The following is a 119,571-nucleotide window of genomic DNA, read 5'->3' as shown; positions in this document are numbered from 1 at the left end:
CTAGGCCAGCAGGAGAGTGAGGCTAGAGGTAGAGGCAGACTGTTAAGTGGAAACCAGTGAAATGTGGATCCAGGTGCTGAGTGCCTGCATGGGGGTCATGCCACTGTTTGCCCTCACCCCGCCCATCCTGCCCAAGGGTGACCTCTGTAAACAACATCAACAGACTGTCTTGTTCTGGGGCTCAAGCTGGATTTTCAGTATTGCAGCATGAGGACAGAGGGAGGAGAAGCGGGGTGGGTGTTTATGCCCCTGGCCTCCTCCCTGTGACGCTCCACTGGCCCTGCGGCTCACAGGAGTCACTGCCCGTCTCCCTGCATGATGGCTGGCCCCGGGCATCACACTATCCCTTGTGCTTCTCCTGTGTCCTGTCCACACTTCTGTAAACCGTCCGTTTATTATTCTTGACTCAATGACTCATTTTGTGGGGGCCATCTGTTTTCTGCCAGGGCTCTGACTGATACGAGATGTTAGCCTTAGGTTAAAAAAAGGAAAAAAAAAGATAGAAAGAAAAAAAAAGAAAGTGTTTGTGTTGAGGAGGGGGACACATGTACTTGCGCATGCTCTGCGTCTCTAGAAAGCTGCCCAAGGAACCGCTGGCCGTGGTTGCTTCCAGGAAAGAAAACAGTGGCTGGGGGTGGAGAGCAGGAGGAAGGAATATCCAGTTTTACTGTAAACTTTTTTTTGTTCCTTTTGCATTTTGTACTTCATGCAGGTATTACTTATCTAAAAAATAATTTTGTATTTTTTTAGAAAATAATAAAAAGGAAAGACTGCAGAGGGACTTGCTGCCAGAAGGCTTCAGAGACAGCTGTCCCTGCAGCACGTGGATCCCTCCTTCCCCAGGCGTGACTGCCTTTCCTGGCAGGTACTCCAAGCCACCAACGGAACAAAGAAGAAACAAAGGTATAATGAGCAAGCTTCTTCCACTATACACTACAGACAATAGGTGCAATATTTTGAAAAAAAGAAAAAAAAATCTGTCTCATTAGTTAACTCTTTTAGACCATTTGCTGCTATGTACAGGAAGGCGTGGGGTTTGAGGTGATGGCAGCAACCTCACATCGGCAGCTGTGGGCCCTCATGTCGTCCCTCCCCCATAGTGACCAGGCCAGAGTCTGCTTAGGTTTTGCACCTAGGCCCACCTTTTAGTCCCTCCCTGATCTCTTTGCCACTACAGAGCCCAAACTTGCCTATGCCTGGTCAAGTCCCAGCGACACAGCAGAACTGTGGCTGTGAGAGGAGAGCCCTGCCTTCCTCCTCCTGCTCCTCAACCAGGGCCGGCCCATTACTTAGCAATGGCTCTATTTTTGTCGTGCTCATTATACTGCAGCACTGTTCATTTCCATCTCATTATTGTTGGGGGGAGGGGGTCATCCGGAGGCTTCGTTGCCCAGGAGACGGGGGTGGGAGGTGGCCTGGTAGGGGGGAGCTGGGCACTCAGCTGTCTTCCGCAGGCGTGGCTCATCCATCATCTGACAAGACTGTCAGGTCTCTCTCTGCTGGTTGTAGGGTGACCACCAGAGCCCATCACTTGTTCTGGCTCTTTCTCCTGCCAGAAGCAAATCCTCCCCTTTTTAAACAGAGATGGAGAGACATATCTAGATTTAAGGATAGAGAAAACAGAACAGCCATACAAATCCCCTGTGTGAATCTGTCGGGGACAAAAAATGTCTCGGGGTGACTGGCTGCTGTATTAGAGGCACGTGGGGTAGAAGCACTCCTGCCCTCCAGGACACAGGTCCCTGGCTACTTCCCCCAGCCAATGGGCCATGGCCATGGCGGCTGTTGCTAGAAGTCTCCATGCGCAGGACATTTGCATAATGGCCCCCAGGACTTTTGCCCGGGACTTGACTGCAGTGACAAGAAACAGGTTAGATGGCCACAGGGAAAGGGGGAGCAAGGCACTACTGTCGAGAGGAACTGATGCCCTTTGCCTCTGCCCTGAACCCTGAGGGTTCTGCAAGCCTCCCTCCACACACTCGGCACTCCAGTGGCAGGATGGAGGGCCCTAAGCCTCTCCTGTGATGTCTCTCGGCTGGAGCTGCTCCTTCTCACCCTGTGAAATCAGATCTCAGACGTTACCTCTTCAGTGAACACTTCCTGGACCTCTTCCCTGTATCCCTCTGACAAAGTAAGGCGTGCTTTTCTCCGAAGTCCTCCAGCACTTCATTCCCTAATTGTAATGGTAGGTTGCCCACCATCTGACTCTCCCACTGCTCTTGTATCTCCAGACTCTGCTGGGGGCCTGAGGCATAGCACAGAGCTTTGTCGATTACACTGGACCCTGAGGGATAATTAGAGGTGTGTGTACAGCACCTCACGACTGATGGCTTGCTTTGTGCCAGACACTGTGCTGAGAGCTTCATAGGCACTATCCTCCTTAATCCTCACCATAGCCCAAGAGGCAGGGGCCATTCCTCCCCCTCCTACAGAGGAGGAGACTGAAGAGGGGAACTAACTTACTCCAGGTCACATGCATATGCCTCTCTCTAGATTTGCTTTCACTACACACAAGGTAGCAAACCACATGTTGTTCTTCACCTTGCTTTTTCCCCCCTTTGACTTATTTCTTGGAGATTGTTCCATTATCAGTAGTTACAGACCAATGCCCATTCTTCTTAAGACATCCAGAGTATCCCATAAATGGATAGATTCTACCTTATTTACTCACCCCCTGTTGGTGGGCATTTAGGTGGTTTCCTTTCTTTTGCTATTATGTGTGGTGCTATAAAGTGGACACCTGCCCACAAACCTCAGCATAAGTTCTGTTACATTCCATGCAAATCCTTGGTCCTTCTCAAATTTTGGCATAACAAATGAGGTAGGGATTCAGTTAAGATGTCGACCACTGTACTCTACAATGGCCAAATATCTTACCCAGCACACAATAGGTGCTTGTAAATGTTACCAGTGACAGTGGCAATGGTGACAACCAACAGTGTCCACTGTAGCACACAGTCCACAGCACTAAGGAGGGCCACCTGGAAGTCTTTTAACTGTCAGTCCTAAAAGTCACTTACACATCAAAGAACTGATGAATTTGCAAAACTTCCCAAGAGAATATTTTGACCTGGGGAGGGGAGAAAGACATCCCATGACTATGGTGATGTGCTGCACCAAATGGTGATGACCCAGGATGGAAGAGCTTCTGAAGACTTGCTCTGGGTGATGCATGCGAGGCAGTCCCTGGGTCTAATTCAGATGAACTCCTGTTAGTGGATGTGGGCTAACAGCATTGGTCTAAGGCTAGAGCAAATGGAGGCATGTTCTCCTGGGTGGCGAGGTGGTGTCTGAGAAGGCAAGGCCAGCAGGGGTCAGACCAGAGCTCTGAAAGCAGAACTGACCTTGCCTGAGAGCATGAAGGGCCTAAGGTAGGCAGTTGGCAGCTTGTGTCCAGGCCTGGTGGGTGGAAGATAGGGGATCCCACAAGAGGGAAAGGTGAGCTGGAAACCTCTTATCCAGGTGGGTTGAAGGGCAAACCCTACCAGCTGGGACTCCCCAGAAGATGAGGACGAATAGCTCTGGGGTGGGATCGCCACTCCCCAAATAATCAGTGTACACGGTGGAAGAGGGCCAGAGGCTGTTCCAAAACACTGGACTTGCTGGGAACAAGCAGACGCCCTGCTGGGCAGGGGTGGGATGGCCTGCCAGGACTCACTGAACATTAAGAGCTCTGTATGAGGACTTGGGATTAAGACATCATAGTAACAGCTAATACCGACCATAAACCATGCCCAGGCATTAATTCATGCTATTCTCCTAACAGCCCTGCAAATTTACCCCCATTTTATACACAAGAAAATGGAGTCACAGAGAGGTTGACCTTCCAGAATTGAAGTCGTATAACTTGCATTGCTTATCAAAATTTGGTCATCTGTTGAGCCCTAGGGGGGGCTCCTAGGCTGTGGCCTTCAGGAGGATCGCCCCCAGCAGGATGAGCAGGCCAAAGGTCCTGTCTGGGACTTCCCTAAACTCCTCTGGGACCAGGCAGATCTCAGTACCCCTCTGCTCCTCCCCGTCCTCCAGGGTGAGAGAGAAGCTGCTTCTCTGAATAATCCAGCCAACCATGGAATAGTGGGAGTAAGAGCACTGGCCTGGGAGTCAGGAAGCCCAGGGTTGGGGGACCAATGGAATGGAGAGAGAGCCGGGGAGGAAGGAAGGAGAGAAGGGGCAGGTCTCCTAACCCACCTCTGCAAAGTAAACAGCCATGGCCTGACCACCAAGGTCACTAGATCTGCCTGTAACCGGCAGGCTTCCAGCAGGAGTCAGGCAAACACTAGAGGAGGGTGGGAAGGGTTTGTCGGGCCTCTGGCCTCATACCACAAACAAACCTCACTCACTGGATGAACTAGGATGTTCCAACTTGGGAACCAGCATTTGCTTCACGTCAGCTTGTTAGCAACTCCTTTGCCTCTGCCATCCTGGGAAGGGTGGCATGATTTCTGTGGCGGGGCGGAGGCCCATAGCTGTGGGCCATGTCCTCAGAATGTGATACTTTCTCCTCCCCAGCCCTTCTTGCCACCCAGGGTTAGACAGATGTGTCCTGCTCGGGCTTATGTCATTTCTCCAGGCATGTATCTGCTGGCCTGGTCCAGACCAGCAAAACATGCAATCAGAAAAAGAATGAAGCTGCCTGTCTTTGACAGCCCAAGACCTCAATCCTGCCAGCCCCCAGCCCACCCAGCACGCCTATCCCTCCCTCACTGCTCACTGAGGGGGAAAGCTGTCAAAAATCAAGCTGTCCCCCTTTCATCAGCTGAGCCCGTGACAATCATAATGTCCCTGGACCTCTGTCCTTGCTCCATTCTGTGAGGTGCTCTGGAGCTGTGCTTCCAACCCCCACAGGTTGTCATGGTGTCTGCCGCTCAGACACCTCACTGGACAGAACAGCAACCTGTCTCCATGGCAATGAAAAGAATCTGGGGAAGAAAAACACTGGCCTTGGACATGAACTCTCAGGAAGCCTCTTGGGAAATTAGCTCTTCCTGGGAGGTCAGGAGAAATGCCGGTCCTGGAGACAACATTCCTTAGCCATTTCAGCAGCCTCAAAGTCTCTCTCCTGTCTGATGACCCCAGCCCCACTGCTGCCTGCTAAGCTGTGAGCTGATACGGATGAGAACAGTGTCTCCCCTGCCTCAACATCCTCGTGCGCTATCACAACACCTTCCATAAGGAGACCAACAGGTCTCTACTGGCCCACTACAATCCTTGAGAGACCTTTCGGCCCTGTGTGTGTGTCTTTCTCTCCTGCTTTTCATACCACAAATCTCAAGCTCGCTGGACAGGAGGGAGGGCGCTAGGGTTCTTTGAAACTCCTAGTCCTTTTCTCAACAAGCACCACACACCTGGAATCAGGTAGGGCTGGTTTAGGAGAGATGGCCTTGGCTACCTCTGCCTCCCAGGCAGGAAACACTTCACCACCTCCCTCAAGCACCCAGTGACCTCTCCCCTCCCCCCATCAATACTTGCTTTCACTCAGAGATCAGAAACCTGTTCACACTTAAATTTGAGTAATGACAGATGAAAGGATATTCTCTCAGGGAGATCCGAAGTTGAATTGTAAGGAATGAGTTCCTAAGTGGAATTTCAGGAACCAGTTCAAAGGACAAGTGCCACAAGAGTAGAGCTGGACTTGATTCTTCGAAAAGAAAAGAGAGAAGCCCAGTGATGATCTCCCAGTGATGATGCAAAGAAATGTACTTGCTGATTCCCTCGGACAATAAAGACTTTGTTTTGTTTAATCTTCTATTTCTAGAGCCAAAGAGTGTGATTTCTCTTAAAATTCTGCTACCCCAAAGCAAGGTGTGGTCTCACCACAGAAGACTTTGCCTTCCCTGCCCAATGTCATGGCTTCCTCACCAGCACCCGAAGAGGGCGGCCGGGACGCACAGCCACACTTACAGAGCAGCCGGCAGGGGGCGACAGCACCCCATCCTGCCTCCTCCTCCCCTCTTCCGCTTGGGGATCTCGGGTTTCTCCTGGGACTCCTCACGTCCTAAAAATACATCAAAAAGACCCTCATCAGAAACACCTCAGTTTAAGTACCAGCTTTGCCACTTTTCTACTGTATGACCATCTTCACTTGAATTCCTCCAAAAGCCGAACCCAAGACCAGTAAGTCCTTAGCGATGTGATTGTGGAGCGCGGAAGTGAGGGGGTTGGGAGACAGATGCCCCGAAGTCTCTGCTGTGAGCCGTGAGAATTGACTCCACACAGACTCACTGAGGAAGTAGGATGCCCTCTGGTTCCTCCTTCCATGGGACTTCCTAAGGGCTGCGCAGCAGCCCCTGCCCAGGGCAGTCCCCCTGTATGCGCACTTGGGACTCCCTGGTCACCCATCTGGGCAGAAAGCAGATGATATGTGGTGTGTCCGAGGTGAGTCTGAGCTCCCCAGGAACTGTCCGCCTGTACTGTGGCTGACATCTGAGGTGGACTGAGGGGCTGAGGCCACACTCTGGAACGTTACTGAATTTTTCTAGAATCTCTGGTTCTCCACAGATAAAATGGGGCTAGGAACAGCCCTGCCTCACAGAACTGTTACTATTTATTTATTTATTTATTTATTTATTTATTTTTTTGAGCTGTTAATATCTTTCAAAGAGAGAATTCCTGAGAAACACTTAGCACCATGCTTGACCTGGAATAAAGGCTCAGTAAGTGGCAGTTGCTACTCTTCCTGTGACTGGGGGTGGTGGAGTGGTTTCTGTTGCACTAAGGCCCACCTTACGATGTAGCACCACCACTAAGGTGCCCCACCCCACCCCTTCTCTTTGGCAGGACCCAGATTGGCAGGACTGGAAGTCATTTGGAAGATGAATCCTGATGAAGCAGCCTGAGTTCTGGCTCTAGAAAACAGTCAAGAGTTTTTCCTTCCTTCCCTGAAGGAAAGACAAAACTTTCTGCAGTGCGGGAGGCAGAGAGGGCTGCTGCTCCAGGGTAGCCTTGGGGGCAAATCTTGCTTTTTCTAGAAGGAACCGTTTCCTTACATGGCTTGCCTCTGCCATTTCCAGGAACCTGGGATCAAAGAAGGGGTTCTTAGAAGCAGGAAGGGCTAAACACACCAGACTGAGCCTCCAGAAGAGGAATTCCTTTATTCACCATTTATTCTGTCATTCAGCAAACCTTCCTTGAGAATTTTTTATGTGCTGAGCTTCCTGCTAGAGGTTGTGGCTTCAGAGATGCAAGAACATCTCAGGGCTGAAGGAGAAAACAGAATGCCCACACTCTGGGGCAAGTACCATGGGAGTCGCTGCCCTGGAGGCTGTTTCTGACAAAGGCAGTGGAGTGTGCAAAAACCTTGAACAAGAGAAAGAACAGCCTGTGGGGGGGTGGGGCATGGATGGACTGGGCTCCTTCAGCCAACAAGAGTAAAGCTCCTGAGGGCAAGTGGTGGTTTGAAGAACAGAGGGACAAAGGAGGCAGAGGTCAGGATCTGAGGAGTTGTACCTCACACAAAGGAATTTGACCCTCATCCTGAAGCTGAGGGAAAACCATCTCTACCACAGGACCTGTTCTCCACCCCTCTGTCCATCCCCACATCATTGTAAAAGCTACAGCTTCTGCATCAAAGGTGATAGCCCCATCCATGCTTGTAGTAAAGGGAGAATTGAAAGCAACCAATAAACCTTTCTGTCAATAAAGTTGGGACTGCTGCTTAAATGGCCATAGGCCATGGAGCCCTTTCTTCCCCTGCTTTGACTTACTGAAAAATGGCCCACACCATATCCTGAGTCACTGTTATCATTCCCCTGAGAAAGTTCATAGCATCACTGTGGAGTTCCAGGTGCAGTAAATATTGGGCCAGCAGGTGGATAAAAGGAAGGACAAACTGGTAGTAATGATAAATGCGATTAGCACTGAAATTGATAAATATACGTATCCATCTGTATGTGCACAGACTGTCTTTGGGAACAATGATGGCCCTGGAGGAAGGGAAGTGGATTCCAGGGTTCAAGTGTAGAAAAGGAGACTTACCTTTCACTGTTTACCCTTTGAAGTACCTTGATTTTTTACCATGTTCACTTAAAATACTTTAAAAAATAAATGTACAGACGGCCAGTACTCTCCAACCAAAGGCCACCAGGTAAATACTGTAGTCAATAAGACTGGGTTGACTGACTCTTCACAAATGAGGGAGAATGCACCCCATGGGCAAGTGTGGGGCATTTTGGGAACAGAATATTGGAAAGAACTTATCAGCTCGGGCTTGTGTAAAGTGATGTTGAGGATTTAGGGAGGCAAGGCTTTGCTCTGGATTGGCTACTGGAGTACTTCTTCCATGCCATTGGAATCTTAATCATAAGCATGTAGAAGGAGAGAAGAAAAGAGCCAAGTTACAGGGGCTGTTGACAAAGCAACCACTGTCACGGGTTATTCAAGATGAAGAATGGATGTTCAGATTTTTGTAGTTGAAACAGTAATTTGTCTGTGTTCAGACTGATTACAGAGTGATCTTGTTTTTGTCTTTCTCTGGCAAGGGAACAGAGTGGGCTTATCAGATGTCAGTATCTCACAGAATTGTTTGTGTTTAACAAAAGCTGGGAGGCCAGGCCATCAGCACCAAGGGCCCGCTGACCATGTCAGGATGGCTCCAGGCAGCCAGTGGCTGCTCCTCTCTTTCTTGGCACCTTTCAAACTAATGAATTCAATTCGTTGTTTTTACTGTACTGCCTGAGTAGTATAGAAATCGAGTATTTTTTTTTAAAATATGGATTCAACACTAAGTAAGAATCTCTTTAGCAACTTTTTGGTAGATACCAGAAAGCTTTTATATGATGTATTCTGAGCCCTCAGCTGGGGCAGGTCCCTGAGGAGGGGGCCACCTGTGGCTAGCATAGATGGTCAGGCTCTCTGATCTGTCACCACCATAGTGAAGTCACGTGGGCAGAGGTTAGCGTCAGCTCCCCAGATGTAGTCTGCTTGGGCTGCTATAACAAAATACCATAGAGTGGGTAGCTTAACCATAGACATTTATTTCTAACAGTTCTGGAGGCTCAGAATCTGAGATCAGCCTAGTCAGACGGTGGCGAGAGCACTTTTCCTGGTCTGCGGACGGCCATTTTCTTGCTGTGTCCTCATATGGTGGGAAGAGAGAGAGAGATCTCATGTCACTTTTATAAGAGCACTCATTCCATCATGAAACCACACTCTCATGTCTTCATTGAACCCAAATTACAAAGGTCCCCATCTCCAAATGCTATCCTGTTAGGGATTCGGGTTTCAGTATATGAATTTTGGGGTTACATAGACTTTCAATCCACAGCACTCCCTGTTCAAATCCAGAAGCTCCTGCCCTGGAAAAGAGAACTTCTTAGGGAATCATCAGTATGGCAGGTGATGGGCCAAGTGAACCGGGCACAGGACTATCTCATGACAAGCCCAGACTGAGGGTCAGGGGACCTAGTTTCTGGAGCATATCTCCTACCAGCCCACTTCATGGTCAAGCCCCTTCCCCTTCATGGCCTTCAGTTGCCTCATCTATAAAATATCAGGAGAGAGAAAAGGTGGGAGTAAACCAGATCTTCTGGATGATCTTTTCCTTGATTCTGAGGCATAACTGCTCCCAAGGCAGGGGATAAGACAGTTTCAATCTCTTCTGGTAAAGGCAAGAGACCAGGTGCACTGGAGACCAGCCATCAGATCTCATCAGAGAAACACAGCCTCCATGACAAGCAAGTGATCTTAGATCTTATGGACACTCGGAGGGCTACACCTCCCCACACCTGCATCAGTTCTTAACTCCCAGCAAATGAAGCAAGACAGGAGGGGCACAGAGCCTCCCTGAAAGGTTTGGCATGGAGTTAGCTGATAAACTTCAGGAGGACAGGGAAGAGCAGAAAGGAGGTAGAAGAGAATTCTGGAAATGGCTCCTTCTGATGTGGGCTGCTGGGGTCTGTTTCAAAGTTAGGTGGTGGAGGTGATGATTTCTTTGTTTGGCATCCCATACTCCCTCTTTCTGCCTGTTGAAAGAAATTCTCCAGATGTGGGCTAACTGTGTTGTCTGTGTGCTATTTAGTTGGCTAAATCTGACCCAGGACATTCAAGACCCCAGATGCCTGGTGTTCCGGTTGGGCTGGCTCCTGGGGTCTCCATTCATTAAACTCCAAAACCCCACATTTCATTCCCATACCTGTGGTGCTTCAGGTTGCCAAGGACCTATCCTTAACACCAGTATCTTTTGTCAATTGTCTCCAAAAGCTGGGTCAACAGAAATGGGACAAGAGGAGGCCCCAGATTCCTTCCCTTCCAGGACCTCACATACTAAAACCATCCCGATTTTTATGGAGAAGTAAGGGGAGTTTTAAAGTTAATATGTAAATTTAATGACATTGAGTGTTGCATTTTAAATTTTCATTTTTTAACAAGTAGAACATTCAGTTGTTGAGAGGTCACAGCTCTTTTGGTGTATGATTAGTTTATTAAGAGTTTCCTCCTCTGATCTTCCTTTCCTGCCTTCCCGTATCTTCAATCTTCTGGGAACCCTGCGGGACAGCCACAGCAACCATTCAAACCAGTAACTGGAGATTTGAGACCTGGCAGCTTGAAAGCTTCCAGTGAAAACTTCTGAAGGCTGTCCCTTGGGGCAAGTAGATTAATTGTTATTTGGGTAAGAAGAGAGATTGTGTTTCTCCCTGGGTCCTCACAGGAGCAATGGGTTGAGAGTTTTGTCCCTTAAACAAATTTGAGACCTTGGATAGTTACTTCCTAGAGACCTTGGATGGGACACTTTGGGTGCTCTGACTTGAACCCTTTTGCCATTGTCTGATGTGACTTCTGATGTGGCTGGGGGTAGGGAGTGGCATTTCTGGAGGGTCTGACTCACTGCACTTTGGATGGCTTCTTCCTCTTTGACTGAAAGTGGGGAGCAGTTAATAATCCCCAGGGGCGGCGCTCTGGGGCTGGGAGGTGAAAGCGCATGGATAAATGCTCCACCTGCCGTCTTTAGGGGGACACGCATGCCTGGGAGGTGCTCTGTGTGCTCCTTGGAAGATGGGGGGATGTGGCCGGCAGTGTCACCCTCCTTAACCATCCCCCTCCTTTCCTACCCACCGCCTCACTTCTGCTCCCTCAGATCCCCTGTCTGAAAGCTCTTGTCTCAGGCTCTACTTACAAGAGAAACCAAACTAAAACAGACATGCCAGGGAGAATCAGGCTGACAGAGCTCTGGCCATCACTTTGTCGGGGAATTTGGTGGACAGACTTGGATTCAAAGCTCAGCATCGCCTTCCTATACATATCTACACACGCTGCATGTATCTACGCAAATTACCCTCTCTGGAGCAGGCAGCAATTAGGAAACATCAAAGGTCCCCATTAAAATGATCAGCAAGGAGCATCTGGGTGGCTCAGTTGTTAACTGCCTTCGGCTCAGGTCATGATTCTAGAGTCCTGGGACGGAGCCCCGCAGCGGGCTCCCTGCTCAGCAGGCAGCCTGCTTCTCCTCCCTCTTCTACTCCCCCTGCTTGTGTTCCCTCTCTGGCTGGGTCTCTCTCTGTCAAATAAATAAAATCTTTTAAAAAAATTTTTTAAATTAAATTTAAAAATAGATAAATAAATAAAATGGTCAGCAAAAATGGGTGCCTGAGTGGCTCAGTCGGTTAAGTGTCTGCCTTCAGCTCAGGTCATGATCCCAGGGTCCTGGGATTGAGCTATACATAGGGCTCCTTGCTCAGTGGGGAGCCACCTTCTCCCTCTCCCTCTGCCTGCCACTCTCCCTCTTTGTGTTTGTGCTCTCTCTTATAAGTAAGTGAAATCTTTTTTAAAAAAATTAAAATTAAAAAAAAGAAAACATGTTATTAAAAAAAAAAAAAAAAAAAAAAAACGATCAGCAAAGGAAGTCATTTCACCCTCTGGAATTCAGGAGGACCCTCCCTGTATGGAGGACCTCATTTTTTGGCCTTCAAGGGCTAAAGGGACAGAAACTCTAAACTGGAGTCCAGCCAGCCAAGGCACACAACCGCCCAGACCTGCACAGCAACTTCAGCCCCAACCCCGCCAACAGTGTCCTAGCTCCACAGGTGCAGAATCCCAAGGGTACCTGTGGCTTGTCATCTCCTGATCCCTCTTTTCCTCCATTTCCATTATATTCCCAATCTTTCATTGATTCTGGTATTCAGAATGTATCCCCCGCTGCTCAATTGCCAAGGGAACCATTTGCTTTTGATGGAAAAACAGTTCATCTTCTTGGTACAATCTGGTGCGAGATCTTCAAGGTGAAGTCAGCTGTGGCAAGCATAGCCCTGGGCATTCACCCATGTTTGTCATCACCTCACCCCCCACAGATCCCAACCTACACAGAACCTCTAGTCTGCTACACTGCTTCAGACCACCCTAGGATGACCCCTTCCTCTCCAGCGCAGCTCCAGGACCCCCAGGCTGCCCTCACACCTGGGAGTTCAACCCCACAGTGAGGCCTGGGCAGTCACAGCCAGACACATGGGACAAGGGACCCATCGTCGGAGTGGTCTGGAAAATAAATAAGAGAAAGCTGGGCTAGGGACCGCAGCTTGTGCTGCTTCTCGTTCCCATGGGGCCACAGCATCCAGACAAGGTTGGGTACCCTCAGGACTCATCGTAACACAGAATCCTCAGGCTGGATTGCCAGCACCTGGATTACTAGACTGGGTTACCTTACCTGCGGCCATCACCGGATACCCTAGAATTTCAAATTGCCCTGATACTGTTTTCCAGATCTTTCTTTAGGAATCAGAGATGAAGGGCTTAACTTAAAATGTATCAACAGAGACTATGTGCTCCCAGGTGGAGAGTCAGGCATTCCAAGTCCCCAGCCCAAGGCCAATGATCCTGAGGCTCTCCCACCCACAGCTGGGGGAGCTAGAAGCTAAGTGGTCCCACCAACTGCTTTTCCCCACTAACCCGGCTCCATTTCCTGCTCTCCCTCCTCCCCAGTCCTTCAAGCACACAAATACCACAAGTCCGCAGGAAACCCCCTGATGTGCCAAACTTGGTGGTGGTGGTTCTTTCTTTTTTCACTTCTTAGCCCAGGTGAAAGCATTTGAGTACCACCCAAGGGCTGCTGGGAACCAAGTAAATACTGAGGTTATTTATCCCAAGGAAGTACTTGTGTTGCAGTATCCATGATCCGCAGCCCCTGGCTGGAAACTTGGCCTGAGGACTAGAGGGTGGTGGGGGTGGGGAGGACTCCACAAACAGTCTGACCCTGGTTCTCACCAAGCCTGGTCCCGAGCCTTTGTCCACTTGTGAGGCTGAATGGTAAGAATAGCCTGGGGGGCAGAGCATATGGGCCTGTCCTTGTCTCTGCCCCTGCACCCCTCCCATTCCGGGTGCGCCCTGGGCCCAGGATGGGCTTTTCTGGACATTTCTCAACAGAGGAAGGGGCAAGGGCCATAAAACTAGTGCAAACCGCCCCTCCACACCCCAGCCCATTCACCTGCTCTCAGTCCCAAACCCTCCTCCTCTGGGGTCAGTCCCACTCCATCAGGGACACATGCACACTCCCACAAACACACAGCATGTACAGTTGCACACCAGTCCCCCTCTGTGTGACGCTCCATTGCAAGCAAAGTCCTCTTCTCTGTGGGCCTCGGCTCCCTTCCTCCAGCGCTGGGTCCAGAACCAGGGCCTTCCTTTCCAGTGCCATACTGTCGTCTGTCTCCCAGGGATCTCATCCTGAGAGGAAGTGAGCTCAGAAGCCCCTGCCCCGCTTTCAGGTTGCTCTCTCCCCTTGGGGGTCCACTCTGGGTGTCCTCCTTGCAGGCCTAAAGGGTACTGTCCCTGCTTGCCCGGCCACTTCCCTCACTGTCTGCCCTTGCGGAGTGTAGGAGGAGGTCATGGGGCCAGAGATATGATAACAAGGCTCTGCCCACTGCCTTGGCTATATTCTAGAGCTGTGGGACCCTCCAGCGATTCCCCTTTCTGGGCCTATCCTTTTTACCCATAGAATCCTGTCCTGTTCTGCCTGTCTGCATCTCCCCACCCCACCCGGATGCCCATGTCCCCCACCTTTTCCAACTATTCCTCAATACTGAAGCCTTCAGTCTTGGTTTACTCTTGGTTTACTGTTATATTCTGATTCCTCACCTCAGACCCCTCTGTCAGGCCTCTTCAGGTGGCCTCCTAGCCCTGCACCCGTGGCCTCCACGAGTCCTAACTTTAGGGAAACCTCACTGTCTGCATTTCTGCCACAGAGTTTCTAAAGCCCGTAGACTCTCAGACTAAGTGATAAAGATGTGAGTGATAAAGATAAGAGTGATAAAGATGTCTTTTTATTTTACTTTATTTTATTTTATTTATTTGAGAGAAAACAGGATCACAAATGGGGGAGGGGAGGGCAGGGCAGAGGGAGAGGGAGTAGCAGACTCCCCAGGACCCCAGAATCCCAGGACCCCAGGATCATGACCTGAGCCAAAGGCAGGCACTTAACTGACTGAGCCACCCAGGTGCCCTAAACTGGTAATCTAGTAAGAAAAATCATTCTCCGAGTTCTGTGAGCCACTCCAGCAAACTCACCAAACCCGAGGCAGAGGTGATTGGAATCTCCAAGCTACCATCAGACCACAGCAGACAACAAGGACTTGCACTTAGCAAATGGAGGGGGGCTAGTCTTGCAGAACTGAGCCCTTAACCTGTGGGGTCTCACCCTATCTCCAGGCAGAATGCGTCCGAATTCAGCTGAATTGTAACACTCAGCTGTTAGAGAACTACTTGATGTGGGAAAAGAGCCCACCATGCCTTAGAATTGGGTATAGAATTGTACACTTACCCTTCTCTTTGTCTTTTTTTTTTTCTGTACCTATGTACCTATTAACGCACTGTATAATTTTTTAATATGTTTGTTGTTTATTGTACATCTCCCCCATGAGAGTGTAAACTCTGCAGGGAAATGATCTTTGTTTTGTTCACAGTGGCCCTCTGAGTTCTTAAAACAATACCTGGCATAGAGTGGTACTCATTCAATTTATTGAAAGAATGAATACATTCTGCCTTATTTATTAATTTATCTTTAAAGATTTTATTTATTTGAGAGAGAGAGTATGTGCAAATGAGCAGGGGGCAGAGCAGAGGGAGAGGGACAGGCAGACTGTGCTGAGCCCAGAGCTGGACGTGGGACTCGATCTCACAACCCTGAGACCATGACCTGAGCCAAATTCAGGAGTTGGACACTCAGCCAACTAAGCCACCCAGGCGCCCCATTTCTGCCTTATTTACTGATGACTGTTTTAAACCCCTGTACTCGTACCACAAGGAAGGAAGCTAAGAGAGGTTGGGTCTGTTTTTATGTTTGTGCTCCCCAGGGTGCCTGGCCCAACATTTGCAGTAGGGAACAATACATGTTTTTGTGACTGAGTTAGTCTCAAGACAAAGACCCATGCCCAGGATGTTCAGAGAGGGCGCACTGGTGAGCGGCTTTAGTGAGGTGAAAGCCAGAGGTCAGTTGGAAGCCTTGTCTCAGATCCTCCCTTGGGACCAATTCAGGGGAGACTTTTGGATGGCACAAGAGGAAGAGAGGCATTCTTAGGGCCACTGTTCCTCCGAGTCTGCTGAGCCTTGGACGTGCACACACAGAAGGATGGAGCCCTCAAACATGCCTCAGGACAGCAGAAGGTGCCTTTACCAAGAGGAGACACCCCTAAGGAGAACTTCACACTGACTTCTCTCTTTGGTATCAATTAGCAGTTTTCAACCTGAAATGGTATGCAAGATTTGGTGAAGCTTTTTTCTTCAAGGACTCAAAGGCCTATGTGGCCCAGAAAACATGAAAGACCACTAGCCCACAGAACCCCAGAGGGGATCCTGGAATCCTCTCACCCTCTCCCACCTTGCTTAGCCTCCACCAGCCCACTCAGAGAAAGGAGCAGAGCCTTCTGTGAACACTCACTGGCTGGGTCTGAGGACAGGCTCAGGGCAGCAAAAGGCAGGAGACAGGAGAGGCCTGTCCTCAGCCTCATTCCCCTTACCAGGAGTTTCCAGGCTTGAAGAGAAATTGGGAGTTTGTTTTAGGAAAGAAATATTTTAAGTACAAGTGACAGAGAGAAGGACTGGAACTTTCGAGGGCCCAAGTTGCTGCTCCTGTCCCTTATGTTTCCTCCAGTGTGCCAGACCCATAAACTCCTTCGGCTCCACAGCCCCATATCAAGAACCCACAGGTTGGTTGGATCACAGCAGCTGTATCAACAGCAGAATCAACAGATGAGAACACTGGAGGGTCCTGCCTTAAGCTTCAGTCTTTATCTCTTGACCTTCATGATTTCCCAGCCCACCTGTCCCCAGTCTCCTAAACCCAGACCCACAGCTCAGGGACCCCTCAGCTCCATCAGAGCTGAGGGGAGAAACCGGCCACCACAAAGCTTTCACCGGTGATGTAGCTGGCGTCTGGAGAGCACAGGAATGACACAATCCCAGCACAGTCCTCAGGCTGCCCTAACCTGTGTAGAAGGACAGAACACCTGTCAGGGATCTCAGACTCTGCTGCTCTGGTGGGAGTGGGCTCCAAGGAGGGACAGGGTGGACTCAGCAGGGCTTCTTGCTTGCACCCTGCAGGGCTCTGTGGAACCCACACTCCAGCTAAAGGAATGGCCAGCACACAGGGAGAGGTCGACTAGTGAAACAGACAAGCCACCCCTCCCTAGCTGTACCCTGGTAACCAAGGCTCCACACCCCACTTGCCTCTGCAGCTTGTGCTCTTTCTTGAAATTGTTCCAGAAGAACTCATCCTTGTGTAACTGGGCAAAGAGAAGACATGAATGAGTCAGTGGTGTTAAAACAAGGGCCCCAGATGATCCTGCAACAGATCACCTATGGCAGATTTGGGGTGACAGACTGAGTCATGGCTGAATTCAAAGGACAATGAGGACCTCATCTGTTAGAGACATGGATCTGAGGCTTATCCCTTAGTCACTGGGGAGGTTTCCACTGAGCCAGGCTGGGAAATGGGGGTCACATCTCAGTCCTCACCACTTGGCTGAATCTGGTCTCAATTACTCCTGGAACCAGGCAGTTCACCCGGATGCCCTTGGGGGCCAGCTCCAATGACAGCGTCCTGGTGAGGCCCAGCACGGCCGTCTTACTGATATTGTAGACACCCAGTTTCTGGGAAGGGAATCAAGACAGTCTTTAGGATATACAGAAGCAGGGGCGCCTGGGTGGCTCAGTCAGTTAAGCATTCGACTCTTGATTTCTGCTCAGGTCAAGGCCTCAGGGTTGTGAAATGGAGCCTGCATCAGCCATGGCTGGGTGCTCAGCCAGGAGTCTGCTTGGGAACCTTTCCCTCTCCTTCTGCCCCTCCCCCTCCCAAATAAATAAATCTTAAAAAGAAAAAAAAAAATGGATATGAGGAAGCAGAGGAAAGTACCAGTTGAGTTTCTCACGTACAGATGCTCCCACCCCTGGCCCAAGTGCAGAGCTCAGACACACTCTCCCCATCCTGTTCTGAGAACAGAAGCTGTGCCCAGCAGCCACATGGGCATCAGCTCAACCTAGGGCAGCACGAGTGAGGTGGGGGTCTCTCCCAGGCATTGTCCCTGTGGTGTCCTGGGGACCCCTTCCCCTAACACTACCAGGAGCACACAAGCAAGCACTCACCGCATGTGGTACATAGGCTGCAATGGAGGAGACGAGGACGACCGCCCCCATCCTGAGAGGAGACAGGAAACCAGTAACTTAACATGGACTGAGGTGCTACTATTATTTTAAAAAGATAGAAGAATGAGAACAATACCATTTTAACTACTATAGTCATGGAATAATGCAGTCCTCACAGCGGTGGTACAGTTTGCATTATTGTCTCCCTTTCAAGCCCACAGAGTTTCAAGGGCCACAGAGGCCCACAGAGTTTCACAGCAGAACCGTGTAAGTGGCAGAGCCAGAACTCCACCCTAGTTCTCTGACCCAACACCCATGCTCTGAACCATGACACTCTCTGCCTCATCTTGAGGGAAGCAATGAGCAGAAAGCCAGCTGCTTGGGGAAGGGGGCAGAGTGGGCTTGGTGACAATGGGCTGCCTCTGAGAAGCAGATGAAGCAGGAGGAGACAAGAAATGAGAGGCAGTAATGTTTTCCTCTACCCCACACAGCCTGGGGCCGGTTCCTAAAGGGTATGTCTGCATCAAGGAGCCTGACTGAGGAGGAGCTACGGCCTGAGGGAGGTGGAGGCTTGAGTCCCTGTCATGATACCCCTGAAGCTATGTATGGAGTGCAGTCAAATAGGCAGTATCTGGAAAAACAGGTAAGCTCCCTGGAGGCTGAGAAGCAGAGAGGGAGAATGGATCTGGGATGGTGGGACCCTGTCACAGATTGTAAATTGGTGAAAAGGCACTGTCCCTCAGTGCGAGAGCCCGAGTAGAGGGTGAGAAGGATCTGTCCACGAGGACAGATCTAAAGCTCAGCCCTTTCCCAAACATGCTGATGTCGAGGCCAATGAGAGCACACTGGAGCCCCAGGACCAGCACCCTTATCCTGCAGCCAAGAACTAGAAGCTGTAGCTGTACAAAGGGTGAAGCAGGACAGAGGAAGGGAGATGGGGAGACCCCAGGAACACCTCCCAGCTGGGCCCCTGTGTTCTCCAGACTCCATTCGCACACGGGCTCCCCACCAGATCCCACCCCACCCCCACCCTGCAACCTACCCCCTGTTCTCCATGTGGGGCACCAGCTGGCTTAGGAGCAGGGCTGGTGACTTCACATTCACGTTCAGGATCTGAAATCAGAGTGGAGGCAGGAGGGAAGACAAAGAGACGCCGTGAGCCCTCAGTCCAGGGCCTGTTGTCATAAGACACCCGGAGCCCTATCATTTGTGCAGCAAACCCACAAGTGTGCTGCTCTAAGATTCATTTCTCTTCTGATCAGAACAAGAGGGGTAGCCCACTGGCTAACGGTTTAACAGGCAGTCAGGCTAAGTGACAAGCTTGTGAGCAAACTGTTCCCAACTGGGGTGAAAGAGGGAACTGTTCAGGCCTTTTCAAGAAAATGGACAACATGCTGGTCTGCAGATAGAACCGCTAAGCAGAGGCCCCTGGAAAAAAGACTGAAAGTAGAACAGATGGAGGGGAAAGGAGGTTCTGGGAGCAAAGAAGATTTCTGGAAGTGTTGTCTTTGTCTGTCTGTGTTTTGACTTGTTGGTGTCCTTGTCTTGTCCCAGTAGAATTTAAGGTGTTTTCATGGTGCCACAGCATAAAACAAGCCGAATAGGTATTATGTGTGAAGAAATGGAGAACAGGAAAAATAAGTGTAGAAAGATAAGAAAAAGCAAGGGGAAGGTTGGTGCCCACACTTCACAGCATGTGGCAAGGACTGAGCATTATATTATTATCTGTTCACAAAAATGCCAGCTGCGAGGGCCGGCATGCCTGCCTGTTTCCTGCAGACGTGGCTCTGAGCTTTCCTATGGCCATCACAAAGTGGGAGACACAACAGAGAATTGCCATCCTGGGTGTGAGCTTCCCACGCCAGTCCCGCCTGCGACTAAAACCTGGATCCAGCCCCAGACATGAGGGTTCCTGATCCGCTGTCTGGGAACTCAGTCTGATGGGACTGGGGACAGAGGAAAAGTAAGAGAGGAACTGGCAGGGAAAGAGGCAGAGACTGAGCTGGAGGCTAGGACAGAGCACCAGCTGGGACTAAAGTGACATCAGGATCCCTCCTGTGAGGCACCACCTTGAGTGAGGTCAGTGTGTCCTCTGTCTCTAGGGAATGGGACTGCATATCTGGTCATCGCCTTGATGAGGGATGAGGCTTTGATGGAGAGCTGCTGAGGCCCACATGATGACAGATTGCCAGTGCTGGGGATGACCCCCAGGGCCAGAAGAAGTGGTTCAGATGTCCAAAGTGGGGCCCAATATGAGGTCCCCAATAAGAAGGCATTGAGGGTTAGATTGAGGGACTTCCTGGTCATTCTCTGCTCAAAATAGAGCCCCACCATCCCACTGATGTCTGCTCTAAGCTGGGGGATGGGCTCCAACAAGGCCCCTCCTAGACTCAGCAGCCAAGCATGAACCAAGGAAAAGGTGAGTCCCTCCCTTGCTTAAAAGGACTGCTCTATTAGAAAAGCAGACAGAGGACACCTGGGTGGCTCAGTTGGTTAAGCAACTGCCTTCAGCTCAGGTCATGATCCTGAAGTCCAGGGATCCAGTCCCTCATCAGGCTCCCAGCTCCATGAGGAGTCTGCTTCTCCTTCTGATCTTCACCCCTCTCGTGGTCTCTCTCTCTCTCTCTCAAGTAAACAAATAAAATCTTTTTTAAAGAAAGAAAAGAAAAGAAAAAGAAAAGCAGATAGAGTAGCTCCGGGTGCCACGAATTCCTGAGTAGAGATCGTGGCCTGCGGAGCTTGGATGCTGGAGAGTCCTCGGGCAGAAGAAGGTTGGAGAAGTAGTGGAAGAGGAGAGGGGATATTTCCCAACCAGCTGGAGAAAAAGGGGTTCTGGAGAGGTGCTCGAACTGGCCCAGTGATAAAGTGACTGAGAAGGAACTAACTCCCAGGACACCTCCAAAAACTGCATTCAAAGAAAGCAGAGCATCAGGGAAATTTCAAACGTGTGAGGTGGTGGCAGATGTGATCAGGGACAACTATGACCCCATGGTGCAGACAGCTAGTGGCTCAGTAAGACCTGGGAGAATAGGGTGTCAGTGGGGAAAGGAAGGCGGGGCTGTGTCCCAGTGTGCTTAGCTTCGGGGGGAAGATTTCAAATGGATTCCAAGATAAAGAGAGTCATGATCCCATGAACTAAGACACTAAAAGGCGAAATGACTCTGGAGGGCTAGGACACTATCAACAATGAAATCCCAGCTACCTAATCACAAATGACCCTTCAGAGTCATTAAAGAAGCTGAGAAGCTTGAGGAGGCTGCTAGCAGTGGCTGCAGGGAGCTCAGATCTCAGGTCATCTCTGAGGAAGGAGGAAACGGCATCTGGCGAAGGCAGATACACAAGAGGGCCTGGCCTGAGAACACTGTCTATGCAGCGCAGAGACCTGGGGAAGGCAGAGGAAATGCTCTGGCCAGAGCTTGGGGTGGAGATGGAGGTTAATGACAGCAGGAAGAAGATGGTGTCCCTGCAGTCCATCTGGTCTGGTCAGAGGGACTCAGGAACCCAACACAGGTGACATAGAATAGAAAACATAGAATGGCATAAGACCATAACATAACATAAATCATAGATCTATAAAATAAATAAATAAATAATAATATAATATAAACAATAAATAAATAGATATAAAATATAAAAAATAAATACATAAAATAAACAAAAACATAACATAAATCATAGAACAACAAGGCCCAAGGTAGACCTCAAGACATTTTACAAGGTCTCTTCTGGACCCCGTGGACCAGGTGGCAGGATCATTAGGCCAAATGCAGTGGGCTGGAATGTCATGGACAGCTGATGGCTGGGTCCAGGCCTGACAGGTATTTCAGGTTCCTCTGAGGGACAGTGAGGAACCCTCCTCCTGGAAGGGGGAAGAATCTCAGTGGCAGGTACGAGTCCCCAAAGAGGAGCAAAATCACCAAAGGATGTGAAATGTATCTACTGTCAACAAAGAGCAGAGCCCTTCCTATTCTTGACTTTCATCAAGATATTCCCAGAGCTGTATCCACAGAGCCTAGAACAGTGCCTGGCACATAGCAAACCCTCACTGAATATTTGCTAAATGAATAAATGCAAAAGGGATAGGAAGAGAAAAGAAAGCAGAAAGAATGTAGGAACCACTTTGAAGGCACACAGATTGGAAAGTAACATCACGACACATTCCAGGGGAGGAGTGATCAGTGCCGGTTTTTACAGTTGCTTGACAGGGAAGTAGGTCGAGTCTCAATGGGAAAGCAAGTTAGACTCCTCAGCCAACTCCCCTCAGAGCCTCTCACCTTGTCCCACACCTCCTCACTGGCCTTCAGGGTGCCTCCCACCAGGATGTTGATGGCTGCATTGCACACCAGAAAGTCAAGGCCCCCATGGTGCTCCAGGACCTGGGGGGAAGGGTGAAACACAGGGCCGTAAGTATAAAGATGGCACGAGGAGGCGTCACCCTCCCAGCGTTGTTGCCAAGTGCACAGGGCATTGAGGCAAAGTTTGCTAATCAGATCCTGTCTCCACCAGGACTAGGTCACACAACTAGTGTGAGAACCAAACTCTGATGAAGGCAGGAGTGTGGGATAGGCCCAAGGACAGGCTCTGCGTCCCCGAGGGTCTCAGGAGCGGAGGGTCTCGCTCCTCCAGGAATCTGTCCATGGACTTGGGAATAGGGAATCTCTCTAGATTCCTCCTCAGCCGTGGTTCTCCAGGGTGTTGGATGGAGGCGAGGGTTCTCTCATGAATAAGCCATTTTCCAGAAAGCCAGTGTGCGCAGTGCCCTCCACCCAGGTAGACCCTGGGCAGTCCTGGTTTCCAGACGTGTTCTAGAGCCTCCCAGCCCCAGCCCAGTCCCAGCCCCAGCCCCACCCAGATCTGAACAGCATGGGAAAGGCCTTGCACATTCTCTGCGGCCCCTCACCTTGGCCACCAGCCGTTCCCGGTCCTCGGCCTTCCCCACATGGCACACAGTGCCTATCACACTCAGCCCCTCCCCCTGCAGCGTGGCCACTGCCCGGTCCACGTTCTGCTGCTTCCGGCTGCTGACGACCACGTGGGCCCCATCCTGGGCCAGGCGCCTTGCAATGGCAAAGCCGATCCTGCAGCAGAGATGGAGGGAACAAGACAACCTCAGCCCCGTCCCTCGACCCATCCCTGGAAATCAACAAGGCTGTGTGTTGACCTAGAAGCCCGAGGTCTCTGTGGATGTGAGAGTCCTGGGGAGGGGTCAAGACCCATAGGGCAATCACAGCACTTACCCTTCAGTGGACCCTGTGACCACAGCTACCCGATTGGCCAGGAGACCCTTTGGGTTTATCCCAGTGCTGCTCATCCGCACAGAGAATCCAGCACGGGAGTGAAACAGGCCCCTGTGTACCCCAGTCACTGCTTGGAGCATGCTGGCCAGTGCGTTTTTCTGCTTCCTGCTGAACCGGGTCCTGGAGGAAAGAATCAACTTCACCTATCATGGATGCCAGAGTAATGACAGTAATCTACCCTCTGCTCCTGCAGACAGACGAGGCCAGCAGCAGAGACCAGAGAGAGTAGAACTGGTCAGGGTGAATTTCAAACATGTGAGCCTCGGTCAGGAAGACTGTCTGTGAAAACTCTCTATTTATAAAACAGGCAAGTTGGAATGTGAGACCCAACATTCAATAGACAAGACAAGTTTCCCATTTGTTCCCTGAGCAAGCACTGAGTGCTTACAACAGGTCAGAGAGCAGACCTAGGTTCTGAATGCCTACTTGCTGCCTCCACCAGGCTGTGCTGAAGGGAAGCTCACTGAGTGGAGGCTGGGAGGACACTGAGGCAGGGAGCAGACCCAGGCCCGCCCACCGGACACACTCTGGAAGGAAAGGGGCAGGCCGGTGTAGGTGTGCACAGGAGTGGAGGCAGGTGAGGACCTGGCATGGGAGACTCAGATATGCAGACACTTTCCGATGAACTGGAAACACATCGGAGATGCTTGTAGAGGGGGACCTCTTTCACCCAGACCCCACATTTCCCAGCTCCACACCCTGTGAGTCTGGAATCTCCTACCTCCCCCAGTGAGAGATTCCCCTTTGCTTGCCCAGGAGCCCTGCAGGGTCCTCAATCTAGGAGTCTGATCTGTTTCCTGTGGAGGCAGGTGGGAAGGAATGGAGGCAGCAAGGGGTTATTGAAGGCACTCAGGGACATGGGATGTACTTTTCATGCAGGGTAGTGCCAGGAAGCTGAAGAGATGCAGGTCTGGCAGCTCTGGACTAAGGGCCAATGGACATGCATTTTCAGGAGGCTCTGGTAGGGGCTGACTGTCCACAGACCCCCATCAGTTCTAGACTTGCTTTTGCCACTCCAACATCGAGGGACTCCTCGTTACTAAGCAACCCTTGTCGTACCTACTGCATCTCCTTTGTTCCTTAGCAACCAACCCTTATGTAACCCAGTTCCCTCCAGTTAGGGGTTGGTATCTATAATGATCAGTGAATGGGTGCTGCTCAGGAATTATGGAGAACATAATTCCTGATATTTCAGATGAAATATCAAACTATATCTGTGTCATAAGGAAGGTAACCAAATGCTCTGCTTTAAGAGAGACAGCCTTGGTTTCAAACTTATGTCTCTCCTGACACCATATTTCTAAATTTACCCTTTGCAGGTCCTAGACCTCTCGCCCTTTTGTCCTAGCTGCTGTCACTCTACTCGCTCTCTCACACATGCTGTCTCTTCTTTATGCAAGGTCATATTTATAACCTTTCAATTTGAGGGGATGAGGGGTTTCAGTTTCTGATTGTTCTACCTTTCCTAAACAGGACACCACATTCTAAACACTGTTATGATCCCCCGGGGACTTCTCTCCCCGAAGATGGAAGCTCAGATTAACCCTGTCAAGTGTCAGGGGAATTGGGTCTCCTTGGCTGGGAGGACAGCCTGAAAAACAGGGAATCGCTTTTTGTCAGGATAGGCTGCCCCCTGCTGGAAGAACAGAGTTATGGCACCTCTAAGGAGCTTGTCCCTTCTCAGCAAGTCTGTGGCTGTCCCCTCTGTGGTCTACAACGGTTTTTACCAATCCCTGCTCCTTGCTAACCTTGTAGTGACGTGGTTTGCAGGATAGCTGTCCTGCTTGTAGGGAAAAGCAGCTCTGACCTATTTCAGGTAGAGTTCAGAGGGACAAATCAGGCCTCACTTATCTCCCTTGGTTCTCCTTTCTCGTTCCAGGTCCCACTTTCCCAGGGCCTGAGACTGGGCAGCTTCCAAGGGCCCAGGCTTTCACTCACTCAGCCAGCATCCCCACTTTGGCTTTTCTCTGGAGTAGTCAGCCAGACCAGCTAGGCCACAGTCTACCACAGGTCCCGGGAGCTTAGAGTGGCCTCTGAACTTGGCGCTGTCCACTTGGATTCCCCTTACCATGCTGAGCAGTTCAGATGACCAGAATGGAGGTGAGGGAGCCAAGTGGACATAACCTCACACTAGTCCCATCTTGGAGGTGTATGGCCTTCACCAAAGAGAAAATACAAGGGAAAACAAAGATTAGGGGAGAGACATGCAATATGAGAACCATTGAAAATCAGGAAAGAAAGAGACTAGGGAGATGTCCACAGAAGAAACAGGATTTGGGCCAGTCTGTTCCCCCCTCTGGCTCCATCTACACCTAGATAAGATAAAGCAATGAGTTGGGGGTCCCTAAGTGCTCCAATAGCTCCCAAGAGCTTTGTTATGAGAATCTAAGGAGAAATTAAGGCAGCTGCTCGCAGACCCAGGAAGAAAGAAGCATCAACACAAAAAATTGTAAAAAGTGAAGGTGGGCAGCCCAGTGTCAGGGACCCCCACCTGGACAGTCAGCCTGACTGGGGGCCATATTGTCCCTGCCCCAGCCTTACCTGGTTGTGCTCTTGTGGTTCCTGAGCGCAGGTCAGGAGCCTTTCCGCTGTAAAGTCTGCAGCTGAGTGTGAGGATGTGGGGAGGTAGCAGGCTGGGTTTCAGGTACTGTAATTCTTTCCAAAAGACTCAAGGATTCATGGAATATATAGTCCTGCAATGATGAAAGGTGGTGGTGAGGCAAGGTCTCCCCCACAGCCAGGAGTAGCCTGGGGGGAAGAAGAGGACTCACTGCCAGAGTAATCATTTGCAGATTACCATAGGTACCTACCAGGGTACCCATGGTCTGTCCTGTCAGTCCAGCTGTCCCCAGACACTCATACAACACAAACAAACCCGTGGGTCTAAGCAGGCTCCAGACCCCACCCTGTGGGGTCTACAGTCTTCGTTGGCTGGGGAGGCAGAGCTGGGTACAAAGCCACCAAGTTATTTCAAAAGACTGTAGGCCTCTGTCTCAAAGCCAGTGAAACAGGCCCTCCCTCTGGACCAGGGGATCAGGCCCCTGGCACTATATAGGACTAATGGCAGTAGAGTTCCTTGTGTCCCCCACGACCACCACCCAGTCTCTCTCCTGGGTCCAAATATTTGAATGAGCACTTACTTTCTGCCAGGACTGTGTTAAGTACTATGAACACCAAAATAATGAAGGTTGAGTCCCCACCCATTAGCTTACAGTCTAATGGAAAAATCAAATAAATGTAGTGCAGAGTGTTGCATTTTTTTAAAAGATTTTATTTATTTCTTTGACAGAGAGAAGAAGAGAGACAGAGAGAGAGGCAACACAAGCAGGAGGAATGGGAGAAGGAGAAATGGGCTCTCTGCCTAGCAGGGAGCCATATGTGGGGCTCCATCCCAGGACCCTGCAATGGTGACCTGAGGCAGACAGTTAATGACTGAGCCACCCAGGTACCCCCAGAATGCTACATTTTAAAATAGAAGTTGGTTTGAGGCTCAGGGAGGCTTCCAAGAAGAGGGTGGAAAAAGCCACTTAGAGAGGCCTATGGATATTTCAGAGGGGGTACCCAGGCAGTTGGAGGAAGCGTCCTGGCACTCAGGAGGGCAAGTCAGAGGTCAGAAGAATGATTTGCCAACATTGGTATGGGTGGAAGCAGCCTCATAAATGGATGAGATATCCCAAGAAAGTGAGAAGGAACAAAGTCAAAACTGGAAGAGTGGCAGCCAGATTCTAAGATGGTCCCCGTGATCCTTATAGGCAGGCATTCACCGCCGTGTGTAATTCCTCCTCCACACCCCACACCCCCAGCATAGAGGGCTTGGCAGAAGTAATGGTTTGTCACTTTTGAAATAAGGATACATAAAACACAGTGTTCTGTCCTGGACCGTCGTCTCTGTCTCTCCCTTTCTCCCTGGGGTCACTCCCACCTGCCATGCTGTGAGTGCCCCTGTGGCAAGACACACGTGGCAAGGAAATGCAGCCCGCCAACAACCACGTGAGCAGGCTCAGAAGCAAACCGGTTGGCTCCAGTCTGGTCTGGAGAAGACTGCCGACTTCAGCCTCAGGAGAAGTCCTGAGCCACAACCACTAGCTACGTTGTTCTCATTCCTGACTCCCTGAAACAATGAGATAATACATTTCCAAGCTGCTAAGTGTTAGGGTGATTTGTTACGCAGCAATAGATAACTAGTACAGGAATATGGAAAGAGTTAGCTCTTTAAAGAGACAGAGCAGAAAATGCTTTTGAAATATAAGATTTTTTTTTTAATAAGGTAGCCACAGTTAAAACAAGATTGCATTGATTCATGAACAAATGAATCAAAGGAGCGGAATAGAAGGTTCAGAAATGAACACAAACACAGGTGAGAATTTTACATGTGATAAAGGTGGCATTTTGCATCAGTGAGGAAAAAGATTTTTCAGTAAATGATGTTGAGACAACTGGCTAATGCTCTGGGAAAAAAGAAACTAAATTAGATCTATGCCTTTCATACCACACTCCAAAATAAATTTCAGATGGATTAAAAATTTAAATGTAGAGCGCCTAGGTGACTCAGTTGGCTAAGCATCTGCCTTTGGCTCAGGTTAGGATCCCAGGGTCCTGCCATCGAGTTCATGTCGGGCTCCCCGCTCAGCGGAGAGCCTGCTTCTCCCTCTCCCTCTGCTCCTCCCCCTGCTTGAGCTCTCTTGTGCTCTCTCTCTCTCAGATATTTCTCTCTCAAAATTTCTTGTTTTGAAATAATAAAGTATTTTTCAGGAGCACCTGGGTGGCTTAGTCAATTAACTATCCAATTCTTGCTTTCAGCTCAGGTCATGATCTAAGGTGGTGAGAGCTAGCCTCGAGTCAGGCTCTGCGCTCAGTATGGAATCTGCTTGAGATTCTCTCCCTCTGCCCCTGCCCTTGAATTCTCACTCTCTTTCTCCAAAGTAAATAAATACAATCTTTTTTAAATAAATAAAATATTTTTCAAAAACCTCTCTAAATTTTGTGGTTTTATCTGAAATGGTTATTTTAAGATAGAGTACTATTTTATTCTAACTCACAAAATCATTTATTTACATTATACTTTTCCTTCTATTCAAGGATTCGTCATTGTCTTAAGAAAAACAGATTAGGGGCACCTGGGTGGCTCAGTGGGTTAAAGCCTCTGCCTTTGGCTCAGGTCATGATCCCGGGATCCTGGGATCGAGCCCTGCATCGGGCTCTCTGCTCAGCAGAGCTCCTGCTTCCCCCCAGGCTCTCTGCCTACTTGTGATCTCTGTCTGTCAAATAAATAAATTAAAAATATTTTTAAAAAAATACAGATTAAAAGACTTGCTTCCTCAACCCACAGCTGCACCATCTATGTCTAAAAATACTGGAAAAGATGAAAGTGGACTCTCCGAGAGCCCTCGGACTAGTTGGAGGGAAGGACGTACTCCAAAGAAACTGTGCACAAGTAAGAAACCAAAATATGATGAAATCCCGATTTCCCTCCACTATGCAGATATTAGTAGTTTCTCTTATTATGTGTGATGCAACAGAACATTTTTAATAGTGTTATAACTCTGTAAGATGCAGCATCATTTGGAGACCAGTCACTCAGAGTTGAGAGAAAAAGGAACTGCCTATTTTACATATAGATATGATGCACTGCTTGAAAGCCAACATTTTCCTAGAGCTATTCAGAATAGAAATGAACAAGTCACTGAAGTATCTTGCAGGGCAAGTTATCACACTGTATTAGCTGGTGAAGGGCACACAATGGCTGAGAGGGAATCTAGCCTTGTGCACTGACAGCACCAAGTTTCTGCTGGAGGAGGTCCGTGAAAGCAATCCTGGGCACCCTCACTTTACAACAGTGCAGGCACTCACTTGCCAAATCAAAAATGTAGTTGCAGGCACCTGGGTGGCTCAGTCGGTTAAGTGTCTGCCTTCGGCTCAGGTCATGATCCCAGGGTCCTGGGATGGAATCCTGCATGGGGTTCCCTGCTCAGCCGGAAGCCTGCTCCTCCCTCTGCCTCTGCCCCCTTCTCAAGTGCGCATGCTCTCTCTCTCTCATAAATAAATAAAATTGGGCACCAGGGTGACTCAGTTGGTTGAGCCTTCTACATTTTCTACTAAAAGTTTTATAGTTTTATATTTGACCTGAGCCTTTGGCTCATGATCCCGGAGTCCCAGGATGGAGTCCACATCAGGCTTCCAGCTCCACAGGGAGTCTGCTTCTCCCTCTGACCTTCTCCCCTCTCATGCTCGCTCGCTCTCTTGCTCACTCTTTCTCACTCAAATAAATAAATAATTTTTTTTTTTTTTTTAAATTAAGAGGGGCACCTGGGTGGCTCAGTGGGTTGAGTCTCTACCTTTGGCTCAGGTCCTAATCTCAGAGTCCTGGGATCGAGCCCTGTGTCGGGCTCTCTGCTCAGTGGGGAGCCTGCTTCTGCCTTTCTCTCTGCCTGCCTCTCTGCCTAGTTGTGATGTCTGTCTGTCCAATAAATAAAATATTATTTAAAAAATCAAGAAAGAAGGGAAAGAAGGAAGGAAGGGAGGAAGGAAGAAAAGATTTAGTTTCAAACCTGAAGACTGAATGAATCTCTTGTCTGAAGAATGGTACTTTGCCTCACAAATAGATGGACCAACATACGCAATGGGGGAGTGGAGGGAGCTTGCTGTTGTATTTATCTCATGTCAGCACAGACTAGTCATTCTTTTTCTTTTTTAAAAAAAGATTTTATTTATTTATTTGACAGACAGAGATCCCAAGTAGGCAGAGAGGCAGGCAGAGAGAGGGGGGAAGCAAGCTCCCCGCTGAGCAGAGAGCCTGATGTGAGGCTCAATCCCAGGACCCTGGGATTTAACCCACTGAGCCACCCGGGTGCCCCTTGTTTTTTATTTTTTTTTTTAAATAGATTTTATTTGGGCGCCTGGGTGGCTCAGTGGGTTAAGCTGCTGCCTTCAGCTCAGGTCGTGATCCCAGGGTCCTGGGATCGAGTCCCACATCGGGCTCTCTGCTCAGCGGGGAGCCTGCTTCCTCCTCTCTCTCTGCCTGCCTCTCTGCCTACTTGTGATCTCTCTGTGTCAAATAAATAAATAAAATCTTTAAAAAAAAATAAAAATAAAATAGATTTTATTTATTTACTTAAGAGAGAGAGAACATGAGCACGGGGAGAGGCAAAGGGACAAGCAGATTGCCCACCTAGTGTGGAGCCTGATGTGGGGGTCCATCTCAGGACCCTCAGATTATGACCTGAGCCAAAGCCAGAGGCTTAACCCACTGAGCCTCCCAGGTGCCCCCTGCAAGGAGACTTCATTTCTTCCTCCCTCCCTCCCTCCCTTCCTCCCTTTCTTCCTTCTCTCTCTCTCTTTTTAAAAAAATATTTATTTATTTGAGAGACAGAGGGAGAGAGAGAACACAAGCAAGGGCGAGGGGCAGAGGGAGAGGGAGAAGCAGACTCCCCGACGAGTAGGGAGCCAGAGGCAATCTGTGAGCCAAGGATCGTAACCTGAGGCAAAGGCAGCCGCTTAACAGACTGAGCCACCTAGGGACACCCCCTCCACCCCAAGATTTGTTTTTAAAAAGATAATCCTAGCTGCAGGGTAGAAGGAGAAGAGTTCATGAGAATTTCGGAGGGCAGCGAAGGAGGCCAGTTAGGAGGCTCCTGCATGATAGTATGGATGAGAGAGGAGAGTCGAGGGGGAGAGGAGGGCTGGACACACGTTTTGGAGGTGAAATCAACAGGGTCTGCTGGTGGATTGAATGCAGGAGGTACAGGGAAGAAAAAACTCAAGGGCACCTCTCAAGATTTTGGTTGAAAGGCCTTTCTGAGATGGGGACATGTGAAAGGACAGGTTTTAGGATAGACGGGAATCAAGAGTTCTACTTCGGCTATGTTCAATGGGGCAAATCACTTAACAGTCTGTTCTGGAGTTTTGTTATCTAGAGTGTGAGAAGAATACTAATGCTCCCTGAGGCAGAAGGGTATTGTGGTTAGGAGGACAGATGCCTGAGTTGAAATACTGACCCTGCCATTTATTAGCTGTGCAACCTCATGTAAGTTACTTTATTTCTCTGTGTCTCAGTTTTATCATCTGTAAAATTGGGATAATCATAGTGCTTACCTCAAATGGTAGTTGCATGAAGATTAAAAGAATTAATGTTTACAAAGTGGTTAGAATAGTTTCTGACACATAGTAAAAGCAATACCAGTATTATGGAAATATAAAAACAAATAAGAAAGAATTGAACCTTGTATTACAGTGGCAGGAAGGAAGGAAGGAAAGCAGACAGATGGACCTGTTCCTCTGAAGTATGCTATATAGATTTGACAAGTCTGACATACTGTCTTAGAGAAATGAAAAAGAAGGGAAAACTTCCCCAAATCATTTTATGAAGCTAGTATGACCTTGATACTAAAACCAGAAAAAGACAGTATTAAGAAAAAAAAAAAAAAAACCAAGGGAAAAGAAAGCTACAATCCACATCTCTGAATATAGACACAGAAGTCCTTAGCCAAATGTTACTAAACAGAATTCAGCAATATATCAAAATCATTATATACCATGACCAACCAAGGGTGCAAGGCTCAGTCAATGTTCAGAAACCAGTCCATGTAATTGACCGTATTAACAGTCTAAGGGAGATTCTTCCACATCTTCTAAAAGTTTTATGTTTTACCTTTCATTCTGTGCTCCATTGTGAGTTAACTTTTGTGTGTATACAAAGTTTAGGGGGAGACTGACTTCATGTATGTGGAGCTGGGACTCTGAGGGGGTGGGGAGCACCGAGGGGAACAGCGTCCCGGGACGTTCTGTATGTTACATTATGCAATGAATACCTCACTGATTCCTGGAGGATGATTTATGGCTCAGCAACAGTTGTTGAATCAATATTGAGAATTAACAGGGAGAAAATATCCTCAGGAAAGAGGTGAATGGGGATAAAGTCTCCTGGAGGTTGTTGGTGTGTAGGAAGGCATGTCATCCATCATTCCATTAATTTCCAGGAACCTGACATGTATTCATCTGGGGAGAGCTTGAGTGTAAGTAGGGACTGGCAGACCTTCTGTTAGGGTAGAGTCTCCTAGAGGAGGTTGGAGCCTCTTGCCTGTGGGGGATGGGACAGGGAGGGCTGGGTATGTGGGATCCTGCTCTTTGAGTCATTTCTCTTGGACAGAAACTGGGTGATAGTTAGCTGCGGGGAATCTGTCAAAGCACCTGGCTGTCTGCCCTGCTGCCTCCCAGGGCAGTTGAAAGGTCACTGCTCTGGCCCTCAGGTTGCACAGTGGGCTTCTCAGATCTGTGAGGGTGAGCGCAGGAAGGCAGGGAGTGGCTTCAGGAAGTTTCAGGCAGGTATAGGCTGGGAAATAGATTAAAACCTGAGAGAAAATGGAACCCCCTCCACCTCCCAATGGATGGCGGTGAGTCTGGGCTGATCTTTTGTAGGGTGAGAGATTGTGTCTCCCTGTCATTCCTTACAGGCCGGCTGGTGAGACTGGGACTGGGCCTTCTACTCCCCTCCAGCACAGGGTGGCCAGAAGTACTGAGGTAGGCCATATAATGAAGAGGAAAGAAGAGGGAAAAGGGAGTTACCCTCTGATCAGGGCCTGAGATGCTCCCTGAGATCATGACTGAGCCAAAATCATGGTTTTATTTCCTTTGGATATTTATCCAGAAGTGGGACTGCTGGATCATGTGGGAGTTCTATTTTTAGTTTCTTGAGGAACTTCCATACTGTTTTTGCATTTGTGGCTGCATCCATTTATATTCCTGCTTGGACATCACTCTAAATGAAAAATAACCATATTTTCTAAAATAAGAAAAATTAGTAAGAAGAGTGGCATTGTTGTCCATTAAAAAAAAATCTCTTTGGGGCTCCCGGGTGGCTCAGTCGATAAGCAACTGCCTTTGGCTCAGGTCATGATCCCAGGGTCCTGGAATCATGACCCACAGCAGGCTCCCTCTCAGCGGGAAGCCTGGCTTCTCCTTCTGCCCCTCCCCCTGTTTGTGTTTCCTCTCTCGCTGTGTCTCCCTCTGTCAAATAAATATGTAAAATCTTAAAAAAAAAAAATCTCTTTTATGTCTGGCTTAATAGAAGATGGCTGGAATCTCCTACTTGTTTCTACATTCAGTGTGTTACAATATACTGTTTTGATGGAACTATAGAAAGCATTTCTGGCCTTGCACAGATACGCGGTTGGAAGAGGGAGGAATATTAGCTTTTCCAGATAATCATTACTATTTTTCTTTGGTACCACACCCAAACTTGACAAAGGGTAGTTTCTTAAAGGTTTATTGCAAATGGAATCTGAGACCACATCAATCAATTTTTGGTACTCTGTTATATTAAAATCCCTTTGGTATCTTGCACTTTGAGTGGATCTAAATAAATAAATAAATAAATCTTTTTTAAAAATCACATTTATTAATATCAACACTGATCTCACTGGAAAAAAAATCTTAGAGAGTCAGGCAGTTGTCAAACAGGATGATAGATACAAATTTTCTACAGTCCTAACTTTTTAAAAAGATTTTATTTATTTATTCAACAGAGAGATCACAAGTAGGCAGAGAGGCAGGCAGAGAGAGAGGGGAAAGTAGGCTCCCTGCTGAGCAGAGAGCCTGATGTGGGGCTCAATCCCACTACCCTGAGACCATGACTTGAGCTGAAGGCAGAGGCTTAACCCACTGAGCCACCCAGGTGCCCCTACAATCCTAACTTTTGCCGGAAAGTTCAAATTTTATCAATGGCAGCAAATGTTGGCAAGTGATAGTTGCCTTGCTCGTTTTCGAGAAAATATCTGCCAAATCCCATGAACCTGAGTAATCACGGCTTGGCTGTCAGTCATTCCTTCCAGTAAAAACAGAGTTACATGAAAAAGGCAGATAGTTCCACTGACATCTCAGAGGATTGCACAAGGGCCTGTTCTGGAGATAACCATCATTCTTCAGGACACAACAGAAATATTTTCTGTGCACTCTGTCGTTTCTTCACCAAGAATGTTAAAAAGGTGTGTTCTCAAGGATCAAGATTTCAGATGATAATTTTAGGTGAAGCAGGCTTTCCTTGAACTGCAAGTGTGTGGCAGTAAGAACACAGGGCCTGCTTGGCACCCTTATTGTGGAGAGGGCCAGGACCCATGTCAGCGGGGGGAATGCCAGAGCCATTCTTTCAGAGCAACCATGAGATTCCAGAAAGTTAGTCAGCACTGAACAGTTCACCCCCACTTGTGTTCGTTGTCAAGTATTCAATAAAAGAATGACTAGTATGAAGATACCTGGTGGCTCAGTCGGTTAAACCCTCTGCCTTTGGCTTGGGTCATGATCTCAGGGTCCTGAGATCGAGTCCTACATCAGGCTCTCTTCTCAGCAGGGAGCCTGCTTCTCCCTCCCCCTCTGCCTGCTGCTCTGCCTACTTGTGATCTCTCTTTCTCTGTCAAATAAATAAATACAAAATTTTAAAAAGAAAGAAAGAAAGAAAGAAAAAACAAGAGATAAAAAGAAATCTCCTTTGCTTAAAGCCCTCTAATGTCTTCCCATTGCACTTAGAATCAAAACTTAAATTATTTCCCCAATCTGCAATGCCCTTCAGGATCTGGCTCCCAAGAACCTCTCAGACCACCTTATATGCTCTCTCCTTGGCCTACAGGCTCTGACCCACAGGCTTCTTACTGCCCCAAACCTGCCAGCTCAGGCCTGACCTCATAGCTTTCAAATTAGCTATTCCCTGAAAACTCTTCCCACCTACATTTCATGGCCCCTAAATGTCACTTCCTTATAGAGACTTTCCCTGAGCACTGAATACAAAGTAGACCCTCCAGAAGCACTTCTCCTACCCATTTTCTTCTCTTTCTTTCTTTTTCTATTGCGGTTATAACATAACATACAGTGTTATGTTAATTTCAGGTGTACAGTGCAATGACTTGACAATTCCATGTATCACCCAGTGCTCCACATGGTAAGTGAGTATAACCTTAATCCCGTTAACATATTTCACCTCCCACCCACCTCTCCTTTGGCAACCACCAGTTTGTTCTCTGTATTTAAGAGTCTGTTTTTATTTTGTCTCTTTTTTCCCCTTTGGCTGTTCATTTGTTTTGTTTCTTAAATTCCACATAAGTGAGATCATATGGTATTTGTCTTTCTTGCTGACTTACTTCATTTAGCATTATACTCTTTGTCTCCATCCATGTTGTTGCAAATGCCAAAATTTCATACTTTTTGATGGCTGAGTAATTTTCTAATATGTGTGTGTGTGTGTGTGTGTGTCACCTCCTCTTTATCCATTCATCTTTCAAGGATACTTAGGTTGCTTCCATATCTCAGCTTTTGTAAATAATGCAGCTATAAACATAAGGGTGCATGTATCTTTTCAAATTAGTGTTTTCATTTTCTCTGGGTAAATATCCAGTAGTGGAATCACTGGGCCATAAGGTAGGTCTATTTTTTTTTTTTTTTTTTTTTGGATGCTTGGGTGGCTCAGTTGTTTAAGCAACTGCCTTCTGCTCAGGTCATGATCCCAGAGCCCTGGGATCAAGTCCTGCATTGGGCTCCCAGCTCCACGGGGAGTCTGCTTCTCCCTCTGACTTTCTCCCCTCTCGTACTCTCACTCTGTCTCTGTCTCTCTCAAATAAATAATTTTTTTTAAAGTAGGTCTATTTTTAATTTTTCCAGGAAATTCCACACTGTTTTTCACTGTAGTAACACCAATTTTCATTTCCACCAACAGTACATAGGGTTCCTATTTCCTCCCATCCTTGCCAATCTTTTGTTTCCTTCATAGCACTTACCACTGCTTAATTGCATGCAAGCTCTGCAAGCTAATAATAATAAGTAATGTATATGCCACTCTTATTATGTGCCAGGCACTGTTCTAAGCACTTTCCACATGAAAGCTAGTGTAATCTTCATCACAATCTTAAAAAGTTGCACTATGAACATTTCCACATTTCGGAGGATGAAACTCAGGAAAAGAGAGACAGAGTAACTTGTCACACAGACACTGTGAGCCAGAATCACACAGTGAAGCGGGCTACAAGCCGAGTTGGTCTGGCTATGAAGTGTGTGCTTTTAATCCTCCTGCTATGGGGCCCTTATTTGTATTTTTCTCTGCCTGGTCTACAGCACCTATAACAATGCCTGGTAGACACCGACACTGATAAAACTCTGTACACTGAACGAATGAATGCTGCATAACTAAGGTCTGCCTTTGAGCTCGATTAGTCTGACTACAAACCCACACTCTCCAGAATATAGGAACAGGAGGATTACAAGTTTCAAACTAGAACATTGAAATCTAATGGCTACCCTAAAGACCCTTACAGTGTTCTGGTAAATGCATATGTAAATAACTAGGATGCAATAACTTAGGACAAGAAAAACTCATGGTAAGTGTCATGAGTGAGGAGCATACAAATTGCCATAGGGTTTTGCTGAGCGGTTGCTAACTTTTAACTGAAAGGTCAAGGAACTGTTAGGAAGAAAACCACAGGCCCCAAATGAGGTCACTAGGGCTGAGTCCCCAAACCAGGGATTAATACCCGACCTAACTACAGCTTCCACCTCCCCTAGAAATGAGGTCTTAACAGGTCAGTCAGGAATTTTCTGATCAGCATCAATGAATCTGCCACAGAGGTCCTCTCTATCTGTCCCGAGACTGAGGTAACCTGTTTGATAAGACCCAATCCTTTCTCCCAAAAGAAAGCTACGTGGCCTGAAACAATCCTCTCCTTTTGCTAATAACACTCTTGCCCTACCCTCATTCCTATAAAAACCTGCCATTTTGTACTCATCCTCAGAAACCCCCTCTACTTGCTGGATGTGATGCCGCCTGACTAATAAAACTAAGTAGGTCTTCAAATTTACTCACCTGAATTTTGTATTTTAACAAATTGGTGGCAGCATTGGGATCTGAAGAAAGCTTGTGACAGCCTTTAAGAACAATGAGAAATACAGGCTTGGCTCTCCAGGAGCCCTATTTAGTTCCTTATCTTTCTCATCCTGAGGACAGATGGTAAATACCCTGGGTTTCAGCAACTCTGCTTGTGTTTGGGCTACTGATCTCATTGGCTTTCTAGCCCCTGGTGAACGAGGCAGTGTAGACTGACAGGATGCTCTAACAAAGCACCAGTTCCTAGCCCTGGGTTCAGTCCATAATTCCACATGGGACCCCTGTCCTAGTTCCAGGCCAGAGTCCAACCTGTGGTCTCCATAATAGAGTCCATCCTCTGGTGGTGCCCACAGTCTTCTCTTGGCCAGTCCACAGTGACAGGTTTGGGTTACTGCCAGTGAGTTGAGATGTGTTTGCACACATTTTCTGTCTTATTTTGTGTAAATAAAGTCTACAGCTAGTGGAGATCTCAGAGGCCAAAAGCCACTAAAACTGGTGGGCACGGTTGAGCATCTAAGAGCTCTTAGAGCACTTGTCATCTAACTCAAACTCCTGTGTTAGGATAAGCTGGTCACAGAGCAGGTTAGATTGACAAAAAGTCACCTGCTGGTCTCAACAGTTTCCACACTGTGAGGCAGAACACTGGCAGAACACTCCACCCATACCAAGGCCCTCCCAGGCAAGTTCCTCTCTGGCCCACCTACTTGTTTTATGTCTAAGAACAATCATCCCAGGAGTTGCGGGTGTCAAGCAAGATGGAAAATATTACTAGAAACAATGTGGAATTATCATGGGCATGACGGGGAATGTTTCAATGACATAAGATCACTTAAGATGTGCACTTGAAAGCACGGGTTCCAAATTAAATACAGTGGCATGCCTGCTTAAATTGGCAAGCAGAGGCAAACTCCAAAAGGTTCAAAATTCCAAAATTGTATCATTGAAAGATTCATTGCAAAAGGCTAAAGAAAAATTAAAGGTATAAGAGGTACATAAGGCGCAAGACTGTAAGACTGACAGACCCACTTCTGTCCTCTTCCCTCCTTTGAGTACTCATTCTACTCATCGTGTCTGAAGTATTTATCCACTCTGAAAAGACTACACAACCATAAACAAAAAGCTGCCAAGGTAATGGCCTTACATACATCTCTATACCTACCTTCAAGGGAGGGCCCCCAAACTTACAGAGTGATCCAAACTGAGGGATTTCCTGGTAATCTGCTACATTATTCCTTTAAACTGCCAAGGGGAAGTGCTGGTAGACACCAGAGCCTGTAGAAAGGACCACTTGTAAACTAGCAGAGGCCAGCAGTAGGTAAAAATTCATACCAGAATCAGTTCTTCAGAATCTCCGTCCGTAGTGCCCAGTCCAGAGTGGAGAATAAAAAGATATTTGGATGTCTTAGTGCCTTTGGATCTTTGCAAATCCAGGCTCATTATTTATTGATCCTTCCCTCCCAACAAAAATTATTGCCTTCTTGTTTGTGTAACTGGGTTTGGCTTTCTGGCTGCTTGGGAAATGTAGGTTGTTGGTTCTTTCTTTGGCTCATATCCTTTGCACTGTCCTTCGGGATCCAAGCAGGGTCATTCGGTATTGTCAGAAATTTTTTAAAATTAAAATTATGTATACAGAGGAAAAGAAGCAAATTGAAGATAAAATAGTTGGATAGGAGCATTTGAATTAAACCCAAATATTTGAGGAATTGAGAGCAACTATGCTAATCTTACAAATCTTTTGCAAAACAAACATCAGTTCTAGAGGCAATTCAAAGTTCAAAATTTACCTATTTCCAAATCCTAAAACTTCCCTCGTTTATTGCAAAGGACCTAGAAATCATTGGCCTTTGGAAACCGAAGTCATTCTCGAAAGAACATAAATTCTTTCTCTGTTCGTCAAAGTTATACATTTTAGGGGTGCCTAGGTGGCTCAGTCGTTAAGCGTCTGCCTTCAGCTCAGGTCATGATCCCAGGATCCTGGGATCGAGCCCCTCATCGGGCTCTCTGCTCAGTAGGGAGCCTGCTTCTCCCTTTCCCACTCCCCCTGCTTGTGTTCCCTCTCTTGCTGTGTCTCTCTCTGCCAAGTAAAAATTAAAAAAAAAAAAAAAAGATCTGCCAACAAAAATTAAATAGCTTAGGGTAATGACTGATTTTGTCAAATATTTAACAAAGTTTTTGTAAGTGGTCTAAACAATTCTTTTAAAAAAATCGAATTAAATAGATGTAAGCAACATAAAACTTTGTAAATGAATTTTGCTGCAATATTTATGTCTACAAATCTTTTTAGTAGCCTAAAACCCTTACTAACCTAAAGTTAGGTGGTGAGTTAACTTAACTTCATTGACTACCCAGACCATTTCCCAATAAGATAAAATAATCAATCATTAATTACTGAACATAGGTTTATCTACTTTGGGGTTCTTATTACAGAGAAACTGAAAGATATTTGGATGTCTTAGTGGTATATTAGAAAATTTTAAAAGACATGTGCTTCTAAAAATTATAAAATGTATTTATACATTTGCAGCTTTAAAGAATGTGGTATAACAGACACTTCACAACTGCTTACTTCTTAGTTTTCACTAGAAATTAAGGTTTCTGGGGGCGCGTGGGTGGCTCAGTCGCTTAAGCGTCTGCCTTCGGCTCAGGTGATGATATTGGAGTCCTGGGATCAGACCCACATCAGGCTCCCTGCTCAGAACTGAGTCTTCTTGTCCCTCTCCTTCCCTCTCTACTCCCCCTTCCCCTCTTCCCCCCGCACCACTCATGTGTTCACTTGCTCTTTCTCTCAAATAAATACATAAAATCTTTTAAAAAAAGAAAATTAAGGGGCGCCTGGGTGGCTCAGTGGGTTAAAGCCTCTGCCTTCAGCTCGGGTCATGATCCCAGAGTCCTGGGATCGAGCCCCGCATCGGGCTCTCTGCTCAGCGGGGAGCCTGCTTCCTCCTCTCTCTCTGACTGCCTCTCAGCCTACTTGTAATCTCTGCCTGTCAAATAAATAAATAAAATCTTTAAAAAAAATAAAAATAAAAATAAAAAAAGAAAATTAAGTTTTCTAAGGGTTAAGAATTCTAATTATTATATGTAATTGAAGCTACTAAAAGTAAAGTAATCATCTCTATTTCCCAGGAAAGTAAGATGTCTTTTCATTAATACAAGGTATGACAAACGTAGATGCACTTTTGTTGAGGGAAGAGGGTCATTTTCTCCTAAAGGAGGGAAAGCAGGGTTATGTTAAAGAGAAAACCCAGGCCCCTGAAAAGGCATCAGTCCAGTTAAGGCCTCAATTCAGTAAAACCAAGACTTAAAAGCCAAACCTCACTGCAACCTTAACCCTCCAGGAAGGTAACCTTTAACCACTCAACATGGAATTTCCTGGTCAATACTTGGAAATGTACTAATGGACCCCCTGCCACTCCCCTTAGGAAGGGGACATTGCCTAAGCAATGCATTTCCTGCCAATAAACTCTTTCCTTGGGGTGCCTGGGTGGCTCAGTGGGTTAAAGCTTCTGCCTTCAGCTCGGGTCATGGTCCCAGGGTCCTGGGATCGAGCCCCAAGTCCAGTCCGGCCCTCTGCTCGGTGGGGAGCCTGCTTCCTCCTCTCTCTCTCTGCCTGCTTATGATCTCTGTCTGTCAAGTAAATAAATAAAATATTAAAACAAAACAAAACAACTCTTTCCTTTCTTTTTTTCATGCCTTCTCTCTGCCTTTGAAAACCCTTCTTTTGTTTAGTTCAGTGGAGCTCTCCTCCACTAGCTGGATGAGATACTGCCTGATTCATGAACCCTTCAATAAGCCAATTAGATCTTCAAATGATTCAGTTGAATTTTGTTTCTGGAGAAAGTGGCATTTGTCCTGCGTTTTGAAGAATCTGAACAGGCAGAGATAAGAAAGAGAGGGTAATTGAGATGATTCATTGTTCCATAATATCTATTCCCTCAGTAATCATGCCCCAACATTTTAGCTGTGCAACTGGACCCCCAGAATTAAGGTTACATTTCCCAGCCTCCCTTTTAGCAGGCATGGCCATGTGACTGAGTTCTGGGTAAAAAGATACAGTGGGTGTGAGGTATTGAACTTCCAAGAAGTATTCTGGCAATGCAGGGAACATGCCTTGCCTTTCTCTCTCTCCCTCCTGCTGACTGCAGTGTGAACTTAATGATAAGCTCACAGCTATCCTTGACCTAAGAAGAAGCTACAAAATGACAATGTTGCACTCTAATGATGAAGCGGTCTGGGTCCATGAAGATCATAAAGACCATGGGTGGGGGGTACCTGGTGGATCACTGGGTTAAGCATCAGACTCTTGGCCCAGGTATTGATCTCAGGGTCATGAGATGGAGTCCCACAACAGGCTCTGCACTCACCGTGGAACCTGCTCACAATTCTCTCTCTTCCTCTCCCTCTGCCCACCCACTCCCTCACAGGCACCCCTGCAAGCATGCACCCTCTCTGCCTCTCAAAAATAAAATAAAATAGGGGTCCCTGGGTGGCTCAGTTGGTTAAGGGTCTGACTCTCAATTTCAGCTCAGTTCATGCTTTCAGGGTTATGGGATCTGTTAGTGTAAGGACCTATTTAGAAACTGTCCCTGTTCCCCTTCCCCCAGGGGATTTACTTGGAGACAAGTCCCGGAAACCAGCTTCCGGTAACAAAAGATACAAAGGTGGGTCAGGGGAGGTGGAGACAACTGATGGGGGGGGGGTGCATACTGTCTCCCTCGTTACCAAGGAGTATGTAATAGGCTGGTTCAAATGTCTACTAGGGTAAATTGTAACTCAATTGGTCACCTAGCATCACTCTGGAGTTTTCTGTGTGTGTTAACAATCTCATTGGCCACCTGTGCATGGCCAGGCCCAACTGCATGGCCTTTGCCCTTAAAAGCTAGTCTGTGAACCAGAGAAGGGTCGCCCTCTCTTGTAAGAGGTGCGGTCCGAGTGTTCGGTTAGGTTCTTGATGCTTGGCGCAAAATAAAGCTTTACTTGACCTTCGCTTTTTATCAGTCTCACTCCTTTAATCACAGACCCATTATTGGGGCGTAACAGTTAGGTGCCCCAATAATGGATCTGTGATTAAAGGAGCGAGACTGATACAAAGCAAAGGTCAAGCAAAGCTTTATTTCGTGCCAGGCATCAAGAATCAGACTGACCAGCCAGGGCGGTGCCTCTTAACGGAGAGGGACCCTTCTCTGTTTTCACAGACTAGCTTTTAAGGGCAAAGGCCATGTGGTTGGGCCTGGCCAAAAGGCCTCCCAAAGGGCGGGGCCCATACTCCTTGGGTAGCTAGGGAGACAGTATGCAACCCCCACTGATCCGATGTCTCCACCTGGCCTGACCCATCCTTGTATCTGGGCTTTGTTACCTGGGGCTGGTTTCCAGGACCTGTTTTTAATTAAGTAAGTCCCCTGGGGAAAGGGGAGCAGGGACAGTTTAAGGGTTAAAGAACAAGGTTATTGTTTAACCTTAATGGAAGCCTCTGGCTAAATAGGTCCTTACGGGATCGAGCCCCCCGAGCCCCCGCAATGGGCTCTGTGCTTAGCAAGGTGTCTGCTGAAAATCCTCTCTCTCCTTCTCCCTCTTCCTCCCCTATTCTCTCTAAATAAATAAATAAAATCTTAAGGAAAAAAAAACTTATCTTCCCTTAAAAAAAAATAAAATAATATAAAAATAAAGACCATATGAGACACACTGTGATCTTCTTTCAACCACTGTTACATTCATGTCTTAGGTTGGGTTGCCTGCAACAGATCCCAAGATCAGGCTTCACTTGCAAGTGAAGTACTAAATGCTCCCAGGAGGAACAGGTAAGAGTTTGAGAATCAAGACAGGGATGGAGAAGAGGACAGGGCGTGCTTCCAGCAAAGTGCCAGCCTCAGGCTGATTCTGGAAGGGAGGTCTTGAGCACAAATTACACCTCAGAGTTTATCCTATTCTGAAACAAGTGATTGGGTTTTTGTCCTAATTCAGCTCAAGCCCACCCTAGGTCCTCTGTGCAGAAGCTGTGGGAAATGATAAACCAGTCCAAGGGTTTCTGGAACCATTTCAATAGGCCCCTTACACTGCATTTTTGATGACTCATAGCTGAACCTAATTCTCACAAGTACCAAAGCCATTCTTGGAGAGGGAAAAGTGTATAGAAAGGTATAGGAACCTTGATGTACACAGAACCAAGGGTGTATAGCAAGGTATAGGAAAGGAAGAAATAGAAAACCACAAAGTGGGGAAAACAAATTGTAGTCATTTGGACTGTAGGGGAAGCTTCAAGTGCCTGGCCAGATTATACAAAAAGAAACCAAGAGGACCTTTGAACAAGATGATTCAAAAGATGAATCTGGTGATGACCTATGGGATAAGGTGGAATGAGACTCCTAAGGGGCAATGCCCATTGTTAGGTCATATTTGTAGTCTAGGCGAAAGGTAATCATGGCGCAACCCCAGGTGAAAGTTCTGGGAAGGGAAAGGAGCAAAATGATTGCAAGACCTCATATAGACTGTCTTTCAAATTGTTGTGATGTGAGAAGCTGGAGACAGAGGACCCAAGTGTGAGGCTGGGCCTGGGGTCCGGTCTATCAAACACCACTCTAAGAGAAGGATGGTGTCAGCAACAGAACTGGGGAAGAGGAAATGGAAGGAATTTTAAAGGAAATATGAATTCTACCTATTGGATATAGTGGTTCTGAGAGGAAGGGAAGGCTTGTCATTGGGGTGCCCAGCAGACAGAAATTCAAGGCTGAAGAATCCTGCATGGGGCTGTGGATTGGGGCCACAGACGATACATAAGTGAACATCAAAGTTTCCATTTTTTATAATGTTCATATGTTGTGAGTTTTTTTTTTTTCTTTTCTCAACTATTTAAAAATGTAGGGATGCCTGAGTGGCTCAGTTGGTTAAGCAACTGCCTTCAGCTCAGGTCATGATCCTGGGGTCCTGGGATCAAGTCCCACATGGGGTTCCCTGCTCAGCGTGGAGCCTGCTTCTCCCTCTGCCTCTGCCCCTCCTCCCCACTCATGCTCTTTCTCTCTAACAAGTAAGTAAATAAAATATTGAGAAATATATATGTGTGTGTGTGTGTGTATATATATATATGGGGGGTCGGGGGAGTGCATCTGGCTGGCTCAGATAGTAGAGCATGCAACACTTGATCTCCAGATCTTGGGCTTAAGCCCCATGCTGGACATAGAGCTTACTTTAAAAAAAAAAATTCCTTTTCTAAAAGATTTATTTATTTGACAGATCACAAGTAGGCAGAGAGGCAGGCAGAGAGAGAAGGGGAAGCAGACTCCCTGCTGAGCAGAGAGCCCAATGTGGGGCTTGATCCCAGGACCCTGAGATCATGACCTGAGCTGAAGGCAGAGGCTCAACCCACTGAGCCACCCAGGCGCACCCCCCTCAAAATTTTCTTTTAATAAAATAAAATAGAATAAAAATGTAAAAAAAAATTCTCACATGACACAGAAAAATAGGTGGCAGCCAGACTTGGCCTAGGAGCTGTAGATTGCCTTGCTCTGGCCTCCCAATTTTGGCTTTAGCAGCAGCTAAAGGACACCTCCTTGGAGACACTGACAGGCCCATGAAGTGCTTGCCCCCAGGGGCCCATACAGCAGTCACAGTGCCTCCTCATTCTGTGGGCTGTTCTCAGGCCCATGAAGTGCTTGCCTCCAGGGGCCCATACAGCAGTCGCAGTGTTTCCTCATTCTGTGGTGTGAGAACAGCCAGGAGGCTGCGCCTCTGAGCCCAAAGGGTCCTTCTCTCTGTTCCTTTAGCTCAGGGGTAATAGAACTTCCAGCAGTTACCACCTCTAGGCACCACAGTGCTTCTGTTTGTTCGTCCAACCCATCAACATCTGATTACCAACTCTCTGTACTCACCCCCTATTAGGAGTGCTTTCCATGGAATTGTTTTCGTGGCTGGGCCCAGAAGGACAAAGAAACCCTTCTGTTTAAGGGGTGGGAAGAGCGAAAGGAAGCCAAAAAGGAGTCAGAGAGGCAAGAGGCAAAGTAGGTGTGTTTTAAAACTGAAAGGAAAAGAAATTGGGGAATGTGGGCCCAGTGAGCCACTGAGAGAAGAGGAAGCTTGAGAAGAGGCAGATGACTACAAGACTAGAGAAGTACCAGACCTTCCAGAAGCGGCTGTCAGGGATGGCAGGGGTAGAAGCAAGCTGGAGGCAGACACAGCCCCGTCGTAGGAGAGTGTGAATGGCAGGCAGGTTGAGGGAAGGGGCTAATGTGGTGTCTGGACCCTTTGCTCATGCAGGAGATAAAAATGGAGAGAGTAATGCCCAAGTCAGGACTGTTGGTCATCTCTGCCTTGACAAACACATGGGACCCATGAAGTGGCCACTTCCCCTCGTCCAATAACCCACCCCATGCTGTCCCCTCCCTCCCGCCTCTGACAGCAATACATCTTGGCAGCTGGCCAGCTGGCCAAAGGTCCCTTGCTTCTCCACATAGCCTCCTCATGGACTCTGCCCTTGAAACTGACACATGGAGTTAACACTTGGCCATTCTACTCAAAGGAAACTCTGGTTGACCTGATTGATTAATGAGCCTGCTTTGCAGAAGTTGACTGACCACCAATAAGAGCAGCTAAGACTGGAACCAGGAAGAATTCTTGCAGTTGCACAGAAAGGACCACGGGTGACAGTAAACACCATAATGACGCCCCGAGACCTCCTCTGTTTGCCATGCTGGTGTCACCATCTTGTATACAAATGACAAAAGTCCAACCATGTCACTGGCTGGCACCTTCACAGAATTAGTGACGTCTTTTACCTTTCACCTGACCTTTTCCCAGCCTCCTACATCCCATTTCCCTACATTTCCCATTCGCCTACATCCATCCTCAAGAGCTCCATTCCCCCCAGCCCAGCCCACCCTTGCCCTGGAAAAAAATCCCTTAAATACTCAATCCCCCTTCTCCTTAGGAAGGTGGATTTGAGAAATTTTCTCCTGTCTCTTTGCTCGGTGTCCTGCAGTAAAACTCTTTCTCTCTGGCACAAAACTGGTGTCAGTGTTTGGGTTACTGGGCATCGGCAACAGCCCCTTTTCTGGTAACACCCTTGTGGGTCAGCAAGGGCAAGCAGGTCACCACTGGCCACCTCTCAGGTCCTTGCAGATGGCTCACCACAGCATGACAGCCAGGGACACCCTGCAAAGGCTGTCATGGCAGGTGTACAGGGTTGGGGTGTTTGCAAAGTCTTCATGACTTACTAAATCAGCAAATGTGTATTCAGCCCCTCTTATGTGCCAGGGACTGCTCTAGGTGCTGCGGATACAGCAGTGAGTTTAAAAAAAAAAAAAAAATATATTCCTATTCCTCGGGGCACCTGGCTGGCTCAGTCAGGAGAGTGTGCAACTCCTGATCTTTTTTTTTTTTTTTTTTAAGATTTTATTTATTTATTTGACAGAGAGAGAGACAGCGAGAGAGGGAACAGAACACAAGCAGGGGGAGTGGGAGAGGAAGAAGCAGGCTTTCTGTTGAGCAAGGAGCCTCTAGCGGGGCTCTGTCCCAGGACCCCAGGATCATGACCTGAGCTGATGGCAGACGCTTAACGACTGAGCCACACAGGTGCCCCACAACTCTTTATCTTGGGGTTTTAAGTTTGAACTCCAGGTTGGGTATAGAGAAGACTAAAAAATAAAATATTTAAATAAGTGAAATTAAAAAGACTATTCCTGCAGCATCTGGGTGCTTCAGTGATTGAGCGTCTGCCTTCGGCTGGGGTCATGATCCCAAAGTCCCAGGATTGAGCCTGGGACTAGGAGCTAGGAGCTAGGAGCTAGGGTGTTTGCTGTAGCTCAGGAAACAGCAAGGAGACCAGTGAAGCTGGAGTGGATAACCCCATGGGAAGAATTGGAATGAAGTCAGGGAGGGTTTGGCTTCCTGGCCTCGATAAGGACTTCAGCGGTTGCTCTGAGTGGAGAGTTTGAGCAGCGCAGTGATGCAGCTAATACATGCTGTAAAAGGCTACCTGTGACTACAGTGGGGAGAAGACTCTGTACAGGGTCAAGATGATCCCTCCATTCTCAGAACAATGTTGCTATAGATAGGAATACAAAATTAGCAATGAAAAGGGGGCGCCTGGGTGGCTTAGGTGGTTAAGCCCCATGTTGGGCTCCTTGCTGGGGCATGGAGCCTACTTAAGATTCTCTCTCTCCCTGCCCCCCAGCCCTGCTCATGCTCTGTCTCTCAAAAAAAAAAAAAAAAAAAGTCAAAAACCAAAAATACAGGCGGGTGTTCAACTGGCTGCGTACCAACAATATTAGAAGAAAAGTTGTGGGGTCAGTGTTGGCTACACCCTAAACATGAATTAGTAGTGTCATGCCATGTGGCAAGCCAGGCGATCCTGGAATATGTGACACCTGACCTACAAAGAGTAGGACGCCAACAGTGATATGTTCGGTGCATACCGGGCCCTGTACCATACAGCTGTCTTGCCTTTGAATATATCTCCCCCCTCCCACCCACCCTGCAGCCCAGGCTGCATACGGGCCTGGTCTCTCCAGATGTGCTTCCTCCCAGTGTTCTCCCTTCTCTTCGGGCTGTGCTTTTTTTTTTGTTTTTGTTTTGTTTTGTTTTTTGGGGGTTTTTTTTAAAGAATTTTATTTATTTATTTGACAGAGAGAGATCACAAGTAGGCAGAGAGGCAGGCAGAAAGAGAGGAAGGGAAGCAGGCCCCTGCTAAGCAGAGAGCCCGATGTGGGACTCGATCCCAGGACCCTGAGATCATGACCTGAGCGGAAGGCAGTGGCTTAACCCACTGAGCCACCCAGGCGCCCCGGGCTGTGCTTTTAATGCTGTCATTCACTCAGCAACGACCGTGTGTAAAAACTTAATGAAGAGTGCCACGGGAGAGTCCCTGGTAAGTACTTGAAGCTTGAATCTTTTGTTAATTGCAGCAAGTGATCTGTGTCTGCTGTTGGCACGAATGTTTCTTGCAAGCCCCTCTGGGTTATCCTTTCGAGGAGGGCTTTTCTCCACTTCTCACAGCTGCGCTCTTGGGACATGTGCCCTGCCAGACAAAGGTCTTCTCTGCAGCCCCAACTCGCTGGATTCAGTTTGGATCAGGCCTCACAGCCTAGTCTCTGTGTGCACACAAGTGAAGCTAAGTCGGGCCACCAGGGAGAGCAGAATTGTGCAGGGATTCAAGGGGTCTTTAGGTTCTCCCCTCTTGTTGCCTGAAAGGTTGGGTCCTACATGGTGAGAGCAAGGCCAAAGTTTAAGGGATCCAAGGCCAGTCTTTGTCCCCTTTCCTTGTAGGTAATGGAGGAGAGAGTCCCTGTAGAGCCCTGGGTCCAGAAGGAACGAAACCTCAAAGGCTCTAAGGACCCACAGGGGCCTGGGACTTGATGGCAGACATGCAGCCCACGTTAGCTGCACAGCCTCTAACTAGCAGGAGCTGGAGGCAGGGAAGAAGAGGAGGCCAAGACCAAGGACAGCGGGACCGCACACGTTGCACCCACCCTACCAAGCTCTTCTCAGGCCGAGAGGCCTCATGCTCTTCACACTCGTGAGGCAAGGCTATGCCCAACAGAACAGATAAGAAATCTCAATCCCAGAGAGGTCACGCCACTTTCCCAAAGACGACAAAACTACAGAGAGCCGGCTCAGATACCCACACTGCTGAGAAGAGCCCCCCGGAGCCTCTTCAGGGGCCCAGGCCACCTGTGTGGAGACTGTGCCCAAGCTCAGACCTAACATCCAGGTCATGTCCATCACGAAGAGTTACTGGATGGTTGAAAGTCAAGTGACTTCACACCTCTACCCCCACCCCCATCACCACCACCCCACACCCCTGGCCCCAGAGGCCCCAGGCCTTCTGCCCTTCCCACCCTAAGCTGGCCAGACCCCAAACCCAAATGATAGTGGGTTCTACGAGCATGTGCAGGCATGTATTCCAGAGGGAGGAGGGTCCAGCCCAGCTGGAGCTACCACAGCTGCCAGACGCTCGTCCCAACCTCTGGTGCGTTGGGCTTCTTTGTCCCCCTCCCACCAATACTCCCTCTTCTTTCTGCAGCAGATTCCCACACTATTGGAGCCTAGCATAAGGAACAATCTCCAGCTTGTCACAGTTTTGCTGCACCCCCGCTCCCCATCTCCCCTCTCCTTGGCTGCCTCCCCCTCACCAGGGTGCCGCCTTGGCTGGGGTAGCTCGAGTTTAGAGTTTTAGGATGAATCCTGAAAACCCAGTTAGCCCAGTTGGGACACGGGAAAGAGGCCAGCAACCCCAGAGGTCATGTGACCTTTGGCTTCTTATTGTTCCTAGGCTTGGCCTAGCACCAAATTGGGGTCTCCGGGGGTGCCTGGGTGGCTCAGTGGGTTAAGCCTCTGCCTTCGGCTCGGGTCATGGTCTCAGGGTCCTGGGATAAAGCCCCACGTTGGGCTCTCTGCTCAGCAGGGAGCCTGCTTCCCTTCCTCTCTCTCCCTGCCTGCCTCTCTGCCTATTTGTGATCTCTGTCTGTCAAATAAATAAATAAAATCTTTAAAAACAAAACAAAACAAACTGGGGTCTCTGTCCTCTAAGGCTAAGGGGTGGGAGATGGGGTGGGTGGGGGGTAGCACAACCACCCATAATACAATGTAAGAAATTGCAGAGCTGCCCTAGGCATAGAGTGCCATGTTCTGCTTGGAGGGTGATCCATGTCACAGAGCAGGGATGAGCTGGCTCCTCAGTCCTCACTGAAGGGTGAAATCCACTTCAACTTCTCCAAGTCTCACATGGTGATCAGCCGGCCCCCATGGCCTCCTATTCCAGACTTGCTGGGAAGCTCTGAATCAAACAACAGATCGGACAGTTAAATGTGCTTTTTTAGATGGAGATGCATGAGGGAGGTGTGGGCACGGGGCTGACCTCTTGGTGCGAAAGCCCTCGTTCTTCCACCAGACACTTGTGCAGGGGCACGTGCTGGTCCCTGTGGTTGCCAAGAGCAGCCTTGCCCAGGAGAACCTGGAGTGTAAACAGCAGGAACTGGGTCCGTGGCTGCCGGGTCTGGGAGGAAGACTCGCAGGAGGGGCAAGGGAGGAAAGGCCGGGGGCCCCTGAAGTCTCCGGGGGCAGGTGGGGGTCGGGACAGATGGAGGAACCCGTTTACCTGTAAATGAATTTCACAGGTATGAGAAGCTCCCCACACTTATTCTTGGCACACAGCATTTTGAACAGTTGTTCCCAGTTCTCTTCAAAGATGTCACTTTTAAGATATTTCTTCAATTTTTCTATTTCCATCGGAGTCCACTAGATGTGAACGCCCCTTTAACATTGGGTCTGTTTCCCATTTAATAAAGAAGTTCTGTGAGAAGAAGCAGTTGCAGCTTCAAGAGCTGAAACTCTACTCTGGAAAATAAAATGAGTGAACTACTGAGTCCAGAGTGAACACCAGAAACCGGGAAGCCTGAAGCCAAATGTCCTATATGCACATAAGTGTGAAAATTGTGGTTCAAACTGGTTGCCTCCTTCCTCTTCATCCGGCTGCCAAACACAATTTGCTTTATATTTTTTAGATTTTTTAATTAATTATTTTTATTAACATATAATGTATTATTTGCCCCAGGGGTACAGATCTGTGAATCATTGGGCTTACACAATTCACAGCACTCACCATAGCACACACCCTCCCCAATGTCCATGACTCAACCACCCTATCCCTCCCCGCCAACCCCCAGCAACCCTCAGTTTGGTTTGTGATATTAAGAGTCTCTAATGGTTTGTCTCCCTCCCGATCCCAACTTTCATTTTTTCCTTCCCTACACCCCAAACCCCCCACCCTGCCTCTCAAATTCCTCATATCAGGGAGATCATAATTGTCTTTCTCTGATTGACTTATTTCACTCAGCATATACACTCTAGTTCCATCCATGTAGTTGCAAATGGCAAGATTTCATTTCTTTAGATGGCTGCATAGTATTCCATTGTATATATATACCACATCTTCTTTATCTAATTATCTGCTGATGGACAGCTAGCCTCTTTCCATAGTTTGGCTATTGTGGACATTGTTGCTATAAACATTTGGGTGCACATGCTCCTTCGGATCCCTACATTTCTATCTTTAGGGTAAATACCCAGTAGTAATTTCCTTTATCTTAATATACAAATAGAAAGCATTTTTATGAGATAAAATGGAATACTAACGTGGGATTTAGGAATGCTCACGATTTTTCTTTCATGTCTGCTGTGTTGGGTGATCCGGCCTTGACTCGCAGCCTCTCCAAGCCCCCAGCTTCTCTGGCTACCATGGGGTTAGCCTGCACTGCTCTGAGAATCCCAGGGGCCCTAACCCCACCTCCCAGATGTGCATGCGCAGCAGCTGTCACTTAGAGCAAGCTGTGGGGAAGTAAGATCAGAGCAGCGCCCTGGCAGAAAGTAACCTGACTGGTTTCCTCTACCTCTTGTGCATCTTGCCGCAGCCATCACCCATGGCTCAGAGGTCCGGGTTCCAAGACGACTGACCTGGGACCAGCCTTCCTTCCCCTGATCCTCTGCTCCTTGTGCCAGTCATTTAAAGCACATAAACACGTGTGCCTCAGTGTGAGGCAGGATACCTCAGTGTGTAGCCAGATCCAGGGCAGCCCAGCTGACAGCTCAGGTGGCTAGAGTACAGCTCAGCAGCCCTCCCTGACCCCATCCCACCATAGGGAAAATTTGGGCTCGTTCTCTCAGCTCCATTGGATGACACAGAAGGTCCAACCCTTTAGCAACACCCCGGAGACCATCTCTGTGTCCTACACTAAGCTGCTCCCTCACACCACCCACAGAAAGCAAATGGGCTTAGGAGGGTTGAGGGGTATGGATCTCCCTTTCAGAATCTCACCAAAAATATTGTCCTCTCCACAGGGGAAGGGTGGGGAATGGATGTCCATGCCCCCACTTGGCCATTTTCTTTGGGTGCCTCAGTGCGTGGACCCTGGGTTAAAAATTCCTGCTCCATACTGAACTCAGTCCCACAGAAGGTGTGGAGAAAGAAGCAGAACCTAATTCTCAAACACCTTTCTTTCCCTTTTCAGCAAGCCAAACCTAGGAGCAGCGAAAGGCGGGAGTGATCAGGCAGGGGACAGCCATCCAGAAGATTCTGGAATCACGACCTGAGCAGCAGAGGGGAGCTGTGTGTGCAGCCAGCAGTGGCCAGACAGAGGAAATGCAGGGTCTGGCTGCTGTCCATTCTTACTTACCCTGGCTCCCACCTTCAGGATCTCTGGCCCCATGCTGACCCCTGGTGGCTGCCCATGGGATGAGGCGGGCCCTCGTCCCAAGTTCCACCCTGCCTGGTCCCTGCATAGCAGGGAAAAGGAATCTCCCACACCACAGGTCCTGACTAGGGTCCCCAGGAAGTACCGGCATGTTTCCTAGGGGTCCCTCAAGAGGGTTTACTCCACTGCAGTCCCCAGGTAAGTCCAGCAACCAAACAAATGTATATAAAGAAAGCACCATCACCTGTCAATTTGGCAAAAGGAGTGTGTGTGTGTGTTATAACTAGAGGTCAACACAGCTCAGGGTGCAAAAGACCAGCACTCTCGTGCACAACGGGTGAGTGTACAAATTTGCACAACCCTTCTGCAAGTGATTTGAGCAAAAGAAATCCAAAATCTTACAAAGTGTTTCTACCCTCTGTCTCAATAGTTCTACTGTTAGGATCCCAACTTCAAAAAATCAATACTCAAATAACATGATACCCAGAACTGGAATTAAATGGGAAAGGAAAAGACAAGATGAGCCAAGCATGATCATCTCTGAGGCTTGGTGATGGGTACATTGGACTTCTTTATTCTATTTTTTGGTAGTTTTTGTTGTTGTTGTTCTTTCTGTTTTGTTTTGGTCTACTATGGTGTATGTTTGAAATTTGCAATGATAAAACACTTTCCAAAAAAAGCATCAGAGATGCAAAGATTTGTATAAAAGATGTTAATTTTTAGTAGCAAAAAACTGTGCAAACAGCATAAAAGTGCTGTGCCGGAATGGCTCAACAGATCATAATGTGCCCAAACAGTGGAATATTATGCAGCCATTAAAAATTTCAGGCTGGGGGCTCCTGAGTGGATCAGTTTGTTAAGCAACTGCCTTCACTCAGGTCCTGGAGTCGGTATCAAGTCCCGCATCGGGCTCCCAGCCCCACGCAGAGACTGCTTCTCCTTCTGACCTTCTCCCCTCTTGTGCTCTCTCTCATTGTCTCTCTCTCAAACAAAATCTTGAAAGAAAAAAAAAGTCTGGGCTGTTTCAGTGTCATGGAAAAATGCCTACAGTCTTATGCAAAGCAAGTTAGTAGGATATAAAATTGCATATGCTGTATTTAACTAATTATGTGAAATAAACAGTGCATAGAAGGAAAACTATATGAAAATATTCTAACATGCTACTTGTACAGTGAGACTAGGGGTGATTTCTATTCTTGATATTGTCCTTTATTTTCTTAGTTCAACAATAAGCATGTTTTATAACTAGGCCCCCAAACTGCCTTTGTTGAAGTATACCAACCAGGGAGTCTGAGCTATATTCAACTCTAAGGACTCCCATATATTAGCTGTGCAACGTTGAGCAAATTAACATCTGGGTCCCAGATTCCTCACCTATAAAACTGGCATAATGCCAGCTTATTATTCAAGCCTCCATTTACCGGGTATTTACCATGTGTTGGGTACTATGCCCAGAGGGTCTTCCCCTCTATATAATCCTGAACACTATTCATGCATAATTATTTCAATCCTCACAGTAAGCTCTGGAGTCTTCCCCTCTTAGAACTGTGCATACTGCAGCTCAGGAAAGTTAGAGAATGTGCTCAGACTTACCCAGTTCAGAAGTAGTACAGTCGGGATGGAGAGAGGTCTGTCCATCTGTGAAAGCCCAGATCTCGGCCTCCAGCCTTGGCTGCTAATGGTTACGGGTTTGTGGGAGGACTGGATGCAGTGATGTGGGCCACATGCCTCACACAGCGCCTGGCTCCAAGAGCAGAGCAGCTCCACTCCTGCCGGTTCCCTTTTCTAGGACCCCAGCCTAATGACAAATTGTGACAAAAACCAGTGCAGTCTCCAAAAGTATCTTTGCCTTAAAAGAAGGGATTATAGGACCTGTAGGGACAGAAACAGATTGGGGCTGGAGGGCGGCCTCACCCAGGGAGGTGGCTGGAACCGTGTGCCCAAGTTCCAGGGTACTCTTGTCAGTGACTTGTTCAGCCCTACTTGTTGGTGTGCAGCCTAGAATTCAGTACAGAGTCGCTCTACCAACAAGGCATCACTCCCTGTCTTCCATTACCTCTCCCACCCTGACTTCCCAAAGAACAGGGCACGGGTCTCACCAGACCTAAAGGTTGCTTTTCCTTTCTTGTCCCTCTTTCTTGGAGAAAAAGAAGGTCTGAATAGCTAAGGATAAGCAATGAGATGGAGATTGGCCTGCTCCAGAATCCCTTCTGGATTCATCATAAATGCCTCTTTCCCTAGGGAGTCAGCCCAAGTTTGTTTCCATCCCTTCTCCCTACTTCTACCCCTTCGAACCGGAACTGGAACTCCCGAGTCTGAGGGAGGTTCTCAAGTATGTGGAATTCTGGGAGGAATTACAGAGCCCAGAGGTCTCAAGTCTAGTGTTCTGGGGGTGCCTGGGTGGCTCAGGTGGTTGGGCATCTGCCTTTGGCTCAGGTCATGATTCCAGGGTCCTGGGATGGAACCCCTGCTCAGTGAAAAGTCTGCTTCTCCCTCTGGCCTTGTTCTGCTCTCTTGTTCATTCTCTCTCAAAGAAATAAAATCTTAAAAAAAAAAAAAAATTCTGGTGTCCTAGCTTTGCCACCTCTGCTGTGTGACTCTAGTGACTTTCCCTTCTGGGCCTCAGTTCTTTTTGTAAAATGGAGTGGATCAGACTGCACAAAAATGAAAGCAATTAAGTACATCTATTTACCCCATTGTATGTAACTGGACAGGGTCTTCCCTCCTAAATGCTTAGGAGTGGGATAGATGCATCATCTCAGCAAGTAAGCTGAGGGGCAGGGAAGACAGTATGTGCCTACTTCTGTCTGTAAACAACAAAGCCCAGGGTGTGCTGCCCCTCTCATGAGTAGTTGGAAGGTGGTAGGCTAAAGGGGGCTTTGCCACAATAAGGGTCTGCCCCAACATGTCTATGTGTCTTAGCCTCTAGGTTTGCAAAAGGCTCCAAAGTCCCAGAGTCTTCATGGCACTACCAAGCATGACCCCCTATTCTCCATTCAGAAACAATAAACCCCTCGTGCCACCCCTTCCCCTTCAGAGGGACAAGCCAGGGAGAAATAGTTGGTGGGGGTTCTAGATAAGCATTAGTGGGGCCAGGCTTCCTGCAGGGCCCCATTTCGAGGTTCCTCAGAAAGCGCAAGTAAGGGAGGCTTCTGATCTCCCTGCAGTGGTTACTTAGGGAGGACAGTGGACTTGGTGGACAGGTGCCCAAAGGCTTCCCTGGCTTCAGTCCAAGCAGCTGGCAGGTTCATCCTTCTCCCTGGAGCCCCACGAACACCACTTCCGGCCGTCCTGCCTCTGTTTGGGCTCTTCCTGCCTGGATTTCTATGCCCATGCCAGCCCTTCCCTATGCAGTGCTTTCTCCCTCCCTTACAACCCTTATTCACTCCCACTCTATCTACTTCTTTCCCCCTCCCCTCCTCCCCTGCTTCTCTCCTCCTTGCCAACCCTCAGAAGCCCCAGAATGGGTCTCCCCCCTCCCTCCTTATCCAGCGGCATCTCCCCCTCCTTAGCTCTCACCCCTGCACCTCTTTCTTTGTATTCCTCTCGCCCTTTCCTGGCCTCGCCTGCATCTCTCCTCCCCCGCCTGGCTTCGGCCTCCCCCAGCCTCCCCATCTTCAGCTCAGTCTCCTCCCTCTCGCTCCGTTCCCCTCCCCTCTCCCCCCCCCCACCCTCGGTCTCACCCCACTCCCTACCGGCATACCAGGATTTCTTTCCACCCTGGGGGTCTCTGTGCTTCTCATTCTCCCCTTTACCTGCCTCCTCCCTCACCTCAGATTTAGCCGGCACCCATCTTTTCCAGCCTGGGCACCACCCCCCCAACTGCTAACATCGCCACTGTATCTTCTTCCTCTCCTCCTCTCCCCACCCTCTCCTCTTCTCTCTTCTCCCTGCCCCTTTAAATCTTCCTGGCCCAGCCTCCCCCGTGATGCTGGGATGGAGCAAACATTGATTTGTGCTGGGATGGAATCGGAATTTTGATTTTTTTTTTCCTCTCCCAACCATAAGAAGGAAAAAAATAATAAAACACCCCCTTTTCATAGCCCCCTCTCCCTTCCCATCCAGTTCCCAGCTCCTCATCCTTATCTCCATCCAAGGCAGATTTTTTTTCCCCTCCACTATTCTCATTCCCCCCCACCCCTGCCACTACCTCGCCCCCCACCCCCACCGCCTGCTCCTCCAGCTGGGGAGAGAGGGGACTCGCGGCTCTCCCACCTTTGCTCCCTGGGTAGGAGCAGTCTCTCCGGAAGGGGAGGGGGCTTTGGCTTGTCGGGACGAGGTGGGAGTGGAGGTACCCGGCCATGGATGCTGTGCCTGGGAGGCAGCCTGAGCCCCAGCCCACATGGTGAGTAACCTGCCCCCTCCCTTCCGCCTGTCTGCCCATCCCCACCCTCGCCTTTTTCCTGCAGAGCCTCCTCCATCCCTATCCTTTCCCCCACCAAACCCACTGCCCACCTTGCTCCGATCCCCCCCTTACATTTTCAACCCCCACCCCCTTGCCCGGGAAGCCAAAGAACCGGGCAGACAGGTTCTGACAGCAGCCAGAGGAACGGGTGGCCTACGACTCTGCCCAGCCCCCTCTCAGGACCACCCCCACCCCGTGCTCTCCCACCCCGCGCCAGCAACTGCCATCCACACTCGACGCTTTGGGGTTCTATGCTGGAGAAGCGGGACTACCGCTTGGGGTTGGGGACCCAAGTCCTGGGAGGGGCCCTCTACAAAGACGGAGGGGTGGGGGAGCCCCCATGCCTACAAAGCTTAGGAGCTGCTGGAAGACGCTGCCGAAGGGTGGGGGGTTGGGGGGCGGTGCTGGTGCCCCAGAGCCACTGGGCCAGGGAGCGGCGGGCAAAGAGGAGGGGCATCGCTCGCCACTTCCCCCCTCTTTCTCCGCAGCCACTCAGGATGAGGGTCCGGCCCTGCCAGCCCGCGCTGGGGCCCCCCCGCCCGGCCCCGGTCTAACTGCCCCCGCCCCCAGGCCTCGCCCGGCTTGCAGGCCCCCAGCCGGCTCTCCAGCCCCAGGATGCGCTGAGCCGCCGGGGGGCTGAGGCCGCGCCAACTACATGCATGTCCCCCGGGGGCAAGTTCGACTTTGACGACGGGGGCTGCTACGTGGGGGGCTGGGAGGCGGGGCGGGCACATGGCTACGGCGTGTGCACGGGGCCCGGCGCCCAGGGCGAGTACAGCGGCTGCTGGGCGCACGGCTTCGAGTCACTGGGCGTCTTCACGGGGCCCGGCGGACACAGCTACCAGGGCCACTGGCAGCAGGGCAAGCGCGAAGGGCTGGGCGTGGAGCGCAAGAGCCGCTGGACGTACCGCGGCGAGTGGCTGGGCGGGCTGAAGGGGCGCAGCGGCGTGTGGGAGAGCGTGTCGGGCCTGCGCTACGCCGGGCTCTGGAAGGACGGCTTCCAGGACGGCTACGGCACCGAGACCTACTCCGACGGAGGTGCGGGGCCCGGCCCACTACTGTCTGTCTGCCTGCTCGTCCGCGTGCGCCTCCCCGTCCGCCTGTCCCGCGTCCGCCTTCCCCGCCATCTGCCCCCTGCCCCGCTGTTCGTACGCCTTCCCCCACCCATATGCGCCCCCTGCGCCCATCTTGCCGCCCTCTTCTCCCATCGCACACGCCTTCCTCCGCGGTCTAGCCCCTGCCCGCTTCTCCCTCTCCCCGGTCTGCAGTCGGCCTGCCCTCATCCCCTCCCTGTCTGCCTGTGCCCTTACAACCTCCGTCTACCTGACGCTCACCACCACCCCCCCATCTACTTGTCCGTTCCACTCCTCTCTGTCTGCCCCACACCACCCCTCTCCCCCCACCCGCCTGTCCCTAACACCTTTGCTCTGCTGTCCCCTCACATTTCCTCAGTCAGCTTGCCCCTCATCGCCCTGATTGTCACATGACTATCTTAAACACCCCGTCAGCCTGTCCCTCACACCCTCTGGACTATCTGTCCTTTACACACCCCAGCCTGCCTGTCCCTCCCCCTTTCCCTTGTCTACCTGCACGCCCCAAACCCACAGATCTCCGGCTATCTGTCGGCCTTCACTCCGCCCTTCCACACCTTCTGACCCAACCTGGCCCGTCTCCCGGCTCCTAGTGCTCTTCCTCAACCTCCACGCTAAGTGCCCCACCTCTCCCTCCCGACACGTAGGCCTCCAGGAGTGCTTGGGGCCGAGGGTGCAGGAAGCAGCGGGTCCTGACCCTTTCTCCCCGTCCTACCCCGCCCGCAGGCACCTACCAGGGCCAGTGGCAGGCCGGGAAGCGCCACGGCTACGGGGTGCGCCAGAGTGTGCCCTACCATCAGGCGGCGCTGCTGCGCTCTCCCCGCCGCACCTCCCTGGACTCTGGCCACAGCGACCCCCCGACACCGCCCCCGCCCCTGCCCCTGCCGGGCGACGAGGGAGGCAGCCCGGCCTCGGGCTCCCGGGGAGGCTTCGTGCTGGCCGGGCCGGGGGACGCTGACGGCGCGTCCTCCCGAAAGCGCACCCCCGCGGCCGGCGGGTTCTTCCGCCGCTCGCTGCTGCTCAGCGGGCTCCGGGCGGGCGGGCGCCGCAGCTCCTTGGGCAGCAAGCGGGGCTCCCTGCGCAGCGAGGTGAGCAGCGAGGTGGGCAGCACAGGACCCCCGGGCTCCGAGGCCAGCGGGCCCCCGGCCCCAGTCCCGCCCGCCCTCATCGAGGGCTCTGCCACCGAAGTGTATGCGGGCGAATGGCGCGCCGACCGGCGCAGCGGCTTCGGCGTGAGCCAGCGCTCCAATGGGCTGCGCTATGAGGGCGAGTGGCTGGGCAACCGGCGGCACGGCTACGGACGCACCACCCGCCCGGACGGCTCCCGCGAGGAGGGCAAGTACAAGCGCAACCGGCTGGTGCACGGGGGGCGTGTGCGCAGCCTCCTGCCTCTGGCCCTTCGCCGGGGCAAAGTCAAGGAGAAGGTGGACAGGGCTGTCGAAGGCGCCCGTCGAGCCGTGAGTGCTGCCCGCCAGCGCCAGGAGATCGCCGCTGCCAGGTGGGCATCCGCTGCAGAGGCCAAAGCTTGGCTAAGTGGAGAAGGTACCCTGGGGACAGCTGGGGGGGTGGGGGGCGTAGGTAGTGCCTACAGGAGGACCACGACCAAAGGCCTGGGGCCTGGTAGGGGAGAGCAGACCCGAGGCCGAGCAGTTGTAGCCCTGGGTATTTGGAGTGTTTATATCTGAGGCTACAGGTGGATGTGGGTGTAACTGTGGGTGGCTGGGTATTTGAGGGAAGCCGTGTTAGACTATAAGTGTGTCTTAGTGTCTTTTGTGGGGATGTGTGTCATTGTTGTGTGTGGGAGTAGCAAGGAGCAATGGCTTGTACAGGCTCAGAAACCTGTCCCCAGTATTCCTCTTGCAGCTGGGAGCAGCAACCCTGGGCAGAGAGAGAGACAGGGAATGTGCGTTCCTAGCCACCTCCCTGCCCATGGACTGATGTTATCTCAACCTCCGGCCTTGGGTAGATTTAATTTGTACAGCTGACCTATCCACCTGAGAGGAGAGCCTCTCAGCTTTGCCTCCTCTGCCTCCCTTTACCCAACTGACTGATAAAGTTTTGAGGGGAGGAGGCTCACCAGTAAATGAAATTTTCTCTCCGTAAATCAGATTACATGTCCATGCATTATCTTATTATCTAAAGCAGCACTGTGCAGTAGGAATATAATAGAAGCCGAATATGTAATTTTTAATCTAGTAGCCATGTGAAAAAATAAAAAGATAAATGATTTTAATTATTACATTTTTTTAAACTAAGCTCTAGGCCCAACATGGGGCTGGAACTCAAGCAACCCTGGGATCAAGAGCCCCACATTTCGCTGAGTGAGCCAGCCAGGTGCCCCATAAATAGTAATATCTTTATTTAAACAAGTATATATCCAAAACTTGTATATCCAAAATTTGATCTTTTTAACCTATAATCAACATAAAATTACTAATGAGAGACTTTACATTCCCCTCTTTTTTCTAAGTCTTTGAAATCTAGTATACTTCATATTTATAGCGCATCATTTCAGATCAGACTAGCCACATTTTAAGTGCTGGATTAGATAGCTCAAATCTAAAAGCCAAAAACCCATCTGTAATGAGGTTCTCAGACCTATGATTTATACAATTCATACGTGTGAATTTTTGTATGTTGCATTTTCTTTAAAAAGGAGGGTTCAGTAGAAGCATTTTGTTTAAATTTGGAACTGTTTCACAGGATCAGAGGCCAAGATACATCCAAATATGCTTCAGGGAGTTTGTATAAGGGCTGACCAAGGTGTCCGTGTAGGAATGTATCATACCAAAAGTAGATGCCTGAGCCAGAGGTGTCTATCTGTAGCTACATCTTGGTGTCTAGGTGGTTAGAGTCTGGGCCTTAAGCCAGGGAAGAGGGAGGGCAGGGCACCAGGGAGCACTTTAGTCTAGATGAGGAACAGGCAGGGGCAGGAAAAACTGATCTCAGTAGCTGAAAGATCAGTCAGTGGGAGGAGGCAGGTTGGTCTCCCCAGCAACAGGCCTGGCAACCCTGATTGGTTGCCAGCTGCCATGGAAACAGCAGAGCCTCAGCAGCAGGTGCCCCTGCCAGGTAGCCTGAACCTGGCCTGATGACTGGGTCTTCTGACTAGGACTTGCTCATCTACACCCTCCAAACCCCAAAACACAGCTGCTTGTCAGTGTTGCAGTTTTTGGCTGCCGACAGAACTCCATGTAACCCAAGACTTTGATCGTCTTCCTCCGCCCTAAACCCTGAGACCAGTTTAGTTTCAGGGCAAGGCTAGTCATATACAGTCTGGCGGCACAAAGGGAGAAGAACAGGGTTATCTGAGGTCCCTGCAAACAGGCTCTAAAAGCCCTTCACCGAGCAGGTTTGAGGTGGCTGACCATATCTCCCAAGGTACATAAAGAGGGGGTAGGCTTAAGACTACAGTGAACACCACCACCCTTCTCCCTCCCCCGGTACCCAGACTGCCTTCCTAAGGCAGATAAAACAAGCCTGGGGCCAGGAGTGGGGTCTTGATCCATTTAAGCCCGAGTGTAACTGACTACCTTTACCTCTGCCTCTTTGTGCGTCACCTTCAGTCAGTATGACAGAACTCATTGAATAACCATGGGATGTCTACGATTAACAGCAGAGGGTGAAACAGAAGGGAAACTGAGGAAACATCTGACATTAGAGGGAGAACTGGGAAACCACTGTGGGGAAAGGACCGAGAATGCTTCAAGTCTGCCTGTACCCAGGGAGCAGGGCACAATGGGAGGGACATGTGGAAGGGAAGGAAGCTAAGATTTTCCTTGGAAGAAATAATCACAACGGTGAGAAACTCACAGTACCTTGGATAGGGAGTAGAAAGAGCAGAAAGGCGGGACTCGGGCTTACCCCAAATCCAGAGCTCAGAAAGGATGCGATGGTCCAGGGAGGCAGGGGCAGTGACCGGGGTGACAACACTGTGACAACAGAAGAGGCTAAAGGAAAACAGCCTGTTAATCTGTCATGTCAGGTGCAGGGAAGGGGGCAGGGTTACATTAGGAGGGTTAGCAGTGATGATGGGGAAGGAGGCAAAGCTCCAGGCACAGGGAGCCAGTGGCCCAGAACAAGGGGGGCAGGGAGGGGGAAGCTGCTGGGAAGACCCAAGCAAGGTGCAACTATAGAGAGGTGTGCTAAGAGCGTGAGGTCTCATCTGTCTCTGGGAAGGAGTGGAGGGCAGCCGGTGGCTGCGGCTGGAGGAAGGAAAGTGTTACTACAGGACATGATAGTGGCAGGTGTGAGAGGAGCAGGGAAGTGTGATGAGAGCAGGCACAGCCCAGATCTATGGGTAGAAAGCAGAGGCCTGCTCCCCTGCCAGGCCAGGAAGGGGAGCAGCAGGCAGTGTGTGAGCAAGACTGAGTACTCCAGAGGTGAGCTCCCATCCAGAGGACATGATGTGGTGGGAGCATGGACCAGGGGGCTGGAGCATCTGAGCAGGTCTGCTAAGTTCCTGTCCCTGGACCCTGGCAGGGCGGCAGATGCCCTTCTAAAGGCAGTGGCAGCCAGCAGTGTCGCCGAGAAGGCTGTGGAGGCAGCTCGAATGGCCAAACTGATAGCCCAGGACCTGCAACCTATGTTAGAGGCCCCAGGTGAGGTGTGGGTGGCCTGGGGAGCTGGAGGGGCTCAGGGGCAGGGAAAGGGGAGGAAGTCCCTGCAGAGGACTGGGGATGGAAAAATCCAAGGTATGAGGATCCAAGGGAATGAGGGTGGGGGGCCAGACCCAGTTGTTTGGGGCAGTGGCACTGGGAATTTATAAAATAGGGTAATGAAGACTCAGGATCTGGGGCCTGGGGTCTGGCTATGAGAGGCTGTAAGCCTGGGAGATGCCCAGGCAGCTGACTAAAGCTCTAGCTTTTGCTGCCCAAGGCCATTACGCCCCTCTGATTCTTAGCTATCCCTGCCGCAGGCCGCAGACCCAGGCAGGACTCAGAAGGCTCCGACACAGAACCCTTGGATGAGGACAGCCCTGGGGTATACGAAAATGGACTGACACCCTCAGAGGGCTCCCCTGAACTGCCCAGCAGTCCTGCCTCCTCCCGCCAACCCTGGCGACCCCCTGTACGCCGGAGCCCACTGCCTCCTGGAGGGGACCGGGGTCCCTTCTCCAGCCCCAAAGCTTGGCCTGAGGAGTGGGGGGGGCCCGGTGAACAGTCAGAGGAACTAGCTGGCTATGAGGCCGAGGACGAGGCTGGGATGCAGGGGCCCGGGCCCAGAGACGGTTCCCCACTTCTTGGAGGCTGCAGCGACAGCTCCGGAAGTCTTCGAGAGGAGGAAGGGGAAGATGAAGAGCCCTTGCCCCAGCTGAGAGCCCCAGGGGGCTCGGAGCCTGAGCCCATGGCCATGCCGGTCCTGAGGGACCCAGCCTCGAGGGGTCCCGAGGCCGGGTGCCTGACGGAAGAGCTTGAGGAGCCTGCTGCAACCGAGAGGCCCGCCCAGCCGGTGAGCTGCCCTTCGTTCCCACCTTGTGGCCCCTTTTCTCCTCAAAGCCTTGCCTCTTATCATTTCCAGACCTCTCTGATCCCTTCAGGGGCTCTAATTTGGACTCAGCTTCCTTTCTTCCTGCACACTCTTGGACCATATCCCACCAAAAAAAAAAAAAAAAAAAAAAAGGGAACTTGTGAGCTGCAAGCAACCTTGGAGACCTTCATCTCCAGCTCCCTCATTTGACAGATGAGGGAACTGAGGCCCAGAGCACTTAAAGTAATTTGCCCAAGGTTACCAATAAGGAACAGGAGAGCCAAAACATCTTTCACTGTTCTCCTTCCATATAATTTCCAGCTCTTGGTTTCCTACTCCACCCCCACCCCCACCTCCACACTTTGTCTCTTTGGTGCCCAGAAATAAAAAAGGAAAAGCTTGTTCCCTCCCTACCCTGACTCTCCCTCCCTCTGCTGGGAAGAAGGGAAATGGGAAAGGAGGCAGAAAACTGGGAGGGGTGGAGTTTTCCCAGAACCCTGTACTCTGATTGGACTCCAGGCCTTCTCCTGTTTCCTAGCAACCACATCCTCACCCCTTCATCCCTCTCTGCTTTACTGCAGTACCGACTGCTGCTGCCAACGTCTGCTACTAAGGCCAGGCACCTTCTGCCTGGGCCACGTGACATGCTAGTGGGAGGGGAGTGGAGGGAGGGGGAGAAAGGGCTGTTCCTGACTTGAGGGAGCCAGAGAGAAGGAGGGGCCCTGCCTGGGAGGAGAGAGGTGTTTTTACAATCCGAAAAAGGTTGGAGATGCCCCTGCTCTGACCTTTGAGGAGAGGTGCCTGGGACCCTTCAGCTTTGCCATCTCTGCCAGGGCAGGAAGGTGGGACCTGTCGCTGGATATGGTCCTCAGGGACTGAGACTGTCTTTCCCCCCCGTCTCTCTAGGGAGCTGCCAACCCCCTGGTGGTGGGAGCCGTGGCCCTCCTGGACCTCAGCCTGGCGTTCCTGTTCTCCCAGCTCCTCACCTGAGGCTCCTGCCCAGCCTAGTTCTGGCTTCGGTTGCTGCCTCTTCACTTCTTTGACCTGCCTTTTTCTCTTTTCCTCCTGGTTGTTTTTATCTCCTATCTTTCTTTCTCTTCTTCCTTCCCTTTCTTTTCTCTCCCCCTTTGGTTTGTCTTTGGCTTTTTCTTTCCAGCTTTCCTTTCCGATTCTCTCATTTATTCTGAATCTGTCTCTGTCTTCCTCACTCCCTCCCCCATCCCACCCCACCTCTCTCTCTAGATTGTTTACATATGAAGGGCTTTTCTTGCTCAGAGTCGCTCTCTTCTCTGAGACACACAAATCTAAGTCAGACCATTGCCCCGTGTCTTCCCCGCCTTTTCTTTAGACCTGAACTTCAATGAGGGTGGGGGTTTGGTGTCCCCAGGAGTCTCCTGGAAGCTGAGTGGAAAGGAAGAAGAAAATGGAGAAGGGATGACTGTATACTGGGCAAGGCACTGGCTGAGCTGCTGTGGCTCCCTGACCCAAGGGGCCTGGTGTCCCTGCGAGGCCTAGTGAAGGAGCTGGAGAAGGTATAGCCTCCATCTCTGACCTTGGAGGAGCCTATCTCACCTCCAAGCGCTGAGCTAGGTTCTTGCCTAACTTTATCCTTCCCTGAAGGAGATAAGGGAGACAAAAAGTAGAATGACTCCCTAAGATCTCCCTCTTCTTTTCCTCAACCGCCAGCCCCTCATCCAACCCCCACCCCCACCCCCCGCCCCGGGTGGCATGCCTTGTCAAGAGCAATGTGTAAAGGAAAGAAATCGTCCAATGCAGTCACGTCTACCCACTGACCTCTCCCATCCCCTCTCTCCCCCTAAAAGTTTATTTGGTTGGTCTGGACTCACTTGTGGCCTTTGATCAGATTTCTAAGGGGCCTGAAGAAGATATTTCTGCCGCAGAGGGTTAGAGGCACTTGAGCTAGGACCCCACTCCCCAACTCTGGCAGTTGTGGAGAGGGGGTGAGAGGGGCGTTTTGGGGGAACACAACCAGCCTAGATAACAGGAACTCAGAGAGCGGCAGAAGCTGTAACAAGTTTAGTAGTCTCTAAGTGGGTTACATCCCTTCCCCGTCACATCCGAATCTTGTGAAATGGGAAAACAACAGAAAGAGGGATCAAAGGAAGCCAATCTCTCACACACTTTCCAGGCAGGGCAGAGGTGGGAGTCAAAGCAGGGTGAGAGGTGGGTGGAGAGCCCTGTTTGAGGTTGTGGCTGATCCCTGTTAATAGCTTTCCCCTGGGGGCAGGAAGCCCTAGGAAGAGGGGGACCCCTCTGTAGGGTCCCCAGGGGATCTTTCCTCCCTCTCCTGCATGAGGCAGACAAGAGCTGCCTGCCAATCCCCTCCCTCAAGGAATGGCCTTGCCTGGGAATGCCCATCACACATACCCTCTTCTTTTTTTCTAGTCAAACTCTGTTTACTCCTTGGCCTGCCTTCCTCCCTCCCCTCTAAACCTTTACTTCTGATTTCTATTTCATGGAATTTGGGATTGAAGTTAAACTACAACAGTGCCGCCAACACCAAGTCTTGCAGGAAAAAAAAAATACAAAGAAATTTAACAAAAAAAAAATATATTAATAAAAAAGTTCAAAAAAGGGGGGGGAATTGTCATCTCCTTTGGGGTGCGATGGCTTCAAACCCAAGGTCTCCTGAGGCCCTTCGGGTGGTGAGAATGTACAAAGAGGCCTCTGGGAGAATCCCAAGTCTGCTATGCAGTCTTGCCGCCCGAAGAGCTCCTTGCCCTCAACTCCAAAGACTGAGGCCTGAGGTCAGAGGATTCTAGACGACTCAGCCGGGCAGCCCAGGAGGGGGGCGGGGTCCCGTGACGGGGGCGGGAAGAGGGAAGGACCAGGCGAAGGACCAACCCCCGTCGGGCCCCGTACCAGGAAGCGCTGGGGGTAGAGGAGCTGAGTTGAGACCAGCCAGGTGAGGCTGTTGGTGGGGCTGGCGTCCTGGTGTGAAGCGGAGGCCGCCTGAGGTGTGACCTTGGGGGGGAATCCCGCGGAAGAGGTAGCGCAGGGCGCCGGAAAGAAAGCAATGGACAAGCTAGGGATGGGAAACCAGGTGGAGCCGGAGGACGGTAGGGTGTTGGGGAATAGGCGGGGTTCTGGCGCATGCTCCGTCTGAACGAGCGCTAGGTGGGGCGGGGACGCATGCGTAGTGGGGCTCTCCTCCCGCGGTGAGGAGGGGGCGGACTTCGGTAAACCCACGTGGGGAAAAGGTAGCTGCGGGTCCCGGTCCTTCAGGATCTTGGTACAGGGCGAGTCTGGGCTGGAAGGCCAGGCACTCCCAGCCCGAGAGGTTCAAAATCCTCTTCATTAACGGGCTCTGCCCCTTCAGGATGGTGTTGCCTTCGTTGAAGCTTCAAGATCTAATCGAGGAAATTCGTGGGGCCAAGACCCAAGCCCAGGAGCGGGAGGTGATCCAGAAGGAGTGCGCCCACATCCGCGCCTCCTTCCGCGATGGGGACCCTCTGCACAGGCACCGCCAGCTGGCCAAACTGCTCTACGTCCACATGTTGGGCTACCCCGCCCACTTTGGACAGGTACCGGGCCGGGACGCCTCCATTCTGAGTTTGATGAGGAAGGCTGAGGGGCAGGGTTTTAGACACCCTCACCTACCTGTGCCCTGATTTTTTTTTATTCTACAAAGTTTCTGGGCCCTTCCTTCTCCCAGCATGCACCGCTAAACTCCTTCCATTATAACCCCTGTAGGTCATAAGCCGGACTGAACCTTTCGTTCTCTGGCCAGCCCCATTCAAGCCACCTCCTTTTCTTTCCCATCCTCCTCGACTCCTGGTTCCTTGAAACTACCCACTAACTTTGAATTTCTTAAGCTTTTTCCTTGGTTGAAGGAGGATGATGGGAAATGGTGCTACAATAAATTAATCTGGGGGTAAAGAAGATAGAAAAGGGATGTTAGTGCCTCGAATTTCACCCCTGCCCCTTCCTGGTCTGCCCCCTTCCCTGTAGATGGAGTGCCTGAAACTGATCGCCTCCCCCAGATTCACAGACAAGAGGGTGGGCTACCTGGGGGCCATGCTTCTGCTGGATGAGAGGCAGGATGCCCACCTGCTCATTACCAACAGCATCAAGAAGTGAGAGGGTTCTGGGAAGCACTTGGAATCAGGGAGCTGGGAGAGTGGGGAACTGGGAAATCCCAGGGGGCTGCCTGATGCTGGTACTGGGAAGGATGGATTTCTCCGACCTTGACTGACCACCCTCCCGACTCTGCAGTGACCTGAGCCAGGGGATTCAGGCAGTACAAGGCCTGGCCCTGTGCACTCTGAGCACTGTGGGCTCTGCTGAGATGTGCCGGGACCTGGCCACTGAGGTGGAGAAACTGCTCCTGCAGCCAGGCCCCTATGTGCGCAAGAAGGTGAGATGGCAGGACTCTAGGCACAGGAAACTGTTCTATTTGCCTCATGTTAAAGGTGGGAGGTCCATCCTGGCACCCCTGCCCCTTTCTGAGCCCCTTGATCTCTGCAGGCTGTTCTGACCGCCGTGCACATTATCCGGAAGGTCCCCGAGCTCTCCAACATCTTCCTCCCACCCTGTGCCCAACTGCTTCATGAACGTCACCACGGTAAGGCCATGGGGTTCCCCATCCCCTGCCTTACTTCTGGGTGTTGACAGAAGTGAAAAAATGGGACGGGAACACCAGCCCTCAGGGGCAGGGTAGCATGTGCACATGAACACACACACGCAGTAGACTCTCCTGTGCCCCTGGCCCACCATTCACTACCCCCCTCAACACCAGGCGTCCTGCTGGGCACCATCACGCTGATCACGGAGCTCTGTGAACGAAGCCCTGCAGCCCTCAAGCACTTTCGAAAGGTGGGCTGGTGGAAGGGGCGCCCCTGGGCCAGGAAAAGAGGGGCCATGGGGTTGGAATGGGGCTGAAGGTTGAGAGGATTAGGCAGAATACCCAGTAAGGCTGTGCCCTCCCTCCAGGTGGTGCCCCAGCTGGTGCAGATCCTCTGGACTCTGGTGACGACGGGATATTCCACAGAGCACAGTATATCTGGAGTCAGCGACCCCTTTCTGCAGGTGGGCTGACCCTGTCCTGCTTTGTCCCTGGAGCACAGGGCTTAGCAGTAAGCCTGTGGCTAGTGGCCATCTCCCGAACACTCTGGATTGCACAGGATTGCACAGGTCATCCCAAGACCAGTCTGGGAAGTGGGGGATGCCTAAAGATCAGAAATCCAGTTTGGTAACAACAACAACAACAAAATGCCCATCTCCAAATCCCCTGGCTTCGTGTGCCTCTGATCTCCCAGGACCCAAGGGACCTGGGCAGGGGGAGGGGAAGGAGGAGGGGCATGGAAGATCTAGGAAACCAGCCAGGCCCTTCACAATACTTTGTTCAGTGCTGGATTCTTCTCTTCAGCCTGACTCTTTACCCTTTGAACCCCTCCATCTTTCAATCTTTAACCCATCTCAGGTCCAGATACTTCGTCTGCTTCGGATCCTGGGCCGGAACCATGAAGAAAGCAGTGAGACCATGAATGACTTGCTGGCCCAGGTGGGGGTCTGGAGAGTGAGCATTGCTTAGGGGTGTGGCTCTGAGATCGTACTGGCCCCGGGCATCCTTCACGTGATCGTCCACCCCCATGGTAGCCATATAATCATGTTGCCATTTCCCTGCAGACTATGATTTCTGTGAGGATGGGGACACAGTCTGTCTCAGAGTAGTAGCCCCCGGCACATCGTGGGAGTTCGGGGAACTTTGTTAGATGATGAAGGGATGACATGGTGGGTACCTTCCAGAGACCTGAGGAGAAGACAGAGCCCCTTCTAGTTGCATTTTCTCTCTCATCTACTCAGGTGGCCACTAACACAGATACCAGCCGAAATGCAGGCAACGCAGTCCTATTTGAGACAGTGCTGACCATCATGGACATCCGCTCTGTAGCCGGCCTCCGGGTATCACCCCATATGCCTCTCCCACTGCGGCCCCACCCACCAACCCCAGCCAGGCAGACAGGTCCTAGTCACTGGTTTCTCCTCCCCACCCACGATCCTGTGCCCTACCGCCCGCGCTCCTTCACGAGCACGTTGTTCCTTCCCTGACTGGCCTCAACCTTTGCCTCCCATAGGTCCTGGCTGTCAACATTCTTGGCCGCTTTCTGCTCAACAGTGACAAGAACATTAGGTAATCATCCCGGATGTCTGGCTGGCCTGTGCCACTGAGCCCCTGGCCCTCGGCCCTCCTCCTTCCATTGCCTCCTGATTTATGTGCCTCTTATTCCAAGACTCAGGGCAGGATGGGGCAGGGAGGGGGCTGAGGAGCATGGTGTGATGGGTCGTCTCCCACTCTGGCAGGTATGTGGCACTGACATCGTTGCTGCGTGTGGTGCAGTCTGACCACAGTGCTGTGCAGCGGCACCGGCCCACTGTGGTGGAGTGTCTGCGGGAGCCTGATGCCTCCCTTAGCCGGTGAGTAGGACAGAGCAACAAGAGGGCAGGGCAGAAGGCCCAGCCCCTGGTAGCCAAGACCTGGACCAAGAGCCACTGAAGTAGAGGGATTAAGGAGATGGGTGCCTGGGGAAGGGAGGGCCTGAGGCATAGCTTAGGATGACTTGGCTACCCTGTATCAACAACCTCTTTCTCCTGTCAGGCGGGCCCTGGAACTGAGTCTGGCTTTGGTGAATAGCTCCAATGTGCGAGCCATGACGCAAGAGCTGCAGAGCTTTCTGGAATCCTGCCCCCCTGATCTGCGGGCCGACTGTGCCTCAGGCATCCTGCTGGCAGCAGAGAGGTGAGGTGACAGGTGCCCAGGAGGCAGAGATGATAGAATCTGGAGAGGGTCAATACGAGGGCTGAAGAGGCCTATGTCCCCTAGGTTTGCCCCAACCAAGCGGTGGCATATAGATACCATCCTGCGTGTGCTGACAATGGTGAGGCAGGGACTGATCTAAGAGAGCCGGGAGGGAGTGGGCAGGGTTCACTTCCCTGAACCCTGGGCCTCATTCACCCCCTCCAGGCAGGCACCCATGTACGGGATGATGCAGTGGCCAACCTGACCCAGCTGATTGGGGGTGCCCAGGAGCTACATGCCTACTCCGTGCGCCGCCTCTACAGTGCCCTGGCAGAAGACATATCCCAAGTACTGTTCCCACCACCAGACCCAGGGCTGCCTGAGCCTCCCAGCCCTTCCTGAGCCACCAGCTCCCTACAGCTGATGCCCAGCTGCTTTTCCCTGGAGGTCATAGCCACCTACTCAGCAGAGACATCCAAGGACAGAGCCCTGTTTTTAGTTAGAACACCTGAACTTCTGTCCTGGCTCTGCAGCCACAGATGACTGATTTAAGTCTCCTTAACGCTCTGTGTACTCAACTCTCTACCCTGCCTACCTCTCAGAGCTGTGTTGAGGATCAAATGAGATGGAGCTCGTTCTGTGTGTATCAGGTTTCCACTGCCTTGAATGCTGGGTGGATTAACAGAAGCCAGCCTCTATCTACCTCGCATGTCCATATTACTCAAGTAGTGTGGGCAGAAACAACATATCCCTTCCTCAGAGCAAGGACCCTCTTGCTTGGCTCTTGCTGAGCTCCTTTTGGTGAGGCCATGTAGTTCTCACGCTTGGCCACCAGAGGGCAGAAGACCTCCAAGAGCCAGGACAGAGCTGGGTTGCTCCGGAGAGTGGACAAACTCTTACATAACTGTTTCCATGCGAGACATTTCCCTTCCCCACCTCTCCAAACCCCACAATCTCTGCACTGCATAAGGGCATGTCACCGTGGTGGGAGTGGGGAGGGGACCCAGAACCTGGCTTAGCATCGTTCTTCTCCCACGCAGCAACCACTGGTGCAAGTGGCAGCCTGGTGCATTGGAGAATATGGGGACCTCCTGCTGGAGGGGAGCTGTGAGGAAACCGAGCCCCTTCAGGTGAGGCCAATATCAGGGGTACACTGAGGAGGGCCTCGGCAGGAGAGAGAAGGTGCCCCACAGTTACGGCCTGTGTCCCTGCAAAGGTGGAGGAAGAGGAGGTGTTGGCGCTGTTGGAGAAGGTGCTGCAGTCCCATATGTCCCTGCCAGCCACCAGAGGCTATGCGCTGACAGCCCTCATGAAGCTCAGCACCCGGCTTCGTGGGGACAACAAGTAAGAAAGGGTCCTGGCCCCTCTTCTTGGTGCCTCCAGTAATAGATGTCCCTTTACCATGCCCAGCAGTTTCAGAGTTTCTCTCCAGGCACACACCCCAGGTCCCCCAGTCCATAGGTTCTTCCTTGTGAGCCAGGTATTTCCGGGGTCCCCCTGCTCTGTGAGGCCTTTCCCTTCCATGTCACATCCTGGAGTTGGGGGGCAGGGCCGCCCACCCACACACACCCTGTGGCCCAGCCGCATCCGCCAGGTGGTGTCTGTCTACGGGAGCTGCCTGGATGTGGAGCTGCAGCAGCGGGCTGTCGAGTACAACGCACTCTTCCAGAAGTATGACCACATGAGGTGCGACTGTCACTGTGCCGCAGCGTAGGACCCAACCCCTGCCCTCTCCCCACACCACTTCTCCAGGTACCCCTTTCTGGGTACAAGGGTTTTGTTGTCCCCTGTGTCTTCCTCCTCCATAGTCAGAGCCTCCCACCCATAGTTCCTTGAAGCCAAGGTGGCTCCCAGCCCTCCGTGCTCATCCGAAAACCAGCGGGGCAGTATGCCAGCTTAGGACATCAGAGAGGCGCTCTGACCCACCACATGCCCGGGGCTCAGCACGATCTTACCTGTCCTCCCATGTGCTGATTATGAAAGGCCCAGGGTCTAGCCAGAGGGACACACCTATATTCCATCCTCTCAGGGCTGCCATCCTGGAAAAGATGCCTCTTGTGGAGCGAGGTGGTACCCAGGATGAGGAAGCAAAGGAAAGCAAAGAAGCCCAGCATTCGGAAGCAGCCCTTGTCCCCACAGAGCCGCAGGTGGGGGCCGGAAGCCCCTGGGGGAAGAGGACTTGGTCAGGCTTCCACACCTAGCCCTGTTCCTTCTGCCCTTTCCCACAGGCTTCCAAGCTCTTGGATCTATTAGATCTCCTGGATGGCACTTCTGGGGCTGCCCAGCGCCCACCTCCTCTGGAACCCTCCTCAGAAGGCACTTCAGTACACCTCCTTGACCTGCCCTGTGTGTCTCCAGCCCCGGGTAAGCCTCAGTAAAGGGCAGACAGGAGACGTCTTAAGAAAAGTAGGAGTATGGGGCTCCTGGGTGGCTCAGTTGGTTAAGCCTCTGCCTTTGGCTCAGGTCGTGATCTCAGGGTCCTGGGATCAAGCCCCTCATCGGGCTCTCTGCTCAGTGGGGAGCCTGCTTCCTCCTCCTTCTCTGCCTGACTCTCTGCCTACTTGTGATCTCTGTCAAATAAATAAATAAAATCTTAAAAAAAAAAAAAAAAAGAAAGAAAGAAAGAAAGAAAAGGAGGGTTGGAAATGGGCTGCTTCTCCTTTTTTGCCAGGGACTGAAGTCCACATGTCCTCCTCCGTGCTGTGAACCTCTCTTCTCTTCCTCATCTTGATAGATAAAAGGCTTCATTAGCTCATGCCAGTCCCTCCTGGATACCTCTAGCCCATGAGGCCCAGCTGCCTCCCAGTCCGTCTCCTATACTTCCCACTCCCAGCTCCATGGCCCTCTTAGCTCCCTCCTACCTGAAGCCCTTGGTAAACTTGTGCTCTTTTCACATGGAATGATTTTTTTTTTTTTTTTTTTTTTACTTTGAGAGAGAGACCTAGAGAGTACCAGTGGGCTGAGGGGCAGAGGGAGAAGCAGACTCCCTGCTGAGGTCTCAATGCAGGGCTCTATCCCGGGACCCTGGGATCATGACCTGAGCCAAAGGCAGATGCTTAACCCACTGAGACAGCCAGGTGCCCCTCCATGGAATGTTCTTGCCCAGCACGTCAGATAACTGGCTCATTCTCATTCTTCAGGCCTCAGCTAAAATGTCAGATGCCTTCCCCTGACACTCTTTTTATTTATTTATTTATTTGAGATGGAGAGAGCATGAACAGGAGAAGGGGCAGAGGGAGAGGGAGAAGCAGACTCCCTGCTGAGCAGGGAGCCCGGTATAGGGTTTGATTCCAGGACCCTGAGATCACAACCCGAGCCATAGGGTTAATTTAACTGACTGAGCCACCCAGGCGCCCTTATTTAAGTTATTCCTCCCAGTTACTCTGACATTATTTATTTTCTTCATAGCACCAAGTAATCTGTGATTATCTTGGTTGTTTTCTTGTTTATTGTTTTTCCCTGCCCACTAGACTATAAGCTCAGAATAGGGACTTCATATTCTTGTCCACTTTGTACCTGGCTTCTCCAGCACTGCCTTGAACCCAGTGGGCACTCACTTAATTTCTATTGAATGAATGAATGAATGAGCTTGTTATCTTCCCCATATACTGAGCTGCTGCTTTTTCCACACTCCAGCTTCCATCCCAAATCTCAAAGTGTTTGAGCGTGAAGGACTGCAGCTGAATCTGTCTTTTGTTCGACCCCCTGGAACCCCTGCTTTGCTCTTAATCATGGTCACTGCTATCAACACCTCAGAGGCTGATGTCACCCACTTCGTCTGTCAGGCTGCTGTGCCCAAGGTTTGTAGAAGACCAGGATTTGAGGTGGCCTGGGCACTCCAGGAAAAAAGGCTAAGTAGGGGAGGTGGGTGGGAGGAAGAATGAGACGGGAAGGGAATGCAGAGACAAGCACTTGGGGAATTATGGGAAGAGGGTTTGAAACTGTTGGGTGTGGAGGGTTGCCTGAGCCCAGCTATCTGCCTTACTATGCTCTGCCCAACCTCCTGTGTTCAGAGTTTCCAGCTGCAGCTCCAGGCCCCCAGTGGAGACACAGTTCCAGCTCAGGGTGGCCTTCCCGTGACCCAGCTCCTCAGAATCCTCAACCCTAAGAAGGTGAGCTCAGGAGCACCCACCCCACCCCCTGTTGATAAGGCCCTGGGACTGAAATCACAGATGCTAACCCTGGTCTCCACTCTCATATTCCTAGGCCCCCTTGAGGCTGAAGCTGCGCCTCACCTACAACCACTTTGGCCAGTCTGTGCAGGAGATCTTTGAGGTGAACAACTTGCCCGTGGAGACATGGCAGTAACACCCTCCATGCAGTCTGAAATCCTCCTGTGTCCCCAACACCCCAGGGTCTCAGCCACTTGCGCCTGTATCTGACATCGACCAGCAGGTGGCGCTCTGGTCCTGCATTTGTCTCTGCAAAAACGGGGCAGGGTAGAGGGTGCTGTCCCCTCACCTCCTACAAATAATGAAAGTCCAATAAAGCCTGAGGGGGAAAGCCGTATTTGGGTACAGTTGAGATAGAACACATTTACAGATCATAGCAAGGGAAGAGTCTTCTTATCCAGGAAGTTCCCTTGAGCCTTAGAAACCTGTTTCAACAAAGAAGGGCTCTTTCTACCCTCAAATTTGGGGAGCAAATTTGCCCCTAAACTTCCACAGACGGCACTCTACAATCTGGTCCAGAGTAGGGCACAGCAGCAAAATGAAACAGAACTTCCAGATTTTTTTTTTTTTTTAGGATTTTATTTTTATTTGACAGAGACACCGTGAGAGAGGGAACACAAGTAGGGAGAGTGGGAGAGGGAGAAGCAGGCTTCCCAATGAGTAGGGAGCCCGATGCGGGACTCGATTCCAAGACCCCAGGATCATGACCTGAGCTGAAGGCAGATACTTAACAACTGAGCCACGCAGGTGCCCCAGAACTTCCAGATTTCTAACAGGGATTCCCACCTACTTTCCCAACCTGCTGCTCTTCCCCACACCTCAAGGCAGGGAAATCCCTGCTGCCTCCCCTCATCTCTAACTCAGCTGTAAGGCAGTTTAGGAGCCGCTGGCAGAATCAATGGCATCGACCAAGGGAGGGGGGGTGGCAAGGGATTTTCCTGTGCTTAACTACTGATCACGGCTAAGTGGAAATCCTATAAACACGAGCGGAAATCAATGGAGGCTGCTTAGCGGCCAGGGGAGAGGGGCGGCCCACAGATTGCATCTGACGGATGAGGGAGAAGAGGCAGCCAGGGAGGGCTCATGGAAGGCTAGCTGAATGTAAGGTAAAGAACAGGCGGAGTTAGAGAGAGAGGAGTCAGCTGTGGGAAGGAGGCCTGGGGAAGAGGCACAGGCTACCCAGGAAAGAACCCTGTTAGACCCAGAGTTCTCTTCCTTGTTGAAGAAGTGACAGCCTAGCCCAAGCTGCTGTCAGGAGATTTAGTCCCCTGTGGCTTCTCTCTGGCGCTGTATACTTCCAGCAGGTGCTGATAGTCCTGAGGCCGGAAGCGCTGGAGGTACACCATCACCTTAGGAGGTGCTGTCTCCTGTGCAGGCACACCTGCAGGCAAAAGGAGAACTGAGAGGAGAGAACCAGACAGCTGTAAATGCTTTGATTCCGTTCCCTGCCCTTCTAGCCAGACCTCAAAGTTGTTTCCAAGGCAGCACTGGGATTCTGAAGGCCACCCAGGAAGTTTCTGTAACCCACCAGCACACACCCTGATTGGCCTGTGCCAGTGGGGCCTACAGGGGCCACTTCGGGTAGGAGTGAAGCTGGGAAGCCAAGCATGAGCCTCTCCTCTAGCAAGGAGAAATGGTGAAGAGGTGCTCAGATGCCATGAAGACAGAGGGTGCCTCTGTATCTACTCTTTTCAGTTACTACTCCTGGTCCCCAGTCAAGATGAAAGCTCATGCAGGCAGGCTGAAGCTCATTAGGTTGATCATGAAGCACAAGGAGAGATGCACACAGAGAAACAGGGATGTGGAAAGGAGAGAAGCAGCAACAACCATGGGGTGAGATTCGCATAATATTCTAGCCTCTATGTGGTATGGAGCCACCATAAGTCAGTGTCTTATTGTTAGAGCCTGGCAGCATGCTGGGCTTATAGCAGGAAACTCAACTTAGTGTATGCTTGCTGAGAAAGCGAGAGCAGCATTCCACTGCTTGAAGGCCTCATGGAATGCACAATCCCATACTTCTATGGATGAACTGTCTACAGAAAAAGAAATCTGCCACAGCTTCTCCTGTTGTCTGTCACATAAGTACAACGTTGTTGCCTTTTTACTCAAAGCCAATGGGACAAATTAAATGAGGATCTAGGTAGCTATAAAAAGAAGAAAACAGGATTTGGGGGAAGAAAGGATGGATGGAAGGATTCAAGCAGAGGACGGATGCAAACTTGGAGCAGCCAGCGGTGTGAGAACTAAATGAGGCAAGGATTGGGGGAGATTAGAGACAAGGAAGGATCCAATCCAGGTTAGACAGCTTCTGTAAAAGCAAACGGTCCTCCAAAAAATTGCCAAGACGATCCCTGTTACAGAAATAACCCCAAGACCCTCTCCTCTGGCTGATTTTCAGTGGATACATCCAAAAGAGTGGTAGGGAAGGCAAGGAAAGGACAGAAGGGCACATCTCCCTCACCAAGCATGCTGCTGAGGCTGTGGATCTTCTCTAGGGCAGCTGGGACCTCAGCCTTCTCGTGTACCAGGGCCTCTACCTCACCCACAGCGTAGCCAAAGTCGGCTGTATCCAGGTCCACCGTGAGCGAAGGCTCCTCTTCTTCAGCTCGGGATAGCACCAGCTTCCAGGCACTACGCTTGGTCACAAAACTAGCTACTTCCTGCAGCCCCAGTGGGCCCAGCACAGCAGCCACACTTCCAGACTCCAGGACGTCAGCTCCCAGCACCTCACAGAGCTGAGCCACAATTGCGGGCTCAACTGTGAGTTCCATAAACTCAGTGTGAGGTCCTGAGACAACAGCTCCTCCAGGATATTTGAGCTCCCACCCACTACCCTCTCTCTGTCGCAGCCAATAGTCAGCCCGCATGAGGCTTAGCTCAGGGGTGTCATAGTAGCTGTCCCGGAAGGTGACCTGGTGCTCCAGGGTGCCCCCCAACTCCTGCAGCCGCTCCTCTGTGTCAGGGCCTGGAACGAACTTTCGCTCCACCTCAATCAATGGTTGGGCCATGCTACCTGCAATCAGTAAATCAATAAACATTTGCTGACCTCCCCGAGGTGCTCAACCTTGCAGGGTGACAATTCAGCAAACCACCCTCTACCTGGGAAGAATTTATGAGGCACACACTGTCACCGAGCTTTGTGTTGGGGCCATAGCTCTCTCTCCCTGCCTGAGATGGCCCTGGACTGTCTCTGATGTCTTAAGGTTCTGCAACAGTGGCAGATCTCCAGGTAATCCCTTACACCTTCGGTGATGTCCTCAATCCAAGGGGCTCCCTAGAAAACTGTAGTGGGTGTCCTCCTTTCAATACTCGCCCTCTATACCTTGCTACCCCGGGTGGCCAATGGCTCACTTCCCGCAATGACCCCACCCTTCGCCGCAGCACCGGCCAGGCCAGCGGAGCCTCAGGTCTCACCTCAAAGCCCGAGCGGCTCCCACTCGCTGGACCTGGAGATGGGCGAGGGGAGCCCACGCCAAGCCCGCGAGGAATGCCGGGAGCAGTCCCTGGTCTCGGACCTGGGGCTGGATCTCTGTGCACCTAGCCGGTCCCAGCACGAGCGGCCATATTAGGCCCGATGTGGCGATGCCGAGGACAGGCCGGGCGAGAGACCTGCTACGTGATAGGGGGTCCACGACCTCCGCGCAGGACCGGGAACGCAGAAGTACCGCCGCGCTCTGCTCCTCCTGCCCGACCCCTCCCGGCTCCCGGGGGTCTCCCGGTCTCAGGCCTCAGGCTGAGCACGACAGCCCGGGGTCCGGATGCATGATGGGAGTTGTAGTTCCAAAGGGAGATTTCGCTTCCTCGCCCCACCCGTTGCTATGGTGATAGGAAAGCTTCGGCTACAGCCCGCGGGACTCAACCTGAAGTTGAGCAGGCTGTTGATGGAAGAAGGGATGGTGCAGGCTGTTGATGGAAGAAGCTGAGCCTCAGTCCCGTCTCCAGGCCCCTCACTTCCTAGACAAATAGGCCTGAAATCCAAGCCACTAATCCAAACGCTATCCCAGAGAGATTTTATTGACTGTAATGGTGGCCCACAAAATACAAGCCAGTGACAATGGGCTGAAAGGGGGGATAACTAAGACCAGTTTACCCGGGAGTTTTAGAGGGGAAAATACGTTCTGCATTGAGTGTTTAGGGCAAGGTTGAAAACCTTCTGTCAGAGAAGGAACGAAATTTTGGATAGGAACTAAAGACATAACGGGATTTCAACAGAGACCCAGATGGAGACAGGAAAAGCATGAGCAAAGACCAAGAAGCTGGAGAGCAACTGGCCAGTGTTTAAGAAGGAGATGAGGCTAGAAATACAGTTGAAGGCCAGGTTGGAAATGGCCTTGAGTGCCAGCCTGAGGAATTTGTCACTGAGTTGCCAGGGGCCCCTGAGCAGGCTTTGTCTGGAGTGGGAGAAACTCTTACATTCGCCTAAAATACAGGAAGATGTGGGGGTGGCCCTTTGAGTGCTTTGGGAGACAAAATAGAGAAAAGGTCCTTCTTACTCTCTCTGAGGACTATGATTACCTGGAGACCGTGTGTCTGACCCTCTGGGTGAGGTGCCTTGCTGAGGAACAGTGCCTCTTTTCAACTCCTATGATGAGTGAGAAGTGCCAGGTTCTCAACATCTGTCATCTTCCCAGGATGTTTCTGGAAACAAATGACCTGTGGGATGTACTGTGGGGCAAACACATCTTGAACTTGAGATGTCTTGGATGCATCCCTCCTCCACCCCATAACAGGCACCAGTAGTCAGGGAGGGGAGGGCCCCAGCCCCTAGTTCCAATCACTGGCATACTTTTTATCCACCCTTCAAGGATTTTCAGTTTTCTTTCCTAGGGGAAAAAGCCTCTTTCTCTGAATTATAAGGTCCTCTTCCCTGAGTTATAAGGTGCTATTCAGTGGGGCAGAGGCAGCAGATTAACTGAAAGGAAAGACCAGACTCAGGAACCAGATAGACCTGGGGTTGACCTTCAGCTTTGATTTCCAGGTGTTTGGTTTTCAGACTACTACTCCAAACGCTACTCCACCTCACTAAACCTCTCAGAGCTCCCTTCTTGGTAAAAAGTGGACTGCCACAGTTATGGGTGGGGATTCAGTGATAAATGGTCACATCATAGAGACTCAAAATCTTCCTCTTCCTGTCAGCTCCAAGGTTTTTTTTTTTTTTTTCGTTTCTCTCCTTTCTTACTTTCCTTCCTTTTCTTTTCCTTTATTATTATTATTATTATTATTTTACTTTTTTAAAGATTTTTAAAATTTATTTGACAGAGACCACAAGTGGGCAGAGAGGCAGACAGAGAGAGAGAAGGAAGTAGGTTCCCTGCTGAGCCGAGAGCCCGATGCTGATGCGGAACTCAATCCCAGGACCCTGAGATCATGACCTGAGCCAAAAGCAGAGGCCTAACCCACTGAGCCACCCAGGCGCCCCTATTATTTTACTTTTAAGAGAAATAGGCTATAGCAGCTATTGTGAGCCCTGGAGTCAGACCATCGAGGTTTGAATCCTGGCACTGTTTGTTACTTATTGGCCATGTGGCTTTGGGCCACTTAATTAACTTCTCTGTGGTCTGATTTTCTCAACTGTAAAATGGGACTAGCTGTGAGGATTAAGTAAATTAATGAACACGAAAGTGCTTGGAACTGTTCTGTGTACTCAATAAATCTGTACAGCTATTATTAGACTATAAGAGAGCTTAATAACCTGAGGATGAGGCCCAGGAGCCAGAAGCTCCCTTTCCCGACCCAACTCTGGGTGGAGGAAACAGAAGCTCTTGGAGACTTCCGAGTAACTGTTGTGGAAAAGAAGGTTCTAGTACCCAACTGGAAAGGAGGGGGACTGATAAGGCAGAAGAAGGGAATGGAAAAGAAAGGTGGGCCTGAGGCGCTCTGGAAAGCTGGTAGAAGCCAATGCTTATTCTACGGGCCGCTTTTAAACAAACAACAAAACACATGCATAGTTTCTGTAGGCAGGAGGGAGAGAAAGAGAACACGAGAAGGAGTTTAAAGACGCCTGCACCTTTGCAGGCACTAGCTTGGACCCGGCGCCCCAGTGAGCAAGGTGGCCCCGCCCGCGGGCAGGCCTGCCCCCGGTCCTCGGTCCCGCGCGCGCACTCACCGTGGGCTAGCAGGCTGGTGGGAGCAGGAACGGACTACAACTCCCGGCACGCACCGCGGCGGGCGGGACGCTGCACCTGCTCAGTGGGGCCGCCCCGGGCTCCTGGGTATTGATTATTCCATTGTGTAGGACGCCTCGGCTCCAGCCAGTGAATGAGGCGGAGGAGTGAGGGCGAGGAGGAGGAGGAGGAGGAGGAGGAGGAGGGCGAGGAGGAGGAGGAGGAGGGCGAGGAGGAGGAGGCAGGGAGAGAGCGAGTGCCCAGGGTGAATCAATGGAAACCCCCTCACGAAGCCGGGAAAACACTTCAGCCGCAGCCAAATAGCATTGATTATTTTCCTTCACTTCCCTCACCGCCGTGAATTTATTTATTTATTTTTTCCATCTCCGTCCCTGACGCCCCGGAGTGAGCGCTGGAGGGAGGGAGGAGGAGGGGAAAAAAAAAAGGAATCAACACATCGGAGAAGTCCCTTCCAAGAGCCGCCCCCTCCCCTCCCCGCCTCGCGCTGCTCGGCGGCCGCGGTTCGACTCCCGTCCCTGCTTCCAGCTGAGGTGTAAGTGCATCGATTTCCGATGCTGCTGGGTTGGTTTTTTTTTCTCCTCTCCCTCTCTCTCTTCTTCCTTTCCTTGCTCTTTGGAAGCTGGAGACGGAGGGGAGAGGAGGCGCTCGGAGACTGCCGCTGGAGGGCACGGAGAGGGACGGGGAAGGGGCTGGGGGAGGGGATACGGACGGACAGACAGACCGAGAGCCTGGGGAGAAGGAGGGGGCAGGGGTGGGGGGGAGGGGGTGTGCGAGGGAGGATAGGGTGGGGGAGAAAGATGCAGGGGTGGAGGGAGAGACGGCGAAAGGAAAAGGCATCGAAGCTGGACCAGGAGCCAGCTGGACAGACGGAGGGTAACGAGAACCTAGACGGACCGCGCCGAGCTGTGCGGGGAGCGGGGGTCCCGGAGGGAAGGGGAGGCAGGGTGAGTTGCGGGCTCGGAGCTGTCAGCCCGGAGGGGGCCTGGGTCTCGGCTGCCCCCCGCCGGCTGCGGGATCGGAAACCTCGGCAGGGGGGCGGACTGGCGGATGGGCTAGCATGCTGGGGGCGAGGGTGGGTGGAAAGGGACGTGGATACTCTTAATCTTCGATCTTCGTTTTGCCTGAAGTTGAGCTTTTTTTTTTTTTTTTTGGGAAAGGTGCGAGTAGGTGAGGGGAGGCCACTGCTCCACTCAAGGTGAAGTGTGTCTCTCCTGGCCCTCCAACTCTCCACCTGCTCTGCTCTTGTGTGTCCCCCTCTCAGAGTAGCCCTGTCATTTTTGAGCACTCGACCACGCGTGGTCTCGATGTGCTTGTAGCCCCGCTGATCTGTGTCCACGAGTCCCCTGCCTCTTGATTTTGCCATTCTTCCCCCTCGTTCATTCTCTGCACCCATCCATCTCTGGGTCTGTGTGTCACTGTCTCCGCATGTGACTCTTCCTATCCGGGTGATCCTCTTCCTGTGTGTCCCTGTCACTATGTGTCACGCCTTGGCTGCCTGACTGGTGGTGTGTCTGTCTGTCTAGGACTCCATGCCCTCTCCTTCAGAGTCCTTGTGATATCCCTGGCCTTTTGAGGCTACTTTTTTCATGCTTATTAGTCATGATTGTGGCAGTCACTGGTCAGGGGCCTGGAAAGAGTCTGAAGGATGGGGCAGATGTGTCTCCTCAAAGGACTCAGGTACCCTTTCAGCACAGCCAGGACAGCATCCTCTTCCACCTTCACCCGCAAAGCTTTGGAACTTCTAGCATTGTTGACTGTCTCCTTTGCCATGTGCCTGTCTCCCCGACCAGGACCTCTGGTCTCTTGTGTGTCATTTGCCTCTCCAGAATCTTCCCACCACAAACCTCTTCCTTGCTGACTTGATTTCCTCCCTTCCCTCATTTTGCCATTGTATATTTTTTCATATTCCCAGTTTGCTTCACCCCCCCCCCGCCTTTTTTTGCAATCCTGTCTCCCATGACTTCCCTTGCTTCTTCTTTACCTTTGTTCCCATAACCTGCCTTCTGCCTACCTTTTCTCCTTGGTCACCTTAATTTCCTTTTATCCCTTATCCTCTCACCCAGAATTTTAACCTCCGCACCAGAAGGTAACAAGAGAGCAAGGGGCTGGGAGAGGTGGGGAGTATGGTGTGTGAAGGCACATAAACAGGCCAAGAAATCAATTTAATGGGCTTCCAGGGGCATATAACCCCTTCATCAGTCAGGGCCATTATGTCCATTAACTGTCAACTTTGATTTTGTAAGGGGACATTCTCTAGGACTTTGAGCTCCACCCTGCTTGGTTGCCTCTCATCCTTTAGTTCCTCTTAGGTATCAGTGGCTTTTTTTTTACTTTCTAGCTCATGTTCCTGGGCCCTTGTTATTATCATATTTGGATTCAGCATGATCTTTTACAGGCCTGTTTTCATTCATATGACAGAAGAGGCCAGGTTCATTCAGCCTAAAGAATGGGATATGTGGATAAAGAGTCAGGAGAGTTTGCCTTGTTTTAAGCGCAGCATTGTTTTCCAGCCCTCAGGCTTGAAAGGGGGTAGATAGGGGCAGAAAATGGACGATTTCAGAGGTGAATAGTGTTCCAGAAAGGAAGGAGAGGCTGGGTATAATAAATGTATGGGGTAGAGAAATGCATGACATGTGGAATGTGCAAAAGGAAAGGAAGAAAATCCATGCGGAATGGGGGCAGGGAAGGAACTGAGGGGTGATTAATGAAAAATTGGGAGAATGAAATAAAACATGAGTTTAGAGTGATACAGAAGATGGACAGAAATGATAGAGTATTCCTAAAGAGGAGGTCAACAGAAAAGGCAAAATGCAGTGAATACAATGGTAAAGTGGGGGAAGGGAGGAATTGAAGAATAAGATGAGGTGGAAAAAGAATATGGTACAAAGAAGGTAAATGGAAGGCAAATGGAGGAGTGCTGAAGCAGATCAGAGCCACACAGAGCTTGGGAGGGGGAAGAAAGGAGAGCATGAGGTATCAAAGGAAACAAATGCCTCTGGTGTGAGAGGGACACAGCGTGACCGGTGCAAAGAGAGCGCCGCAGGAGGGGTGATTCGGAAAAAGGCATAGCAGAAATGCCACCGGGTGAAGCCCCGCAAGAGAGAGATGCCAAAGGAGAGGCAGAGAGCGTGCAGAGATACTGGTGAAGAGAGAGGGAAAGAGACCTCACAAGCATCCGTTCCACTGGCCACATCCTTCACTACCCCACCAGAGGCCTTTGCTTTTCATTCCCAAGCCAGGGGGACACGAGCAAAGAGATGAAAAAGTAGAATTCCCATTTACTTTAGCTGACAGGAACTTGAATCTTTCTAGTCCCCTGAGAACCAAAGGCCTCAAGCTCTGATGTCATAAATTGCTGGTGTTGCCCTGGCAACCTGACAGGGTGCCTCCCTCCGTGATGTCAGAGCAGCTGGTGTTACCTTGAGACCCACAGAGGAACAACTTGCTGCTTTGCTGGGAGCTGGGCACTACGGAGGCCAGGGCCTGAGTCTGATCTCTAGGATCCCTGGGTCCGTAGCTTGACCTTGCCTCCCCAGAGCTGTTCTGAGCTCAGAGTGAGATCTCCTATGTGAGTCCCTGACATTCACGGGAACCTGCCGGAGCAAGAGGAAGAGACCTTGGGAGTCGGGGCTTTGAGGACCGGGTGGTAGGACTGAAAGGCAGGCAAAGAAGGAAGAAAACTGGAAATGGCAGTTTGGGAACGTGAAAGGAGAAGGGCTTTGTGAGCAGGGAGGAGAGTTGAAAATGTAAGATGACCCTAGCTCTGGGTTTAGGAGTGGAGACTGAAGCTGGAAATGCAGAAGAGAGGAGATCAGGGCTGTGTGAGTGCAACCTGAGGCAGGGATAGAGAAAAGGGCTGGGTTCTGAAATGCCATAGGGCACAGTGGACTTTGTTTGGGGTGGGGTGGGGCGACTGAGTTGAGAGAGGAAGCTGTTGGGTGAGAGAGCCAGGGTTAGTCATGATGGCCCTAGGTGCAGGTGCCTTGTCCTACTTTCCGATTGTTTCCCAGCACATAGCCCAGCATCTGCCACATAGATGATGCTTAGTTAAACGTCTGTTGACTGAATGTTGAATTAATCAGAAGAAGCCAGGGAAAGGAGTTGCCTACCTTCCTCTCAGGCCTAAGTCTCCATAAACGGGCAAGTTGGGAAAGCAGAAACTGAAGGAAAGGGCTGGAGGGGAGTTCACTGAACAGCAGTGAGATCTGAAGTGGAGAGAGGAGAGACTATCTAGGTTAGAGGCACACTTGGTGTCAGCCAAGGCAGCCACACTTGGAGGGCTGACTCTTGGGGCTGATCTGGGGAGTCTTTGGAGAGATAATGGGAAGAAAACATGAATGAACAGTCTCAGAAGCCCAAGAGGAAGATGAGGAAGAGGATAGAGAAAGGAGGTGGTTTCCAGAAAAGGTTGGGAGTTGTTTCTGAGGACAAGAGTTGGCAGATGTGAATTGGAAGTAGCATCGCCACTCTACCCCATTCCCAATCATAGAACCACAACTGAATCAGTCATAACCCTGCCCCGCCCCCCAAGTCACCAAGAGTTCATGAATCAATACCAGGCCCATCCTATACACCCTCTCCCAATCCAGGCAAACACAAGGAAGTCAGCACTGGCCAAGTGGGCCAGCAGGCAGTAGGCACAGACCTGGGTGTCAAGAACCCTGTGGGGATGGCCTTGATCCCTGACTGCCAATTGTTCAGAGTCCAGAGGCTCTAGAAAGGGATGGGGTGTGGCAAGAAATGTGGAGCTCATCACAACTCTGAGGGAAATCTGCAGAGAGGTGTCCCAGTACACAGAAGTCTTCAAGAAAGATGCACAAGTCAAGGATTATAATCTTCCTATTTCTATGGTGGAGTCATAAAGACCCTGAATGGGTTGAGGACTCGAGGAGAGAAGACCCAAGAAGGGAGCAAGCAAGCAAGTGGGGAGCCCTGGGAGGGAAGGGGAAGTCTGGCTATAATAAGAAAGGCCAGGGCAACTGGAGAAGGGGCTGGAGGCGGGTACCCTGAAAGGAGGGCAGTGGCAGCTGGATGCACTGTCAGCCACCACCATGGACTTGGGCAGCTCATATTTTGCAGCAGGCGACAGGCTGTCGACACGGCGGTCCTTTACCTCACCGTTAGAAACTCATTTCATTGATTTTTCCATCTTTCTTCTCTGCCTTCTCAGTCATCCCACCACTCACTTTCCCAGAGCCCCTTGCCTCTCTGGGGAAAGCCCAGGGGCCTGCCTGCCCACCCCTCCTCCACCCCAGGCTCTTGAGACAGGGGTGAAAGATTTGAGGGCCGTCCCTCAGCATCCTGAGGTAATCCCATTGGCTCTCAGTAGCCCCCTCCTGTAGGAAAGTAGTCCTGAGACTAGGGCCTCTGGTTGGTTGTTCTAGATGCCAAGTTCAAGGGGTGACCAGGCTAAGATCCGCCTGTTTCCCTGTCACCAAGCTATACCACTAGACTGCGTATACCTGGAGGGAGACATTTTTTTTTCTTTTTAAAAGATTTTTATTTATTTATTTGACAGAGACAGGGAGAGAAGGAACACAAGCTGGGGAAGTGGGAGAGGGAGAAGCAGGCTTCCCGCTGAGCAGGGAGCCCTATGCAATGCTGGGCTCGATCCCAGGACCCTGAGCTGAAAGCAGACAATTAACAATGGAGAGACCTTTTTTTTTTTTTTTTCCTAATTCCTGCTGAGATAGCTGGGTATCCCTCAAAATTTTTCTTTCCAAGTCAAGTGAGAGAACAGGTGCTGCCTCTCTGTGTTTGGGCAGGAATAGGGGATTACATGAAAGCGAAGCTTCCAGTCTTGGAGTCACCGCAGGGCCATCCACCCACACGGCGGCCTGTGCAATTAGGAGGACATAGTATCTAGAGCTCTTTTCTGAGAGAAGGTAAATGCATGCAGGCTCGCGTTCAGTGTAGCGTGCTGACTGACATGCAGTCAGTGGGGCAGGATGGGTGTGGGCCAGAAATTTTTACTTCAGTGTGGACATTTCCCTAGTGCCTCCTCTAGTCACAGCCAGCTACCCTCAGCCTCTCCCTTTGGGGCTCGATCCGAGGAAAGGTTAAGAGTCAATTGTTAGTCATTTGGCTTCTCAGTGAAGGAAGGCAGAGGGTGGGACCGGAGTGTTAGACTGGGTTTCCCTGAGGAACTGATGGGGATACACGCCATTTCCATCCTCATATCTTTCCATCCTTGTTTTCTCCATGATCACCCCCCCCCCCCACCTCAGTCTCAAGCCCAAGCCAAGGCCATTTATCCTCCTTTTTCTCTGGTCTCCGAGGTGGTTTTTCGGGTCTGGGATGTCTGAGTCTAGATTCTGCTGCTGCTTCTGACTCATGGGCCTCTTGCCCCCATGGCAGCTGTCTTCTTTCCTGTCCAGCCCTTTCCAAGTTCTGGACCTCTGGCATGCTTGGGCCAGAATGCCTTCTTCCATCTCCAGCTTCTTCTGGCTGCCGGATTTCCAAAATCCAGAGATAAATCCTGATGCTTCAGGGAAGAGTGAGGTTAGGAAGAGAGAAGGCCAGGGGAAGCCAAGAAGGGGGTGCAGGATGGATGGGGCAGGGAGCTGGAGAAGCGGGGACCGTTAGAGTAAGGCTGAGAGAGGGAGTCCGAGGCAAAAACCATGTGACTTCGAGCTGGAGTGAAGGCCACAATTTAAATGAAAAAGGAGGGAGGGCGGTAGGCTGTGCGGCCAGGGAAAGAAATGGAGGAGCAAAACCGGGAGTCTGACCCCCTGCCGGGAAACGATGGCAGCGTTGGAAGGGGAGGGAGGGAGAGTGGTTGGGGAGAGGCTTCAAGCCGAAAAGGCAGCCTCGGCTCGGCCTCCGTGGCAGCCCTGAGTTCAAGCCGTGCTGGCTTTGACCCTTGTGGGAGAAACTGAAGTGGCAAATTAACGACGATAATGAAGTCACTGCTCCTTGTTTGTCTTTGCTGGTTTCCCCTTGAGATTTGTCCTTTGGCCGGACGGGGCAATGTGGGGGAGGGGAGGGCCAGCTGCAGGGAAGGGCGGGGGAGGGGCGCAGAGGAGAGGACAGGCAAGCAGAGATGCGTAGGCCGAACGAGGAGGAGGGAACCCAGGCACAGCGGAGGCCGAGGGAAGGGGACGCACCAGGAGCAGGGGAGAGGCGAGGGGAGCGGAAAGCTGGGACGGAAGAGAACAATGGGGAACAGGGCAGAGAAGCCTGGAAGGAGGAGCACAAGACCAGGCGGGAGAAGGAGAGGTGGCACCGGGAAATGGCGAGCCGGAGGGAAAGAACGTGGCCGGGCTGCGGGAGCTGCAGCTGGCGGGGGCAGTGGGCGGGGCCTCATCTCCATCTCTAATGGCTGTGAAATGAGGTTAGCTCCATTAGAGGCGGCGAGAGTGTAACGGGATCACACTCATTAGGGCTGGGCCATCCCAGTAATTACCACCACCCCAAACACGCCCGCGCCAGCCGGGCCGCCGAGCACAAACAGGCACGAGGCAACACACCCGCACCGGACACCCCGCCACCCAGCGGGCAGCCCTCGGCCCCCGCCGGCAGTACCGGGGCGTCGGGGAGACCCACCCGGAGGCTCGAGAACCAGCACCTTCACTAACCTCGAAACGGTGCTGGGACCGACAGCACTACACCCAGGCCCTCGGCCACACACAGAGTCAGAAAACAGTAAACACACGCGCACACCCCAACTCAGGAAATAAGGCACGTGGATGAATAATTACCGTTTCCATTTATTGATCACAAAGTGCTGGCCTGGATAATGATCATCTCAATGGACACAACTCCATGAGGAGCCAGTCCCCATTATGTATAGGAAGAAATCGTTTTTAAGCAACTCACCCGAAGTCATTTACATAATACAGACGAACTAAAATTGGATTCCAGTTTGACCCTAAAGGCCGCGTTCTAAATCATAACCATAACCATACTGTCTGTCTTGAAGTCCATCTGCTATCATGGATGCACATGTGGAGACTTCCAGCTTTAAGAGACATTATCCCAAACGAATACACATATCCTCAACTCCGCCTTTTGACATCTAGCTCTCCCCCCACCCCAAACACAAACATACAAAAGGAATGGCTAGGGCCCCTCATTGACTACAGTGTGAATAGCGCCCCCTGGAGTTGCACAGAGCCTTGGTCCTCTTTTGGCCCATCTTCTACTAAGAAATTTAGAGTGGCCATCACCTTCCAAGCTGAAAGAGGACCTGATATGTATCCTCGGGCTTATATGCTCAAGGGAGGACGCACATAAGGGCAGAGTAACACACGCAAAACTCAAAAGACCTCGTTCAAAATACATGGCAGCCAGAGTTCAGAAGCTTATGAATTGTGCTGGGGTCAGGCTACCTGAATCCAGTCTGGGCTCTACTTCTTTTTTTTTTTTTTTTTTTTTTTAATTTTATTCATCCATTCGACAGAGAGAGATCACAAGTAGGCAGGGAGGCAGGCACAGAGAGAGAGAGAGAGGAGGAAGCAGGGTCTCCGCTGAGCAGAGAGCCTGATGTGGGACTCGATCCCAGGACCCTGAGATCATGACCTGAGCCGAAGGCAGAGGCTTAACCCACTGAGCCACCCAGGCGCCCCTGGGCTCTACTTCTTCCCAAGTGTGAGACCTTAGAAATTCCTTAACCCATCTAAGTCTGTTTCCATGTTTGTAAAATGGGAATGAATAGCTGTAGTTTTCATCAGACTGCAGGTCAGAATCAGGTGATGCAGGGCTTGGCCAGGGCTCAGCATGGTGCTGGCATACAGGAAACATTTAATGACATTATTATTAGTAGTTGTTGTTGTGACACTAGTTAAATGGAGTCGTTACCATCACAAGGGTTCACAGAGGCTCAAAGAATTAGAAGGGTTTGTTTATATACACAGTCACTTAGAATGGTATTCTTCCAAATGATTCTAAAGAATTGTGTGTAATTTCTTTCTGAGTGCAGGGAGATCAGCAGTCTTCTACAGAGGTCCCCCCTGCCAGGATCAGATTGGATCCTGAATCTGAATTCAAGGCCTTCCTGCCCTTCATATAGAAGAAGTGTTCAGAGCTGGCTTTATGGGGTTGTCTGGCCTGAGTCTCCCCTATGATATCACACAGCTCCACCCTGCTGTCCTAACAACTGAGGTGTCATTAAGGGAGATGCATGGGTGAAAGGGTCCACTCCTCTCCAGGACATCCACCCCTCCAGCAGCCCATTCAACATGCCATGCAAATGTGGATGGATGTTCAACTAGCTGTGGTTTTAGTCCACAGTTTCCTTTAGACCCCTGCCTTCTGCTCCTAGCCTACCCACCGGCAACCCCTCAGTCTTCTTCCTCTCTGCCTCACTTTCCCCCTCACACCTCATCCAGTTAGTTCCCTTAAGCATCTTGTAAGATGTAAGACACAGCCCCCTTGCTCCATCCTTCCCAGTGAGGACAGGCCACCTGCCCAATCTGATGGCAAAGCTGGGAGGTCTTAGTGAGATTCAGTAGCACATGTGCGGATCAAGATCCGGCCCCTTCCCCGAGCTTCCCTACCTCTCCCTCTTCTCTGCATTAGCTCTCTCTTTACCCCCTATGACACTCCTTCACCTGTCTGAGTATCTCATTCCCTGCCATTCTCATTTTCCATCCTGTGGACAAAACTATTGCACAAAGTAAACACTGCCAGATATTTGGGGTAGAGGGAGATGGAGAGATCTAGGAGAGATAGGATTAAAATAGAGGAATAGGTACTCCTGAGACTAATATTTCACTATATGTTACTTGCTAGATTTTAAATAAAAACTTGAAATGTGAAAAATATATAAAATGGAGGAATAGGAGTACCTCCTTTTGTTTTCTTTTTAAATAAGGTAAGATTTAGAGACAGAGAAAATGATCATTTTAATTGCAGGGAGAGTGGGGCGCCTGGGTGGCTCAGAGAGTTAGGCCTCTGCCTTCGGCTCGGGTCATGGTCTCAGGGTCTTGGGATTGAGCCCTGCATCGGGCTCTCTGCTCGGCAGGGAGCCTGTTTCTCCCTCTCTCTCTGCCTGCTTGTGATCTCTCTCTCTCTCTCTGTGTCAAATGAATAAATAAAATCTTTAAAAATTTTTTTTAAAAGTTTAAATGCAGGGAGAGGCCATATAGTTTTGATCCAAGTATTAGCTGCTTCTGCACCCTGGCCAAGTGTGGGCCCAGGCAAGGCTTTCATTCTCTGCTCTGGGATGATGGGGTGTCTTGAGGCCTGGCAATCTAGAGAACAAAGTGAGAAGTGAACTCTGCTGCTGGGCACACTTAGATTTAAATCCTGTCCACTGAAGGCACTGCTCTCAGTTTTTGAAATGGGCAGAAATTAGAGGATGAGTCCTGGTCAAGAGGGACAAGGCAGGGGCACCTGGTTGGCTCAGTTGGTTGGGCACCTGCTTTTGGCTCAGGTTGTGATCCTGGGGTCCTGAGATGGAGCCCCACATGGGGCTCTCTGTTCAGCAGGGAGCCTGCTTCTCCCTCCCTCTCTGCCTGCCACTCCCCCTGCTTGTGCTCTCTCCCCCTCTCTCTCTGTCAATAAATAAAAACTTTAAAAAAAAAACAAAACAAGAAGGGGCAAGGTGGAAGGAAAGTTGTCTCCTACCTGCAAACACCTTGCTCTACTCTGTGGGCGGAGCTAGCGAAGAGAGAAGGAAAAGAACTAACCTGACCATCCAGTGTCCACTGGACATGCACACAGTGGCCAGAAAGGAAGGAATCCTTCTTCACATTTTCCCAGATAAGGAAATAGACAAGTAACTTACCAAGGTGGCACAGCTGATGAGTGAGGGAATCAGCACTGAACCTGGGTCTGCATGAATCCAAAGCCCATGTTCTTCCCCTATCCTAAAAATAAAGCTCATTAAGTCAGAGTTTATTTGCTGTTTATACCAAAGAGTCCTCCTGAGACAGGGCACTCACTCCATCTTTTTCTCTTCAAGACCCTCTTCTCCATGTCTGAGGCCTCTTGAAAGCAACAGGTTGAGACAAAATGAGGTGAGAGCCCAGGGCAAAGTGAGTGTGGAAGAGAGCAGTGCTGTAAGCAAGAATTTCAGAGAGGAAAAGAGAAAATTGTCTGGAGGGCTCTGATGGGGAAATCATTGTATGTAAATTTTAAGCAGAAGTGCTGGTGCTCTCAGGCAGACTTTTCAGGGAAAGCCTTTGCCTTGTCCTTGGGCTTGGAGAAAAGAAGGGAGTGGGGTTTTGCTTTCTGGTTTAAGGACGGGAGGCCAGGAAGAGAAAGGCGATCTGTTCCTCTGCCTGTCTTCTCTTTGGTGCTGTTCCTTTCGTAACCACTAGGGGGCAGTAGTGTTCCTTCCCTTCTCCTAGTCGGCTGGGGCCGGGAGGGGGCGCTACCCACGGATAGTCTTAGTCTCGCTGGGCTCTGAGGCAGCGCCCCTGGCCGGCTTTGCCTTGGCTTCCGCGGGCCAGCGTGACCCCACGCCCTAATTCCTCCTTGGTGAGGGGCAGATTGTCTCCTTCCTCGGGCCTCCTCCTTTCTTTGGTCCTTTCTTTACCCTTGCTCCTTTAGCTCCTGTAGTTCTCGGGTCTTAAGTCTCACTATGTTCTGCCTGCCTCGCGTGGTCTCACAGCCCACCTCAGACGGTCATAACGTCCCATTCAAGCCTTTTGGCCCATCTGTCTCTCTCCCCATAGTTTTCTGGGTCCCACTGTCTGTGTTGGAGCCTCCAGGCTCCCTCCTGTTCTAGGTACTGTGTGTCTGCCCGGAGAACAGGGAGCGCACATCAAGACGGAGGAATTTTTGTGCAGCTATTTACTGGGTGTCTTTCTGAGGAACAGGTCTGTGCAGTTCAGTGAGGACGGCTGTGGAGCAGCCGCTCCCCAGCTCAGCTTTGACAGTATCTCAGCCTTCTCTTCTCAGCCTGAGCAGCAGCCAGGAACAAGGCTCTGGAAAGAGGAAGAGGGCAACAGAAACAAACAAACAAAAAAGAAAATCTCTAATATTTCTCCATCACTCCGTCTTCCCTTTTCTCCGCTCCTCGCCCCAGGAGGGAAGGAAGCATTAGGGAGAGAAATGGAATGAAGGGGCAGCAGGGGAGCTCTGGAGACTGAGGGCCATTTTGGAGCTGGAAGATTCCTCTCAGGGGACGGCTACACCCTCAGAACTCTCCACCCTCCCTTGGCTCCAGGCCTGCCTCCTCCCATCCCCCTCGGTGGCAGCAGCCTTGTAATTTAAAGCTCTCTCTGTCGCCTCTAATGTGATCCTCTCGTTTTATTGACTCTCTCTGCCGTCTGTGGCGCCCCTTCACATCAATCTCCGCTCTAATCACACCGCCGCCACTGCCTGCTGTCTCCCCTAACCCCTCTCCTCCTGGGCCCCAGCCCTTGCTGCCACCTTTCCTTTGACTGTCCCTCCACTTCCACCCTCTGCCTGGCCTGCCCTCTTCGCCCCCTCCCTCCCCCAGAGGCAGGAATGCCAGGGCCCTTGAGGGGCACCTTCTCCCCTTCCCCACCTCTTGGATGTGCACCAAGGGAGAGGAGACGCCCTTAAGGACAGCCCGGACCTACAGGAGGAATGGCAGCAGTCTGAGGGTGGACAGGACGCTTGGCCCGGGGCTGGGGGGTAGGTGGAGGGTGGCTTGGTTCATCATCTGGTTTTGCACCATCTCCAGCGAGAGCTGCAGACTGAGTTCCAGGTAGGAAGCGCAAGGAGAGGGACACAGGCCCAGAGAGGGAAGGAAGAAAAGAGTGAGGAGGAGGGAAATGGAAGGAGGGGGGAAAAGGTGAAAAACTAATTGCTGCAGTTAAAGGTTTATAATAAATAGAGGGTGAGGGGGGAGAAATGCAGAGAAGTGGGGGGAGGAGTGGGGGGGCGCACTGAGGCAGAGATAAATTTGCAATTGAAATTCTTTCCTGTAGAGGAGGAGGGGGGAGGTGGGGAAGAGATTTGCAATTTTAAACAGCTGCCGACCTCCCCTCAGCTGTCTGGGTCTCACCCACAAGCTAGCCCAAAGCTAAAACTCCTTTGGTTTCTAGCTAGCAATCAGCTGGGTCTTTTTCCAGGCCTGGGAAATAAAAGCTTTGGAGAAAGGATCTGGGGCTTAGGTCTTCCTAGTACCTCCTCTGAAGTTGGAGCTGGAGTTGGGAGGCAGGAGGAAGCCGCTGAACGGTGGGATGTAGGCGCGGTGGCCCCGCGGGCCGGAGCACCACCCAGGTCAGCCCTCCATGGCAGGGTCCCGGAGAAGCCCCTCGGGCCCAACCTCAGTCCTTCTCACCAGGTGGGGCGGTGGAAGGGTGGCAAGCCCCCATTGTGGGGGGTGACAGTGGATTGTCAGACCCTCGTGAGCCAGCGCATCTACCCCCAAGGATTCTGCGGGGGGACACCTTTCTCAGACAGGGTCGGGCTTCTGCTTTCTGGGTATCTAGGATAACCCCTCCATCTAATTCCTTTACTTCCCTCTTGGTTTTCCAACGACCTCCCACCTCCCCCCCCCACCCCTCCACCCCTCGCCCAGGTGCTGATTTGCATTTTCATTAGCATGCTGCTCCAGCCCCACGCGGAGCTCCTTAATGGCTCCGACTTCACGCCTGGCTAGCCCCCCAGGAGGAGGGGGTGAGTGGGAAAGGGGGCCTGCAGGCTAGGTGGGGCCAGACTGAAGACCAAGTCCTAATGGAAGAGTCTGAAGGTGAGGGTTAGAGGTGGCCCAGGGAAGGAGAGGCCACATCTCTTCCCGGCACTGGGCTGAGCTCGGAAGGTTAAGTTATTAGAGATTGGCTGATAGTAAAAACTGGAAAGGATGCAAGCCACTTAGGACATGGGGAGAAGTATGGGATGGTGATGTCTGGGGAATTGGTGAGTTGGGTGGGGGCAGGGAGGTGTGGTCTTCAAGGTAAAAAGGTTGGGAGCAGCCTGGGAGGCTAGGTGCTTCTAGTCAGCAGGACGGAGCCCGGGAATTCTGATTGCTAGGCGGTTGGAGGCGGTTTTGGTCTGTATTGGGTCTGAGAACCAACCAGGTAGTTGGAGGGGCCCAGATCTCTGGGCCCCACCGGTCCTTTTCTTGTTTCACCTTGGACCTGCGTGACAGTCAGCAGCTTGCTCAACCTCTCTGTAAAGTAAGGTGGTTGGTTGTTACATTAAATGAGATTATTGATGAAAGCATTTAGCACAGTACCAGGACTGTGGCAGATGGACCTGGATAGCTTCTAATAATAATATTACTGTTACTTTTTTTTTTTTTTTTTTAATCTCTTTGGGGAGGAGGAGGTTAATCACATTGCAGCTGTTATCTTCCAACTGGCCAGGGAAGCCTCTGCCTATTCCGCGTGCAGTGACCAGCGATGGATGATCTGGAGGGCACCTGCAGGCCAGTGAAAGTTCACTGTGGCCTCCCTTGCCAGAGGACCTTGACTTAGGGCAACTACCCCTTCATTGAGTGGAAAATCTGAGGGTCTTTCCTAGAGTTCATTCATTCAACACATAATGTATTGACTACACGTGGCAGGCATGTTTCATGGTGCTAATGATAGAGTAATAAATAACACAAGAGTTCTTGCTCTCCTGGCATTGACCTTCTAGAATTCTAGGCAGAAATAAGTAAACCAGGAAATAGGAGGTAGTGGTAAAGCTCTGAAGAAAATAACCCCCAGGGCCTGGTAGCCTCTGTAGGGAGGGAAGGCCTGTTGGAAGGGGTGACAGGTAAGCAGAGACCTGAATGAGCAGGAGCCACTAAACAGGGTCTAGGCTGTTTACCTTAGGCAAGGCCCTAAGGTGGGAATGAACTTGACATGTTTGAGGAACGGAGAGTAGGCCAGTGGACCGCTGCTAGCCAGCCAGGCGGAGTGGAGGATTTGAAGATGTGTCAGAAGTGGGTAGGCATTAGATGAGATAGATGCTTTTGTAAATCAGGGACAGAGTTTGGATCTTATTCACAGTGCAGTGAGAAATCATGGACAGGTTCTAGGCAGAAATAGAGTTTACGTTTTAAAAGCTGCTTCTTTGTAGTACAACTTTTTTTTTTTTTTTGAAAGATTTTATTTATTTATGTGAGAGAGAGGGAACACAAGTAGGGGAACTGGGAGAGAGAAGCAGGCTTCCTGCCAAGCAGGGAACCTGATGTGGGGTTCGATCCCAGGACCCTGGGATCATGACCTGATCTGAAGGCAGCCGCTTAATGACTGAGCCACCCAGGTGCCCCTACAATTTACATTTTTTTTTTTTAAGATTTTTATTTATTTGTTTGACGGAGAGAGAGCACAAGTAGGCAGATAGGCAGGCAGAGAGAGAGGAAGGGAAACAGGCTCCCCGCCAAGCTGAGAGCCAGATGCGGGGCTTGATCCCAGGACCCTGGGATCATGACCTAAGCCGAAGGCAGAGGCCTTAACCCACTGAGCCACCCAGGTGCCCCTACAATTTACATTTTAAAAGATGCTTCTTTATGATAACTGAAATATGCTTTAAAACAATGTGGGAAAAGGGGAAATGGGTGAGGATATGGATGGAACAAGACCAACCATGTGTTGGTGGCTTTTGAAGCTGAGTGATGAGAACAAAAGGGTTCCTGTACTTTTATATAGGTCTGGCAGTTTTCTTTTAAGATTTTATTTATTTAGGGGCACCTGGGTGACTCAGTGGGTTAAAGCCTCTGCCTTTGGTTCAGATCATGATGCCAGGGTCCTGGGATCAAGCCCCGCATCGGGCTCTCTGCTCAGCGGGGAGCTTGCTTCCTTTCCTCTCTCTCTGCCTGCCTCGCTGCCTACTTGTGATCTCTGTCTGTCAAATAAATAAATAAAATCTTTTAAAAAATTTTTTATTTATTTGACTCAGAAAGAGAGATCACAAACAGGCAGAGAGGCCGGCGTGGGGGGGGGGAGCAGGCTCCCTGCCGAGCAGAGAGCCCAATGCGGGGCTCGATTCCAGGACCCTGAGATCGTGACCTGAGCCACCCAGGCACCCCTTCTTTTATTTTTTTAAAGATTTTATTTATTTATTTGAGAGCACACGCGTGAGAGAGAGAAAGCGTGAAGGGGGGGGGAAGTTCAGAGGGAGAGGCAGACTCCCTGCTGAGCCAGGAGCCTGATGATGCTGGGACTTGATCCCTGGATTCCATGATCATGACCTGAGCCAAAGGCAGATGCTTAACCCAATGAGCCACCCAGGCACCTTGGCATTTTTCATAATTGAAAATTAAATGAAAGATCTTTCCTGCTGCTGGATGGAAGGAGACTGGGCTGTAGGGGCAGTAGTGGAAGTGGAGGCCTCTATGTGAAGTCTGTTGCCCTGGTTCAGGAAGGGCAGTGGCTTGGGCCACGATGGTGCTAGTGGAGAGGACGCTGGTGGAGGGACAGGACAGGTGTCTGAGAGGTTGCTCTCCAGTTGCATATGAGTGGGAGCAAGAGGAACCTTATAGGTTTTTACTGATTTTTTAAAAAGAATTTATTTATTTGATAGCACAAATAGGGGGAGGCAGGCAGAGAGAGAGGGAGAAGCAGGCTCCCCGAGGCAGGAAGCCCGATGTGGGACTCGATCCCAGAACCCTGGGATCATGACCTGAGCTGAAGGCGGAGGCTTAAGCCACTGTGCCATCCAGTTGCCCTTGGTTTTTATTGATTTTTTAAAGATTTTATTCATTTGATAGAGACAGAGAGACAGATTGAGAGAACGAGTGGGAGGAAGGGCAGAGGAAGAAGTGGACTCCCCCCTGGGATCACGACCCGAGCCGAAGGTAGACGCTCAACCGACCAAGCCACCCAGGTGCCTGCCCACTTTTTAGCTTTTTTGCCTAAGCAACCAGCTCAATGGAGGTACCAATTTTTGAGAGAGGAAAGATGGGAAGACCAAATTCAGGGGAGAAATACAGAGTTCTGATTTTGAACACGCTATGTTTGAAGACTTAGCACTAAGGCGAAGCTTCACGTTGGCGGACGGTACCTGAGTCTGTGCTCGGGAAAGAAGCGAGTGGGGCTGGAGTATCTGGAGGGTCGACTGCCTGGCTGAGTGTCTCCTGCCATCTCACGGCCCCACTCTCTCTCCACGTTTCCCCTGCAGGGTACTGGCTGTCACGCTGAGATGAACCCCCAGCACCCCTCCGTCAGCAATGGCTACCCTTAACGCACCGTCTACCGCCGGTGCCACCCCCACCCCTGGGCACCATGCCCCGTCCCCGCCTCCGGACACCTCCTTCCCCAGCACCCCCGCTGACCCTGTCACCAAAGATCCCCCTGCTGCCCCCTCCAGCTCTGAGAGCATGAGGCCCTCAGAGCCGGGGGGACAGGCCCTGGAGCCGGGCTGTGGCCTCGTCCCACCAAAGGAGACTGGGGAGCCCCGAGAAGAGCCTGGCTGTGGTGGCTTCTCACCAAAGGACCTAGGAGTTCGAGAGGACAAGGAGCAGGAGGAGGAAGGAGGTGGGCTCCCACCCGTGGACCTAAGCAACCATTTGTTCTTCATAGCTGGTGGTGAGGCCTACCTCGCAGCCAAGCTGTCCCTGACAGGTGGCAGTGAACTGTTACCAAAGGGCTTCCCTTGGGGCGAGGTGGGAATCAAAGAAGAGCCCGGCCTGCCCCTCCTTGCCCACTCGACCCCTGCACTCCTCACTGCCCTTCATATCCAACATGGCTTTGACCCAATCCAAGGCTTTAGCTCTTCTGACCAAATTCTGTCCCGTGATACCTCAGCGCCATCTCCGGCCACCTGTGAGGGAAGGGATGGAGCCTTCTGGAGCTACCAGCTGGCTCCAAACCCACCCGGAGATCCCAAAGATGGCCCTATGGAGAGCAGGGGAGGAGACCACAGGGCACTCTTCTGGCTCTGCCTCCTGTGCCGCCTGGGTTTCAGTAGGCCCCAGGCTTTTATGGGTCACACACAGTCTCATGGGGTGAAGCTCACCCCTGCTCAACACCTGGGCCTGCCCAGTAACGCAGCTGTGCTCCAGGTGGGAGAGGAGGGCTGCACGGCCCTCCTAAGCTTTCTGGAACCAAAACCACCTACTCAGCCCCCTCTAGAAGGCCTCCCCAACAACAGCAGCACAGCGAGTACAGAGGCGAACGGACCCCCACCCGAGGACGGCCCCACTGAGGCCAAAGCCCAGGCACCTGTCCTGCCTGCCGACGAAGTCATGGCCCTCAGCCCGCCCTCCCCGCCCGCAACCCCCGCCACCTGGGACCCCAGCCCAGCCGAAGCCAAAGAATCACAGATGGCAGCAGGTGAGGCAGGGCCAGATTGGCTCTCCGAGGGGCAAGAAGAGGACGGAGGGCTCTGCCCCCCACTCAACCAAAGCTCACCCGCCTCCAAGGAGGGGGGCACTCTCCCTGCCCTCGTCGGCTCCCCTGAAGACTCCAGCGACCCACCGCAGCCCTACCGCCTGGCTGACGACTATACCCCGGCCCCCGCAGCCTTCCAGGGCCTCAGCCTGTCCAGCCACATGTCTCTGTTACACTCTCGCAACTCCTGCAAGACGCTCAAGTGTCCCAAGTGCAACTGGCACTACAAGTACCAGCAGACCCTGGATGTGCACATGCGGGAGAAGCACCCTGAAAGCAACAGCCACTGCAGCTACTGCAGCGCGGGCGGCGCGCACCCCCGCCTGGCCCGGGGCGAGAGCTACAACTGCGGCTACAAGCCCTACCGCTGCGATGTGTGCAACTACTCCACCACCACCAAGGGCAACCTCAGTATCCACATGCAGTCAGATAAGCACCTGGCCAACCTTCAGGGCTTCCAGGCGGGCCCCGGGGGCCAGGGCAGCCCCCCAGAGGCGGCGCTCCCCGCTGTTGCCGGGGACAAGGAGCCCAAGACCAAATCTTCCTGGCAGTGCAAGGTGTGCAGCTATGAGACCAACATCTCCCGCAACCTGCGCATCCACATGACCTCTGAGAAACACATGCAGAATGTGCTGCTGCTGCACCAGGGGCTGCCGCTGGGCCTGCCGCCTGGGCTGGTGGGGCCAGGCCCCCCGCCACCGCCAGGAGCCGCCCCCACCCCCACCCCTGAACTCTTCCAGTACTTCGGGCCACAGGCCCTGGGGCAGCCTCAGGCTCCCTTGCCCGGCTCTGGGCTGAGGCCAGACAAGCCCCTGGAAGCCCAGCTGCTTCTCAATGGATTCCACCACCTTGGAGCGTCTGCTCGCAAGTTCCCCACACCTGGTAAGTAGCCTGGGTTCTGCACCCGGTTCCCCTCCTCCCTTCCCCGGGCCCAAACTCTAGTCCCTATGTGCTCCTAAGGGCCAGCACCCCCCCAATCCCCCTCCCCCGATAACCCCAGCTCCCTCTGCACTGCCCTCATTTGCCCACCCACCCATTTCCTTCCTTGGGCCACTCATTTGTCTCTGTCCCCCAGCCCCTGGCAGCCTCTCCCCGGATACCCCCCTGCCTCCAAGTCAGCTCCTGGGCCCCTTGTCCGATGGCCTGCCCACCTCACCGCCCCCAGACGACAGCCCGGCCCTGAAGGTGTTCCGCTGCCTGGTGTGCCAGGCCTTCAGCACGGACAGCCTGGAGCTGCTGCTCTACCACTGCAGCGTGGGCCGGAGCCTCCCGGAGGCTGAGTGGAAGGAGGTGGCCGGGGACACCCACCGCTGCAAACTCTGCTGCTATGGCACCCAGCTGAAGGCCAACTTCCAACTCCACCTCAAGACTGACAAACACGCGCAGAAGTACCAGCTGGCCGCCCACCTAAGGGAGGGTGGTGGGGCCGTGGGCTCCCCTGCCCCAGTGCCCCTGGGAGATGGGGCTCCCTATGGCTCCGTGCCCCCGCTGCACCTGCGCTGCAACATCTGTGACTTCGAGTCCAACAGCAAGGAGAAGATGCAGCTGCACGCCCGGGCTGCAGCCCATGAGGAAAACAGCCAGATCTATAAGGTGAGGGAGGCAGGAAGGGTCTGGCCTTGGAGGGGCCTGGCACAGAGCCCCTGGGACAGAGGAGAGGAGAGGGGCACGGGGATGGACCAGGGAGACACCCACGAGTAGGAGAGTGAGGGGAAAACCTGGAGCGGGCAAGATTGGATAAAATGGCAAGTATGTACCAGGCTCATCGACTTTTTGGAGATGATTATGGAGAGGAGACAAAGGATGATGGACACAGACAAAGTGAACCCAGTACTTTATTCAACTTTTCTGGTGTTTGGGACTAGAGAGGTGGGGTCTCTGTCTGCTTAGGCCATCTTGTCAGCAGTTCAAGGGGATGGAAGCAGACTCCATCCCCCTACCAGGAGGGAGTCCAGGATTGGGAGGAGGAAGAGGAGGAGATGGGGGAGGAAGAGCAGTCCTATCCAGGTGGCCAGAGGAGGGCAGAGGGAGTGGGCAGGGTGGGGGTGCTTCTGCTCAGGCTCCCTTGAGGGAGGCAGAGGGGCCCCTGAGATCGAGAGGGGCCTGTCCCTTGGGGCCTGAGCACCCTCTTTCCACGCTTCCAGTTTCTGCTGGAGATGGAAGGGGCAGCAGCCGGGCCCGAGCTGGGGCTGTTCCGCTGCCTGCTGTGCGCATGGGAGACACCGTCCCGCCTGGCTGTGCTACAGCACCTGCGTGCACCGGCCCACCGCGACGCCCAGGCCCAGCGGCGCCTGCAGCTGCTGCAGGGCGGCCCCACGGCCGAGGATGGGCTCTCAGCGCTGCAGAGCATCCTGAGCTTCAGCCATGGGCAGCTGCGGACTCCCGGTGAGGAAGCGGGTGCTGGGGCTTGGGAAAAGGCAACACCCGTGAGGAGAAATGGGTCTGTGGACAGTCGAGAGCATGAGAAAGGAGCCCCCATGAAGGCGTGATGAAACCGGGTGTGGGGAACAGTGGGGCGGCCCGGGGGAGACTCTTGGGAGGGAGGAGACAGAGGAGGGCAGCGGCTTTGCTGGGTGGTGAGCAGAGAACGGGAGGGGAGGGGAAGGGAGGAGAGGAGGAGTCGCCTGGCAATTGCGAATGGTAAGCAGGGTTCCAGCAACACTAGCTAGGTGTTGGGGGTAGCAGGCGCTGGTCAGGAAGGAGAGAGGAGGTAGAAGAACAGAATGGAATCCGCTTCATGCTGGGCAAGAGATGGGAGCTGTGGTCCTGGCCCTAAGGCAGCAGGGAGCAGAAGCCCTTGTCAGGCTCCCCAACCTCTTCCTGTCTCCTAGGAGGTCTTCAGCCCGAAGGCTAGGCTTAGGGTCCCCCTTAGGCAGCTGAGGTTGTACCAACAGAGATCAGGAACAGCCAGCCAGGCACCACTGATCCAGAGGGTGCAGGAGAAGAGCCTGTCAGAGGTTGGGCACGGGCATCCGGGCTTGCAGGGGCCAGCGGCGGGCGAGGGTGAGGGTGCGGGCAGCAGGAACCAGGAACAGGCCGCATTGACTGGTGCTAATTGAATTGCCAATATGCTGGCTGGAGTTAAGTGCCGGAGGGGCCCAGATCAATAGCTAATGATCCTGGCGCAGGGCTGAACGGAGTTAAGGAACTTTAACACTTTAATTAGGCTGCCACCGAAAATAAATTCCTACACATCTGTCAATTCTTACTTGAGTGGTAATCTCCTCTCCCAGATAGACCTGCTGCCTCCTGCTCACCGCACCTGCTTCCATTTCAGGCCTCACCTTCCTTCTTCGGTGCCCCTCCCTTTATGGTTCTGGGCTCCCTGCTTCCAGGACCAGTCAAGACAGGGAGCCAAGTTGGGCCCCATCTCTGCTGCCTATGGCCAGACTTGCTTCCTCATCCTGAAATGACGAGGGCTGGGCTCATAGAGAGGATCTCTTATGCCCTCTTAGCTCTAATCCCATCATTTCTCCTTCATCCTGTATTTCTTTTTGGCAGCTTTTTGTCCTCTCCGGCCTGGTGGCTCATCCATCCATCTTCTCCTCCTGGCTGCTTGTCCTGCTTCCTCTGCCCTGTGTCTTCCCTTTCCTGATGCTTCACTCTTTTATTAAGCCGACTCTCCCCTCCTCCTACACAGGGAAGCCTCCTGTCACGCCCTTAGCTGAGCCGCCCACCCCTGAAAAAGATGCTCAGAACAAAACAGAACAATTGGGTGAGTTGCTCAACTGGTCCCTTTTCCCTCTATCCCTGCCCCATTTCCCGCCCCGCTCCCTGCCCTGTTCCTCATACATTCTGAGATGCAGAGGGGATATGGCAGTAATCTAGATGCACAGCAAGGCCTCCTGGGCACAGGGAGCCAAACTGATGCAAGAAAGGACTCACCAGAGGGAAAGGAAGAGGGGGAGCCCCAAAAGGCTCAAAACTGGCCATCCCGCTAATCTGGGGTCAGCCCTGCTGGGCCTTCTCTCCCTGTATTGAGTACAGCAGCTTTGTATTTTCCTGCCTTCCCCCCTTTCCCCAGAGCCTACCCTCTACTCTGGAAGCTCTCTGCTACAAATCAGGTCATCTTAAGGGTCAGGGTCGGCAGGGTGGGGGTGGGGATGGGCATCTGGAAAGGAAGAGGGAGGGCTGTCAGAGTCTCTTTAATCTCCTCTCTTTTTCAAAGCTTCTGAAGAGGCAGATAGCAAGACTGGCCCTCCAGGAGACAATGCCAACCAGACCACGGTCAGAACTGGGGTAACCGGGAAAAGCTGGGGTCAGGGGTCTGGTGTTACTGTGATCTGTTCATATTCTAAAGCCTAAAATTCTCCTTGGTAGAGCTTTACACACAGATTTCAGACTTAAAGGTAGATGGAATTTTGTCAGGCTTGTGACTTATCTGAGAACGCCACACTGAGAAACGCCACCTAGGGCCAGTCAGGTGTTCAGCACCACAGAGGGGCTGGAGGACAGAGGGAGAAGACAAGGGCGGGCAGGACTTGAGAGAGATGGGGAGACAGAAGCTGTGTGGAGGTAGGAAAGGCTGAAAGCAGGAGGACAGAGGGGGTAAGACACAAGTGAAGAAATGAAAAGAGAAAGCCCAAACCATAAGACTAGCTGCTGCCCAGCTCTCTCTTCCTGTCATGACCAGAAAGACACAATGGTCATCTCCTGCAGAAGGCCCTGAGCCTGCAGGGAAGCATCTGGGCACCCCCTTCCTGAGGGTTGAGGCCCCAGCCCAGATGACTGACCTAGATAGCAAACTCCACAGCTCTCTAAGTCTGGCCTCAGGGCTCGGCCTGGGGTAGGCAGGACCTGGGTGGTTTAGCTCTGTGGCTGCGAAGTGGTATTGTGAGGGGACTCCCAGCCTGGGTCCCACGGCACCGTGCTGCCCCTCAGCTCGCACCATTACTGCATTCTCACAGATGACAATGCTGGCTGGGCCTGCCTCCTCGCTCCTGTTCCCTCCTGCTCCCTCCTGCAGACCCAATGCAGATGTCTGCTGCTAGGGCCGAGGGCTTTAACATGAGCATCTGGATGCCCTTCCTTTCTGGCCATTCCCTCCCCCAGTATGTGGGCTTGGACCAGTGGCACCAGCCGGCAGGAGAGGTTGTGAACCGAGCTGGGCAGATCTGCGGCAGGCTGGAGGTTAGGCAGTCAGGTGACTAAGGCTGTGGCAGGGCCTTCCCTTGGCCCCACCCCTCAGGAGGTGTGGGCGGGAATGCGCCAGCAGAGCCAGGCCAGAATTTTCCTGGGCCGCTGGGGGAGCTGTGGTGTTTGTTTACATTAAGAAGGGAAAAAGGAAAAGAGAGTGGGAGCCGCTAAGCCGCTGGAAGAATGAGCCAGCTTCTGAGCAGACAGGTAGGCAGGACCCCTCTACAGAAGACACTCAGGTTAGGGACCTTGGAGGCGCAGAGTGGGCGGGGATGAAGGAGCAGCCTCTGGTTCCAGATGTGCAGAGGGCCGGGGAGCCATTCCCCAGAGATGACGCTGACAGGGTGGGGGTGGGTAAGAAAACTCAATTCGGGGGAGCAGGTACAGGGCCATACTGTTAGCTGGAGAAGTGAGCAAGGCAGAAGAGATGGGAAAGACAGAGGCCAGAATGGAGGGAGAGACCCGGACAAAGAAGGAAGGCAAGAGCAAGTCTAGCCCAGGCCTTTGTCCCAATCTAAGGGAAATGAGGGAGGAGCCAGCTTCTTGCCTCTGGCTGGATCCCCGTGATGCCTTGAAGCCTTCGTTTGGGGCTCACTCCTCCTAAATTGGACGTGAGGGATCTTGCTGTGTTCAGGCACACGGGGTGGGGTGATAGTGGCCCCCCAATTCCCTGATGCCTCCTCCCTTGGCACCCCCTCCCCCCGCTGTGTGTCCCCAGGTGTTCTGCTGTCCGTACTGCAGCTTCCTGAGTCCAGAGCCCGACCAGGTGAGGGCTCACACACTCTCCCAGCATGCAGTGCAGCCCAAGTACAGGTGCCCGCTATGCCAGGAGCAGCTGGTGGGCCGGCCTGCCCTGCACTTCCACCTTAGCCACCTTCACAATGTGGTGCCCGAGTGCGTGGAGAAGCTGCTGCTTGTGGTGAGTACTGGCTGGGCGAGGACCTGACCTGAGGGGAAGAAAAGGCAGGGGTGTCCAGGCAAGTGTGTATTTGTGTGTGTGTGGTGGGGAGGGTAGTGGTGAGGAAGCAGCATTTCACAGGTTTGGGGTGGTTTTACAGTTGGGGAGCACTTAGCAGAGTTTGTCTGGCTGTCTCTGCCGGTGAGGGAGCTCAGCATTTCCTTCATTTCCATGAAATCCTGACAAGAGCTGTTCAACAGCACGCCCTTGCTGCGGCATTGGAGAGGCAGCAGCCTAGGCCCTCTCCTCTGGGACAGGGCAGAAGGTAGGGGGAGCGAGTCCAGGAGGAGCCCTGAGCTGGGGCTGGGCACAGGTGTGGGCGCAGGTGCAGAGCAGGGTGGCAGGAGTAGCGGGGTGGGGGAGGCGTGGGTCAGTCACTGGGCTTTCTTCCGTTACAGGCCACAACTGTAGAGATGACCTTTATGACCAAAGTGCTGCCTGGGCCTGCTCTCTGCCCGCTGGGGGATGCCCCAGAGCCCCATGCTCTTGGGCCAGAGGCTGCACCCAACAGAGAACAGGATGCAGGTAAGAATGGGGACAGCAAGCCTGTCAAGGTGGCAGGAAAGGGGACCTGGGCTCCACAGACCAGGAGGGTCTGAAGTCAACCGAGGCAAGGATCGGTTGCCCTAGACATTGAGTAGCCCGTGGGGTCTGACCTTAGACCAAGTTCCTTACTTATGGCCCCTTCTCTCTCCCTCAGAAGACCCTCACCTGACCCCTGAAGCCAGTCCTGATCTTCTTCCTGAGCCTCCCCCGCCCTCAGCTGAGGGCCCAGACAAGCCCCGAGGAAGCCCTGATCGATCCCCTTCTCCAGCCCCATCTCCAGCCCCTCGGCCAGAGGCCCCAGTGGAAGAAATGGCCCCTCCACCCACCATGGCTGAGGAGGAAGAGGGGAGTGTCGGGGAGCCACGCCCCACAGAGCCCCCTCCAGCTGACTCTCGCCACCCTCTGACCTATCGGAAGACCACCAACTTTGCCCTGGACAAGTTTCTTGACCCTGCCCGGCCCTATAAGTGCACTGTGTGTAAGGAATCCTTCACACAGAAGAATATCCTCCTGGTCCATTACAACTCTGTCTCCCACCTGCACAAGATGAAGAAGGCTGCCATTGACCCATCCGGCCCTGCCCGAGGAGAGGCGGGCGCCGCGCCTCCCACTGCTGCTGCCACAGACAAGCCCTTCAAGTGCACGGTCTGCCGGGTCTCCTACAACCAGAGCTCCACCCTGGAGATCCATATGCGCTCCGTTCTACACCAGACTCGCTCTCGGGGGACCAAGGCTGATGCCAAGGTGGAGGGGCCAGAGCGAGGTCAGGAAGAGCCCAAAGAGGGCGAGACCGAGGGGGACATGGGCACTGAAAAGAAGGGCCCTGACCCTGGTAGCTTCATATCTGGGTTGCCTTTCCTGTCACCTCCCCCACCTGCCTTGGACCTGCACCGATTCCCAGCCCCACTCTTTACTCCGCCAGTCTTGCCCCCATTCCCTCTGGTGCCCGAATCACTGCTGAAGCTCCAGCAGCAACAGCTGCTCCTGCCCTTCTACCTCCATGACCTCAAGGTGGGGCCCAAGCTGGCACTGGCGGGGCCTGCACCCCTGCTATCCCTGCCAGCTGCCACTCCTCCTCCCCCGCCCCCGCCCCCCAAGGCTGAGCTGGCTGAACGGGAGTGGGAGCGGCCCCCCCGTGGCAGAAGAGGGGAGTGAGGCAAGGCCCACCTCACCCCCCAACTCCACGCCCAGCGAAGCAGCCCGCACTGCAGCCAAAGCCCTTCTAGAAAACTTCGGCTTTGAGCTGGTGATCCAGTACAACGAAGGCAAGCAGGCTGTGCCCCCTCCCCCAACCCCACCCCCACCAGAGGCCCTGGGGGGTGGGGACAAACTGGCCTGTGGGGCCTGTGGGAAACTCTTCTCCAATATGCTCATCCTCAAGACACACGAGGAGCACGTCCACCGCCGATTCCTGCCCTTTGAGGCCCTGAGCCGTTATGCTGCTCAGTTTCGAAAGAGCTATGACAGCCTGTATCCACCACCTGCAGAGCCCCCCAAACCTCCTGATGGGTCACTGGATTCACCAGCTCCCCCACTGGGCCCTCCCTTCCTGGTCCCGGAGCCTGAGGCTGGGGGGACCCATCCCTCTGAGGAGCGGAGCCGGGCAGGACGTTGGCCCCCAGAGGAGGAAGAGAGCTCCAGAGGGAATCTGCCTCCCCTAGTGCCTGCAGGCCGTAGGTTTTCCAGAACCAAGTTCACAGAGTTCCAGACTCAGGCTCTGCAGTCTTTTTTTGAGACCAGTGCCTACCCCAAGGACGGAGAGGTGGAGCGGCTTGCAAGTCTCCTGGGCCTGGCTAGCCGTGTGGTGGTAGTGTGGTTCCAGAATGCCCGCCAGAAAGCACGCAAAAATGCCATCGAGGGTGGGCCTGTGACAACCGGAGGTGGCAACGGGGGAGCCTCTGGCTGCAGGCGCTGCCATGCCACCTTCTCATGCATTTTTGAGCTGGTGCGGCACCTCAAGAAATGCTATGACGACCAGTCCCCTGAAGAGGAGGAGGAAGAGGCAGAGCGAGGGGAAGAGGAGGAAGAGGTAGAGGAGGAGGAAGCAGAGGAGGAACAGAACATGGAACCCCCCACAGGGCCCGAGGGTCCCTCACCAGAGCCCCCGGACCGGGAAGAGCTGAGTCAAGCAGAGGCAACAAAGCCAGGAGGCAAAGAACCTGAAGGGAATGCCCCTCCCTCACCTTCCCCGGCCCACACCTGTGACCAGTGCACCATGTCCTTCCCCAGCCAAGACCTCCTCGCCAGTCACCGGCGGCTGCACTTCTTGCCATCCCTGCAGCCTAGCACGGCCCCGAACCTCCTAGATCTGCCCTTGCTGGTGCTCGGGGAGCGGAGCCCCCTGGTGGCCGGCACTCTGCCCACGCCAGGGCCCCCGCTCAAACGGAAGCATGAGGAGGGCAGCCTGTCCCCGACAGGCAGTGAGGTGGGCGGGGGAGGGGAGAGCGATCCCCCCAGGGACAAGCGCCTGCGCACCACCATCCTGCCGGAGCAGCTGGAGATCCTATACCGCTGGTACATGCAAGACTCCAACCCAACTCGCAAGATGCTCGACTGCATCTCCGAGGAGGTGGGACTCAAAAAGCGAGTGGTGCAGGTCTGGTTCCAGAACACCAGGGCCCGGGAGAGGAAAGGCCAGTTTCGAAGCACCCCTGGGGCAGTGCCCAACCCAGCAGTCAAGCCCATCACGTCTACCCCCGCAGCATTTCCCAAGTTCAACCTCTTGTTGGGCAAGGTAGACGACGGGACTGGGAGGGAGGCCTCAAAGCGGGAAGCACCTGCTTTTCCCTACCCCCCGGTTACCCCTGCCGCCGGGCCCCTGCCTCTTCTGCCACCGGGGAAAGAGGCCACCACCCCAACACCAGAGCCACCACTCCCCCTCCCACCTCCCCCTCCACCCAGTGAGGAAGAGGGTGCCGATGAACCTGCTAAAGCTTCTCCAGAAAGCGAGGCTTGCAGTCCATCTGCAGGCGATCTCAGCGATTCATCTGCTTCCAGTCTGGCTGAACCGGAGTCCCCTGGGGCTGGAGGAAGCAGTGGAGGAGCAGGAGGGGGGTCTGGGGTTCCAGATGGAATGGGGCAACGGCGCTACAGGACCCAGATGAGCAGCCTGCAGTTGAAGATCATGAAAGCCTGCTACGAGGCCTACCGCACCCCGACCATGCAGGAGTGTGAGGTGCTGGGGGAGGAGATTGGGCTGCCCAAGAGAGTCATCCAGGTCTGGTTCCAGAATGCTCGTGCCAAGGAAAAGAAGGCCAAACTGCAGGGGGCAGCAGCTGGCGGGGCTGGGGGCAGCAGTGAGGGCCCCCTGGGAGCCCAGCGCACCGACTGTCCCTACTGTGATGTCAAGTATGATTTCTATGTCTCCTGCCGAGGCCATCTCTTCTCACGCCAGCACCTCGCCAAACTCAAAGAGGCCGTCCGAGCCCAGCTGAAGAGTGAAAGCAAGTGCTACGACTTGGCCCCAGCACCTGAGGCACCCCCGGCTCCCAAGGCCACACCTGCCACCACATCTGCCTCTCTGCCCCTTGGGGCTGCCCCGGCCCTGCCTCGCCTGGCCCCGGTCCTCTTGTCCGGCCCAGCTCTGGCCCAGCCCCCGCTGGGAAGCTTAGCTCCTTTCAGTTCAGGTGAGTGGGCAGTTGGGAGGGGTTGGACTGCAGATGGGAACCCTCTCTAGTGAAGGTCTCCTTTTTTTCCTCCTTGACTCTTCCCATTTCCAGCCTCCTGTGGCCTTCCTTAGTTTCAGGCTCTTTGTGGAGAGAAGGGCGGGAAGGGCGTGTGGCAGCTAGGTGGCGGGAGTGGGCAAGGGTGTGGCTGGAGGTGGCCTACAGAAGGAAGGATGACGGACCAGGAGGTGGCTAATCCTTCATCACTCCTTTCATCTTCCTAGGCCCTGCAGCCTCCTCTGGCCTCCTTGGCCTCGCCACTTCAGTCCTGCCTGCCACCACAGTGGTCCAGACTGCTGGCCCAGGCTGCCCCTTACCTCAGAGACCTGTGCCAGAGCAAACTAACAGCTCCACAGCAGGCATCACTGACCCTGCCCCAGGCCCCCCTACTGAGCCCTCTGGGGACAGAGTCTCTGGTGAACGAAAGCCAGTGGCAGCCCCCACCAACTCCTCCACCGACGCCCTCAAGAACCTCAAAGCACTGAAGGCTACTGTCCCAGCCCTCTTGGGGGGCCAATTCCTGCCCTTCCCATTGCCCCCCGCTGGGGGGGCAACACCACCAGCTGTCTTTGGCCCCCAGTTGCAGGGGGCCTACTTCCAACAGCTCTATGGCATGAAGAAGGGGCTATTTCCCATGAATCCCGTGATACCTCAGACTCTCATCGGACTGCTCCCCAATGCCCTTCTCCAGCCACCACCCCAGCCCCCCGAGCCCACAGCCACAGCGCCTCCAAAGCCTCCTGAACTGGCTGCTGCAGGGGAGGGGGAGGCCGGGGAGGCCGAGGAGCTGCTGTCGGCCAGTACCGGCATCTCCACCGTGGATGTGACCCACCGTTATCTGTGCCGCCAGTGCAAGATGGCATTCGATGGGGAGGCCCCAGCCACTGCTCACCAGAGATCCTTCTGCTTCTTTGGGCGGGGCTCTGGGGGTTCTGTGCCCCCCCCACTGCGGGTGCCCATCTGCACCTACCACTGCCTGGCATGTGAGGTGCTGCTGAGTGGGCACGAAGCCCTGGCCTCCCACTTGCGCTCCTCGGCCCATAGGCGCAAGGCGGCCCCGCCTCCAGGGGGCCCAGCCATCACCATCACCAACGCCGCCACTGCCGCCACGGCTGCTGTGGCTTTTGCCAAAGAGGAAGCAAGATTACCTCACACGGACTCCAACCCAAAAACTACTACTACCTCTACACTTCTAGCTTTATAAACAGATAAACCAAGATGGGGGAGAGGGGAAGGCCTCAGGGCCCCCTCCCTTGCCCCAAGGGGTGTTTGGTGGGAGCTCAAATCCCCCACACCCAACCCTTGGCTCTGCCCGCCTCCTGGGAATCTTTCAATTCCCACCCTCAGTGGGCTTCACACACCCCACCTCCAGCAGAGTCCTGCCTCCTCCCCCTGCCCAAGTCCCCAGACACACTGATCCTCTGCGGCTCCTTGCCCCACGTCTTCATAGACACATGCTCATTTGTCATCCTGATGGTCTACTCATCTCTGCCCTGCCCACCACACACGAGATCTGTCCTAGAATCCATCTTCCTACAACCTTATCCCCACTGGATTCACCACCCCCAACACAGTCAACCCCTGCAAATACACACACGTATGTCAGCCCATGCTGTTCCACTGACTGAGAAAACACCAAAAAAAAAAAAAAAAAAAGAGAGAGAGAAAGAAAAGAAGAAAGGAAAAAGAAAACCCAAGACAAAGAAGGAGGAAGGAAAACAAACTTTGCTACTCCCCCTTCTCTCTCCCTACCCCCTTGTCTAGAGCGCCACACAGCTCACAAACTTTCCAAATACCCAGTTGGCTCCCAGGGTTGGAGCCTGGGATGGGCAGGGAGCCCACAAAACTCTAACCAAACTGGAGGTTGGCAGGGGGGAGAAGTGCGCACAGCTCACTCTCCCCACATTCCTCCTTCCTGACCCTCTCCTTGCCTGATAGGAGCCCCTGCGGCCTGGACTCTAGGGGAAGCCGCCGCCAGGAACCCCTCTGCCAAACCCCACCCTGCACCCTGGGAACTGCAGTAACTTATTCTCAAAGGCTTTAAACACAGAGATCCTCTCAGCAGCCGTGGGCCCGCCCCTTGTCCCAGCCCTGCCATGTGGGGGGTCCAGCCTCCGGGACCGGCGCTGCCCACCAACGGCAAATCCAAAGTTCTTTTAAAAAAACTAAAACACACACACAACCAAAAAAAAAAAAAAAAAAAAAAGCAAGAGAGAGAGAGCACGCGTGCGTATGTGCACAGGAGAGAGATGGAAACAGAGGAGTGAACTAAAGTAAAACATAAACTTGGAAAATACAGAAAAAAACTGCAAACTCTCCCATCAAACAAGTGTTTTTTTTTCCCCCCGTTTGTGTCCATTTTCACCCATGTTAAGCATTTCTTTAAACTACTAGTCTTGGGAAGAGCAAATGGCTTTTAAGTCCTTGCATGGGTATGGTGATCCTTGGGACAGAAAGCTGTGCAGACTGACCCTAGCCAGCCCAGGTTCCGAGGCCAGGGCTGGCCATGAGGAGAAGAGCCCAGAGACTGGGAGAGACCCACCTTTGCCCTCTGAACTGAGTATCAGGATTGCTAACACCTCTTTATTCCCAGTCACTAGTTAGGAAAGTCAGTGTTGCCAAATGTATCTTGGCAGTCCTAGGAAGAAAGGGGTGGGTGGACAGGATATCATGGTTTCTGAATCTCACATATGACTCCCTTTCCTACAGCTAACCACTGCTCCCTCTCATTCGCTTCTATCTATCCCCAACTTCTATTTCCATGTCCAGTGTCCCCTTCACATTCCTGGTCACTTGCAATCCTTGCTTTTGCAGGGACCTTTATTCCCCACCTATGTTCTTCCTTCTCTGCCCTTGCCCTTCCTCCCACCAGCAAGCAGCAGCTGCTGGGGGCACCACCCAGTCAGAGGCTGTCCCAGGAGGCTCGGGGTTGGGGAGGTGGGCTAGGCAATGACCAAAGCACAAGGCGAATCTGACAGAATGCTATCACCAAGGGAAATCAATGAAAAAGGAATGGGCTAGAAGAGGGTTCCCCACCTCTAACATTGTTTCTGCCAGCATCAGATGGGAACCGGTGATCCCAAAGCCCAGCTACAATGGCACAAGATCTAAAAGCAGGTATTTTATTTTGGCAAAGAAAAGCCTGCAAAAGTTCCCAGTCCTCCAGACAGTTTCTGCTACCGCCCTTGCCCAAGAGACCTCCCCTCTCAAGGTATTGCAAACTTTCTCCCTTTGGGCTTCTTCCACTACCCTCATCCATTTAATATGTGTGCACACAGTTCAGTCAGCCCTGGGATTTCCACTTCCTGGCCTGTTGCTCCGCCCTGTAAACATGTTAATACCAAAGCAGAGGCTTATGTGCCAAAAAGATAGGAGAAAGGGGGAGGGAAAATCAGCTGAGTCGCTAGTGCCCACATGTTCTGTGAACCTCACTTCCCAATGCATTTCTAAAGTGAAGAGCTCCAACTCTAGCAAACCGGGGGAGGGTACAAAGAGTCCTTCCAGTAACACCAGTTACAGATGCAGGCCCCATCAAGCTCTCGTTCTTGCCACCACCCTTCCCACCTCTCTCCTGTGTCCCTCCCTTCCTATCCTTTTCTTTTCCCATTGAAACTGTGTATAAAATTATTTTCTTAGCAGCATGTGTAGGTGGAAAGAAGCTTTTTCACTCTGTGCTTTCAGGGAATGTGACGTGTGTAAAAGTTGAAAACAAAAAATTAGAAGAAAAGATAGGAGGGAAAGAAGAAACATTTTAAAAGAAAACTGGGGCAAACGCCTGGTACAGGATGATTAGAGGTGAGGTGTCGGGCATTTTTAGGAGTTTACAACTAGGACACGTTGCTGTCATTTGAACTGCGAATATTTTTACCAGGAATTAACATAGCCAGAAATCCCTCTTGTGCCTCTTCTTGCCCTCTGGCATGTTTTCTTACATGGGGACACCGTGGTCTAGAGACACGGCATACATGCACAGTAGGGGATGGGAGCTGACACAGCCACTGTCCTTACCAGGAGCCCTGTAACCTGAGAGACAAGAGTCTGCCTGACGGTAGAGTTAGGTATGTCATTCCATGTCCCCAGTGGCTGGAAGCCTTCCTCCCCAACCCCATTCTCAGACCAAAAGTCCCAAGCAGCCACGCTCCTGCTTCAGAGATGCTCAGCGGGCCATTCTGGTGGAAGGAAGGCCAGGTCGTCGGGCCCCATGCAGAATGCTAGCGGTGAATACCAGGTCACCCTGGGTAAACCTTACTGCTTCTCCTGGGGAGCAGCAGACCCAACTTAAATGCCTGGCATATCAACACCTATTCTGTAACATAGGCCCCACCCCAACAACCCTAAAGTGAGCTTGAATCCTTGGCTTCTACCATTGGTCTTCCACGGCCTGGGGCAAAGAACTACGATTTCTAACATACATGGGCCCTAAGGTGTCCAAATTCTGGTCCAGCCTACTTACTGTTAGGATCAGTACCAGGAGACAGGAGGTGAATGGGAGCTTGGCTGTAGTTACTCTAAACCAGAATCATGTGGGGATGGGTTCAGGTACCCTTTTCTCAACTAGAATATGAGAAAAATCTAAAGCTACAGCAGCCAAATGGGGCAGAGTCTGCAGTAGGGCCAGAAAAAATAAACCCTTCTTCCCTCAACCCCCTAGTCCTTGGAGTGTCCTTACAGAAACATGCACAGGAACCAAGAAAGCCAGTATTCCACACCCAATAGCACCCATCTGCTTAATTCCATCTATTTGTTCCTTAGCCATGTAGAAGGCTTACAGATCAGATCGCCAATTTCCCAAACCTCCACCAGCCTGGTTGTTTTAATGCACGTCTTCTCATCTAATCATTCATCCGTGTATAGAATATCACATCTGAAATACAGAGCTCTGTGTATATGACTGCACCAAGAAAACAAGCATGCACGCCATCAGAAGCCAGCAGAGCCACACGAAGAATGCCGTGGGGGTACACACATGCCAGCACAGATGGGCCCCATGGGCACAGAGGCCCGTGTAGGGACCTACACTTCCTGTAAGTACAACCACCCTCCGGACATATTCATTTCCTTCACATCCAACAGTAGGTGAGAATAAAATATGAACAGGGGAAATGTAACCAGAGTCAGGAAGGGTGACCAAAGGCTGCAATCCATGGTGAAAGGACCTTCCATTCCTCTGCACTGTGACACTAGGGAGAGGAGAGAGAGAAGAGAAACCAGGAGGAAACTTTAAGGAAAACTCCTAGAAACAGGATTGAACTGGGCTGGGACGCTGTGTTATAGGAAGGCTAGGCACAGGGAGCCCTTCTCTCTAGGCTGCTCTGGGAAGCTAAAACACCAGTTGGGAACAACTAGTGAGCAACTTGTAAGCCCCGAGGATGTCCTTGAGGACTAAGAAAGAACTGCTCCAATGCCAAGGAACGCTTGCTACAAGAAGGGCTACAGACCCAGTCTGCATGAGAACAGCCTGGATACATTGTGAAAAGGGCAGATGAAAGAAAATCCAGACAGAGGACATTCAGAGATCTAGACTGCGACTCGTCAAGTTTGGGGAGAGATGGGAAGCAATCCCAGGGAAAGCTTCCAGGGCGAGACCACACGTTATGGGCAGAGTGTATAATTGGGTGAGGACCCACCCTGTCATTCTCCGTCATACAGAGGGCCCAGCCAACCTTCCACACAAAGGACTGACAAGAAGTAAATGGCATTATTCCCGGTCAGTCGTCTGAGCCTGTTGTTTCCTACAGCTCTCCAGCTACAGAACAGTGTCCGGCTAGAAGCTAGTGGGGAAGCAGGCTGATTATAAGTGTACTAGAAGGAAGGTGATGGGGAAAGGTGACCTGGGATCGACATTTTTTTTCTTTTTTTTTTAAGGAAATCGCTACACCCAATGTGGGGCTCAAACTCATGACCCCAAATTCAAATGTCAGATGCTCCACCAGCTAAGCCAGCCAGGTGCCCCCACCCCCTGGGTTGACTCTTAATCTTACCAACCACCACACACACACTTTTACACACAAACAATGGCTAAAACACTGAAAGAGGTCATCAGTAGGAGCTCAGGATGCCCCACATCCACAGTCCTTCCCTGATATCCAACCTTACACCATGTCTTCTCCAGTGGACTTGAGTGACCCACACTGTGCTCATTCCCACCAAGTGCTCAAACAGCATCGTTTGCATCTTGCTAGGTATCTGCATTAGGCAAGGCCCTATACTCTGTCCATCCAGGACACAGATCTGTCTCCAAAAAGCAGTGTAATTAGGACTCATGCTGTTCTGAGCCATAGAAGCCACACAAATTTTACCAGACCAAAGACAGTCATCCTCCTGGCGGTGCTCCTAACCTAGTGGTTCTTGGTGGTGAGGTTTCAAAAACACAGGGCAGCTGCCCACCAGAATTCAGAAGTGTTCCCTAAGGGATTCTTCTGTGATAACTACTGCCAGTGAGAAGCATGGTTCTGACAGGCTAAATCTGCCTGGTTTGACCTCATGATCTGTCCTATTCGTCCTGCTGCTCCTACTCACAACACACTGACACACATCCCACAACACATGTATTACAGGCATGACAGCAAAAAGACATGCCTGTGGTTGGGGAGGAAGAAGAAAGATGCCAAAGGCCTAGAGAAGCCCAGACTAGGGTTAACGGTCTGCAGGTGACTGCCGCATCTCAGAACAGTCTCTCCAAGTTCTGTCTACCTGCAGTGTGGTCGCCTGAGCGCTGGCTTAAAATGCACATTTCTGAACCACACTTCAGATTTGCTGAGTTGGAAACTCCTAAAGTGATCCCATGCTCTCTGGAGTACAAGAAGCCCTGATTTGGGCTGCTCAGCCCATTCACACCTGTGACCTTCCCCTCACTCTCCACCCAGACCCAACCCTGCTCCACCAGGGATACCACCAGGGGCCTAACATCACCTCAGCTTTGTCTTCCCAATACCCTGCCATCAGCCCCACCACCACCACATGGAAAATCTGACTCTGTCTTCTGCTTACGTTGGCTATTCTTGAACAGGAGAAAAGAAACATTGTCCACTCACCCATTTGGCTGAGTGTCTCCCTGCTTTTTCCTCTGCTGTGGAAACCATCTCCCTTCTTCTGAAGCTGGCATCCACTTCCAGAAATGCTAGAACCGGAGCTCCCCCAACCCTAAGCAGTTCAGTCCAGCATGGCAATGGCTTGATTTCCCTCTGGGCAGGTCCCATCCTCCATCAGAGCCACCCAGCCTCCCTCAGTATCACCCAGAGCCAAAGCTTCTACCCACATATCTTCCTAGTTACTAATCCATGGATTCTGGCTACCCAGAAAGCCCAATCTACTAGAGGTTCTTCCAGATGGAGGCCCAAGGTCCAATTTTGTGGCACTGCCAAGGAAACTGCTCCTGACGGCAGAGGGGTGGTCTGTGTCACCACAGATATGCTGGGGCCTCCCCTCCTAAGAGCCTTCCTTTCTACAAGGGCTCATTGCTGATCTGTGGTTTCCCTTCCAGGGGTGGATTTCAAAGACATGGACACTTATCCACATTCTACCTAACTGGGGTGCCATTGAGAAATTCCTAAACACTAAATCTCCCCAAACAGTGTTTCTGGAAGGACGAGTCCCAGGTGCCTTTGTCTTCCTTATACCTGCCTACCTCTCTCAGCCAAGAGCACCTCTTCATTTTTCTAGGACTGTTATTGAATATGGGCCTTTTAACCAGGGAGGAAAAACTGATTCATCTCAATCACAGCTCAGCCAATCACAAGGCAGATGAAATACGCACAGGCACAAACCATCCTACTACCTGGCAGCAAGGCCTGAGGGTCCCTCCCTACTTCTCTTCCAGCCTCTTCTGGCACCGGCTTTGTGGCAACACAACTGGCTGGCCTCTCTATAGCTCTCATTCACCCTGCTGGTATTTTTTTCTGTCCTCACTGCCCAGAAAGGTGGACAGGCCATTGGCCTTGTGCCTTGAATTTGGCTTCTTGTCTGTGCCCTTGTCCCTCTGTGCTCCAGCTTCCCCTGAAAGAGCTGCTCAAACACAGAGTATGGTAGCAGGTAACTGCAGTGAGGTGGGAGGGAGGTGGGTGTCTGGTTGGGGTTGGCGGGAGTACTGACATCAGGGTCCCGTCTCCTGCCACCCCCCAGCACAGAGCTCCGCCCGATGCCCAGCCTGCTTAGGTGCGCCCCCTCTCTCTCTGCCACCAAGCGGCGGTCGTGAGCATGTTTGGCGGCTTGGGGTTTGCCGCAGTGCCCGGATCGGAGACACTATTCACGTGCCAGTGCAGCACTGCCAAGCGTGGCGGCGTCTAGTTGGTTGGGTGCCAAGCAGTAGGACCCAGATGGTGATAGAGAGATGAAAGAGGGGTGGAGGGGAGGGAGTGGGAGGACAGGAAGGCACCAGGGAGAAAATCAGATACCTCACTTGTTAGAGTGGAAAGTCCAAATGGGAAAGGTGCCCTTCCACTTCTAGATCCCAGCTCAGCAAGCAAGCCCTACCCCGCCCCCACCACGCGCGCACAGTGACATACACAGACCAGGCCGGAGGATTTGGCCATCTTCAGCAGGAAACTGGCCGGGGGCCAAACAGGACTGCCAGCGCTCTCCATCCTTCTTCCTTGGGGTCTTGGCAATGGCGCACGTCCTCCTTTGTGTCCTCACGCCTCTCTCCGTCTGTTGCTCCACTCCCCATGCCTAAGAGGGAACAGGAAGGAGGTCCTGGCAGAAAAAAGTCTGTTCTTCCAAACAACTCATAAACACACACACACATACAGCCCAACATCTCACCTCCCTTCTCACTCCTGGCACTGCCATCCTCTCAAGCAGATTGGCAAGAGGCGCTGCCCCCCTTCTTCCTTCCACACAATGCTAGAGCCTGTGCCAGCCTCCTCAGGCAGTGCCAGCACCCACGGCCGCGTGTCCGTGTCCCCTTGCTTTTCACAAAGGGCCAGACTGCCAGCCCCGAGGAGCTCTCCCCAGGGAGCAGTGGCATGGTCCCTCCTTCTAGCTCTTAGACACTTTCTTGGCACTTCCCTGGCTACTCTTTCCCCCACTTTACTTTCCCAGACTGGAAGAAGGCTGACTACCTCCTAGTCCAACTGTTTCTCAGAGCTGAGCTCCAGAGGGACAGCAAGATCATTAACATCCCCCTGCCCCTCCTCTCTGCCTCCTGGGGCCCCTGTTCCCACTGCCCCAGCTCGGGGCACCAGCATGATGGGTGTGATGCCAATGGCTCCCAGGTAGCAATCCTTCCTCTCAGAGCACCAGGACTCCTACCGCCGCCCCCCTCCCCATTCGCCTCCTCCCATCTCCGCGGGCATGAGGGTGGCAGCTGCAGTGCCAATGCCTGAAAGCAGGCAGCACGAAGCAACCCATGCACCCAGTTCTGCCCTCCCGGGCCCCGCACCTCTCCCCTCCTTCTTCCCCTCCATCCCTCTGTCCTTCTGGTTGGACACTAGATTGGCAACCGCAGTGCCAACCCCCACCCATGCCCAGGAGGCTCACATACAGCACGCGCTTATGCGTACATGTACATGCGCATACACACACACATACACACACACGGCCCCATGAGTGCCAGGCGGCAGTGGCAGACACACAGCAATGCATAGTGACGGGTATACCCGAGGAGTCAGCCAGATTCGGCACCTGATCCAGCACCCGTTTGGGATTGGGTGGGTAGGCGGGCGGGCAGGCGGGCGGAGGGGTGATGGAGGCAGACGATGGCCCTAGGTTGGCAGCCGATAGAGCGGGGAGAATGGAGGGAACAGATGCTCTTTGCCCAGCCTCCCTCCCTCTCTCTCGGAGATCAGTGCCAAGCTGGGGGGATGGGAAGAGGGGAGGATGGGGGAAGGGTGGCATTTGGAAAGCTGGCAGGCGGGGGTGGGGGGGGCTGGGTCCGCCCAGGCTGGGCAGTGCCGGCACTGGCTGCCGCCTCTCCACTCTGCCATCTGTTTCACTTCTCTCCCCACCCCCTTTCTCTCTCTTTCTCTCTCCTTCATCCACAGCAAACCGAACGGAAAACAGGGTCCTCATTCCACCCACCCCCAACCTCTGCCAGACCCCCTCGCCTCCTCCCCACAACTCACCACACCATAACCACCACCAAGCCATCTGTGCTCTCTCCTCCTGGCTCGGTCACCTTCTTTCACTCGCCTCCGCCCTCATACCAAAACGGGTGTAATGTTTTAAAAATATATATATACACATTATTATAAAAAGCAACTTAAAAAAACCCCCACAATTTTCCTTGGGAATGTCCTGTCCTTCTGAGTCTGGGTCCTCGGTGCCAATATTTATGGCAAGCAGAGGGAGGGGACCCTGTCCTCAGCAGGTGCCCATGAATCCCATGCCAGGGAGGAGGGGTGGCTGGGGTGGGGTGGGGGCGGGGTGGGGTATCGGGAGAGCTCTCTTCTCTCTGCGCCTGTGGTGGTTTTTTTTTTTTTTTCTCCTCTTCCACTTCCGGAGCAGATTCAAATAGATCTAGAGCCTTCCCCACCCCCAGTTCCCAGGGCCCCTGTGCCCTTCTCTCCCTGCTTTTGAATTTATTCCTCGATCACCCTCTCGTTTTTGGTGTGTGTGTGTGTGTGCGCGCGTGCGTGTGTCCGTGTGCGTGCGCGCCGAGTGTCTGCATCCATGGCGGTGGGCACTGTGCCAGCCACCACACAGCCATCTGCGATGCCTTCTGCAGCCTCCGCTCTTTCTCCTTGCCACCTCCAGCCCCAAGCTTCCCTGCACCCCAGCTCTCTATCCCCCCATCATTAATTAGCTACTGAATTAATTAAATCGTGAATGCTAATTAACATTCCTACAGGGCAGGCTGCCAGGCTGGAGGCCAGCAGGGGTGTGAAGAGGGGATTGGGAGATTGGGATAGGGGAAGAAGAAGGAGAGCCTGTCTGCTTACAAGAGCAGGGGGGAGATGAAAAGAACCCAAAAAAGGACGAAGGAGAAAAAGGGCAGAGTGATGAGTCATGCGTGTGGAAAATGGGGTATAAAAACAGAGTCCAAGGGAGTGCAACACAGCCCTTCCTGCCCAAATAGGACAGCCAATTCCCCCTCCTCCTCAAGCTTACCTTTCATCCCACAAAGTATGTACTCCTTAGGTGGGGGACTCCAACAGCTTTCTTCCTGTCTCTTACAGAATATCAACCCCACACCAGAGTCAACAGCTACTACCTGTCAATCCAGCCACAATG

General features: G+C 51.9%; 5 protein-coding genes and 2 long non-coding RNA genes across 17 annotated transcripts in view; 4 read left to right on the top strand and 3 right to left on the bottom strand.

Moving 5' to 3' along the window:
• The window catches only part of LOC116591168, a 215,109-nt gene extending 171,633 nt beyond the window's left edge, over nucleotides 1–43,476 (top strand). The window contains exons 5-7 of one of the 5 annotated variants that reach the window (XR_004285858.1): nucleotides 751–903; nucleotides 34,734–34,785; nucleotides 42,440–43,476. This is a non-coding gene — a long non-coding RNA (uncharacterized LOC116591168). Of the gene's footprint in view, nucleotides 1–750; nucleotides 3,890–4,845; nucleotides 6,758–6,777; nucleotides 8,465–10,492; nucleotides 11,311–34,733; nucleotides 34,786–42,439 lie in introns of those variants that run through there. The other 4 variants (XR_004285861.1, XR_004285860.1, XR_004285859.1 and 1 more) reach the window with 4 other exon arrangements.
• On the bottom strand, nucleotides 15,123–38,105 carry LOC116591166 (dehydrogenase/reductase SDR family member 2, mitochondrial-like). The gene is made up of 10 exons (XM_032343881.1): nucleotides 38,047–38,105; nucleotides 25,401–25,552; nucleotides 22,800–22,979; nucleotides 22,463–22,640; nucleotides 21,837–21,938; nucleotides 18,605–18,675; nucleotides 17,563–17,614; nucleotides 16,936–17,070; nucleotides 16,648–16,703; nucleotides 15,123–16,406 (listed from the first exon to the last, which is right to left on the bottom strand). Exons 3-10 carry the CDS (start codon nucleotides 22,937–22,939, stop codon nucleotides 16,295–16,297), a joined length of 846 nt encoding a protein of 281 aa, XP_032199772.1. The 5' UTR covers nucleotides 22,940–22,979; nucleotides 25,401–25,552; nucleotides 38,047–38,105; the 3' UTR covers nucleotides 15,123–16,294.
• An 11,812-nt stretch (nucleotides 43,477–55,288) lies between the features above and the next one.
• JPH4 (junctophilin 4) lies at nucleotides 55,289–65,453 on the top strand. The gene is made up of 6 exons (XM_032343868.1): nucleotides 55,289–56,238; nucleotides 56,787–57,336; nucleotides 58,116–58,887; nucleotides 61,872–61,990; nucleotides 62,308–62,840; nucleotides 63,765–65,453. Exons 2-6 carry the CDS (start codon nucleotides 56,958–56,960, stop codon nucleotides 63,846–63,848), a joined length of 1,887 nt encoding a protein of 628 aa, XP_032199759.1. The 5' UTR covers nucleotides 55,289–56,238; nucleotides 56,787–56,957; the 3' UTR covers nucleotides 63,849–65,453.
• Nucleotides 65,454–65,530: 77 nt separating this feature from the next.
• On the top strand, nucleotides 65,531–74,124 carry AP1G2 (adaptor related protein complex 1 subunit gamma 2). Of its 5 annotated transcripts, XM_032343863.1 has the most exons (22): nucleotides 65,531–65,784; nucleotides 66,199–66,403; nucleotides 66,831–66,955; nucleotides 67,095–67,236; nucleotides 67,347–67,443; nucleotides 67,618–67,694; nucleotides 67,812–67,907; nucleotides 68,302–68,382; nucleotides 68,685–68,783; nucleotides 68,957–69,012; nucleotides 69,183–69,296; nucleotides 69,478–69,618; nucleotides 69,703–69,757; nucleotides 69,844–69,966; nucleotides 70,659–70,748; nucleotides 70,835–70,962; nucleotides 71,200–71,304; nucleotides 71,648–71,765; nucleotides 71,847–71,982; nucleotides 73,255–73,418; nucleotides 73,632–73,730; nucleotides 73,825–74,124. In XM_032343863.1, the coding sequence occupies exons 2-22, from the start codon at nucleotides 66,200–66,202 to the stop codon at nucleotides 73,924–73,926; spliced, it is 2,352 nt and encodes a 783-aa protein (XP_032199754.1). In that variant the 5' UTR covers nucleotides 65,531–65,784; nucleotide 66,199; the 3' UTR covers nucleotides 73,927–74,124. The 5 variants fall into 5 exon arrangements, with proteins under 5 accessions (XP_032199754.1, XP_032199755.1, XP_032199756.1 ...); XM_032343864.1 differs by lacking the exon at nucleotides 71,200–71,304; XM_032343865.1 differs by lacking the exons at nucleotides 69,703–69,757; nucleotides 69,844–69,966; nucleotides 70,835–70,962.
• A 350-nt stretch (nucleotides 74,125–74,474) lies between these two features.
• THTPA (thiamine triphosphatase) lies at nucleotides 74,475–77,584 on the bottom strand. 2 transcript variants are annotated; one of them, XM_032343862.1, is made up of 3 exons: nucleotides 77,205–77,584; nucleotides 76,252–76,803; nucleotides 74,475–75,171 (listed from the first exon to the last, which is right to left on the bottom strand). In XM_032343862.1, exons 2-3 carry the CDS (start codon nucleotides 76,796–76,798, stop codon nucleotides 75,026–75,028), a joined length of 693 nt encoding a protein of 230 aa, XP_032199753.1. In that variant the 5' UTR covers nucleotides 76,799–76,803; nucleotides 77,205–77,584; the 3' UTR covers nucleotides 74,475–75,025. The 2 variants fall into 2 exon arrangements, with proteins under 2 accessions (XP_032199753.1, XP_032199752.1); XM_032343861.1 differs by lacking the exon at nucleotides 77,205–77,584 and having other exon boundaries at nucleotides 76,252–77,198.
• A 3,490-nt stretch (nucleotides 77,585–81,074) lies between these two features.
• On the top strand, nucleotides 81,075–110,058 carry ZFHX2 (zinc finger homeobox 2). The gene is given in 11 exon segments (XM_032343858.1): nucleotides 81,075–83,483; nucleotides 96,887–98,979; nucleotides 99,173–99,690; nucleotides 100,242–100,482; nucleotides 101,738–101,812; nucleotides 102,266–102,324; nucleotides 103,952–104,152; nucleotides 104,590–104,716; nucleotides 104,892–105,865; nucleotides 105,867–108,363; nucleotides 108,627–110,058. Coding segments are annotated over 10 exon segments (7,716 nt in total). The 5' UTR covers nucleotides 81,075–83,483; nucleotides 96,887–96,935; the 3' UTR covers nucleotides 109,607–110,058.
• LOC116591159 lies at nucleotides 85,528–117,986 on the bottom strand. Of its 2 annotated transcripts, XR_004285855.1 has the most exons (3): nucleotides 116,907–117,986; nucleotides 90,645–90,721; nucleotides 85,528–86,362 (listed from the first exon to the last, which is right to left on the bottom strand). It is a non-coding gene; the product is annotated as an uncharacterized LOC116591159 (long non-coding RNA). The 2 variants fall into 2 exon arrangements; XR_004285854.1 differs by lacking the exons at nucleotides 85,528–86,362; nucleotides 90,645–90,721 and adding an exon at nucleotides 113,125–113,582.
• Nucleotides 117,987–119,571: the final 1,585 nt, after the last annotated feature.

This window comes from Mustela erminea, chromosome 5 (assembly GCF_009829155.1).
Source record: "Mustela erminea isolate mMusErm1 chromosome 5, mMusErm1.Pri, whole genome shotgun sequence".
NCBI classification, from domain to species: Eukaryota; Metazoa; Chordata; class Mammalia; order Carnivora; family Mustelidae; genus Mustela; species Mustela erminea.
The sequence above is the reverse complement of the archived record's forward strand: the minus strand, read 5'-3'. Positions and strand labels throughout refer to the sequence as shown.

What these genes read in the sequence shown, in the direction of transcription:
- LOC116591166 (XM_032343881.1), bottom strand. Translation starts at nt 22,939, where the DNA reads ATGCTCCAAGCAGTGACTGGGGTACACAGGGGCCTGTTTCACTCCCGT. An exon ending in GTCACAGGGTCCACTGAAGG is followed by an intron (nt 22,641 to 22,799) that starts GTAAGTGCTGTG and finishes TCTCTGCTGCAG; the next exon opens with GATCGGCTTTGCCATTGCAA. An exon ending in GTGAGGAGGTGTGGGACAAG is followed by an intron (nt 18,676 to 21,836) that starts GTGAGAGGCTCT and finishes CTCTGATTTCAG; the next exon opens with ATCCTGAACGTGAATGTGAA.
- JPH4 (XM_032343868.1), top strand. Translation starts at nt 56,958, where the DNA reads ATGTCCCCCGGGGGCAAGTTCGACTTTGACGACGGGGGCTGCTACGTG. An exon ending in CGAGACCTACTCCGACGGAG is followed by an intron (nt 57,337 to 58,115) that starts GTGCGGGGCCCG and finishes CCCCGCCCGCAG; the next exon opens with GCACCTACCAGGGCCAGTGG. An exon ending in CCGAGAGGCCCGCCCAGCCG is followed by an intron (nt 62,841 to 63,764) that starts GTGAGCTGCCCT and finishes CCGTCTCTCTAG; the next exon opens with GGAGCTGCCAACCCCCTGGT.
- AP1G2 (XM_032343863.1), top strand. Translation starts at nt 66,200, where the DNA reads ATGGTGTTGCCTTCGTTGAAGCTTCAAGATCTAATCGAGGAAATTCGT. An exon ending in CGGCTTCGTGGGGACAACAA is followed by an intron (nt 70,963 to 71,199) that starts GTAAGAAAGGGT and finishes CCTGTGGCCCAG; the next exon opens with CCGCATCCGCCAGGTGGTGT. An exon ending in GTCAGGCTGCTGTGCCCAAG is followed by an intron (nt 73,419 to 73,631) that starts GTTTGTAGAAGA and finishes TCCTGTGTTCAG; the next exon opens with AGTTTCCAGCTGCAGCTCCA.
- THTPA (XM_032343861.1), bottom strand. Translation starts at nt 76,828, where the DNA reads ATGTTTATTGATTTACTGATTGCAGGTAGCATGGCCCAACCATTGATT. An exon ending in CAGCCTCAGCAGCATGCTTG is followed by an intron (nt 75,172 to 76,251) that starts GTGAGGGAGATG and finishes TTTTGCCTGCAG; the next exon opens with GTGTGCCTGCACAGGAGACA.